The following is a 144,179-nucleotide window of genomic DNA, read 5'->3' on the forward strand; positions in this document are numbered from 1 at the left end:
AACAATACTCGCTAATATATGTATTCACTAAGATACACTTAATAAGCCAGTTAACCAACCAATTTTTTTTTAAAAAATCATCCATTTACATACTTATTTAAACATTTATTCTTCCATCGACCTTTACAAATACATATATAAAACAAATTTATTTTTCAGAAAGACACACATTCACTGGATGGTGTCATCAGTGATGTCATGAGTGATGTCACTGACCATGTCATGAGTGATGTAATATGTGATGTCATCAGCAGTGCATTGCAGGCGCGCAAGTTATAGTGAGTCCAACTAACTATAACGTGGGAATTTCAATGGTTTTATGTCAGTAAAATTTCCTGCTAACTATAACTGGTGTGAAACCTATGGTTTTGTCAGTGAATATATATATATATATTTTTTTTTTTTTCTCAACTTTTCCCTCACGGGAAACAAACCAGGGCGCACTTCGGTAATGATACAATCCAGCAGAAAAAATAACACGTTTCAACCACACTGGGGTCTTGGTCACATGGCCACTTACTTTGGTTGAGACATTTTAAAGAAACTTCAGCGTCACAATAGATATGGAAAAAATAAATAATAATATACATTATGAGTTGATAGGATTTTGGTTTCAGTTAGTTGAACAAATAGTGACACTTCTGTTGGAAAACATTACAGAATCCCTATGTAAAAATGATGTACACGTTACGCAATTACAAAATCTACATAAGTGGCAAAGTCAAATTCATCTGGATAGCCCATGATCACTATCTTGTAACATATTTATAGTACATTATAATCGTAATATCTGTGGATTAATTACCTCAGAAATTTCTAATTCAGGGCGAGCACTTGTTGAATTTTATGTAGATGTAACAGCTCATTGTATCAATCTATACTGAATGTAATCAGCACAGGTATAGTATCCCTATGGTATTTTTTTTACACAGGATCAGTTATAATACACGTGTAATTGCTGACTGTATTTTCATTCATCAATGAACCTATTGCTCTAGTAGCTATAGGTTACTATTTCATAAAACGACACGTGTTAGTTAGCATACCAGTGCAGGCTATGTTAACTAAGGAGAGGTGATTGTTGCCTAGAGCATCTTCAATCTCCGGTGCACTAAAATTTATGAGGGTGACTATTCCTGTGATCAGTTCATTTGTGCCACAATGATCATGTAATGTAAATAGACTATATTTTTTGGCCTTATGTTATCATCTTGAAACATTAAGATGACTTTCTACAAATAACTGAAAACCCTGATATCTGTGACTTTACCATAATTCGTAATGCTAGTCAACATCTTTCTGATAAGATCCTTCATAAACCCAAAGTAAAAATAAAAACAACAAACATTATTAATAAATATAAATGTAATAGATTCCGGGTGACCCTTACAAAAATCTACAGAAATGGAGCCAGCCTGTAAAATCAATTGTGATTCAAGCCTATGTGAGGCAGAGGCAATTACCCCTCTATGGTGTTTGTGAACCATGTCACGACCGCCGTGACTGTATTATTTTTTTTTGCTGTCCCCATTTTGCCATCTCTCTTGTTGGGACTACTTTATCTCTCTATACCCAAATGTGAAAACCATACAAAAGAGGAAAGAAGGTACCCCACAAGAAAAGTGATGTTTCCACTTCCATCTCCTATTCAGGGGCACCATGGAAAGAATACAGGAGAGGTCAGGACCGACAGCATAATTGGCTTAATCATTGGACCCAAATGTCTTCTGTCTCCAATCTACCAATAAAGTTCAGATCTCATCGCTACTTCTTGGATCGCAAGCCATATCCGATTCACTTGTATAGAAGACATTCTTTAAACACTTCGGAAAAGATGGCAGGCTTTCAGTTTTCCAAGCCTACTGATCTCACGTCTCGCCAAAAATATCACATAGAATATAAACCTAGAGCTAGACGCATTGCCCGATCTTCTTCCTGAGTAAGCCCAAAAAATATCAGATGGGGACTTACCTTGATCTGTTTACCAAGTATTTCCCCCAGGAAATTACAAACCGAATTCCAATGGGGCTTAGTTTTTGGACACTCCATGAACAAGTGCAGGTTATCTGCTGCTGTAAGCATACTTCTTGGGCAATTATAGCTGTTACCTGTGAGATATCTTTGACAGTTTCACTGGAGACCAATAGTCTCTGTGGGCAGTAAATAAATGATTACACTTAAGCGATGCAGGTTTTACTAGAGTTCGTAGCATACCAAATGAGTCATTCCACAATTTCTTTATATCTTCATCGTCAAACTCTTTACCCCATAAGTCTATAATTTTGGTTTCTATGCTATCGTCTGTCTTCTGGAAGGCCCATTACCCGAAGGAGATTTCCTTTTTCCACTTGTCCGTTCTCATCACCTGGTCCAACTTTGAGTCCTCCTCCTCCTGTGTCCAATCTTGTGTTGCCCACCAGGAGCATAAGTGTTAATAAAAAAAAACCTTATCAGTCTTCCCATGGTAAGGTTACTAAGTTCTTCCCAGCTCACTAAGCTAGAATCCTTTCTAACCCCGGGTCCACTACGCGGGGTACAGAGAGAATCCAGGAGCAGCTGTGGCCTTGTGACATGGCAGCACCATTTTAGAGGCCTCGTAAGGGCTGAGAAGTTAACCTCCTCGGTGAGTGTAACCCTGAACAGGTTAGTCCTTTGCTGGCTCCCTGTGGGGTGTTGGTTGGCTGGCCCACCCTGAGTGGGGACTGGCTGAGCAGAGATACTGGGACAAGCCAAAGGGGCTGGCTGCTAGCTCGAGTGGAGCTTCCTGAAGTGGTTGGGTGGAACCGCCATCTTCCCTGGTCCACGGTACAAATTGTCGGACTGTGCGAGTGGTACAGGTCATATCCCGATCCTGTGGTTGCCAGTGGAGGGGTTCGCTGGGGCTGGGCAGTGCCCCTCAGAGTCCTGAGTATCACCCTTAGTGGCCTGTTTAAGTGGACGGGGCTGTTGCCTGGAGAGGAGTAGATACCTGGAAGGAGACCCTGCCCCAAGCCTGGTGCTGTCACTTCGCTCGATGCTGGATGGCTGGATGCTTCCTTGGTGGTAGTGTGGACTAGCCGGTGGTCCCAAATTGACCCGTAATTGTTTAAGGGTGACCTGGGGCACTTACGGAGCCTCTTAAAATCCAGTTAGGAGACAATGCTCCATACCAAGATCCCAAAAACTTGATCACCTGTGCTTGTTCCCCTGACTGGAGGAACAAATCCTTTAAATATCTCGGGGAGGTCTAAGGGCCAGGCGGCCATAGGCCAAGAATGCCACTGGGAGTGACAGCCGTGGATTCAATGATGGGTCCAGCTGCTGTGGACCAACACTATTGGATACACATTTCACCATTAAGTCTTTGGAACCTGTAGTGTTACACAATGCCCAGCAAAGACTTACCTGAGGACCCAGGTCTGCCCGAGTCGGGGGAACAGCTAGTGCTTGTAGAGGGGCAAACCTGGGGGCTGGAATTGATGCAGATGGAGGAATATGAACCGTGAGCACTTGTAGTACACAGAAAGGTAGGAGCTGCAGTGAGAAGGCTCGGATCCCAAGAGAAGATTGACTGTCCTGCCTTTCATCAGCTTCCTGGCCTAACCTTCAGGTGAAGAACCACGATGGTAAAGGACAAGGGAGGCTGGGCAGCGCAAACTAAAAAATCTTAAACTACACTCAGCCTCTGGCCCCCATCCTCAAGAGATCACTGTGGCAAGCTGTAGTGAGGAGGATATAGGGATGGCCGCAGTTGCCCCCTCATTGGTGGACATGTTGGCAGCATTACAAAACACCACAGATGATATGGTACACAGAATTAACTCTGTGGTCATCGGGGTAATCTGCTAAAATGCGATCTCCGTAAAGTCTCAGAGAGCGTAACTGCTACTAAACACTACGTGGTTACTCTACAAACAGAAGTCCGTTCCCTTAGAGACACCTTCTTGAGCTTCAAAAAAAGGTAGTGTACCTTGATAACCGGGCAGAAGATTCCAAAGGAAGATCTTATAGGAAAAAAGGTGTGCTTTGTAGGCTCCTGGAAAAGGCGTTGGGTCCCTCAGTGGAGCTGTACTTAGAGGACTGGATCATGAAGGTCCTTGCCCCAGAGAGGCCATCCACTTTCTTTAATATTGAAAGAGCACACAGGGCACTGGTTCTCCCTCCTAGCTGGGTGCACCTCTTAGGGGCCTCATCATCCGGCTATTCACTCCCTGGGATTGTGACACTATCCTACAGGCCACCCCACAAAAGGACCACTGCTTTTTGAAGGCACACCTATCTTAATATTCCCAGAAAACACGCAAAGGTTGCAGGACAAATGGAAATTGTTTCTCGACATTAAGCAATGGGTATGGGACATTCGTTTAAATACAGCCTCCTCTTCCCCACTAAATTTCAAATTGAACACAAAGGGAAGGCGTTGTTCTTCTTTTCTGCAGCGGAGGTGAGCGACTGGCTACACTCCCTGGGCCATTCAGAGGTGTGTTTGATGCCTTCAATGGGGTCCTCTCACTCATCTGGACAGAGCGGGTCTGACCATGTACAGAAGAAGCCACAAAATAGGAAACCAGGGGATGGGGAGGAAGTCCAGATGGATCTGGGTCTGTCCGGATGACATTGCAGGCCTCAGAGACAATCCCAGACTCGGACGACACGAAGCAGGACCAGGTAGTTCATAAAGTCTTTCCTCGAAAGGCAAGTAGCTAATGCAGGTACAGATAGACACGCTGGAAGGGACAAATAAGTAAACTATTGTGAAAGTGAGTTTCTGGGAGGACACTATTAACTAAATCAAAGGGTGCTGCTTTGGCAATGACAACAAATGAAATCTTCTTATAGGAACAACTAATTGTCTGCGAGGGTCTTCTCCCCATCCAGAGGTTGATACCAGTGTAAGAAGCTAGAGGTCTTGGACTCGCCTGCACCACTTAGATGACTGGGACCCTGGGGGACATTTTACATGGCATGCAGTTAGGTGATGTGCAGAGAGATCGCTACCATGCAAAGAGAGTCATTTCATGTCGTACCCCAGCGACTGGGACTTTTAGCCAGCTACACTACTTTTTTCTCTCACCTGAGCTTACTCTTGGGATGGAGGGAGTGACATAGCTACCCTGGTACCTCTTGGACCATTTGCCTGTCCTTGTGACTCTGAGAGGTACACCAGACCACCTGGCAATACCCTTATGGCGCATGCGAGCAGAGGCACTACTGGATCCTCCCTTTACAGCTCCGATATCGAATGCGCTGACACACTATTTTGGGGTGAACTGGGGGTCAGCCTCTTGTCGAGCGCTTGAGAGGAAGGCCATGAAGGTTGTTATCCAGGGGGGTTCGTATTAAGACAACATATGGGGTAAGAAAGCAGCTGGAGCAAGATATTCATATTCAGGAACAAAAACTTGGCAGATTGAAGGCTAGGCACGCTAAGGTGCCCCAGACTATAGCAGAATGGTGCGCCACCTGCGAAGATCTTCTAGAGAGATGGTACAAACTGGAAAGTTTTATGTATAAGGCATACCACCAGCACCTGCATATGGAAGGGGACAAGACCAGGACCTTGTTGGCTCAACTTGTGAAGCAAGAAACACCAATAGCATTAAAAATCAAAGACACTGATGCAGAAATAGAGTATCCTAGAAACATTGGCAAAGCATTTGGTTAAGGTATGTGGGAGTCGGGTACCCCCCAGTCAAAGGCCATTTAGAATTTTTTGGTCTCTGTGGACTTACCGCAGCTGGATCTGGAGGAGGCTGCAGCCCTCGGAGCCCCAATCACAAGAGAGGAAGTACTGGAAGCCATTCTGTGCTACAAGCCAGCGAAGAGCCCTGGCAGCAATGGACTTCCAAAAGAGTTTTGAATGAATGAGTAGGCTCTTGTATAGCGCACGGCTACCCGGGGGCATCCCAGCACTGCAAGACTAAAAGACAAAGAGAAGACACTCAATGGAACAAAAATGTCTTCAATCGCTTCCTAAAGGCAAGATGGTTAATTTCAAGCCTGATATTATCTGGGAGTTCGTTCCAAGCCTTGGCCGCTTGGAAGGAAATTTGACGGCCGCCCATATGGGCTCGTTTCACCCTTGGTATTACCAGCAGATTACGCTGATTAGATCTCAGAGATCTCTGAGATTGATGGCGTTGAAATAAGGGCTGGAAAATAGTAGGGCCGATATTACAGATGGACTTATGCGCCATGCACAAAGTTTTAAACATGATCCTTTCCTGAATCGGCAACCAGTGGAGCGACGAAAGTGCCGGCATGCCGAACAGCGTCTGGGGACATTCATGAGCAGCCGAGATGCGCAGTTTTGCACAGATTGCAAAATATGAATGGAACCTGCTGGAGCCCCCAGATAGATAGCATTTGCATAGTCCAACCAAGATAGAATCAACGACTGGACCAGCACGTGTCTGGCTTCAAAAGGAAGGAGGGACAGCACTTTCCTGAGGATCCTAAGCAGTCCATAACAGGTCACCGCAACCTTCTTGGCCTGGACTTGAAATACCAAGGAGGAGTCCAGCCACACCCGAAGCTCTTAATTTGGGTCTTTGGGGTGGGAGAGGGGCCCAGACAGTGAGGCCTCCCTGGATCGAGATTAAGGGGGGCTTTATAACCCAGAAGCATGATGTCAGTTTTGGCCCCATTTAATTTTAGAAAGGAGGCGGTCATCCACTCCAAGACTTTGGTGAGGCAAGGGGTCAAGTTATTAATCCCCTGGTCTATCGCATCAGCCCGTGCCAGGGAGACGACCAACTGCGTATCATCGGCATAGGTGATGAGTTGAATTCCCCAGGGAAGCACCACCTCAGCAAGTGGCCTCATGTAGATGTTAAACATGGTAGGTCTGAGTGAAGATCCCTGGGGAACGCCGTGATACAGTTGCAGTTGGTCCGATGATACCTCCTCCTCAAATACGGAGAAAAATCTCTCCGCCAGAAAGGCCTGGAGGCATTTAAGGGCAGTTCTGGAGACCCCTGCCTGGCGGAGACGATAAAGCTGGAGTGGATGATTGACAGTGTCGAAGGCTGCACTGAAGTCCAACAGGACCAACGCAGCGCAACCCCCGGCATCCACAATACTCCTGGTCGCCTCCACCACAGCCACCAGGGCAGTCTCCGTCCCCTGCTTGGCTCTAAATCCCATCTGAGTGGAATGAAGGGCACCCGTGGTCTCAATAAACGAGGAGAGGATCTGATTGACGTGTTTTTCAGCTATTTTACTAAGTCCTGGTAGCAGGGAAATGGGCCTATAATTAACTAAGTCTTCGGGGTCTAAGTTTTTTTTTTTAACAATGCCTTAACTTTCGCCATCTTCCAAATAGGGGGCACCACTCCTGATTCCAGGGACCGGTTAATGACCTGCATTATAGCGGGGCACACCGTCCTCAATACCTGTTTGAGAGCTGCCGGCGGTGCCGCATCCAAAGGGGAACCCAATTTGAGGTTACCGAGGAGCCTTTCCACAGTGGCCAGATCAAGTAGAGGGAAGGAGTCGAGTCCTCAGAGGCGACTGCGGCAACCTCCGCAGGAATCTCAACTTCACTCTCCGTAAGGCCGGTGGCCTGTGCCGTAGGCTCAAAGCCTGAATATGTTTTATCAGATGTTCGCCCCCAACTGGTGGACCGCCTCTTAGAGGTCTACAAGGAATCTTTGGAGGCTCAGTCTTTACCAGCCTCCAAGAGTTAGGCCATAGTGGCTGTGATCACAAAACCTGATATAGACCCCCTGTTAACCAGTTTGCATAGGCCAATGTCACTTCTGAATCTGGATATGAGCATCCTGAGTGGAATCTTGGCAGCTCATCTCCTTCCCTACATGTCTCCCCTGATACACATAGATCAGGCCAGGTTCATACCAAAACAAATTACACATTATAATTTACAACAGCTGGTGCATGTATGGCATGCTACGTGTCTCATGGAGGATGATTATACCATGGCATTGCTCGACATAGAGCAAGCCTTTGATTCTGTAGATTGGTCCTATATGTAGTCAGTTTTGTGATCGTTTGGAGTGGGCCTCAATCTCCGTAAATGGGCTCAACTACTCTATACTGCTCCAGCTGCCTGTGTACGAACTGGAAGGCTGCTCTCTGACTCCTTTTAGCTGGTTCAGGGCACACAACCAGGGTGACCACTGTCCCCGCTCATTTTTGCAATGGCTATGGAACCTCTGGAGGCAGCCCTGCAGAAGCAGGTGGCCCCCTGGGGAATACTTCTTGGGGAGACCCACCATGCGGTCTCCTTATACTTGGATGACACACTAGTATAAGCCTGACTACCGGAGCAGCCAATACACATCCTTCTTGATGTCTGGAATAGGTTTAGGACTGTCCCAGAACTCCACATTAAACTAAAGAAATCTAAATTGGTCCTGTAGGGGAGGTGGGTGACTGGTCCGTTGGAAGTGCTACCCGAGGTGGGATTCCCTTGTGCAGCTGAGGGGACTTGTTTAGGTATGAAACTGGCAAACACGGCCTCTGCATATCTGAACCTTAATATAGGGTCCGTCATAGAGGGTATACAAGGTTTTATGAAGTTCTGTAGGGACCTGCCCCTGTCCCTTATGGAGGGGATAGCCATTGAGAAGATAATTATTCTTCCTGAATGTCTCTACACTCTACAGCATTCCCTTTACAAAATCCCCAAACAATACTTATGAATATTAGATGGTCTGATGGTGGACCTCCTCTGGGGCTACCAACAAAAACACGTATGGTTAACAACACTGCAAAAGGTGTGGACGGTGGGGCTAGAGGTACCCCGCCTGGAGCTCTACTATATTGCCTCGCAAATGCAACACGCAGTCCACTGGATAGATGTCAATGAGAATTGGAAAAAACAGCAATTGAAAGGCACATATGGGGCTCAACCTTTACCGGAGCTTTTAATGCTTGTGTCCGGGGTACCTGTAGGCTTTCCCTATGTTATAAGAGTGGTACGACATGTGCCTCATGCCCTGGACATGCCACTATGGGTGGTGAAATCCTTCCAAAAATAGCAGACTCAATGCTGATAAGGAGATGGCAGGAGAGGGGCTGCCAACTGTTGGGAGATCTATTCGATAGTGGGACCTCCTTCCTACTAGGATATTCCTACAATATGGAAAAGTATCCAGTGTGGCTCGCAAGCTTTGGCCATCCTTTCCGGAGGAGCCCCCTACCCTAATGTGCTACGAACCATTCTATAAAAATGCACAGGGCCGTTTGCTGGTTTCACACTTGTATCAATCACTCAGAGACGATGATCCCTGGGGGACGCTCCCAGTACAAGCAAAATGGGAAGGCGCAATTGCCCAAAAATTCTCCAGGGATCAGGACTGCAAGTACTAATGCAAGACCAAACTTATTCAATTTAATTTTGGACATCAGACATATCGCACCACACGGACGTTGAGTAGAATCTGTCCAGACCACTCAGGTGAATGTCCCCGATGCAATGCTGGGGACTATGAATTTATACATATTTTCATATGCCTAACTTTGAAAATATATTGAGAGATGATACTGACTCGTTTGTGGGGAGCCACAGGGTGGGTAATACCCAGGGAGATACGTACAGTGTTACTGGGATTCCTATAAACCCCCAAAAAAGAAATTGAGCAGGAAACTTGGCACGTCGGGGCTAGTTTAAGCAGAAGATGAATTTCCATAACATTGGAACACCATACACAGCCACAAACGACTCAGACAACGCAGGTCGGGAGGAGATGGAGGACCCCTGGTGAATTGACTCACAGATGGCTCACAGGGAAGCCCCAGAAGGGACATTTATGCTACAGGCACTGCACATATAGATACATCTAGTGCTACAAATGAGAATTTGACACAGGATAAAATAAAAAGGGGTATTGGGGAAGTTTCTTGTTACTAATTAGAATGCTCGGAGGAAGGGCCTAAGACAGCAGTCTTTCTCAATGACTCTAAAACTGACTGCACTAGGTTATAAGCTGATGTACTGGATACTAACAGGAAGGGGGAGAATCACGTTAAAAATGTTTCGGATCTGGAAACATCTGTGTACAACTTTGAAATGCCAATAAAGTAATGTTAAAGAAAATCTGCCATAACTTTAATCAAAACAACTCCAATCCGAAATAAGACTGATATGATGAAATACTATATCAATTATTTATGTTAAAAGTCTAATCCACACAAACCAAAAAGCTCAAAAAACAAACTCAATCCCATAAGAAGTAGAACACATAAAGTATCAATTTCCAAACAACAATCACATATTAGCCACAAGAGTAATGAAGTATAACTTTTGCCTTCTAAAATGAATAAATCAAATTTGACTTACTGTTCTGTAGCTGCATATCATCCTCTTCACCCCTATAGTTAAATTGAATAATTCACTGGACACAGGAAATATATTTTCCAAAGTCACAATAAATTCTAAAATTAAACCAATTCAATAGAGATTCCTCAGAGCAATCCAAAGTAGGAACCACAAAAAAGAAAAAAGTGTTTAAAAAAATCGCTCCTAGAAACTTGAACAAAAGAAAATCAAATTAAAACACTATTAGTTTATTATAAATGGAGCTCCCAGTTTTCTGTTTAAATGGATTTTTACATATAAATACAGATGGAAAACATGTTTTCCATCTTCTGTATTCATATTTAAATAGGGGAAAATACTAGCACATTTTGCGGCGCTGCTGCTCCAGTAAAGAGTTGCCTCGCCATACCCTCTTACTGACTTGCAGAAAACCTTGACGGTCTTTTCTCTACTTTCCATTATTCGTTCTCCTGTGAAATAGATAAAAAAAAGAGGAAACACTTTTGCTGCAAATGACTTTTTCTGACATTTTCCTATTCCAAATTGCAGCCTCAGAAGGAGAGAAAAAATGTTTTGAAATAAGAACAATAAATACATAACTAAGCAAGACAGAGTAGTTGCAAATTGACCAGAAGGGTTTTATTCACACCCAAACACATTAGCGCCACCTTACAAAGTTTTCCAGTGAAGCACTACTTTTCTTTTCATGTCCTCAGCTTTTCAAGCATTGATTTTTGAATAATGTGTTTAAAAGCTTTAAAATGTATTCCATATGAGTGTTTGCTTTTTCCAGAATGTTGTTATTTTTTTTCAGGCAGCATATTACTCTTATCCAGTGTATAATTTCAATTGAGTTGGTTCCAGGTGTTTATAGCAGGGCGCAAATGGGTTGTAGCAGAAGGCAGTATGAGTTTCTCTCAGTGGGGCAGTATGGTGGGTGTTAAGTGTGGGAGAGGATGTGGCACTCTGTGCAGATGACAGAAACTGTAAGGCTCTGAGACAAAGGGCTTGTGATTGCACTTTTAAGCGTATTTGGTACATTCTGCGAATGGCAAAGTTTTCAGATGAATGTATTGTGTTGACCAATAACAACTGAGAGCATGTGTGCATTGTCAATTTAAATAAATGTTGAGAAATACTAGATGCAGCTTCGTCTTTTGCTTGTGGCAAAAATAAATGTGGATAAATACAGATCAAATTCCCCGAAAATAAATATGGATAAATACAGATGGAAATGGCAAAAAAAAGAAATACCATAAAACCGGGAGCCCTAATTATAAACCAAAGGAGATTTCCCTAAAGAAATAATAATAATAAAATAGTAAATCCAAATGCCCATAGGACACATTTGTAGAGAGAAACCTGCATAGTAAAACAGAAAACCCACCAGCAGAAAACACACCATTTCCCAAAATTACATATACATCACATTTAATCATCATATAGCAAGTAACATAGCACAATATACCATATCAACACATTACTAAAATAGTATACAAAAAACTAAATATACACAGTAATGAAAAACACTACAATTGATAAAACTTGAGGGCTGTTTCCGATGCAGTCAGAAATGTCTCCGACCGTCGGTAAGAGCTGGTCTGACCACATCGTAATCAGTCGGTTGGATTCTTTTCCGACTGACCCATTATAATGGAGTCGGTCGGAAAGGAATGCAACCAGTCATTCCGACTGGTTTTCAACAGGCTCATAGACAGTCTTTATGTACCGGCCTTTCTGACACAGAAAGGCTGTCGAAACTCAACTGTAGTGGCCCCCAGCAGGGCCCCTTGGGTTTATAGCCTCCATTGTAGGCCGAGGGGGCACCTAGTGTTCCCCTTGTTGATTCCTGAACCCTGTGGCAGGCACCTTGTGGTGCTGGCCACGGCTGCAGGGATGAACTGCACCTTTCAGTTTTACAATGTGAGCATACATTCCAGTTGGAATGTATGCTCCCATTGTAAAGTATAGGAGTTTGACCGAACAGTGTTAGTTTGCATCCTAATTAGTCGGTCGAGACAGCTGACAGAGTGTCGATTGTTTTCTTGACAGAGATTGTGTTGGCGGAGGAGGAAACTCCACCTAACATTGTAATGAGGCCCTAAATGTACAAAAAAACACAAAAAACACTATAACTAAGCTCAAGATCAGGCTTCCCCAACAAGTAGCTCGTGAGCTAAAGGTAGTTCTCCACCTACTTGAAAGTAGCTCTCCTGTGTTCAGCCAGCCTGCTAAATTAGAAGGTTTTGCTTGTTTGTATTAATATATGTACGCCAAATTGAAAGGTGTGTTTGAGACAAAAATGTGTGTGTTTTTAGAACTCAGAAGCTGATGTCAGGAGATAAATGTTTGAGTTTCTAATATATGTTTAAAGCTGATATTTGAGTGATAAATGATGTGGTGTGAAGAATTATTACTAATAATATTACCTTGCTACCCGGGCATTGCATTACAGCTCATGATGGTTCTTCATGATCACACCCCTGCTCTAGATACTCTCTATACCCCACCTACCTTCAAAATCCTAACAAAGATTTAAAAAGGACTTACCTTTTCCAATGAACAGCAGTGACCTGGATCCCATAAAATTGTCTATGAATAACACAAATGCCCTACAAAATAGAAGGTAGCCATAAAAGGTAAATGGTGGCTAAATGAAACTAAAAGGAAGACTATCTCCCCATAGAAGTAAACAGTAACATTTATAAAAATGTTGAATAAATGAATTAAAAATGTACAAAATTATTAAACAAATAAAACATGTCAAAATATGTTTTAAACAATGGTAAAAAAATTGTAAAGGATAGAAATTGTAGTAGTATGAAAATGTTATAATTATATAACATATACTGAAAAATCTAGGTTAAAATCACATTAAAAATATTCATATGAAACAATTTAAGAAATTTTAAAAACATGTAAGAGACCTGGCACATTTACAACATACCATTCTATTTGAGAACAATTTGCATTCTTCATTTAATAATCAAATAGTGGTAACATTTTTATTATTTCTCAATATATCAATGTTTTAACTAGAAATATATATGTTTGTAAATGTAAAAATGTACATTAAATAAACTTTAAGAACATGAATAAAAATTGACAAATGTGTTATATGTCTTAATTCCATGAAAAACATTTAAATAATTATATTATTTACTACAAATATAGATCTAACTCATGTACTTTTCTTTCCAAACACCAATATTAATGCTTAAATGACACAATCTTCTCCTACTACACTGAATACAATTTTTAAAAAAGTATATCACAGTGAAATTGTTAAATGAAATAAGCACACTCTAATGTAAACCATTTTGAAGAAAGTGTCAGCCACTAAAAGAGTGACATTTGCTATTCCCACACCAATCTAAACAAATTAGGGGAAGGTGTTGTAGACTTACAGGGTGATATTTACTATTCCCATTCCTAACTAAAACAATGTGGGATGGTGGTTGGACACTAAAGGAGTAACATTTGCTATTCCAATTCCAGTCTAAACCAGTTTGGAGAACGTGTTGGTCACTAAAGGGTTACACTTATTATTGCGTTCCAATCTAAACCAATTTGGAGAAGATGTTGGCCACTAAAGGGGTTGAATTTACTAATCATACACCAATCTAAACCAACTTGGGGAGGTATCAAATACTAAAGATTGACAATGACTATTCCTAATCTGATCTAGACCAATTTGTGGGACAGTGTTTGACACTACAGGGGTGACATTTATTATCCCCACTCCAATATAATCTAATTTGGAGAAGGCATGGGACACTAAAGAGGAGATGACAGTTGCTAATTCCACTCCAATCTAAGCCAATTTGTGGAAGGTGTTGGACAATAAAAGAGTGCCATTTACTATTCCCACTTCAATGTATACCTATTTGGGGAATGTGTTAGACACTACAGGGGTAGAATTTACTATTCCAACTCCAATATAAACTACTTTCAGGAAGGTGTTGGACACTAAAATGTAGATGTTTGCTATTCCTACTCCAATCCAAACCTATTGAACAAAGGTGTTGAACACTAAAGGGGTAACATTTATATTTTCACTCCAATCTAAACCTATTTAGGGAAGGTGCTGGACAGTGAAGAGGTGAAATTTACAATTCTAACTGCAGTATATACCAATTTGGGAAAGGTGTATGACAATAAAGGGTTGACATTTCCTATTCCCAATCCAATTTAAACCAATGTGAGGAAGGTGCTTGACATCAAAGGGGTGGGATTTACTATTCCCACTCCAAACTTAATTTGTGGAAGATGTTCAACACTAATGGGGTGACATTCACTATTACCACTCCAATCATGACGTATTTTCTAAAGCTGTTAGACACTACAGGCCCAATTTGGATGTCGGCCTGAGAGCCCCCGACCAGTGGTCGGAGGCTCTCAGGCCGACAGGCCTGAGAGCTCTAAGGATATCATTCCTGATATCCTGAGGTTTCCCTCCGATTGCCATATTTTGATTACAGCAGTCGGAGGGTGACCTTGAAAATGAATGGACAGTGGAAAATGTCTAACTTGTTGAATTGCAATATATTTACAAAATCTTTGTCAGTGTTGCCCCAATGTATTTAAGTTGCTTGCCTATGAACGCCCTAGTCTTCTGTTAGTCTTCTGTCTCTGCTTACAAGACACAATTTTCAATATCTTCTGCAGGTCTCAGTGCATCAGATTTGGAGGTGAAAATCAGAGCATTCCCTAAATATGTAGGGAATTGACTTAAAATGAAAACCCCTGTGTGTGTCAAATCCTGCAAATTGACACCCTGAAAATTGTGTTATAAAGAAAACATAAGTAAAGCATTGTTTTCCTCTTAGTTAAATCCTGAAATATTCCAAAATAGTGAAATATGGATCCAGGAAGACCTAAACAATTAAAGCAATCAATAAGATGGAGCCTCTAAAAGATGGTCATTGTGCGGGGCCTGCATTTTAATGTATTTGTGACTCCTGAATCCAGTCAGGAGTTTGCCTTCTTAGGAAGCATACTAGCAAAAATGTTAGACTAAGCATGTTGCATAGAGTCATTTGTCTGAACTAGGGGGAAAATATTAACAAAAACAGTTACACACATTCCTATTAGATTGTGGTAAACCTGTCGGTGGCAGCTGGGAGACATACACTACTAGGCTGGAAAAGGTAAAGGGGTGGAATCTGGGGCATGGTAGTCAGTGGTAATGTTTAAGAAGTTAACATTCTTTAGAAAGGTGTATGGCAACTTTCTGAATTGCATTGCTTTACCACTTATCATAGCAATTCGATCATGGCTGTCCCATCCCCCGCCTTCCTTATTTTCTTCCTTGATCCATTTCCTTGTTTTCCTTGTTTCCTCCCTGTCTTTATTTGATTATAGTTTATGCTATATTGCTTTGCTTGATCTGGTTTTCCATTACCCCCTGATCCAGGAGGGAGCTGACCTGAATTTTGTCAACTTTCATACTGTCCTGGCCCCCATTCCAAAGTCAGCAGGTTATCCTTCCTGTATATCAGATCATACTAAATTTACTGCTGTTCATTAATGATGCTAAATATATCTGTGTTTGGAGAATGCCAGTCTAAGAAATTTGGGGTGTGCGGTCAACCACCACAGGGAACATTAACACTACTTATCAGAGTGAACCCTGAGCTCACTAAATTAACCTGAGCCCAATTTCCTGGTATCTATGACAATGGACAATGAGCAGACAGGCTTAACTTAGGGCAAAGTGCAGCTTATGGTGTCCCTGTAGACACCAAGGAGGTCAACCAACTAACCCATCCAGTTCTTTGTCCTAGGTGCTGGAAGGACCAGGTTCAGACCTTCACAGCTCTTCTCAGGTCACGGACAGCAGGTCCAGTCCGCTTCTTATCTTCCAAAGGTCCACAAAGTGTTCTGAGGAGAGTGGTTTGGGTGCCATATTTGGCAAAAGATAGTGGGTGGGCATCATTCTTGTCCACTTCCTAACCGATGGTGTGGTTGTAAAAACGTGTCAGTTTGACCCCAACACAACATCAAAATTCAGTGGCCTCTGGGACCTCCTCAAAAGAGATCCAAATGAATGTTACGCATATTTGTTTACTTGTTACGGCAAACACTCATACAAAATTCATAAAAAAAGTAATTTATTCCCTGAGCGATCCTTTTACTTTGCGTTATCTTCATTTGGGGTTCAACCCTACACAACTTATTCAGAATTTCATGTTTGCCTCATTGTGAACAGGCCCAAAATGACATGTGCCAGGGAATTTGCAAGTTGGCAAAATCTTAAGCCACACTAAACTTAGACTTTTAGGGGTGTGTGTGTGGGAGTATCAGAGGGAAATCAGCCATGTCCTCCCTCAGATAACATTAAAATCCATTTTGAAGCATGCTCTGGTCCCACAACAAAGATAGCAGAGACCCACAGTGTCCAAACAGGAAATACCCTATAATTGCTCTCTCCTCCTGTTTGTTCCCTCTCGGAGTGCAGACGTTTTACATGTGCTTTAGACAGACCTGTCAGGCAGGATTAGACACTGTAGTGCCAATAGGATACCCACAGTTCCACCCTGAAGATTATCCGGAGCTCAGCGGAGTCATTCCTGCCTATTCAGATCGAACTGACCGATTGTGTAGCTCCTGGGAGGAATTCCACACTTTATTCACATCGCATGTAAGTACAGGCTTGGCTTTGTTGGAGAGTTAACACTAATAAACTTTCGGGAGCTACAGGCAGTGTAAAGGTAACTTTCTAAAGGTTACCTTTCCTTAACATATATATATATATATATATATATATATATATATATATATATATATATATATATATATATATATATATATATATATATATATATATATATATATATATATATATATATATGTATATATATAAATTTGCTGCATCATTGTATTGGGATTTTTATATATTGTTAATAAACAAAATGCTTCAAGAGCTTTACACTTTTTCTTTATGTAATGTCTGTCTGCTCTATGCTCTAGCTACCAATGATTGAGCTCAGGTAAACATTTCTTCAGCCTGTGACTGTACAAAACACGCGAGTGACACTATTACTGGTGGTGGCATTCTATCCACTCCAATTAATAATTCACCTTCTTATGCATTCTAATTATATATAATGCGCATTTAACTTGCCAGAGAATGCCAGCCTGTGAGAAGCCAGTTGCCATTGCCCTGAAGTCCAAGAGTGTCACTCCTTTTGAGACTGTAACATACTGGTTGTCTCTTCTCTCTCTCACTTCAATTCCCCTTTCCTTTAAATATTTATCTCTGCTCTTGAAAGTTCACCTTGTACTGGTAGAACAGTGTTCTGTGGAGTGGGGCAGATTGAAAATTTAGCGTTTCCTAAGCTCAAAGAAGGAGGGAATAAATGAAAAGGCAGAAGCCTATGAATTTCCTGTTTGAAGAAAGAAGTGTGTATCAACATGCTGATATGTCTTTAAAAACAAGATCCTATGTTTAAAAGAGAAGTTCCCCAATTTGTATGATCAAGCCCAAAAGCGAAAAGAAAACCCTGAAACCTTGAATAATCTGGTCCACACAAACACTCATAATGTGGTCAACATCTCAAAAAGCCATTGGGCCAGATGTACGACCCTTTTATGCGGCCGCAAACAGGAGAATCTCCTGTTTGCGGGCACAAAAAAGGGTAATAGCATGTACAAATGCTATTTTGCGAGTCCCTGACAAGCAAAATATTATTTGCGACTCTCGCTATTAGGAAGGGCGTCCCTTCCGAAAAGCGAGTCAGTATGCTATGTACTAGTGTTTTGCAACCGCATTTGTGGCCTCAAAACACTTGCAGTTTACCACCTACTTCAAGAAGGTGGTAAACCACTCACAAAGGGGAAGGGGTCCTCAGGTGACCCCTTCCTCTTTGCGAGTATGTTGGAAAATATTTTTTAAGAGCAGGCAGTGGTCCCAGAGACCACTGCCTGCCCCTAAAAAAATGAAACTGAAAGGTTTCATTTTTCTTTTTAAAATGCATTACCGTTTTCCTTTAAGGAATAAGGGCTGCATTTTTTTAAAAAAACTACGTTATTAAAAAGCAGCCCTAGACCTGGTGGTCTGCTGAGCCCAGGAGGCCACCATACCTGGGAGGGCTGTCATTCCCAATAAGTTTGCAAATTGCGAGAGGCTCATTAATAATAAAGGGTTTCGCAATTTGCAACCCCATTGGGAATCGTTGAGAGTGTGAAATACACTTTTGTACATCGAAGAATTGTGCCTCACAAATTGCGCTTGCAAAAGAGTCGAAATAAGCGATGAGCAATTTTCTTGGTCGTACATCTGGCCCTAAGTGAACAAAATTTCCAATAAACTGTTCACTTTCCATTTCCTCATGTACACCTCATTTCCAGGCTTGGCGCTATTTCCCGTCTTTCTGATCCAGACATTGATGTACAACACTTGTGGTTGCAAAAACGTGTCAGTTTGACCCCAAGACAACATCAAAATTCGGTGGCCTCTGGGACCTCCTCAAAAGAGATCCAAATAAATGTTACGCACATTTGTTTACTTGTTACGGTACACACTCATACAAAATTCATTAAAAAAGTAATTTATTCCCTGAGCAATCATTTTACTTTGCGTTATCTTCATTTTCATCTTATTTTCCTAACCACCCTTGAGAGTTTGCGATTTACGAGAGGATGTGAGGTGACTTAACTGAGATTTGTATGCATGCTTTTGAGAATTTTTATATGTTTTTTAATTGGATGTGTTTCCTTGGCTTTTATATCATTCATTAAAAGTAGCAGGTGCTACCAGACGGGAGTGGGGGGCAAGGACGAAGTAAATATAAAACGCACTTACCTGGGCCGGGCCGGCTGCCGTCTCCTTCCTATATCCTCTTCTTCCTGTCATTGCCAGCACTAGGAAGCACCTGGGTTACCAGGCTTCCCAGCCAAACACAACACTGCAATAAAGCATTGTGATTGGTCTGAGCGTCATGGATCGTTGCTCAGATTGGGAATGGGATACTGTGTAAAGCAAGCCTATTGGGGAAGATGCAGAGTGCGCAGGACTGTTTGGCAGGCCTGAGAGGCCGGCAAAGCTGTCATGACACTTAAGGAGTATAAAGCACTCCTCTCCCTGATCTGGCCAGCCCACCCCACCCCGAGAACCACTGGGTATGGGGTGGGCAGGAGGGGGGGATGGAGTTGCTAGGAGCCAACAAGCACCTCAGGGAGCACACAAGTCCTTCACCTCAATTTAAAAACTCATAAGACGTAAAGACGCAACCGCAGCAGGAACGGGAACCCAGTCATTTTCAAATGAGAAAACCGGCAAACAGACAGAGCAGAAGCCTCTGGGCCAAACAAACAACTCAACATTCAATAAGTCACCAGAACTGACCCACAAAGGCCAAAGTGAATGCCAAGTAACGACAACGCAACTGGCCCCGGATGTTGGAAAGCAGGCCCAAGAGGAGCCTGAAAAAGCCAGAACAAAGGCTATAACCATCGACTTCCCAAACACATGTACCTGCCATAACATCAATACCACTCGCAGTGAATCAAAGGGGAACCCCCGGATAGCAAACATCACTAAAGCAGATAGCGGCCAGCCCAAGGATCAACCTCAGCGGGCGAGTTCCAATCGAAGCCCCATAACACTCAATAGCCAGTTCCCACAAGGGCCCAGCGAAAACGAGCAAAAAACACATCAGCTAACACAGCCCCCAGGGTAATCCGACTCGGATACAATCCTTTTCAATCCCAAATTTAAATCCAGAGAAAGAGTGGATACTCTAAACAGGGGCAACATATTAAAGCTGATCAACTTAATCGACAAAATAAAAATCATAAACACCTCCTATCTGCTTGCAATCGAATTTCTTCCAGCCCCAAATCCACATGGCACTGAAACAACAAAGTCCATATGGATAACAAACAAAGTAGAAAACTCAATCATGGAGGAATCACTCCGATTCTCCCAGTGGGAAATTAAGCTTGAAGCAGCAAAAAGGCCCGCTTATCCCACTTTGCTCCTTGAAGAAAAGAAACAAGAATGCCTCAAAACAGCTAAATCAATACTGAAAGGAGCACGCAGCTATTCCCCAGGACCGTATAAATACTTACCACATCAACAACACTTAAGCTCCCACCAGTCAGAACCACGCAGAACATCAATAACACAGACCATACCTGGAGGTGACATTAACTGACAAAGAACACCAGCCTCAACTTCCAATCCTACTGTCCTCCCCAAAATCAAAATATGCAACTGGAACATCAACGGACTCTTAGACAAACTAGAGGACCCCGAAACACTAAATTACGTAAAATCTTTTGACCTGATTCTTCTCCAGGAAACGTGGGAAACAAACGACATACCACTACAAGGTTACACAACCCAAACGCACCCGGCAACCAGAGGCTCCCAATATGGCCACAGCTCCGGTGGCCAGGCGACATTCGCCTCAATATCAACAATTGGGGCCACTGAAGCAATAAAAGTAAGCCTCACTCCTCCAAATGCGATTCAGGCATTATCAGTAACAATCACAAACAATCAGGTCACCCAACAGTTGCATATCATTAACATATACATACACCCGAAGCACAAACATTCGGGGTCTAGGGAACTCATCAAATAACTGACAAGATTAATGGAGGACAGGGAAATGGAGCACACACTTGTGGCAGGTGATTTTGACCTTCACCTCTTCAGAGATAAACCAACAGATGACATGACAAAGGAAATGGATATTGTCTTGGAAATCCCAAGTCAATCGATTTAGTTTCCAAACAAACACACAAACACCTCAACTCAGCTACTGAAAGACCTTGAGCAGCTAAACTTGAGAGTACTTAATGGATGATTCACAGAGGATATCCCACCAGCTCCAAAATATTTCTCCTCAAGTACTTCCTCACACCTCGACTACATGCTAACCACACTTCCACTGTACGAGAAAATCAGCTAGTTCAAGATAGGTGAAAGTGTTCAAAGCGACCATCTGCCACTAGAAGTTAAATTAGGTGTGTCTTGCGAGAATAAAGCGGTGGAAAAAAGATACATAGGCACAGAACACACTGCCAATTATAAACGAATAAGCTGCAAGACCACAAAGTCTGAGGAACTATCAACCAGTGCAAAAATAATCATGCACCAGGCATCCTTCTCAAACATAAATCCGCTAAACGCCTCAGTAGACTTTGTAACAGAATTGGGAGCCAAACTTGCTACTGAGCTAAAAACCCCAAAAGGGAACACTACACGGTCTTCACACGGAAAAACAACAACACTAGAGATAAACAATATAAAAAGAGAAATAAAAAAGATCCTAAAACAGCTCCGAAAAGAATCTAATAACGAAGTCCCTCAAAAGGAGCTCCGCATCTTAAAAGCACAACTAAAAAAGATGACCCTAGAAATGAAAAGACAACAGAAGGAAGATCTATGGATAAAAATTGTTCACAGCTCCAAACAAAAGAACAGCTCCAGTTTCTGGAAAATAATCCACAACCTACAACAGCCAGGCCACAAAGGCATTAACTCCAATATACCAGAAACCGACTGGGCCAACTATCTATCAGCACACTTCAATACAGCTGATCCAAAAGTGGCCAACTCCAGAGGGGGAGATTGGCTAGACAACGCACACCAGAGCCTCAACAAGACCAGCACACTTAACAATGAAGAGATCCTAGTCCATAAAAAGAAATCATCCCTGTCCTACTATCCAACCGCGGACAGAGACCTATCAATACCCATCGATTCATCAGCAAACATAGAAGACAATCTACACCTAGAAACAGCAGATAGGATTAGGAAAAAAATCTCAAAAGGCAAACTTGAGGGGGCCACCGGCCCCAATGTGATCCCGCCAATATTATATAAAAATGATGCTGTTTTTTGGAGCGATATCTTGGCACCAGTCTTCCACAAAATAAGGGAAACAACAACTACACCAACATCTTGGAGAGGCTCGATAATAAGCCCGATTTATAAAAAGGGCACCAGGAACGACCCAAGCGGCTATCGCCTCATAGCTTTAATCGATACCGAGGCAAAGTATTACGTGGGCCTCATTCTGGAGGATCTAACATCTTGGGCAACTGCAAAGAACATCATCCCAGCAACCCAAACTGGCTCTAGGACTGCCCCCCAGACCTACTGTGCCTGTCCGCTCTCGCGCCATCACGCACGGTTTAAGAGCAGCTCTTCGGGAAGAGCGAATAAAGAAGCCACACCCGAAGTGGTCACTGCCCCAGGAGACAGTATGATTCTGCACGGAGGTAGTCATCAAGAGGTGGTTAAGAAACTTGTATTGAGGTAAACTTCTGGATTGTGATTAACACTTGTCTTTCCATCTGCGACCTGACCTTGACAAGCAGACTGAAATGCTGCCCATTGGGCTTAAACGCAAGTGATGAGAGCCTTGTGTGATAGCAGGATGCTTCTGAAGTGACCACACAGCACTTCCGATCTTTATCAGATCCCATCTCCTGGCAGCGGAATCACCAAAGAGGCTTACCGCTGTTTGTTTGGACACCCTTGCCGAGAGGAGAGAGTAATCCTTGCTACTCTGCGCCCTAGACCGCCCGCCTCCCGCCGCCAGACCCCAGCTCCATCACCGGGTCCGGCCGCCGAGCGGAGTGCGGCGCTGGTTGCTCCCACCACACTACAACTCCCAGCATCCTCGGAGACGCTTCCTGCGTCAATCACGCGCCAGGCGGCGCTTAAAGCTGCTGTAACCCCCGTCTCGCGGGACGCCGGGCGAAGCCCGGGCAAAGGGCGGGCCGTCTGAGGCCGTCCGTTGACGACAGTGGACGGGCGGGCCTCCCCTCTAAGATCCCCTCAAACGTACGTATTACACTCAGGTACAAATATGGGTGACTGCACTGCCACTACTACCCATATTGATATGTCATCCCAGGGCACTGATACCTCCATCTCTCTCATCACATCATTTGAAACATTGATTGAAACCGCCTTTAATGAAATCGTGGAGACTGAGAGGAGGTTTTCCATGGGCCCACTTGCCACTAACAACAAATTGAGTGTTACTAACTGTGCAAATGGAAATATACATATTATCCCTGAGGTTACTGTGGTTAAGCCATTACACCCGTCTGTTGATGTGCCTATTGTTTTGGAGGATGAAAACACTCTTACCTAAATAGCAGCAGACCCTGCCCCTCCAACAACTGCTGCTATTACTCTACAGCCGGTACAGTCATCAACACCTCCAGTACCTCCGCTAACAGAAACTATCCCTATTGGCACAACTGTTTCCCAGGATGATGTTATTACCCTGGATATTACGGACTCCAGTAGTAACAAACTGGGAGGGGAAAAAAGAAAAAGAGGTACTACTAAGCAACGCGCTAATAAAAGGAAACAACCTTTATCGAAAAAAAGTCAACCTACTCCCCAAAGCCTGTGGAATAAACAAAAATCTTTGGGGCCGGTAACTGTCCCTATGGAGGATAAAGACTCAGTGGATATAGATAGCATTTCTCCCTCGCCCACCATTCACCCCAATGGGAATTTTAATACTATATGGACCCAAACAACATTAATGGGAGATAATTTTAACCTCTCAAAACAAAATGGGAACCTTATAGAGACTATAGTGGACACTATTTTTAATCGATTGGAAAAACTCATGATCAACCAATTTAATAATGTTTTTAAAAGATTGGACAGACTAGATAACCTGGTTAAAAATGATGAAGCTAAAAGGAAGGGGTCTATTATTTTGGATCAAATTAGAGCCGACCGTCTCCTAAAAGAACTTGAATCCCTAAGCAACACCCTGTCACTAAAAATACAGGATACTCGTATCGTATTGGATGAGGGCACGAATAACCTGGGAACATCATCACCGTCCATCATACAACCTACAACCCAACCCCGATCTGCTAACACAGGGGTTAAGTGTGCAAAACTGAGTATAGCTGCTAAAACTATTCCAACTCCTGCACCTAGAAAAATTACCTTTTTGGCTACCACTAACAAAAATGCCATCAGTAAGGATGATGGCTTTACCCAACCTACTACAGCAACAACTACAGCAACAACTGTAGATAACAATAAAGGTACTGCCCAAGCAGGGTCCAATAGGCCTCGCAAACACGAAGGGCCTGTTGTACTCCTACACTTGCCACCAGATGCCTGTCCTTTCGTTCTGGTTTTGGCAGGAGTACCAGTGTTGAGGGAGGATCAGGGGGAAACCTGGGTACAACTACGAAACAAGTGTATAGACTGGCTGACTAAACACAAGGGGGTTGGATATGATATATCAAGAGAAATCATATCGGTTCGCAGGGTGCCTTGGATTGGACCATTACCTAAAGATAAGGACGGAGATTGTATAGTTCTTAATTTTAAAAATCCTGGAACTGTAAGATATTTGCTTAACATAAGTGGTAACTGTTCGGCCATTTCTACGGTTGCAACTATGCTACCTTTAAGCTACTTTTACAGACAACCCCCTATGCATTTTCGACCACCTTTAATGCAATTCCACCCTCCATCCAGGTATTTTCAGCCACCTGCTATGCAATTTCAGCCAGTTGCTTTCCCTTTTAATACATTTAACAGATTTGCACCTTTGTCAGGTTTGGATATGTTAGATTGACCCTCTCCGATTAAGTCAGCTAACCCAGTTGTTCCATCACCAACTTTAATCAACGGAAATCAGGAAGCCTCACATTCCTTGACAGGGATTCCAGGAAGAGGCCAATCTATGAATAATAATCTTTTGGATTCTGTACTTTCTCTTGTAAGTTGGAACATAGCGGGTCTCAACTCTAAACTGAAAATCAAAGAATGGTCTGACTGGGTCAATAATAATTGTGACATATTGTTGCTTCAAGAGACTTGGTGCATAACTAATCCCACAATGGAGGGCTATTGTTGCCATAACTCTAAGGCCTCTGCTTCATCCATGGGTCGCCCCAGTGGGGGGTTATCAATTTGGTCTAAGATAAAACCCGGGGCACAAACTAAACAGATCCCAACACCAGGCATATGTTTTATGGCTGTGAAATACATTAACAGGATGATTTTATGCATAATTAATTTTTATAATAATGATTTTGTTAATCATCCCAATGGAAACTTTCTGTCTTTGTTTAACTTTATTGATGACATCGTGGAGGGGCTGAAGTATGGGTCCTTCGATGGTATTTGCATCGGAGGTGATTTTAACGCTCATATGTATCGCACTAGTGCCCCATGCCGTAATGGTGAAGAGTTGAAGAATCTATTAGCATCCCGTAGTTTAGTAAATGCTATGGAAATTGCTGGAACTAGTGCTGAAAATATACTCACACCTATCTATATAGGTCAAGGCTGCGCTTCCACGATAGATTATATATTTCTTTGTCCATCCCTGTGTGATATAATTCGAAAAGCTGAGGTTATCTGCTCCGCATATAGTGACCACTACCCGCTCAGAATATATCTAGACAATCCTCAGACCATAAAGGCTGCATTGAGAACTGAGAATGGGCCACAAAATCTGGTACTGTCGACCGATAGACTAAGACTAATATGGAAAGGGGTGGATAATAAAGCTATCCTAGCCAAGGTAATTAAAAAGCATCCTCTGTTAATAGAGACCTGCTTGTCACTTGACAGTACTGGCGAAGCATTGGTTGTTGCATTTAGCAATCTTTGTGGGGCTATTAAAAGGGAATCTTCTAAACCATCTAGGCCCAATATAGATCACAGCCCTCGCTGGTTTGACTCCGCGTGCTCAAAGGCCAACAGGGAATTGAGGGCGGCCTTACAACAAAATCCTAGGGATTTTAACCTAGTGAGAGAATTAAGATCTAAATATAAACTCGCCCTACGGATAAGATCTGAGGCTTAAGTGGTTAACCACTGGGAGTCACTCAAGCGGACTGCCTCGCTAAAAGACACTGCGGGGTTTTGGAGAGAAGTCAAATCACTCAGGTCTCTTGGTTCTAACATCCAACCAATTAACTGTAACATAAATGGTGAGGTCTGGGTGGAGAATTTCTCTAAAATCTATACTATAGTAGCCCCTACTATAGATTCTGCTTTCCTATTAAATAATGCTGAACAACTGAACTTTTCAATATCTGAGGTGGAGGATGCAATTTTGTAGAGCGCTAGCAATAAACCCCCTGGCCCCGATGGTCTATCTATCGACCAGATTAAATCGGAAATCAATTTTTGGGCCCCTTTATTATGCAACCTATTCAACAATCTGACCGACAGCTCAATCCCCGAATCCTGGTCGAACAGTGTCATCATACCGATATTCAAGAAAGGTGACAGGTCCGATCCGGCCTGCTACCGTCCGATCTCACTGATCGACAATACATTAAAAGTACTCGGTAGGGTACTATTCAAGAGGATAAGGGAATGGGCTGAGGACAATAATGTGCTACATTGCAGCCAACTGGGGTTTAGAAGTCATGTGGGCACGGTTGAGCAGTGTCTCAACTTGAATCTGATCATGGCCAAATATATTATCGTTAAAAAGTTCCCACTTTATTTAGGTTTTATGGATTTGAGTTCAGCTTTTGATTTTGTCAATCGTTCTAGGTTATGGTCACAATTGCTTGATTATGGTTTAGATGATCCATTAGTATATTTTCTTTCATATTTACACAGGGACCTTAAGGCAAGAGTACGCATTAATAATGATGGTGATCTATCTGATGACATTTTTATTAGAAGAGGAGTCCAACAGGGCTGTGTACTCGCCCCTTTGCTTTTTATTTTATATATTAATGGGTTGAGCCCTGCCCTGAGTAAGAACTCCAAGGATGTCCCAACTATTAATGGTTCCCCTATTAATACTTTACTCTATGCGGATGACGCAGTATTAATGGGGCGTACCCCTAATGCTTTGCGTTCATTAATTACAGGGTTTGTTGCTTTTATGTCTGATTTAGGTTTAAATACCAATTTTAAAAAATCTTTTATTATGAACTGTGGACCAAAAAGATACAACATTCTCTCAATTAAAAGTGGTGATAATGAATTAAAATGCACTAGCACTTTCCCCTACTTAGGGTTATTATTCTCCAACACTGGTTCATGGCAGCATCACACCGCCCACGCAAGAAATAAGATTGGTAAATCAATGAATTCAATTTTATCTCTTCGTCAACCGAGAACGGCTGATGTGATTACACCCTTGTTAAATATTTATCGCACCCAATGTCAGCCAACTGGGACATATGGATCAGAAGTGTGGGGTTATTGTAACAGCATGCCTTTGCAGCTGGAGGAAAATAGATTTTGCAGGAAGGTGTTGGGTGGAACCTCCTGTGCGCCAACATTCATTTGTCACCAAGAACTTAGGTTGCCATATATAGCTGATTTTATTAGGTCAAGGCCTACGCTTTTTTGGATAAAAATATGGACAAATCCAGCGGCTTCCTTGACCCGTAGTATAATCTCAGATTGCCTATTACATGAACGATCCCATCTCATACCTTGGCTAAATGCGGTCATGACTAGCCTGCTGAGCGTGGGACATGGCTCTTTGTTTAGTTCCCCAAATACTATTGTCCCTGCCCACAAGAATAATGTAAAACGGGCACTGTTTGAAATATACAAAGAGGAACGTATGAGAACTGAATTAATGAAACCAGCTATTATTAAATATCTTCCACTAACTGAGACAGGTAATAATAATTTAAATAAACCATACAAGCCCTGTAGATATTTGTCAATACCAATAGGAAGATGGACTTGGAGCCTTTTATTTAGGTTCCGGGATGGAAGTATTGTAAATTTACTGAGTTTCCCACTTGGCTATAATAAGAATTGAGAAGAACTTGATTGTCCGTGCTCTGTCGGTGGGAAACAAAGTTTACTGCATTACTTTATTTTCTGTGGCCACTATAAATTGTATATCCATCATTATCTAATGCCGATCTTCAGAAAATATAACCTAAGAGACTTTAAATTGGCATTGAAATTTCTGCAAATGTTACCAACTGATGATGTTATATACACTATAAGATGCTTCATAAAAGCCTGTGTGAAATCGAGGGCAAGTATGGAACATGCATAATGGCCTATGGATGCATAACGCACTTTAAAATCTAAATATAAATTGTATAGAGGATTAATTATATGTATGGAATCAATGATTATTGGTATTGGCTAAACAGAAATTTATGAATGCATTTTTTAAATTGTTTAATGTCTTATATCTTGTATCATGCACTTTTCGCCACATATGCTGCTCATGCCCAATTGGGCTGTTTTTAACTTCTATACATGTTTTTATGTATTTTAAATGTTTCATTCTGTATGTACTTTTATGGATTTATCATAATCCGAATAAAGATCATTTCAATTCAATTCAATTCCAAACTGGATTTCGCAATGGGCATGGCACTACGACAAACATCATGGCACTAACTCTCTTGGCAGATGCGGCAAAAGTCACCAAGAGCTCCCTGTTTCTGTGCTTCATCGCCGCATTTGATCATGTAGACCTCCACAAACTCTGGCAGAAACTGAACAAATGGGGAATTCCAGGCCCACTCCTACAGCAGCTGATAATGCTATACACCAACACCTGGGTCAGGATCAAACTGGGATCCGGTACGCACCTCTCACGAGGCATCAGGACCAGCAAAGGACTGAAAAAAGGCTGTGTCCTAGCCCCTCTGCTGTTTAACCTCTTCCTTGCAGATCTCCCTGGCAAGCTGGAGACAGCCAAATCTCACGCAGCACAGCTAGGTAACATCACACTGTCAAATATTCTCTATGCAGATGATTTAGTCCTCATCAGCTGGTCCCCTATCGGCCTCCAACATCTTTTGGACAAAACCAACGCGTTCTCCACAACTAACTCATTAACAATCAATTTAAACAACACAAAAATCATGACAATGAATTATCACAGAAAATTGAACTTTACATGGCTTCTGGATGGACAAAGGCTAGAGGAGGTAGTCTCTTATAAATACTTAGGTGTCATATTAGATTGCAACGGCTCATTCAAATAACAACTAGAGGCCATCTGTCGGAAGGGCATGACATTCCACCTATCGATAAAGCCACTGCAGAAAGCTCTTCCTGACCGGACACTGGGTCCTCTTCTACTGGTAATAAGAGCTCGCTTACAACCAATGCTCACTTACGCAGCAAATCCATGCGTGGCAAAGACGCAACAACATTAGATAACACCATTAGTCGCGCATACAGGGCAATATTCCATCTGCCCACCTATTCATCTCCCGCTCAAATCCGCCTTGAATTCGGACTGCAGAAACAAACGGTGGAGAGAAGAGGCGTATACATAAAAAACTGGCGGAAAATCAGAGATGCTGAGCATGGAACCTTAAACGCCCACCTCTGTACTGAATTGTCCTTTAGAGATAACTCACCAGCAAGGAACTACCTAATGGAATTACTGGAGACTTTAGGATTAACAAACCTACGGGAGTCACCAACCGACCCTGGTACCTTCAAAAAAATGGTATCGAAAGTCACCAAGATGGTCTCATCTATTGAGGACAAAGCCACCCTAGCCAAGAGAGCGCACGGATGGGTGGTGTTGAAAGGCTTCAAAGCTCTCAAACCACAACAGTATCTAACAACGGGACTCACACAGATAACAAAATACAAGTTCCTCAATATGCGCCTCGGCAAGATACCCATAACGTCTCACCTAGCACCCTGGAAAAGGGAAAACACAGCAAATCGTTGCCGACTCTGTTCTTCTGGAAATGAGGACCTCATACACATTATTTGCATCTGCACAAACCTTCTGGACATAAGACGTTCCCTGCTTCGGACCCTATGGAATCAGAATGGCATAACAAGCTGCAGACAGGCCGTGATGCTTTGTTTTAATCCCGTAGAAACCCAGCTAAACTGCTGGATAACAAAACATTTTGACATAGTGGCCAGTAGACTAAAAGAAACAGCCACAGGGTCTACCGGAAACACTAGCCAAACCAAAACAACTGCATGCACCTAGTCCCCCTTATCCTAATGGACTGCATTAATCCAAATTGTGACTTTTAAAATTTTAATTACGTGAATCTAGCCGTTCCTTTTAAGCTTTATCTTTTGCTATTGACTGCCTTTTATATAATTGTACGTTTTAAAGTTGTGAGTTTTTATTAACTGTACAATAAACTAAATCTGAATCTGAAATCCGAGAGTCACTGACTCAACTGGAAAAATTAAATGATAATAACGCTACGTTAATATAATTTTATTTTTCGTTGTGAACAGTGGGGCGACGCTCCTCCACCTTAGCAGAGGAGCTAGCACTGCCCCTAGTTACATGTGTTACTAGGAGCTCCTTTCTGACAAAACAGTATATATAGGCATTTCTGGAATTAAATTCAAAATCAGACTCTGCACTATTATGTTGTCTCAAACAACAAATGTATTGAGAAGTGCATCCGTTCTTTCGCTCTAATAAGAAAATGCATGAGGCTATCCAATCTTTTCCAGTTGCAGGCTATGTTTCTGCCAAGATGAGCAGCAGAGGATATGTTAAATAGTGGAAGTGCTGCAGGACATTACATCCAGACTTTTGTTGAATGCATGAATACATTAATTAAAGATTAAACCTAATATCATGCCTAACATCCATCAAAGTAAATCTTTGCGCACTGGCAGCAGTAGCTAAATGAATATTCACGCCTGTAGATAAAGGCCATTAAACTGGAGAGCTGCTCTGGAAGAGACATTGTACGGTAGAGTAAGTGGAATCTTGCATCCTTGTGATCGGAATATGTTCGAGGCTTTCATTTGAAGACTGCAATTTCGATGCTCTCCATTATACCTTGAACGTGTGTTCCAAATGATAACACCGGGTCTTTGAAGTGTGGCTCACAATAGCTTAATGGCCCAGTTGTATATTTTTGTGCATTTCAGTTCGGGCCGTTATCAGAGCTGGCCCGGGAATGCAAGCCAGTCTAGGCAATTATGTCGGACTGGTCCTGGGTGGTAGGTCTGGGGGTACAGGTGGAAAATACTGCTGCTGCGCTTTTGTTAGAGGGGGGCAATTTTGCACTGCTGCAAAACCGGCACCAGTAACAAAAACCGGTCCCACCAGTCCAAAACCGGCCCCCAACCTTCGAGCCCACCGGGAAAATACCCACTTCCCACTACAGCCAGTCGGCCCTGGGTGTTACAAGACTTGCCAGGGGAAAATAATATAACTAATTCCCAGAAATGGCAGCCTTTCACCCTCCTATATGTGATTTCTAGATATGGAAATGTTGCCCATATGGTTAGATTTTCACATTTTCAAACCTAGGGTTAGTTGAAGATTTGCATGTGTGGTTTCTCATGGAAGAGTTGGTAAAAGCCCATGCAATATTAGGTTTATTTGTATTTACCAACAATGTGTAGGTTTTTCCCAAACTTAAAATGAACTTACATTTACTCCTGCCAAGAAGAAAGTAACCACAACAACAAGGTGAGAAGAGGACGGAACACTTCTAAAGTTGACAGGGTTGTAGGTGTTTACACATAGGTAAAAAGTTCTGGCCTCTCATCCAGCAAAAAAAGTTTTAAATGCAACCATTTCAATTGCGCAGCTATAGATTTGAAGCAAACAAAACAAATTGAATTACTCAGAAACAACATGTGAAGGTGGTTACACATAGGAAAAAAGTTCTGCCCTCTGATCCAGCTAAAAAAGTTTTAAATGCAACCATTTCAATTGCGCAGCTGTGGATATGAAGCAAACAAAACAAATTGAATTACTCAGAAACAACATGTGAAGTAAGACACCCAGGAGGAGATTCTCAAACATTTTGCTCTTGGTTAGCATCACAAAAGAGACGCTAACTAGCACAGCATGTTTTTAGTGATTCACTTGGGGGGAAGCTTTTTGGACATTAGTCGTTGCCCTGTTTGGAGCCCCTTGCTTGGTTTGGACGTTTTGCTGATCGGGTTTGCCGGTCAGAGTAGCTGCCTGCCTCCCGCTGCCCAGCTCCTAGTACCAGCGTTTGAGCTCGGCCGCCGAGTGGAGTGCGTGCCAAGGGACTTCAACCCCCAGCAGCCCACGCGTCCCGCGCATCACCTGAGAGCGACACGAGGCGCATAAGAACAGCGTCTGGCCCTGCAGAGCAGGGGAAGCTTTTTGGACATTACTCGTTGCCCTGTTTGGAGCCCCTTGCCTGGTTTGGACGTTTTGCTGATCCGGTTTGCCGGTCGGAGTAGCTGCCTGCCTCCCGCTGCCCTGCTCCTAGCAGCAGCGTTTGAGCTCGGCCGCCGAGTGGAGTGCGGGCCAGGGGACTTCAACCCCCAGCAGCCCACGCGTCCCGCGCATCACCTGAGAGCGACACAGGCGCATAAGAACAGTGTCTGGCCCTGCAGAGCGGGGGAAGCTTTTTGGACCTTACTCGTTGCCCTGTTTGGAGCCCCTTGCCTGATTTGGACGTTTTGCTAATTGGGTTTGCCGGTCACAGTAGCTGCCTGCCTCCCGCTGCCCTGCTCCTAGTACCAGTGTTTTAGCTCGGCCGCAGAGTGGAGTGCGGGCCAGGGGACTTCAACCCCCAGCAGCCCACGCGTCCCGTGCATCACCTGAGAGCGACACGAGGCGCATAAGAACAGCGTCTGGCCCTGCAGAGCGGGGGAAGCTTTTTGGACATTAGTCGTTGCCCTGTTTGGAGCCCCTTGCCTGGTGTGGACGTTTTGCTGATCGGGATTGCAGGTCGGAGTAGCTACCTGCCTCCCACTGCCCTGCTCCTAGTACCAGCGTTTGAGCTTGGCCGCCGAGTGGAGTGCGGGCCAGGGGACTTCAACCCCCAGCAGCCCACGCGGCCCCACGCATCACCTGAGAGCGACTTGAGGCGCATAAGAACAGCGTCTGGCCCTGCAGAGCGGGGGAAGCTTTTTGGACATTACTCATTGCCCTGTTTGGAGCCCCTTGCCTGGTTTGGACGTTTTGCCGATCGGATTTGCCAGTCGGAGTAGCTGCCTGCCTCCCGCTGCCCTGCTCCTAGTACCAGCGTTTGAGCTCAGCCGCCGAGTGGAGTGCAGGCCAGGGGACTTCAACCCCCAGCAGCCCACGCGTCCCGCGCATCACCTGAGAGCGACACGAGGCGCATAAGAACAGCGTCTGGCCCGACTCGCGGGACGCCGGGCGAAGCCCGGGCGAAGGGCGGGCCCTCGTAGGCCCTCAGAGGACAGAGGAGGCAGGGCTGGGCCACCCCCCTTGCCCTAAGATACATGGCCAGGACTAATTGTGCTACATCTGAGTAAGCTGTCATTCTCTCATATTAGTTATATAGAAAATACTGTTTGTGTACTTAATTGTTTAACCCTACATGCAAAGGCTTAGTGGTGATTAAGTATTCTCTCTCAATCTTGAGCACGCACTATGACTTCACATCTCGCAAAGGAAAAGCCTTCAGTAGTAGGAGGGGTAACCAGAGGAACGCTAGATGATTACTTTATTAGGACCAATACAGAAAATGAAAGGGAAATCGCCCTCGCTGAGCGGCGTGCAGAGCGACGTCGCTCTGTAGAGCATATAAAGAACGAGCGCTCTTCTCTGGGTCCGACACCGCTAGCCACTCCACCATCCACCAGAAATCTAACTGAAAATGAGATACTTGACGCATCCTGTACTGATAGTATTCCATTACTTCTGCAAGAATTAACTTCATCACTTAATGCAATCAATGTAAATAGTGATTTGAACCTAAACGTTTCTCCTTCCTTTTCTAACTTGATACCAGAGGTAGAAGTTTTAGTAGACACGCCCTCACCAATAGTGGAGTCTGCTCAAAAGAAAAACCCCAAAACATCTAAATGTTCTCGAGCACAAGGCTCACCACCAAAAAAAAGGAGAAAGAGGAGGAGTGGTCCACAGAAAAGTAAGACTGTTCGAATTGACTCTGACATCCCTAAAAGCCCTCCACCAATTGCACCAGTGATACCTGTCACAAACACTCTCCTACACCACCTAGTGAAAAAAACATCTAGTAATGACCTATTGGGTAATATTGAACACCTACTTAGATCTCTTATACTACCGATAATAGAGAGATTAAAAATTATGGGGCATATTACCAAGCATGAGCGATAATTATCGCTATGCTTGGTTAGCGGCTATTATTTTAACGCCGTGCATCGCCTATTTTTATCGCTTAGGAGCCTTGCTATTATCAAGGTTTATCTCCTAAGCGATAAAAATTGGCCGAAATGCATGAATATTGCTGAAAAGTCAGCGATATTCATGCATTACCGAGCTAATGCTCTTGGCCATGTTATCCACCTACCATTGGATAACATGGTTAAGAACTGCTCTGGCCAGGTGTTATCTTTTGGAAATATTCGCGCTTAGCGCAAATATTTCTAAAAGTTGGTAATAGGAGATAGCGATGTTAGCGACTGTTTCCAGTCGCTAACATCTTGGCACGCCCTCTTTGCATGTCATTAGCGATAATTATCACTGACATGCAAAGTGGGCCCCAAGATGATCGCTATCTCCTACTAGCTGTCGCTCACTGGTGTTAGCGACAGCTTGGTAATAGGGCGATAAAATTATCGCCGCTTTAGCGGAAAAAATTCCTGCTAAAGCGGCGATAAGGCCCTTGGTAATATGCCCCAATGGCACTACAGTTGGTACCCTGGAACAGGCAATTGGGGGAAACAAAGGGGTAAAAAAGGACTTACCAAAGTCCACACTAGCGCTCTCCACTCCTATATCATCCCTAAAACCCAATGTACAAAAGGAAGCAAACACTAATATCTATACTAAACCAAAACCCCAGACACAACTGTCTCCTAAAAATTTACGGCAAAAAGCTAAAAATGGGGATAAAGAGCCACAGACAGGAGGGGAATCTAATCTTCCAGGAAATATACACAATTCAAAAGGCCTTGAAACTCCTGGTAGGGTAATGCAGACTAAGAGGCATATAGTAGAACTGCCACCGGAATCAGTTCCTCTCGTTGTGGTCCTTACAGGAGTTCCATCACTAGAGGACAGTAAGAGAGAAGATTATCACCAGCTAATAAACAAGACTATGTTCTGGCTTAGACAAAATTGTCCGCTTCCCCCAGATTTAAATGTTGAAATCCTACACGTCAGGCATCTTTCTTGGCTAGGACACAGAACAAAAGATTTAATGGGGGATATAATTCTAATTAACTTTAGAGACCATAGAGCAGTCAAATACATTTTAAATTGGCCTTTAGAGAATTGTACCAATGGCATCATACCCCGTGAAATGACTTATTTTTACTCCAGATCCGCAATGGCACCTATAAATATTCTTAGGTCCTTACCACGATATCAGGAGGATCGTTTTATACCGGTTTATAACCGTTACGCAGCCTTAACAGGCATGGAGGGAGTTGACTGACTCTGTCCTCGGACTGTAGCAAAGGACATCGTCCACAGCCGACAAAGTATGACCTCTATAAATATCGAGTTAAGTCAGAAACATAATCCCCCTGTGTCCCAGTTAAAACATACACTGAATCAGGCTATAGATTTTGACCCACTTCCAAAGATCATTGTGTCAAATCAGGTACATTCTATTCCTGTTTTAGAACAGAACTTAAATTATAAATCTGCCATTAGAACCACAACAGACATTGTGGAATGCAATGGGAAGGGAAACAAATCCTCTATTTCCCTTCTATTCTGGAATATAGCAGGACAACGTGCTAAGGTAACAAAAGATGAATGGGAGGCCTTTATTCCTAAATTCGACATCATAGCGCTTCAGGAGACTTGGACCCGTGATGTAATCCACATAGAGGGATTTAAAACTTATTTTACACCCGCACTTCCTTCCACATCGGTCAGAGCGAAAGGAGGCTTAACTATCTACGTCTCAAACCTCCTTAATGCACTGGAATTAGACCCCATAAGATTGGACTCCAACTTTCAGATACTTAGCCTACCTTTAAGTAAAAGGGACAACTTCCTCATAGTGAATTTTTATAACAATCTCTCAGACGTAGAAGCAGTGAAAGTGGTGTCCTCGATTCGCTCTATACTATTATCTAAAATAAGGAAGACACCCAAGGAGGAGGTAATCATCTGGGGGTGGGGATTTTAATCTGGGACCATGCCTTGTAGACAATAACTATATCTGTGGTATCCTAGACGAGAGTGGAAACCCCATCTCACATTTTAGACATTCCACTAACTCCTTAAATGAAATTGTGTTCAAGTTAGATCTGACCCAAACAAACAAGCTGAATAATGAAGAGTCGCTATTGGCCCCTACATATTGGCGAGAGGACACCAAACAACTATAGACTATATCCTGGTCTCAAACGGGGTGAGGATTCAAGACCCAATATTCACCAGACACATAAATGCGTTGAGTGACCATTACCCACTCAGCATTTCTTTCCCACTGTCTCATAACAGGAAAAAAACCTGGGCACTATTCTAGCACAAAATATTATGGAACTAAATAGGTTAAATGGATATGCGCTGAAATGGGGGAAAGTAGACCCAATAATAATAACAAAGACAGTGATAGAAAGGGCTTTCCCCTCCATCATGAAATGTCTTGCCTTAGATACGACAGATCTAGAAGTTATTTCTAACTTTGATATCATTATTGAAGCGATTAATGAAGCCCTGTGGATAGAAACAAACAACACAACGAAGAAGAGGAAAGGATGGTTTAACCACGAGTGTACGGCCGCCTATTCAAATTTAAAAGCTGCCTTGAGAAAACCGAATAGGATTGCACATGAAATAACAACTCTTAGGAAAATATATAATTCTGCATTAAAAAATAGTAAAAAAGAGTTAAAGAATCAACTATGGGCCCAACTCCACGAAAGTTGCACATACAAAAACTCGGTGTCTTTCTGGCAAGTGGTAAATTCTCCCTTTTTAGTTGATAACACTGACCACCCAAAACTAGAGGTAGCAATAGAGGAAAAGGACTGGGTTCACCATTTCTCTAAGATTTTTTTGATCAACATAGAGGCTGGTAATCACGAGGAAACTAATCCCCAGAATCCTAACCCACAAGATGACTCGGAAATTACCTCCGGTTTTCATTGAAGTAAATTGCCTGGGCTATGAGGGCAAGCAAAAATGTGAAAGGCACCGGGCCCAGACGGATTTCCTGTGGACTTCTACAAAGCCCAAATGGACCTCTGGACCCCTCTTCTAATCAGAGTCCTGAATGCAACATGTACCATAGGCCTAATGGAATCATGGTCTAAATCCATATTAGTTCCAATTTTTAAAAAAGGGGATCGTGGTCAGTAACCTGCTATCGCCCAATCTCTCTTTTAGACTCCCTATGGAAGGTGGCGGGTCGTGTCATTCTTGAGCAAATGCAAGACTGGGTGGACGATGGCAGGATTATTTCAGACCTCCAGAATGGATTTCGCCAGGGATTGGGGACCATTGACCAGGCTTTAAACCTGTCACTCTTGATAGACAAGTATGTTCACATTAAAAGAGGAGACCTGTATATGGTCTATGTGGACTTATCATCTGCTTTCGATTGTGTTTCCCATTCCAAGCTTTGGACATTATTGGAGGATATGGGGACACCATTGAATCTGGTCAAGTTTCTGAGGGAACTCCATTCAAATGCCACAGCAAGGGTCCGCTACGGGGTGGGGGGAGAGTTGACGGCAGAGTTTGCAGTAGAAAAAGGGGTGAGGCAAGGTTGTGTCCTAGCCCCCTTCCTCTTTACATTATATACCAACGAATTGGAAAGAGAGATGGTTAAGGGGTGCCAGGACCTTCCTATGGTGAACAACCAAACAAAACCCTCCTTGCTCTACGCAGACGACGCCGTTATACTGGCCCGTACCCCCCTCGAACTCCAAAAGAACTTGAATAGATACTCTAAGTTTATGACAGATCTTGACCTAAAAATTAATATCACCAAAACCTTTGTTATGAGGGCAGGCACTGGTCACAAGAGTAAAATGGGAGGTATCTATTTTAATCACGAGAAAATAGCAACCACACAGAAATATTCATACTGTGGCATAACGATAGATCATAAATTAACATGGAAATTGGCAGTCGAAACTAGAAAACTTTTATTTACAAGAACCACTACAGCCCTTGTAAATTTTTCCAGGAAGTTGGGTAAGAGAGCCCCCCTGAAATTATTATGATCTACAAAGCTAAATGCCTCTTGGTGGCATTGTATGGGGCGGGTCTTTGGGGCTTTGTCCCCACGGACAGTATCCAGAGGGTGGAAAATTCCTTTTTGAGGTATCCCCTCGCGGTCCCTGGGAGAACGGGCACTTTTGCCTGTCACACAGAGTTGGGACTCCCATATGTGACGGATCTAGCGAAGGTGGAACCCCTCTTATTATGGCGAAGAATATGGATATCGGAGAAAGCAACTTTCACCCAGTCTATTCTTTCCGATTGCTTAGCCATGGACAATGTACATAAATCTAGATGGCTGTGGTACATTAGAGGGTTCTTTTATGACTTGGGATGGAATAAATATTATCATAATCCCTCCTCAGTTCGTGAGATTCCGAGGAAGGTCCTAAAAGCTAAATGTCTTGCCCATCTCGAAGAGCTGAGATTGACGAGTGAGGCCACGAAACCATCTGTCATCCATAGCCTGTTGATGCAAGTGGTACCCACAATACAACCGTACCTTACATACAACATCAATAGCTATGAGCGGTACCTGTTAGTAAGGTTCAGGATGAATTTATTTAATCAATTGGTTGCTTTCCCAACTCGAAACAACTGGGTTAAAGATCTCTTACCCTGTCCTTGTGACGATATCTCTCTGCAATCTACCCTGCATACCATTCTTTTTTGTAAATTCTATAAAGACTTCAGGAAAAAATGGCTTGTCCTGCTGTTACGATATACTGGATATAGACAATGTCGTCCGGCCTTACTCTTTTTGCAGCTGCTAGAAGGGGAGCAAATAGCTCATGTAATAGTTAGCTTCCTTAAATGCATTGTTCGTCATCGAGCAAACTTAGAATAAATACTGTACAATAGCTAGCTTTGATTTATATTTATATTAATATTAATATAAATATGAAAATAATTTTAACGATTCATTTTTGCATGCTACTAATTGTTTTAACCAAGGGATAATAAATTGTAATGTAAAAACCTTTTTAACCTTGTAAATAGATCTTGTATATTTATATGATTGTTTTAATGTATACTTTTAAGATTTGCAAACATAAATCGAAATAAAGCAAAATTGAATTGAATTGATAGTGATTCACTTTCCAGGGCAAAACTTAATTTGCGCTGGAAAAGAGCACAAAAGTAACGCAAAGCAGCGCCGAATGCTGCTTTGTAAAACATTGTGTCAAGGGGCATTACATTACAAGCAACCACCCAAGCATTTTGACGCTTGACCCATCTAGTAGTATTAGTAGACAGGATTTAGCATAAAAAATTAACGCCACTGAAAAGCACGGTTGAAAACAAGACATGTTTAAATTAGCCCTTCCCTTTCCAACTTCGCATGTGTGCTGCACTGTACAACACACATACAAAGTAGAAAAAGGTTTTTCAATTGACTAGCCAGAGTATTTTGTACAGGAATGGTATTCTTCCCGTACAAAACCTTTTCTGGACTCAAGCACGTACTCTAGCACTATGGCCCTAAGGTGTGTGACTGGCACACAGGACCTGAAATGATTCCACTGTTAGGGAAAGGGAAGGAGATGGCCATATCTCTGTGAATGTGGTGCTCTCTTGATCTCTCCCTGTCACGCAACGCAGCACTGGATTTTTTGCTGCCGTGCTGTGTTCCGTGAGTCCTTTGAGAATCTGGGCCCCAGTCTCAACTTAGAAAATGGGTGGTCTTCACAAGAAAGGAGGCAAGTCTACTCACACAGTAACAACTATATCATTCGGTCAGGTACCTCAAGCAATATTTCTCAATACTTAGTCTTGCTACCACAGTGCATCATCATACTGTCATCACCGGGGATGACAAAACTATACATGGGCTTTTGCTTCATCAGCTTGCCACACTTTACCTTGTGCTTATTAAATGTATTCACTTTTTGTTTTCCTTCTCACACATTTCAAGCAAAATTATTAGGGCCCTCATTACAATTTCTGGTGGAGCTTCCGCTGCCTGACATCCCCCCAGTCATGGGACCGAACAACACCCAGTTCGTGGTCTAGATCGACTAATGAGGATGCAACCGAACACTGTTCGGTTGCATTCCCATACTTTACAATGGGAGCATGCATTCCAGCAGGAATGCATGCTCTCATTATTAAATAGAAGGTGCAGTTCATCCCTGCACCCCGTTGCAGGCACCTCAAGGTGCCTGCCACCAGGTGCAGAGATCCAAGGTGCCTGCCACCTGGTGCAGGAATCAACAGGGGTGCACCATATGTGCCCCCTCTGCCTCCAACCAGAGGACGTGCACCCAATGGGGCCCTGCTGGGTGCCCCAAAGTCGAGTTCAAACAGCCTTTCTGTCCCGTAAAGGCTGGCATGATAAGACTGACGAAACCTGACATCGTAATCCTATGGATGAAAAGAGCCTCCATTGGGATTGCTGGCCACATGCCGACTGGTGGACGGGCTCTCCGAACCAGTCGGAAGCCAGTTGGAATGACCATTTGGATTCCTTTTCAACCATCTCCATTGTAATGAGGCCGTTGGAAAGGAATCCGACCGGCATATTACAATTACGGTTCCAACCACAACATAATCAGCCACTAAGTGTTATTTTGTTATGTTAATGTCAATGATCAGTCATATACATTATCATAATCCTGTGCCTATTTTGGCAGGATGTTTGCCAAGCGCATACAGAAATGACACATGCTAATGTACAGAATAAAGATTATTGGAATTTTATGGAAAAAAATTGCAGCAAAGTGGGGATAAACTCTAACAACTCAAGCATTTTTAATACATGGTATGAGACAATCGGTGTTTAGTTTGTTTACATCAACACTGTTCTAAAGTTGCAGATCAGGAAAGTCTGACGATATTTGTATGTATCTGGAAATGTTTTTTTTCACTCGTATTAGAAATTAACAATGACGCCCATAAAAGTTTGGGACAATAAGTGGGGTTGCAAAATACCCAAACATCCTCCACCCCCTTCTAAAAGGAGTGTTGGGAAAGCTATTTTCCCAAAGAGGGGACCCATGGAATGCCCCTTTAATTAGTAAGGTTTGCCTTACTCCATTTGCAAGTCCATGAAAAGCCACGCAGGGTCGCTTTGTGTGGCCTTAAAATATGGGGTTATAACGCCGCAAATGACACTTCGAAGGCGTGAAGGTGCCACAGTGGCATTCTAAATATTCCCCTATATTTATTAGCAGATACCAAATGGATATTTTCTTTCTTTCATTCTGAGGTAGCGTAAGAAATGGGGGGCTTATTTACAAGCATTGTGGCGCAAGGCAGTGCAGCAAGTGACCTTGCTGCTCTGCCCTGTGCCACAGGGAAAGGGCAGAAGTATGCCATATCTACAACATATGGAGCATTCTTTTCCTCTCCCCTATGCTGGTGCACAATGAGCTGTCAAGCGCTGACACATGCACCCTTGCACCATGGTGCAAGGATGCCTACGTTGCAGACAGGATTGTTTCTGTTCAGGAAGGGACACATTCCTGCACAAAATGAATCTGAGGAGGATTTTTCCACTTTCTTTGTGTGCTGAAGAATGCAGAATGCAGCACACATAGAAAGAGGAAAAACAAGGATAAATAAAGATATTAGACCTTGTTGCACCTCCTCAGGGGAGGCGTAACATTTTGATATATTCCCAGGTTTGCAGATTGTTGTAAAGCTGGGAATGTGTCAAACACAATGGGTGATCCATGGGAACACCCACCATAACATCCATTGCATGCCTCCCCATCACAGTGTGAAGCAGTGCAGTGACTTGCACTGCGTTACCTCACTCCGGGCCTCATTTACAATATTTTGCCATGGGGTAGTGCTGTTTCTATCAGTTATGGGGCATTTCTGTCTGCTTTCACTGCATGAGTGCTCAATTGGCTACTATGCACCCATGCAGGCACTCTTGCACCATTTCACAAGCATGTTTGTGTTGTATGGATGGTTTTTGTCCCCTCCTGCACAAAAACAATCAGTGGAGGAGACTTCCTCTTTCTATGCATGCTCCAGAAAGAGGATAAAAATGAGGAGAAATAATGTTATTTCTCCTTGTTGCACCTCCCCATGCCACCTCTGGGGAGGCATTTGTTTTTCACGCATTCCCAGGTATACAGCTTGTTGTAAATCTGGGAATGTGTCAATTGCCATGGGAGTTATGTATGAACACCCACTGTAACAACCACGGCACGCCTCCCCATCGTAGTGTGAGGCGATGCTGCAACTTGTGCAGAGTTGCCTCACTCCATATTTACAAGACCATGAAAAGCCATGCAGGGTGGCTTTACGCTGCCTTGTAGATATATCTAAGGCCTCTGTGCCAGTGGAACAACACAGAAAGTGGCGTTCAAGTAGTGCACAGTGCTTCTCAATGAGCCAATCCATTTCTACAAGGCCATGAAAGTCCACATAGGGTGGCTTTAAGTGGCCCTGTAGATAAGGCAAAGCCATGTGTGCCATTGGAACATTACAAAAAGTGACTTCCAAGCGGCACTGAGGGATTGTAAATAAGTACCTGAGGAACCAATTCACAAATCTCCTAAGATGAAAGTTGGAGTGTTTGAAAGCCAGACGTTTACTCAGTTATATTTAAGCCTTAGATGTTGAGCAACTTTCTGACTTTCAGGGGAATGCTATCTATTCCAAGAATACCCATGGAAAGTCTTGACTGTTGAACATTTGTAGATTTCCACCAGTGCATTATTGCACAATCATTTTAACTGTATAAAAGCAGGCTTGTATAAATTTACCCATAGGATAAATGTAATATAAGCGTGCATTTGTACCTGCACATTTTTGTTTCTTCTCAGAAAATATATTTTTTTGTTGAGTAATCCCTTCATCTACAGCCCAACAGTTTTAAATGACTTCTCTTCGAAATATTGCTTACCAGCAGTAAATCTTCAGCTGCTTTCAGGGTCACAAACCTGCAAGTTATGTGAATGCACATAGACTTATCACTTTGTGAATGTTCTCCAACCTTTGAGGCAAGGTTCGACCTGTAATGCCAACAAACCTACTGTGAGAAGGTTTCTCTCACAGAAAGTCTACACCTCTAAGATATCCTGGAGTGTTGCTTAACAATAACATATGTGAAAACACCTTTATACCTTTCTTGTGTTTTTATGATGGATATTTTGAAACAATACATCTATATCTAATCTATTAATTTCTGAAGCTTCTGCCTACATTCAAAACATCATGTGCTATTCCTCCATTAGAAAGGTGACAGGAATTTAATAAAACTCTATACACATATGAACATTTGCCAAGTATCTCTGAAGTGCTTCTAAAGTACTAACAGCTCCATGACTGATAACAATCTGTAATTACTCATCCATCCAACTCTCCATTCCTCTGCCTCTTTTAAAAGTGGGGGAAATACTGTCTTTAATTCAGAAATGCCATGTTGGACTAGGCCCTTTCTGCAGGGTCTTCACCATCAATTTACCTTCACCTTCCTGCTTTCTGAACCTGTTTCTGTTGGCTTTTAGGACTCTGTGCACTTTACCACTGATAATCAGTGCTAAAGTGCGTGTTCTCTCTCCTTTAAACATGGTAACCTAGGCTTACACCCAATTGGCATATTTAATTTACATATCAATACCTAATAAGAGGACAGTCAATGACTGTGTTTGGAATCAAGCAAAATGGCTGCTTGCTGTGGACCTAAGGCAGCTTTCTGACCAGCCGCCCGGCGGGATGTAGAATCTGAGTAGGAGAAAGGAAACTGCTTGGAGAATTTCATGAAAAGTCTGACTTTGGTGTGTTAGTTTATCGTAGCCTGAATTAAAGGTTTCTTTCTTGTAATCTTGCAGTCTTACAGTGGGAGCTGACACAGAAGAACAGCCTTGCCAAAAACAGAACGTTGGAGATGTGCATTTGAAAGCATGAGAGAGAATGGTGTGGAATGTTCTTTTTGGTATGTGGTACACAAATGTGCACTGTGTTGTACACTGAGAGATGAGGTATGTGATGCTATAAGCAATGGTGCACAAATGTGCATTGTTTTATACATTGGCAAGTATTATTTATTTCTTACTATTGGCTTTGACATGGTCTCATGTCATCCCGAATTCTAAATCTGCCTGGTTTGAGGTGTTTTCTGTGCGCAGAGCCAGGCTTGCAAGTCGTTTGGGTTAATCACATTCAAGGATTGTTTTTGTGAGAGATTGTTTAATGTACCCTGGAAGGCTTTCATGAGCTTCGTGGCTAGATATTGCGAGAATGTAGAGAGAACTTGGGAAATCCTTCCTGCTGTGGAATGCTTGCATGGAAGCTGGCCAGTTCCAGTAAGTTTCCTTGGTACAGAGGGGAAGACTCTCAAACCTTCTAGTGTGTGTTTTGAGATTATAAAGCTGAGGGTTTTTGACTTAGAAACTTGGATTTTGGAATCCAAATGGGGATGGACGTGTCTATTTCGGTACATCGGAACCCTGGTTGCTGAGGCTCTCATGCCTGGCTGTTAAATCCCCCAGTCAAGAGTGGGCTAAGATGCAGTGATTGCAGCAGGTGAAGTAATGAGTTTTGATTATTGCCATTGTGATGTGTGGCCATTGGCTTTGATCATTTGAGGTGTTTTCTTTGTGATGTGTAAATGAGTCAGAGTGCACATCCAAAGTAATCATTTGATATATTCAGTGTATATATCTTTCTTATCTTTCTGATCTCTTGCAGAACATCCCATATTATTTGCTTGAGTTTATCTCATAGTATTTGCTGATTGTTTATTCATTAGTATTATTCATGCATTTAACTGTTACATTTACCAAGTGTGTTATTATTGTTTGTATATATATATATATATATATATATATATATATATATATATATATATATATATATATATATATATATATATATATATATATATATATGCTCTCAGAAAACAAAGTCAGTATCCCACGCTCTCAGGAAACAACACGGAGACACCAAATTGAAGCCAGTGCTGTTTTAATTCACAACGCGTTTCGCCGTGAAACGGCTTGATCACGTGATCAAGCCGTTTCACGGCGAAACGCGTTGTGAATTAAAACAGCACTGGCTTCAATTTGGTGTCTCCGTGTTGTTTCCTGAGAGCGTGGGATACTGACTTTGTTTTCTGAGAGCATACTTTTGTCGGATTCACTCCGCCGACGTCCACGCCACCTTTCATGGGTCAAGGGACCCGGAAGGAGTTCTGTTGAGCAACGAATATATATATATATATATATATATATATATATATATATATATATATATATATATATATATATATATATATATCTCTATGTGTATTTGAATGTTGTTCAGTTTGGCATCTGGGAAAGCCTTTGTTATAGAGCATTGCATAAATAAAACCCCAGCCTTATTCTTCAAAGAAAGTCTTTGTATTTTGTTGTAGGGTAGTCCAAGGATCCAATCAGAAACTGACATTTGACAGAAAACTGCTGCTGAATAATTTGTTTATAGAACATATTAGGCAAGAGGCGAATGAGTATTTTGAGCTAAATAGGTATAGTGCCCCGTGAGGTATAGTCTGGTATTTTTTAAAGGCAGGGCTGAGAGGACAGAATATTAGTTTTGCAAATTTAAGTAGGAAGGAGGAAACAAGCAAGATGGAAGGGCTACATAGCAAATTGGCTCAGATGGAAGGAAATCATATTGAGAGGATCTCCAGAGGACAAGAGGATGTGCATATATCATTGGAAATCATGGTAGTCAAAGCTGAGATAAATAGCTATTGTTCTAAGAGGGCAGCAGAGAGGCTTCAGGTATACAGACACAGAAATGAGAGTTATGAAGATAGTGAAACTTATGGAAAAATGCTAGCAATGCATACTAAACAAAGAGAAGGTAGGTGGAGCATTGAGAAAATAAAGCGCGGTGATTGTACATATGTTATGGAAACCACTAGTATTATTTCAGTATTCAAGGGCTTTTATCAAGCATTATATCAGGAAAATACCCCTTTTACCAGTTTCGTGGGAGGATAAAAAGGGAATGAGGATGGTGAGAAATGTCTTAGCGCTGGATTTTTGCGATTCTTTAAATGCTATATATTGGTGCCTTAAATATTGCGATTTTGGCATAAGGAATCGCAAAATACCACCTACTTCAAGTAAATGGTATTTTGCGATTTCCTTAAAAAATGCTTTTTTTTAAAATTCAAAGTGCCATGTGGTGCACAGACATGCCCTTAGGGCATGTATGTGCGCCACATGTACTTACAGGCACATTTCAGGGGTGCAACAGGTGTCCTTTGGACACCCTGGCACCCTTGGAATTGTGATTCTCATATTTGAGAATGTATCCCTATTCATTCCTATGGGTATTTTGGCCCATAGGAATGAATGGGACACTGATTCCTTAATTGAGATTTGCAATTTGCTAATCGCAAATAATGAATGTTAGAGATTCGCAACCAAAATGCGTATTATTACTTACATTCCATTTTGCTATTCTCAAATAGCGATTCCTTAAAAATCGCTGTTTGAGAATCACAAAATGGAAATTACCTACATATGCCCCTAGGTTATTTGCTGAATAGAGAAACAACCCAGATAGTTTGTATGGACAATATTGCATTTGCAGAGTCCCATCTGGTAGACTTTGCCATATATCTAGGGATAAAAATTAGTCCCAAGGTATCTACAGACTTAGCACAGGCTTAAGCTGTATTAATGGGTTACACTTATCTATCATTGGTAGATGCAATGTATTAAAAATGTTATTCTTACCTAAAGTGTTGTATGTTTTGGGATATTCCGCAAGAGATTAATATGGTCTTAATGAGGCAGCTGGATGCAATTATCATACATTTTATTTGGTAGTATAAGAAGATCAGGCAAGCCCTTCAATTTTTTTTCTCTCACAAGATAGGGGTGGGTGGGCTACTCGCAGCTTTTTGTTTTACTATTGGACAGACCTGCTACAACAGATATGTGGATTGTTTATGGTCAGTAGTAGAAAAAGGAAGGATAAAAGAGATCGGGTCATCCCACCGATCATATACAAGTTGGCACTTGATGAGGCAACTAGGGGTTGTCTTCTTAGGCAAACAGAACCAAGCTATTTTAGAAAAGTACGATTTAAGAGTGTGATCGCTGGCTGGAGAGTCTGGAGTAAGGTATAAAAGATTATGAGGACAGACAATATGCCAGAAATTCTCCTCTGTGGAGCTCATCTCTATTTTCGACTGGTTTTTATGATAAGATGGTTAGACAGTGGGAACAATCTGGGTTAAATAAGATAGGGAAACTATTTGCCTCAGAAGAATTATGTTCATCTGTAGATTTGCAACTAGATTTTGGAGTGGTAAATTGATTACTTTTTTTTAAATACATTCGAATTAGAGGTTCTTTTTGACAAAATAATCCAAGAGAAATGTCTTAGGAAAGGGTATCTCTTTCGGCGGCTATAAGCCAGCAGAATGTAGGATACGTCAGATTTATACTCTCCTAAGGGATACAGTTCCGGACAATCTAGAGAAGGTTGAATCAAACTGGGCGAGGAAACTAAGAGAAGGGGATATGGATTTATATATGGCATTTGGGTTAGTTATTAAGGTGATTCTCCCCTCCAATCACAGAGTTCAGCACTAGCGGGATTGCATTACGCCCCGGTGAAGCTGTTTGGTTGGGGTAAAAGGCGTAAAAAAAGTGGTATGATGTGCAGATGGCCCAGCGAATTCGATCTATAGGTTTTACTGGTGTGAGAAATTGGAACCCATAATACAGGGGATTGAGGTAAGTACTGTGGACAGAGATACATATTAGTCCACTTTTGATGCTACTTGGGAGTGACAAAAGGAGTGATATTGACCTGACTCAGAGGTATTTTATCTTTATATCCATGGCAGTCGCCCAATTGCTAATAGCAACAGCGTGGAAAAGTAAAGAGCCTCCTACGTTCCAAAATTGGTTGAGTAGATTACTGGTAAAATATAATGTGGAAAGGTCCCTGTATAGTTGTGAGGGCAGGGGTGCCTGGAAGCGGGGCAATCAAATTTTGCCACCGATGGCTAATTGGATCATCGGCTTTATTGGAGGGGCAGATGGTTAGCATCTGGCATCTAGGGTGTGTGGATTTAGAGAGAAGTAGTTTTTTAAAAAAAATATATTTTTATTGGGTTTTTCTCTTTTCGCACAACAACAGTTAAAATTATTTACACATAGAACGCACAATCATCTGAGATGAGATTAACCTAACTTCAAATTTTAGACATTCTCCTTCCAACTCATGACAGGTTCCCAGATGCGTTTCCCAAGAATTCTACCCTTTTTACCCTTCCTTGCCTAAATCCCTTTCTCTAAATTGTACACAGAGAGCAGCCTAGCCAACCACTGTTGAAAGGTTGGCGCTGCCTTATCTAACCATGCTGTTGCAATGCAAATTCGTAGCACCGACATGGCCAGAAAAGATTCAGAAAAGGGGGTGGTGATGAACAGAGTGTCTGAATTAAGCAGACCACTCTTACCCAGTCCAAAGATCAGGGCTTGATCCATCACCGTTATTTAGCTCACTGCACCATCCCAGCTCAGAACCTGGCTACATGCAAATTAGTCTGTCCCTGGCCCAGTGCATCATGGGAACAGGGCAGACCAGACTACCAAGCCAATTCTTCATTGGAAAGGAGACAAGCTACCGGGGACCGGTTTCTGGCATTTCAGCCATCGTCGGCCAGGCTTGCTTGAATCCTGATGGTGCAGTGAGCAAGGGACTCATGTCTGAGTATACCCTGACACTTCAAGTATAGCACTGGTAGGAGAAGGAGTCACTATATCCACGTCATCCGTGTATGCCAGGGTTTTAAAAACTTGGTCCTGAACCCTTATCTATAACAGCGGAGAACACGGACACCCTTGATGAGTGCCACGCTTGATCTGCAAAGACGCTGTGTGCCCTGCATTAATTCTAAGTCTGGCTGTAGGGCTTTGGTAAAGAGCCTGGAAAGCCTTAATAAATCCCTCTCCGACAACACACCATCCAAAGGCCATCCAAAGATAGTCCCCGGAGGCTTTTTCTGCATCCAGAAGCATAACCGCCATCAGTTCTCCTGAGACTCCTATGGCATCAAAGAGGGTGATGTCCTTACGGGCATGCTGTGTAGTGCCCCTCCCAGGGATAAAACCATGTTGACTAGGATTACCCAACTGCCCTATAATCTTACAAAACCTTAGAGCCATTGCCTTAAAGAAAATGTTAGCATCCGAATTCATAAGGGTTATAGGTCTATAAGACCCAGGTTCTAAAGGTGTTTTTTTTATATTATCACCACTATATCAGCGCCTGCCCAAGAACTTGGTACGGAATTCCCTGATTGAACCTTCAATATTGTCTCTACCAGATCAGAACAAATTACCCCTTGAAATGCTTTATAAAATTCAATGGGGATCTGATCAGGTCTGCGGATTTACCCAAAGGAAGACTAATAACTGGTGCAAAAATCTCTTCAGAAGTCAAGGGTGCGTCGAGTGCATCCCTGTCCCCTTCAGAAAGTAGAGGAGCAGAGATATCCCTGAGATACCCTTGGATGTCTAAAAGGTCCCTTGGCTGATCCTCCCTATACACCTGGCATAAAACTGTCTAAAAACCTCCCAGATCCCCTCGGGATCCACAACCGTATCTCCATTACCATCCGAAATCTCTTTATTTTCTCCTGAAGCCAATCTTGGCCTTGTACGGACCGCCAATATATGCCCCACGTGCTCGCTTAGTTCGTGACATTGCTCCTTTTTGTTAATTAGGTTACAGCTGCCTTAATAGCAATGTTTTCATTCACTTCCGCTTTGGCACATATAACATTTAGTAGCACCTGGTCCACAGAGGCCCTGGAGAGACATGCAAAGTTCAGTTCCTCCTCTGCGTCAGAAATTGTTTTTAGCCAGATATTTTGCTCTAACCTCCTCCTGCTTTGTAATGTATAAGCTAAAGTTCAACGTCTTCCCGCTGATACCTGCCTTAAAAGCATCCCACATTACCCCTGAAGAAGTACTGCCTCAGTTAATCTCCCAATAAGTTGCTATCCAGTCGTTCATATGCTTAAGATAGCTTTCATCCTTAAGTAATCCTTTTTCAAAAGTCCATATCCACTCCCGCCTACCTGCTCTTGTGTATTTTAATATTAACACCAGCGGATTATGGTCACAGACGATCCAAGGGAATTTTGCGTTCTGACTTCTTGACAACAAAGAGTTTGAAATTAAAAAGTAGTCCAATCTGACACAGACCTTATGTGGAACAGAATAGTAAGTGATACCATCATTTGAAGGGTTCAAACTTGCCCACACATTCGTTAAGTAATTATGACATGCCAGATAGACTATTCTCGACATGTTTCTTTTTTACGACCTGGATAACGATGTCCCGGTTCTGTACCTAGCCCCCCCTACCCCGTTTATATTAAAATCTCCACACAAGATGACCGGCTGCAGCCAGGAAGCTAACTCTAGGTCTAAAAATAAAAAAAAATGGATCATCCTAAGTAGATCCATATACCGATCCTATAGGGACTACTTCATCATTAATTATGCATTCCAGAAGGACCCATCTACCCCACTGATCTTCCTTTTTTCTTCTAACTTTCACATCATTTCTTTTAGACAGTATAGCAACCCCTCTAATCTTTACCCCCTGCTTCGAATGAGCAAACAAAAAAAAATAGCTGCTCCAACAAAAAGCCCCTCGTCCCTTCTACATGCATCTCCTGTAAACAAACAAAATCAAGTCCCATTGATCTCAAGAGGGCAGTGACGTGTTGCTTTTTCAGATGATCATTCAGCCCGCACACATTGATAGTAGCAATCTGTACACTCCTTAAAACACATCGAATACCTGTCCCGTCCAATTAACAAATACATCAATACCCAAATTCCTCATTCCTTCTAAAGACCTTCTCATCCTTTTGTTACTACACCTCATATGACAACCCAACCATCTCAGACGTCATGCTGTGCTATACCATGTGAGGACAGGACATCAACCCCGGAAAGGCTCCTATCAACAAGTTAATACCAAAAAACCTGACTTCCTGCCCTTCAACCCCCTCAGAAATCTCCAAAAGCCTTATGTTGTTCTGCCTCTGGCGGTTCTTGAAATCCTCCAACTTCCATTGGACATTCTCGACCTCTTTCTCCTGTGCCTCCTTAAATGACTGTCACCTACTGACATCATCTTCCAGTCTTCCCGTTCTTTCCTCGACATGAGCTACCCTATCTGCCATGTCTTCGAATAGCTTGTTCATTTTTTCTCATAGAGCTCTGTATCTTCTTTGTTCCGTGCTTAGCTCTCCAACTCTCTGTCCTGGCTTCTCCCTGCATTTGCTTCAGAGTAGTATAGAGGAGATTCAATGAAGGGGCCTGAGGTGGGCTACCTGAATTGTTCTGCTCCACCTGCTTATCAATTTTGCCACCATCCTGAGATAATTATGAAGTAGCAGAGTAGTCCCAAAGAAGTTTCCTGTTGGCCCCAGTATTTAAGGGGCTGACTGGGAGTTTAGATTTTGATTTAGTTCTTCTCTTCTATTGAAAACCCCTATGAGCCGCAGGTCCCTTCTGTACCGACAAACTCACCACTGAGTCTGATTCTGAGCCACTGGATAGACTCCCTTCACTAGAGAGTGGGGAGCCTGAGTCATTGTTAAGGGGAAAAGAAACAATCCCTGCCAGGTTAGCCTAAATGTCCCTTCTCCTGGGTTAGCCTGCATGCCTGACTTGAAGTAACCACACCAACAGGTGATGAAGAGGTTGCTAGGGGGGTCTTTACATGGCTGCTCATATTACCAGTCAGTAGGGCCTCTCCCCCCGGTCGATCCCCCAGCTATCTTGGGCTTAGAACACCCAACTTCCTTCAGTATCTTGGAGAACTGCAGCCTTAAGGCCCGGCGGCGCAGGGTACGCCTAAATCCCCGGGATTCACCTGCCTTGTAAGCGGATTGTGGATTTGCGAACTCGCAATCCGCAAAATCCGCGAATTCTCGCGAATTTGCGGATTTTTTTTTTTTATGTACACACAGGTTTCTGCAAGTTCACGAGGGTTTTGTACAATTTCGCAAATTGCGAAATTGTACAAAACGCGTGCGAACTTGCAGCAACCCGTGCAAACACAATAATATGAAGAGAAAGAAGCTCCTGGTCACAGGAACAGCACGGGGATTGCGCTCATGAAAGTCAAGGATGCAAAGGCCTCTACCCAGCATCACAGCTGACTTTCCACGGTAGATTTGGGAAGAGGCACACCTGTCCAGCCTCGAAGACGCTCATGATTGTTTTTGGGCTAATGAATGAGTCACTGATTTTGAGCATCAACTAGTTTGAGCGACCATGCAAAGGCCGCCCTCTACCCAGCACCACAGCTGATTTTCCACAGTAGATTTGGGAAGAGGCACACCTGTCCAGCCTCGAAGACGCTCATGATTGTTTTTGGGCTAATGAATGAGTCACTGAATTTGAGCATCAACTAGTTCGAGCGCCCATGTGTGTGTTACTATGCAATCGTCCCGAAGGACGCAGGGGTCCCTTGAATGAGCTGTCCATCATAGTGGGTGAATGGCGGGAAGACGGTGCAAACCGCGAGTGTGTGCGCGGGGCCAAACGTGCGGGGCTTCCATGCGAGTTCACATGCCTCTTGTGTTCATAAAAGGTCAGAGAAAGATCAGTTCAGCCTGGCCTGTTGTAACTATTTTAGGATGGCGCCGGCAAGCTGCCAGCGCCATCCTAAAATAGTTACTAAGTTAGCTTCAACAGGAAGCTCTAATAGATAAAATCGAGCACCTGCTTTATTTTATCTATTAGAGCTTCCTGTTGAAGCTAACTTAGTAACTATTTTAGGATGGCGCTGGCAGCTTGCCGGCGCCATCCTAAAATAGTTACAACAGGCCAGGCTGCAAGTTTTGAACTTTTGCCCCCGGAAAAATCCGCCGCTCGCGGATTTTCGGTAAATTTGCGGGAGTTCGCGGATTGCGAATTTACCGAAAATCCGCAAAATCCACGAGCGGAACGGATTTTCCGCCCATGCTTACTGCCTTGTCAAAATAGAGACACAGACTCTTCATCTAGCGTAGAAGATGGTATTTATTAGCTGCAGCTAGTACAGTGGTCTTAGAAGTCATCAGTGCAACGAGGTTCAAAAGAGACTGCCACTTAACTCCGTGGCGTACAGGTTTATATACAATACAATACAATGCAAAATGCAATCACACTAGAGCATGAGCTATAGGTAAACGTTATAGACAATATTTTAAAACTAAAAAAGGCAACTCAGGTTCCTGGTTCTGTTTGTCATTCGACCCCTTAAGTAAATCACAAGTGAATCCACACAATTCAATTTACAAGCAGAAAAAACACAGCTGCATGTTGTTGAAGGACAGTCGAGAAACAGGAGAATGCATGAGACATGTAGCGAAGGACAGCAGATAACATAACTTAAAGGAAACAATGGTATGAAATGACATATAGTCCAGACGGGGATTAATCAGCCCGGACAGGGATTAGTGTACTCGGCCAGACCCTGACACTCGTTAGTAAACATAGGTGAGGAAGCCACCTGACACGCAAAGCAGAAACGACAAAAACATTGCGTTCGCCGAGCTGCCTGAGTGAGGGCAACCTAAAATGGCGGCGATCAAAAAATGGAGGCTGAGCACGAACAAATTCGTAATTTACAGAACCTCAGTCCCTCCTTTTGCCATTACTCAGGCAAAGACAAATCAACTCATGCTAATCTGAGTCAGAGTCAACACTGATGTTCATGAGATCTTCAAGCTGTTGCTGCATCATCATTCTAATATTCTCTGTCTTCTGAGCGGCAGATCGTGGAACACATAAAGTAGCCAACAGGCCACAAACTGCAGGACCACATTGAACGCATAAGCAACAAGAGAATATGACGGCTAAAATTGCTCCAAGGAACGTTAAGATCTTCCATCCCCAAGTTGACAATATTCCCCAAAACCATCCCATAAAAGACCAATCTCCTTCGTCCTGATGAATCGACTCGGAGACAGTGTGCAATTTAGAAATTGCTTGATATACTGCTGGAGCGTCATCTGGTATATAAATGCAGCAACTAGATCCGATCAATTTACAGACACCTCCTCGGTTTGCTAAGATCACGTCTAGCGCAATTCGATTTTGCAGCGTCATAAGACGGTCAGCTTGAAGTTCTGCGGTAATGTTACCTATCGCACCTGCAGTAACATTAATAGTGGTCTCAACCACTCAAACCAGTTGCCTAATGTGTCTGCTGTTGACCATCGGGCTCCAAAAGGGAAGGAATCCTTTAAGGAAATCTCCTCTTTCTTGTTCTGCCGTGTCTTTGGCATCGAATACGCCTCTGCTATGTCTAACTCTATGATGGTCAGATGAAGCCGTATATGTAGGGGGAAGGAGGAACGCTATGTAGCAGGTTCCAGAAAGTTGGAAGGTAACAAAGTATAAGCTCGATCGTTACAAACAAAATATGTTCCTTGTGACAGAACTAGCGGAGGAAAATCGAGGGATGAGAAAATGTATGTGTATGTACATTTCTGGTTATCGTCAACTTTCTTGCTGTTGATTTGGAGACAAAGAATACCTTTATGGGGCACAGTCCACACTGGGGAAGACTCGCCTTTTCTAGTTTTGTCACTGAGAATGGAGACATAGTGGGTAACATTCCATCCATCATAAGCTTTCTTTTCATCTAGTGGAATCTTACTCTTCTCTACAATCTTGGCCACTACCACTATACTTTTGATCAAGGAGCTGTGGCTAAAATCTAGTCCATTCCCAGAAGTTCTCACAGGGCTTCTAAGCCTGTTGTGGTATGCGGCTGAGAACATTGTCAAATAGGCCCAAGCTGAACCTTCGTATGAGAAAGGAAGAACCAAATATGGCATTTCCTTTTGTGTATTGTGTGGCATGAGTCCGCACACCCAACAATCAGTCATATTAATGGCCAACTGATGTTGGTGCAACAACTGAATAAACGTATTATTCATATTCTCGGCTCTCCTTATCTGTTCATGAGGGGGTAAAGTATGCATTTTGTGTGAAAAGACAGAAAGACGAGAAGGCAAAGAAGTTGTAGAATTAGCAACACTTCTTGATTGCAAAATATGCACGATCCATCCTGTGCAGGCTAATAAAATACACAAAAACATTAGAACACACAAAGTTACGCCAAATCGACTACTCAATAATTTACAATATTTTTATCTAATTTCCTGCTTCCTATTTTCCCTACCTACAATTATTGTACCATCCATCTTTGTCTAAAAAAAATGTCGCTCACGGCACTCTTTCTTAATCACTCAGCTAATCACTTCTGTATATCCTGAGGCACTAGCCACTTACTAAAAGAACAAAATCAGGTTACAGTCTGAGTCTCCTACCGTGACCCTGCGACTGAGACAGATGGCACATATAATAATATTATCACAAAAGGGCGAAAAAAGGGTCCAATTAGGAGTGTCTTTAATTAATAAAAAGAAATGTTCAAGAAAAATATTTAGTTTGGTTTGTTGGGTCTTGGTCTTAAGTTGTAGCGTGTTTTGCTCGGCACGGTCTGATCTTTAAACAATATTTCTGGATTCGTAGTGTCTATCCGACGATGCACAGGCACAGCAGCTTGAAGAATATTGTCATCTGCTTTTTCAGACTGAGTCCCATAAATCTGAGCATCACTGAATGGAACAAAACAAGGAACCGCTGCAGTATCCGATTCTCTTACACCATTGCGAATCCACTGATCAAAGGGTAATGGAAGTGGCACCTTTTTACAGTGCACTCCATGCACCCAGCTTCGCTTGCCAACTACCTTCACAGCCGTGTGAGTGACAAGCAGAACTTGCGTAGGGTTAGACCAACGAGGCTCCAAATTGTTAGTCCGTGGAAAATTTTTCACACAGACCCAGTCACCGGGCAAGATGGTGTGACCTGGGTCTGTGGAGGCCTCCGGCAGAACACTTTGCAGCTGTTGACGAATAACACTTAATTTAGTAGTCAAATCATGTAAATAGTCAATTAACAGAGGATATGGTATGTCTGAGTATCTTTTGGGGCGGGGGACGCCCCAACCATTAGCTGGGCACCCAAATACTACTTCATATGGGCTAAGTCCCATACGAGAGTGCACAGTAGTTCTGGTTGACAAAAGAGCTCGGGGCAACGCTCCAGGCCTGTACTGGCTTGGATCTTCGCCAGCCTAAGCTTGAACGTACCATTGTAACACTCAACCAAACCCGATGACTGTGGATAGTTTGCCGCATGGAATTTTTGTTTAATTCCAAGACCATAACATACTTTCTGCATAATCTGGCCCACAAATTCACTTCCATTGTCACTCCAGACAATGCGCAGCAAACCAAATCTAGGAAAGAATTCCTTAATCAATACTTTAGCAGTTGACAAAGCAATGTTATCTTTCAAGGGGTAGGCCTCTATCCAGCGGGAAAAGGCAGATACCACCACCAGAACATACTTGAGGTTGTTGCAGCGATCCATATGAATGTAATCAATCTTCAACACCTCAAAAGGATATGAAGGGGGAGCAAAATGACCTGCTGGGGTTGGGGTGCCTTTTCCTGGGTTATGCATTAAAGAAACAATGCAATGTTTAACCACATTTTCTGCACATTTCAGAATTCCTTCATTCTGCCATACCGGAGCCAAAAGCTTACATATGCCCTTTGCACTAATGTGAGCTGGACCATGGGCCATAGTCATGACCGGCAACACATAAGCGTCCAGTAACAACTATCGCTGATGTTCCGACAATTCTGTCCAACAACCCGTCGAATCTAACATTCCCGTCCTTTCTTTCCACGTACTCAATTCTTTCTCTGTCGCTTCTCCCTGAATCGTTTTCACGCTCTCAATCGTGTCTTCACACATTCCGATTTCCCTCACCCAATTTGCAGGGTCTGCCACATACATCCGACTAGTAGTGTTTCTAGCTGTAGTTTTCGCTACCTTGTCTGCAAACGCATTTCCATGACCCACATCATCTGCGATTTTCTTATGTGCGCTGCACTTTATGATCGCTGTCTGTGCTGGTAAAGTAAGTGACTCAAGAAGATCAGTCACTAACTGACCATGCTGAATCTTTGTCCCGTGGGAGGTGAAAAATCCTCTCTCCTTCCACAACTTTCCGAAACTATGCGCAACACCGAAGGCGCGCTGACTATCCGTGTACACATGCACTCTCTTTCCCTTCGACAGCACACACGCTCTAGTCAAAGCTATCAATTCAGTGGCTTGGGCTGAATTATGTCCGATACGTGCCGTCTCAACAATAGTGCGTAAGGTGGTGACAGCATAGGCAGAAGTGGTTTCTCCATTTGGAAGCTTAAAACAAGAACCGTCCACCCATAGGATCCCGTCCGGGTCCTTGAGCGAAGTGTCCTTTAAATCAATCCTCCCCTTCGTCTCTTCTTCTGTTCAAAGAAAACAATCATGCTTTTCCTGATCGTCTTTCTCATCTGGGAGTGGCAACAGTGTAGCTGGATTTAACGTGTTACATCTTTTGATATGTAAATGACTCGCTAGAAGTGTCAGCTCGTAACCAGACAAACGAGCACTCGTGAGATGCTGCGTCTTGGTTCTATTTAACAAAGTATCCACTGCATGTGGAACCATAACAATAAGTGTGTTATCCAATACTAATCCAGCAGACTGTCTAATAGAAATTGCGGCAGCTGCCGTAGCTCTGAGACAACTGGGCAAAGCTTTAGCTACTGGGTCTAATGTAGCGGAGAAATAGGCACATGGCCTTTGCTTATCTCCGAATTGCTGTGTCAAGACCGACAACGCGCAACCTTCTCTCTCGTGAACGTACAATGTAAAGGTTTTACTATAATCTGGGGTACCCAACACTGGAGCGGAACACAGGGCAGTACGTAAATCAACAAAACTTTTCTGCCATTCATCCGTCCAAGGGAGCGGATAGGGCGTATCTTTCAACGTTAATGCCACCAATGGTTTCGCCAAAAGTGAAAAATTGGGAATCCATTGTCTACGGTAGGAAGTAATACCCAAAAAGGCACGTACTTCTCTCTGTTTGGGGGGTACAGACATCTGTGAAATAGCATGCATACGTTCTGGGGTCAATTCCCTCCTTCGACAAGAGATGACCTAAATAGGTCACTTCTTGTCGGACATAGTGCAACTTGGAGGGCGATACTTTATGATTCAAAACAGCCAGATGATGCAACAACGCAACAGTCATGTTCCTACACACATCTTCCATATCAGCAGTCACCAGTAAATCATCCACATACTGAACAAGCGTAGCACCTGGAGGCAAAGAGAAAGTATCAAGTTGACATTTAAGAGCTTTGCTATAAATAGAGGGACTTTCACAATAGCCTTGAGGAGCTCTCTTAAATCGGAAGATTCGGCCTCCCAAAGAGAAACCAAAGATATCCCTACTTTCTTCAACAATGGGAATTCTAAAGAAAGCGTTCTTAAGATCTATTATCGAGAACCAAGCCGCTGAAGCAGGAATCATGGTCAATAAAGCTGTAATGTCCGGAACAACAGGGAACTGTGGTACCACTATTTTATTGACTTCCCTTAGGTCAATAACAAATCTATAGACAGGAGGCTGTGAAGGATCCGTCCTCTTAAGAATCAGAAGAACAGGACTGTTACAAACATTGCCTCTAGTCTCTTCGACCACACCTTTTGCGTGACCCACGAGGTTTGGAATTCAGCCGCATGATCCCGCAGGACTGTGCAAACGCGAACATGTCATTCGGACTCGCTATCTTCCTTCCAGCGGCAGTGTTGGTAAGATCACGTTCCCGAACACGCAGAAACTACAGTCTGGCAAAGAATATCTCTCGAGCATGATAAAACCTTCTCGAAAATGATCATTTTGCTCAGAAAAACTCCTCAGATTGTGATTTGGCTGTAGTCTTTTGTGCAAGGAGTCCTTTTGTTTCCACTCTTTTTTTCAAGAGGAAGGAAGTGCCCCTCAGTCTCCAACTTCCTGTTCCTGTCCAGCAGGCTACTCCCAGTGCTTTGTCCATGTGCTGTTCACTTTCTTTTGGATTTGGAGTTGAATGGATCACTTTTTGTGTATGTCTGCTACATGATATCATTGTATTAGATTTATTGAGGGCTTTTGGATTTGAGATTTTATTTTACAAGTAAGTTGGAGAATTGGTGTACATGTTTGTTTGATTGTTTGTTTCTTATCAGTTTTCTGGGCTTGTCATCTTTTAAAAAAATTATGTTGAGAGTGGCATGTGCTTTCAATAGGGCCCCAGTTGTATTTCTATGAAATTTCAGCCAGTAGGCCCAGAGGTACCCATGGGTCCAACCATGTTTCTGTGGTGTCTGTTGAATTTCAAGTTTTTAACATCATGGATGGTATTGGATTGAATTGCAAAATGTGGTTTTTGGAGTAGAATTCCAGTTTGTGTGTGTGTGTGTTAGTTAAATAAGGGTTTTTCAGCCAGTAGGTATCCCTATGAGTTCATGCAGTGATATCGGCCTGCTTGAGTTCATTGTATGTACTTTCTTGTTATTGTGAGAGGCCTGGTCATGTGGTGGCAGCCATTTTGTGGGACCAGCCACTGTGCTTTTGCCATAGACCTCCAAGCCTGTGGCCTACTCTGTCAGTAGGCCCAGAGATACTACTCATCATCGGTCATCATGGGTGTACGAAAGTTAAACAACTGTTTTTGTGGTATCTGTTGAATTTATCATCATGTATGGCATGGATGGCTTTGGATTGAATGGTAAAATATATTTTTTGGGGTGCAATTTCAGTTTCTGGATGTGTGATAAATAAATAGGGCTTTACAGCCAGTAGGTAACCCTAGGAGTTCAGCTTGCGTAGTTTTGGCAACTCTGCAAAGCGAGACAACGCAGACTTGAAGTTTTTGTCTTCTTTGCGCACTCAATCTGTGTGTTTGCGCACGCAATAACACATTTTTGTACAGTTCACGATGCGGAACACGCCGAATTTCCAATCTGCCGAACAATATCTCTTGAGCTGCATAAAACCTTCTCAAAATTGATGATTTTGTTCATTTTGCTGAAAAACTCCTCAGGTTGTCATTTGGTTGTAGCTTTTGGAGCATCAAGTCATTTTTCTTTTTAAACATTTTTTTTGAAAGAGAAAGGAAGTTCCCCAGAGTCTCCAACTTCCTGTTCTTGTTCTTTGTATGTACTTTATTGTTATTGTGGGTGGGCTGACCATGTGGGTGGCGGCCATTTTGTGAAGCCAAGTATTGTGCTTTTGCCATAGGCCTGAATTGTCTGTCTTCTCTTTCTTTTCATGTTGTTGTGGGTGGCCAGGCCATGTGGTAGTGGCCATTTTTTGGGACCATCCACTGGGCTTTTGCCATAGCCTGCATTGTCTGTCTTCTCTTTCTTTTCATGTTATTGTGGGTGGCCAGGTCATGTATTGGCGGCCATTTTGTGGGACCATCCACTGTGCTTTTGCCATAGGCCTCCAAACTTGTGGCCTAGTCTGCCAGTAGGCCCAGACTCCCAGAGGTACTCATCAGGGGTGCTTGAATCAAATGTTCCTATGTTGTCTGTTGAATTTAAACATCATTTAGGGAATGGATGGCATCAGATTGAATTCCAAAATGTGGTTTTTGGGGTGTAGTTAACTTTTTGGGTGTGTGGTAAATAAATGCCTTTGTTGCATGTGTATGTGTTGTTGTGGAACTTTTGAACCTTTTTGGCCATGCAGATTTTCTTTTTTGCTTTAAAGCTGTGTTGCGTAACAGGCATCCTTTGACTGGCCATATAGGGATATAGGCCTGCTTGAGTTCATTGTTTTCCGGGCCTTGCCCTTGTGCCTGTGATGAGTCACCATGTGGCTGGGGCCATTTTGTGGTGGTTGTAGTGTGCTGTTTTAGCCACATAGTCCTGTGTGTCTTTCCATTGTTCCTCTTGGCTTTCTGCTTCCATCCCAATTGCCAGCTGCAGGTCCCAGATACTGCATCCATCCCACATGATGAACAAATTAAGCCCAAACAGGTTCCACCACATTTGTATTTTTGTTCTTTGCTATTCTGCTATTATTACTCTTCCCGAGTGTACACAGTACACTAGTAGTAATTAAAATTAAAGCAAAACACATTCTACATTTGACTGATGCACTTTTGGCTTTTTTGCTTTTATGTGCACATAAGACTGAGGAGTAGGTGTCTGTCATCATTGCCCGTTGTACTGCCAGACAGACGTCCTGCTGTTATACGTGACGTGGCATGCGGTGTGACCTGACCAGACATCTCTGCAACTTGTGCAACTGAGTGCTGCTGACATCGGAAGAAGATGGGCCCAAAGAAAGCAGGTACCGGGTCCTGCAAGACCACAAACGTTGATGAGAAGAAGGAATAGGAGAAGGAAGTTACACTTAAGTCTGGTGTTCCCCCAACACCTTTTGTGGGAAACCAAACATTATGCCTGCAGCAGCGGTGGCCCAACCCACCAACCCAGGCCCAAGCAGATGAGTGGGGAAGAGGTAGCCAGCCTAATGGTAGAAAGCAGTGATGCTGAACCTGACCAAAACTTATCGCTATCTCAAAGTAGTACACAATCAACACAGGAGGGAACAACACAGCAGATAAGTGGTCAACAACAACAGCCGCAACCATCACCCGCAATATAGTTGTTGTTGCTCCTGAAGAAGGGGCAGTTCAGGAAATTGAGCCTCATGCAGAGGAAGAAGAGGAAGCCACTCATTCAGGAGATCCATTGTCTTCAAAATCCCCAGCATGGAAAAGGAGGATTAGTCCATTGAGTTCTTCACCAAGCATCCCTTCTGATGATCTAGATGCCACTTGGGAGTCACAACCTGAGCATGAGAGGGAGACACATCCTAAGATCAGGCTAGGGAGAATGAAAGTTCCAGAAAGCCTTACACTTTTCAAGGTCAATTTAGAACAGCAGGATACTGCTGATGAGCCGGTCATCACGAACAACACTCCGGGCCCGAGGACGTGGAGACCAACATTATTACCATATCCAGAATGGCTGCGTCTAGGGATGTAGCACGCATACCTCCAGCACAGGTAACACCAACACGACCACCAGCTTCCATATGTACATTAGCAAAGGGCCGGCACCGTCCTACATCCAGCACAAGCACCACCTCAGCAGAAGTAGGTAGTGGTACTGCACAGCCACACAGTTAAATTCAACACACACCCTCCAGTTCATCCGGCATTGGAAGTGACACCTCCAGCAGGAGACAAAAGTTAAGCTCCCCAGTGTGGGACTTCTGAACGGTTAGCAAAAAGGAGAACACTGCTGTATGCTCCATTTGTCATACCTCTGTTAGTCGTGGTAAGCTTGTTACAAACTATGGTACCGGAGGCCAAATGACCCATCTGAAAAAACACCACGCAATCAACTGGGAGGAACACCTTTGTCCTCCCAGCTGAGGGTCATTCGATGTGAACATAAAATGCCAGTCAAAGAACTCATCCAGGAGGTGCCAGCACGTTGGTACTCAACTTATTACATGCTTGATCGTCTGTTTGAGCAGAACATACCACTTATTGCTTATTTCATGACAAGAAGACTAGGGGATCCTACTGTGAAAGCCAAGACCATTGAGATGGGCCAATGGGACCTCGTTAAATGCCTGACAGAGATGCTACTTCCATTTGAGGTTGTCACACGTGAAGTCAGCAGGGAGGACTGTACTATGGGCCAAGCTATCCCATTGTTGTACATGCTAGAGCAACAGCTGAAGGAGGTGTCTGAAACGTACAAAGGTGTGGATGACAAAGTAGACGCATGTTATTTGGCGGACGCCTTAGCCGTTCACTAATCTGAAAATACAAGGATTCAAAATAACAGTGTGTCACATCGACATTACATTACTGCCACAATTTTGGATCCACTGTACAAATTATTTCTGAACAGTAATGGAGTAATTCTTTTTTCAGAAGTGGATGTTGCCAAGTACAAAACTTTGATAGCTGAAGAAGCCACTGATTTAGAAAATGAATGGCTCATAATTAGAGGCCTGCCACCCCAGGACAGAGCAAGTACTACCGGGCATCCAGAGTCAAGTTCCACTTCAGAGCCTGAGAGCGGAGTACAAAATATGTGAATCACAGCGGGAGCATGAGAGTAACTTCGAAGACATAAGTAGTGGATCACATGACCTACTTCTGTCCGATTTGCCAGAGCTTGAGGATAAGCTCTTCTTCCCTGACAACGAGGCTTTCAAATTGCTACTTTTCTTCCTTCCTTTATTTGTATGTGTATCTGTCTTTCTGGTTCGAATCAAATCACAACAAATCCATCAACACCATCTCCTATTTTTTTCCCTATTGGAGTTGCACGTTTGTGCATTTAACTGTCCACTCCAGTCCTGCTCCATCATCCTGACTCACCATAAATACATTTCTATCAAGCCAGACATTCGATGGAGAATAGTACAATAAATGTTGCCTCTAACAGTCCCTCCATAAGAAGTAAAACGTACATGACTATAGCTATCTTCTGTTTTGTTTCCGAGCCAAAACTCATCACTGTCCTAAGGCTACCGCCTCTGTTTACAGGCATCCACAACTCTTCACTGTCAGAACTTGAGCATGCATCCAAAAATAAACTCATCACTGTCAGAAGGCTGGGCATCTGATCTGACAGCCAAAGAGAAAAGCAAGACAGGTAATGATTAATGAATGATGCCATCCATTGCATTGGATGCTTGCTGACTTGCGAATGTGCATGAAGTCGAGCTATACTAGTTAATCTACAAGGTAAAAGTGACTCAAGTGACAGTCAATGTTTCCTTGTTGTTTAAAAAGTTAACCAGATTGTACTCCTACTACTGCAGGTGCATGCTAATATCCGTTGCAATTTTTCAATATGGGATATGGATGGACCTAATCGGAGTCACTCACTACAGACTGAGTTAGTGTTGAACAACACGTACACTGGCATAAAAGGTAAACAGTTCACAGCAATTCAATAAGAACCACAGAAGTCCTATGCTACATGTCCGTGTAGTGGTGGAGTCAAGTGTAGTGGTATGACTGACAGTAGCGCATTGATTTAGTCACTTAATTTGGAAAATGCTAGGTTGCTGTACATGCCTTTTGTCTGGCTTTGTCAAAATGTAAGGTAAATGGAGGTTGGGTCACGGCCCGGTGCCATGGGCCTGTTGCCTGAGCCATTGCTTGCTCCTGTCCTGTTGTTGTTATAGCTTAATGCTGTGTAAATAGAATAGACACAATGTATTCAAGCCACCTCCATCTGAAAGTGTTCTTGCTCAACAGTCTTGTCCTCTTGCACTCCACCGTAATTGTTTTTTTTTATCAATTTATTTTTCAATACCCCTTTGGTTTTTCCATCTACACTTACAGGCCAGTCTTTGCCCACTGCTATTATACTGGGAACAACGACATCAGGCAGGCAGTTGCATTCAAGAATGATGTGCAGAGTGTCCATGGAAGGGAGGACCAAGATGAATGACGAGATGCAACTCCACAATTGGACCTGGATAATAGAGTTACTTTAGTATCATTCATCATTCGTATTTTAAATAATTTGATTCCTTTTTTCTCTTCAATCATTACGACTGTATGTTGTTTTGTAGTTGTTTTTTTTGCTAATTGATCCCTACAACTATTTCTTAATTTTCTTTGCTAGCTTTAAAAGTAAGCCCGGTACAGCATGTAATTTAATTTGGGTCTCTCTGAGGGCATGCAGGCAAGACTAATTTCATATACTGCTGCCCTGTACTGTATATTTGTCTAGTAGAAGTTAGTAAGTACTACTCATTAACCATCAAGTTATCTTCATCATGCATGCATTTCCTTTTTCTCCCTTTATAGATATATTGGATAGTGGATCATGGTCATCTTCCAAGATGGTGTTTTTCTTTTGTTGTGTCCATGCACCTATGCTGTCTATGATGATTGAATACATCCAGGTATCCATCCATTAAAAGTAAATGTCTATCATTCTTTTTTATATATCTCTTAACAAACCTTAGTTAGGTTTACCAACAACTATCCATGTGTCCGCTCCTTCCTTGCTTGCCTTGGCTTTGATTTTGACCCATAAACAAGGCTGATGATTCTTGCTATCTAGTACCCACCCATACTGTGTCGCCTACCCAGGCAGGTATCCAGCCATCCTTCAACAGCCCATGCATCTGATCTGATTCCTATCAGCCACCCATGCATGCTTCTAATATATCCTTCTCTGCCAGTCATATCACTTCTGGCCTGACCTTCCTCCTTCCTCCTTCAACCCATCTTTCCCTTTTTGTTCACCAACACATCCATAAAGGTCATCTGATCTGCCTTTTAGTATTCTCCATAAAACTTTCACAGCTGAGTTGGAGTCAGATAGAGAGGCCTTTGGTTACTCAACTCACACTGGTAATGCTATTGCGAATGCATTGCTAAAGCTAAGTAAAGGGTGTCTTTTTCAACCATTGTACAATGTTCACTACAACTTCATACTTCATAAGTCGCACAGTACAGTGAGTGAAGTGACCCTTCCAGCTAGTAGTAATGCCAATAAGTAATGAATATAAATTACCACCGCCTGCCACTGCTGCTGGCTCCCCCTCATAGCTCCAGCAGGTGCAGCATCTTCGCCTGCCCCCTGGGAATGGCAGCATCGCCATCGCTGCTGGCCCCGCCGTAAACTGGTGGTTGGTACTGGTAGTACGCCTAGAAAAAAAATTATAAATTTTTAGATGCCTGCACACCTCCCCCTATATTATTCATTTTCACTAGGCAGATTGAAAAAAAGTTATGGTACAGCATACATCATCACTAGTCCAAAGCGAGTACTAGACTTGAGTAGAACCAGACATTAGTAGTGAAATGAAACCTAGGGTCATCTCTAGTCCTACTCTACTCTTTGGTAAGTTAGCCTGAGCCATGTAACCATTTTAGATACATGTTGACTCTTTTGCGCATGTTACCTCGCAGCCTTTGAGGCCACATGACTGTTGTGTACAAGTGAAGAGGTCGAAAACAAGCCACTTTTTTATGGAGTTCGGTTAGTCCGTATTGCTTAGCCATAACATGTTACACTTTTTGGCATGACTGCAGAATGCTTGCATAATTGCATTATACTGTCTAACACGCACCATTTATCTCATAATAGGCTGAAGAGTCCCTAAATCAGAGATTTGCAGAGCTTATGATGCATGTAACCAGTATTTCTAGGTTCTACGGTGAGGGTTCTCCCAGAATTCGCACAGATCTTTTGTCTTCTATCATGCACTTGTGACAAATGGTTACTATTTTAATCTTATGCATTTTGCTGTTGGAGCTGGCTGTAGTACTATTTTCATAGAACAACGTACAGAGCTTGTTATTTGAAACTGAATAAACCTTTTGAACTTACACATAGACTCTGTGGTATTTGGTGTGGTGTGGTGTGGTGGGGTGGACTTGCACGAGTGAGTGAGCGATACGGTGTTATGTTCTGGGTTGTGAAATCATTGGGTATCTTTGTGTGGGGGTTCGGGACCTAATGAGACACTATAGCTAGTTGGTCAGGGGATTGTGGGTATTTCTGACTGAGGTGTGAGTAAGGTCCAACCTCCCATCACCAACATCCTATTTTCTTGTGCATAGTTTTGTATGTGGCTGTGCAGAATCCCCACAACAGTAGTAGCAAGTATGTACTATCCTAACAAAAATACTAGTCAAATGGTTGGACATTTTGTTGGTGTGATTTGTCAAAGCCTCAACATTAAAGAGGACAACCCAAAGGACAGGACCCAGTGGCTAGAGCTATTGGTCAATCTGAGTTATATTAAAAAAAATACCTTAAATAAAGAGTGGCCAACTGGGCAAGCTAAGCTACAGACAGACTAATAGCAGTAGTACAGAGAGCCGTAGCAGAGGAATTTAGAACTTGAAGGAACTTAGATGCAGGGATAACTAGAATTTGGAAACAGATAGTCAAGGTCAAAGAAGCTTTTGTAAAAAATATAATTAGGAAGTGGAACCATAATTAACAGTTCAGAAAAAAAAAATAAGGTGCAGTAAAAGATAGGGAAATATAATTGTTACCACTGAAGGACTAACTGGGGCCACCAGCAGGGCCCTCGGCAGAGGAGCAGTCCTCTGGAGATTGTCCCGTTGACTCGGAACCCGTCTTCTTGCCCCTAGATGGTGCTGATCTTGTAAGATTTAATAAAGAAAGAGACAAACATTAATGAGTGCTGTGAAACAAATAAATCATTTAAAGAAACGCTCAAAACATTTTTTAGGAAACAAAAATTGCAATAAAATGGACCCATCTAATCAGATCATTTACTGGCTTGCACGATTCACGGACCGTCTACCTGTTTATGAATACTAATCCAATGTTCCATCATCATTCTGATTCCAGAATACTAATGAAGCCTAAGTACCACCTGACCTAGACCACCTATCCAGACGGGCCAATTGTTCAGTAAGTCTGCATTTCCATTTTATTTTACCTTCAAAAATGCATAGATGAGATGGAGGACTCAACATATGCATACATTTGTGCATACATCAAATTGTTGGTTGGCTCCGTCTGATCGTTGTTCTGCTACTGACTGACACTGCTAAGCCTACCACTCAGTAAACAAACTACAAAAGGTTCTACGGAGGATTGGGGTAAGCAGCACTCAGTGAAAGAGAAGGCGTAACGCAGACCGTAAAAAAATTATGAACTAATAGTAACTAAACCTAGCATCCATCCACCACTATTTCACAGGAGGACAATGGAAGGACTAGAGTCTCTCTAGCAATAGCATTATCTAACTTCAGTTCTCTAAAGTAAACTCTTACATTAATCAGCCTAAGCCAGCACAAAGTTGCAAACAAGTGAGAGATACGCCGAGCACCTGTGTCCTAAAATCACAGAAGAGTTTTAAATGTAATTTACCTGCAATGTAGGCAGCAGTAATATTGTTATTCGTCAAAAAATTATACACAACAATACTTACACCACTATATATTAGCTACTCACCAAGCCCCACAACCTAAAAACCTAGCAGGTCCAACAGGTCCTGCTCCAGGTCCAGGATGTCTGACCACCGGTGGGAAAGATGGTTATGGGTGTGCTGGACACCTGAGCAGCGAAACACTGCCCGGCGTACCTTCACCCACCGACAGTGATGCTCCTAGGTGGGGTACCCGGAGCCGGGCCTGCTGCCTGCTGCCAAGGTCAAGAGGAGGTGGCGCTGGATAAAAAATACAAGGGTGGCCGCCTCGCCAAAAAGCTGCCGGGCCGACACACCTGCAAGGCGCATTCTGGCGCAAGTCAGGCAGCTCTTGGGCACAGGCGCCTTGCCCTTGGACCGCTGCTAGTGCTGCTGCTACCCTTGGCCATGGTTCTGGGTATGTCGGAGGAGGAAAGTAAAAGTTAGAAGGAAAAAATAAAGTCAGGGGGAAGAAGTAGGAGCTTAAAGATAGAAGTAATAGAAAACAGTAGAAAAGTAAAAAAGAACACAGTAAAAGTAGAAAAAAAATGCAAAATATAAACTTAGGAACAGAGAGAGATTGATGATAAATAAAAAAGTAAGAAAAACAGTGTAAAAAACGAAGGAATGCAAGGATTGAAGGAAGATAGAAACTAGGCCCAGAACCATAGCATAGAGTGAAAAACTAGAAGGCTGCGCCCATTCGAAACCGCGTGGGTAAGTTTATGCGATATTTCACGCAAGCACGCACTAATCATCGCGAACAAGTAAATCGCATTCCTGAACATGACATGTGTATCGCGAACAAGCTATAAGCAACCCGGACAAGGAAATAAGGATTCGCAACCAGGCAGGACAATTGAAAAACAAGATGGCCGCGCCCAGAGGCGACCGCATGGGTAAGTTCATGAGATACTATCCCCCAAGCACGCAAACAGCGCCTGAACATGGACCACGCGCTCCCGAACAAGAAAGAATCATCGTAAATGGGCGTGCCAAGCAACTATGCACGCTTGAGAAACTACGCGAGCTCACTTAGTGCAATAACATATTAGCGTAGCTTCGTGTAGCGTGACTACGCCACCTACGCCCAGGGTTTATTTACAGACAATGCACCCTCGATGTCGCGCAAAACTACATCGTGAACAACAAAGACAGTCAATGGATGACAACACTGCTGGACCCAGCTCCTCATCTGTTCCAACCAACATTTTTACCTTACTTAGCTAGAGTTCAGCAGCATGGTTCAAAATGTAAGAAAACCATATGTGTTGTTGAAGAAATCAGTGAATGCTATCCTGGTTGCCAATAAGAACCACAAGTGTTAACTATTATTTTTTAGTTTTTGCAATGCTTTTAAATTTCATAATTTTTTCAATGTTTAACTTGTTGTTTCTGTTAATTTTTTCATGTTTTAACAAACTTCAAAAAAGAGATAAAAAAACCAAAAACATATATGAAACAAAAAAAGAAGAAAAAATGGTCCTTTTCAAAACTGCCTATTTGGTTAAAAATAGACAAATTTGTAAGTGTTGTATGAGTTGTGCAAAGTTTAATATATGGAGAAGAGTATGGGTATTGCATATGTAATTGGAGAAGTGCATGTGTACTACCTGAGTGATTGCATGAATACATGTGTAATGCTTCCATGATTGTAAGAGTACATGAGTAATGTAAGTGCATCAAGGAGTATATCAGTAGTGCTTGTGTGATTGCAAAAGTACATAGATAGTGCCTCGATTATTTCATAAGTGCCTGGGTACTGCCTGGGTGAATAAAGGAGTGCATGTGTAATCCCTAGGTGATTGCATTAGTGCAGGGGTAATGTCTGTGTGATTGCATTAGTGCAGGGGTAATGTCTGTGTGATTAGAAGAGTGCATTGGAACTGCCTGAGTGATTGAAGGAGTGCATGGGTAACGGCTTTGTGATTGCACATGTGCAGGGGTAATGTCAGGGTGATTGACGGAGTGCATGGGAAATGCCTGGTTACATGGAGGTGTGCACGGATAATGTCAGGGTGATTGTATGAGTGCAGGGGTAAAATCCTGGTGATTTGAAGAGTGCATGGGTAGTACCTAGGGGCATGGAAGAGTCCATGGATAGTGCCTGGGTGCATATACAATGGCATGGGTTGTTCCTTGGTGATGGGACAAGTGCAGGAGTAGTCCTTGGGTGATTGCATGAGCACCACAGAACTACCTGAGTGCATGTATAAGTGCAAGGGTAATGCATGGGTGATTGCATAAGTTCAGGGGAAATGTGTGGGTGATTGGGGTAGTGCATGGACACTGCCTGGGTGATTGAAGGAATGCATGGGTAATGCCTGGGTGATTGCATGAATGCACTGGTAATGTCTGGATGAATGGAAGAGTGCATGGGTAGTGCCTGGGTGATTAGACGAGTGTATAGGTAGTACCCAGGTGTTTTTATAAGTGCATGGGTAGGGGATGGGTAACTGGAGGAGTATATGGATAGTGCTTGGATGACTGGAGGAGTACAAGGGTAGTACCTGGGTTATTCCATGAGTGCATAGGCAGTGCCTGGGTGATTCCATGATGGCAGGGGTAGTACTTGAGTGACTGAAATAGTGCATGGATAATGCCTGTGTGATTGCAAGAGTGCAGCAGTAATGTCTGGGTGATTGAAGGTTTGCATGGATAATGCCTGGGTGCATGGATGAGTGCATGAGTAGTGCCTGGGTGATTGGAGAAGTGCATGGGTACTGCCTGACTGATTAAAGGAGGGCGTGGTTAGTGCCTGGGTGATTGCATGAGTGCCGCAGAAGTGCCTGAGTGCTTGTTTGAGTGCATGGGTAGTGCCTGACTGAGTGCATGGGTAGTACCTTGTTGATTAGAGGAGTGCAAGGGTAGTGTGTGGGTTATTGAATGAGTTCATAGGTAGATCCTGGGTAATTGCATGAGTGCAGGCGTAGTGCCCGGGTTATTGGAGTACATACATACTGCCTTGGTGATTGAAGGAGTGCATGAGTAATGCCTGGGTAATTATATGAGTGCATGGGTACTGCCTGGGTGATTGCATAAGTGCAGAGGTAATGTGTGTGTCATTGAAGGAGTGGATAGGTAATGCCTAAGTGATTGCATGAGTGTAAGGGTAATGTCTGGATCATTGAAAGAGTGGGTAGGTAATGCCTACGTGATTACATGACTGCAGGAGTAATGTGTAGGTAATTGAAGGAGTTCATGACAAATGTATGACTGATTGCATGAGTGCAAGAGCAATGTCTGTGTTATTGCATGAGTTTACTGGTAGTGTCTGGGTGACTGTAAAAGTGTATAAGTAGTGTCTGGGTGATTTTGTAAGTAATGTAAATGTAAATGTATACTTGTAAAGCGCACTGTGACTCCATCTCGGAGTGTCCTGGTGCTGTATACTGCTGGGGAACCCTTCCTGGCTTTCCCTGTGAGATGGTCCCCCCTGGGCACCCCCAAGGTGAAGCCAGGCATCCCCGGTGTTGAAGGGGCCATTGTGGAGATTAAGCAAGCTATTGCCCAGAGTTGCAGAGTGGAACCCATGGTTAGAGTAGGCACCGAGGCGAGAATTATCAAGCCTGCGGACATTGACCCAAGACCCTGCCGCGTCGGGAATTGAACCCTGGTCCCGGGCCAACCTCTGCTTCCGGGTCTGCCACTTCTAATCAGTGAGCCACACTTCTCCACAAGTGCATGAGTACTGGCTGGATAATTGAAGCAGTGCATGGGTAATGCCTAGATGCAACAAGGAGTGCATCAGTAGTGCCTCCTTGATTGCATGAGTGCATAGCTTGTTGCTTCATCATTCTGTTGAATTGTTTTCTTTTTTGAATCACACTAGAATGTTTCTCATATTTCCGTTATGGACATCCTACACATTTCTCAAATATGGGATATTCACCTAATTTAGGAGCATGTAGTCTTCTTAACCGATTATACTCTCTTATGCAATATGCATCAGTCCTACTCTTATTTTCGTCAAAATCAATCAAATACAAACCAGATAATGTTCTTACTCGAGACAATGCAGCATATGCCATGACCTCCTTAAAAAAATATACTTCCTATATTTATTAAAGCACTGTCTACAGTTAAACCTTGAGATTTATTAATGTCACAGAATATTCTAAAGAAAGAGGAAACTGTTTTCTATGAACATACAAGCCTTTTACAAGCAAAAAACGTACATCCATTCTTTTTTACCTCTTCAATCTGATCAAATGTAATCTTTAAAAATTTAATTCCATCTCTGTTCTGAAAATTAACAAAATCAACAACTTTTTCCATTGCTCCATTAACTAAACCTTTTTCTACAATAATTCTATGATTGAATCCATGAACAAACTTCTAAGCAACAATAATCTTATCCAACACTGCACAGAGCAAATCCATAACAGAGGTTCAATCAAGGATGCTATTATAGCTCACGAAGATACAGTTACTACCACATCCTTCCTGTTGACTGGTCAGACCACTACATCATTCCATTTCACCTCAACCAAACGACCTATTGCCTACCTCATGCACAGGAATCCCTTCATTGGGCAAGAATTCTAAGATAGATTGCCCTTGCCGGCCTGGAAAAAAGGGTAAGATCACTCCTTCCTACCACCACAAGCGACCTTTCTACAACTGAACTTACATCATACTACAATGCAACAATGACTTCTATACTTGACCAAATAGCTACCTTGAAAGAAAAAGGAGTCAGGAACATTCCATCGAGATCTTGGTTCAACACAGACCTAAACTCTGAAAGAAGACAACTAAGAGCTGCAGAAAGACTCTGGCGGAACAACCTATCCGCAATCCACTTTGATCAACTCAAAACAGAATGCAGGAAATATATAAAACACATCAAGAATGAAAAAACGTCCTTCTTCTCTGTTGCTCTAGACAATGCCAAAAATCCTCCAAAAGAAATCTTTAATCTCATTAGACAAAAAAAATCCAAGGCCCCCTCAACTTCAGTGCGGGCACCTATGTGACAACTTTGTGATTTTCTTTAACGAGAAAATAACTAAGATTGAGCTCTCCCTAAAGGACCACCTCCTGTCACTCAACAAAAGCCACTGCAAAGAAGACAACAACACACCCAGGCATCCCCCTAACAACTGGAAGTCGTTCAATCCCATCTACGAAGCAGAAATAATTGAAATAATTATTAGGTCCAAAGCCTCCTCACACATAGTGGACCCTATCACTGCACAACTGGCTAAAAAGCACAAACTCATCCTAGCTCTCTCTGGACAAAGATTATAAATAGCTCCCTGAGAACCGCAGTCATGCCAGATTGTCTCAAAATTTGACAAGTCAAGCCATTACTAAAAAAAAATGGGCTCTGACCCAAACAATCCCAATAATTTCAGGCCCATCTCGAACCTCCCATTCATAGCTAAAATCCTGGAAAGATGTGTTATCCTTCAACTTAACAAATACCTTGACAGTAACATCCTTCTAGCTTCTCAGCAGTTGGGTTCAGAAAAGGTTGCAGCACAGAGAATGTTATAGATGATGTCCACAAATCACTCGACACAGGCCGATGCTGTGTAATCATACTCCTTCACCTATCTACAGACATGGTAGACCACAAACTGCTCATTAATGTACTCTGAGAAAGGGTTGAAGCAGACAAGATGATCCTACAGTGGTGTACCTCCTTTCTTCAGAACCGCTCCCAACTAATACAAATTAAAAACTTCACTTCTGACCTACTCCCCATAACAATGGGTGTCCCTAAAGGATCAGATCTATCCCCATCACTGTTCAACATCTACATGGAGCCCTCACTATCATACTCAAAAAAGTCAACATCCCCTTCCACCCCTATGTGGACGACACCTAGATCTACCTAGAAACTTCCTCCATTTGTGACATTCAGAGACTAAACGACACTCTAAGAGAAGTCCAACACAGGCTATCCCTCAACCACCTGAAACTCAACCAAGATAAGACTGAAATCCTTCTCATATCCAGTGAAGAGCAGACCCCCCCAAGTCACATATTGGCTAAAAATGATTGATGCTCTCAATTGCAATCTCACCCTGGCAGACTCTATAAAATCCCTGGGAATCACTCTGGACCCAAACTTAAACATGGACAGACATATCAAGAACACCCCAAAGATAGCTTTCTTCAACCTAAAATTACTCAAAAGAATTAAACCCTTAACCCCTACCAATGACTTTAAACAGGCTACATAATCCCTGGTTGTGTCCAGATTGGATTAGGGGAATGCAACCCTCACAGGCATGGCAAAATCTCACTTAGCTTCCCTCAGATCAACTCTGAATGCAGCAGCCAGGATGGTCACTGGAGTAAAGAAATACAAACACATTTCTCCCTCTCTCAGAGAGTTAAAATGGCGCCCAATCGAAATGAGTTCCAACTTCAGAACTGCTTGTCTCACACACAAAGCGTTGCACACTGGTAAAGCTGCCTACCTAGCTTCCAAACTCAATAAGGCCGACCAGACAAGGAATCTCAGGGGTACTAACACTCTACTTCTCAGTCCTCCGAAAACTCACAAACAAAAAACCTTATCACGCTCCTTCTCTGGAAATGTGCCTAAAATTTAGAACTCAATCCCAGGCCATACCAGGACTAACCCCTCCTTCATAAACTTCATTAGGCAGCTCCAAGACCTCTTCCTCATTCAAACTCATCCGAATGAATAGCTGCCACCTAACCAGGAATCTTGCCCAATGCAGTATATAGTCACTTTGATAAGTAGGCTTTTACATCACCTGCCTTTTGACTCACCCCTTTGTCCCCCTTCCCTGAACAGGATTTGTCACAGGTCAATGTTCTTTATTGTTATACTTTGTGTTCAATTGCATCACGATAAATGTTGTAAAGCGCTCTGTTTCTTTTGGGTCTGGTGCGAGCTATATAAACCACTTAAATAGACAAATAAATACATTCAAATTATGCCTCAAAATTACCCGGCAGTTCACACATACTTACAAAGTCTTTTCTAAACCAGCAGTCTTAGATACAGACTTCTCCAAAGAATCTAATTTTGACTATAATTTCTCTGAGAGAAGTATAGTAACTCCTTTGTCTTCCATTTTATCAATGACTTCCATTTTCACTATTGGTTGTTTTTCCAGTTTCAAAAGTTCTTTATAAATGTAGAAAACTCTTGCACTGTTTCGCATTAGGCAAACTATAGACTTGTTTTCTCCAATGTGTATGTACATTATTTCAGGTGCAATGTTTTCATTTGGAAACAAGTTTGTTAATAGCCGGCTTTGTAAAGCTCCTTTACATGTTTTTGTCAAAACACCTATGGGCATATTAGCAATAACTTGCGAAAATTATCGCAAACTGCGCGTAGCGGAATATTTTTTATTACCTCCTATCGCTGGATTTTATCGCAGAGATAAGGCAGTCTTACCAATGTTTATCTCCACGGTGATAGAAAAATCCAGCAATAGCAGCAAATCCCATGTTTAATGTGAGATTTCTGGCAATAAAATTCCTTTCGCTAAGAAAAATCTCGCTAATAGGCTGGTGGGGACTTAGCCATAGAATCCACCTCCCATTGACTATTATGGCTAAGACAGGTATTTACCAGGTGTAAAATCCTGGCACTAGCGCACATTTTTTTATCGCATTGCTGGTATTGCTAATAGGCGATAGCTGTGTTAGCAACTGCTTTCAGTCGCTACCATTTTGGGTGTGCCCACTTTTCATGTCATTAGAGATAAATATCGCTGACATGCAAAGCGGGCCCCAAAACGGTTGCTATCGCCTGGAAGCTGTCGCTAACTGCTGCTTTATCTGCAAAAAGTGCTGCTAAAGTGGCGATAAAGCCCTTGCTAATATGACCCCAATTCTTCTATTTTGAAGAATGTTTCCGTAATGTTCATCACCTGCTTGTTGCATATTCTTAATAAGTTCTTTCTATTCAAAATGAGACCAAATGTTTACATTTCCAATACTTCCCAAAGATTTCCTAGTATCTTCGTGGTCAGTGTTTTAAAAACTGGTTGCCCTTTCACAGGTGTAAGTTGTAGTAGATCCCCAAATACTATGACATGTTTTCCACAGAATGAATCATCATAATCAGATTTTAAAATCTGTTTCATTCTTAAATGTACAAATGCAAGCATTAAGTTTGAGACCATGCTCACCTCATCAACGATTAGAAGTTTCATTTTCTTTAGTACTCTTGAGACTTCATAACAAGGTTCTCCAGATAGCTTGTGATATTCAAACTTATTTCCTGTTGAACTGGTAGTAATTCCTTTAATGTTGTGTACTGTTAACCCGGTTGGAGCAGTTTCAACACAAGATAAATGGGATTCAGTGGTTTGTGTAGATAACTGGTCAAAACTTTAAATAAGAAACGTTTTGCTGTTCCAGTTTGACCACTGATATACATTTGAATAGGTTGAAATAATGTGCATTTGCATTCTTTTATTTCATGCAGTAAACCATCCTGTATCTGATGTGTCACTTGCTCATATATTTCTTTTAGTTCAATATTTAGTTGTTCTTCCAAGTTTTCCAACTCAATAATATCCTGTTGTGCTTGGTCCATTGCCATTTCTACTTCATTAAAGGCTACTGTTGTTTCATTTTCAAGAATTGGTTGTCCTAATGGATCTTGACTTAGTGGAGCAGAACTTTCACTATCTTGAGAACTGTCTCTAGCTATTTCAGCTGCAATAGTAGTTTCTTGTTAAATCTCTTCATTTAACATTTGTAGATGAATTGGAAAAATTGTGCATTGAATGCTATCTTTTTACATGCATTAAAAGAATCTTCATAGCAATCAAAATCTCCAAGTAATTCCATTTCACTACGCTAAAGCTTGAAATGTTTCAGAAGTGCTAAATAGAAAAAATCCCTTTTATCTCGAGTTTCGCAACTGGGTTTCCTGTGATTAATAAGATTCCCTTTGGCCTTATTTACTAAACATCCTTCACATCCAATTGCGGCATATTTTTCTTCATTTATTTTTTCTGTAACATGTCTCCTAATACTGTAATTTTGCAGTATTTCAAAGAGACATATGTTTCCAAATGTGGACTTCTTTTAGGATAGTACATATCCAACATATTGGTTTTAACAATATCTGCACTTTCTGGTTCATTCAATGCTAAGTATGCAATTTCTTGTACAGATTTCAATACTCAACTGGTCTGAACATTCGTACGATCCAATCTCTCGATGGGAAATCATCTTCAAACTAAAGCTGTACATTTTGTTACTAAGAGTGTCCTCTTGTGAAATTTCTTACCACATTTCTTACAACTCCATCTTCTCAGATTTGGTTATATATGATGTAATATAGCGAGCAACAGCAATTTAACAATCTGAAAGATACTGGATATCCATGTTTGCATTCCTCATTGTAAAAAAAAATCATTGGATTGTAGCCATTAATATACTTTGAATCTTCAGTTCTTTTTATGATGTAAGTACTCTTCAAGGATTTTCGAGTTATAGTATGCCTTACTGCTGACATGAAACTGTTGACTCTTCCTGTTGGAAATACTGGACGTGGAAATCCATAACAACATTTTGTATACAGTTTTCCCTTTGACTTGTATTTCTCTTGACAACATTTTCCACATCAAGGACTTTGAAACCATAAAACTTGTTGTCTCAAGTTGTTTTCTCTTCCTTCTTTTGGAATGGCACAAGTAATATACTCTTCAATGAAAGACAAAGCACTTTCATTAGTATCAGTTCCAAATGTTGGTCAATTCTTGATCCATAACAGCACCTCTGGCTTGGTACTCCTTTCTCCAAAAGAAATCAATAACTTCTCTAAGAGGTGGATTATTTTTTATTGCAAATACAAGACATCATAGCTTGAAACCTATGATTAAAATATCTTCACACATTTATAGGATCCAAGCAATACAGTTCTTCAGCTGTCTTCAATTCAGTGTTTTCAATATTTGGAAATTGATTCTCCTAGAAATTCAAGTAAATCGTTGCATGCATATGTAGCACAGCTAAGCATAGCAAACCACGTAGGGGTTCCTAAGGTTCTTAACATAAATTTAACTACACTGTGACAACTATACCATACTCATTAGTACCACGTTGACATGCCATCAAATTAAATAACTGAGATTTTGAATTAAAGTCTTTTTGTTGAAATTTGTCCAAAAATTCCTTTACAGAAACATGTGTAAGATGAACTTCCATTTTTAATATGTGGTTCACGACATATGAAAGTCCAGACAAGTCACTTTCAAATAGAAGATGAAATAAATATGGAACACACTGTTGAAATCTTGGATCTTCTGAGTACAAACTTGCCATACGATATTCTGAAGCTGGAATCTGTACTGGTCATTCATCATATCGTCCACCTTTTCCAGTAAAGAAGAGCTGTGGAAAACAACAAGATTCTAAACTTTTTTCCAACCACTCATGGGAGTTCCCTTTGCTTTCTTCATATGGAATAATGCAATAATGTTTCCAATCACTTCTTTTTAATATAGAGGATGTATACTGTAGTGTTCGTAAATTTCTTCACTCCTGGAGTTGTCCACATTTTAAATTTGCCGGTTCAAATTTCTCTATCATCTTCTAAAGATATTTATTGTTCTTCCACATATAAATTTTTATAATAAATTTTGTTTTGTTCAAGATATATTGTAGCCTTTTGAAGTTTGGTGACATCTACTTACTCTTGCCACATTTTTCAACTCCTTGCTGGTACATGTTAGAACTGGGGGTATCTAGCTGGCAAGGGTAGGTACCTCTGTCCAAATAGGGACCCTTGCTTCTAGTCAGGGTAAGGGGGCTACACTCCTAAGTAACCCCTGCTCACCCCCTTAGTAGATTGGCACAAGCAGGCAGGCTTATCTCAGAGACAGTTTGTACAGCATTTGAGAACACATACTGGAATACAGTGAAAACACTACAACTGGACACCACACCAGTTTAGAAAAATAAGTAATCTTTAATAGACTTAACCCGAGACCAAACAACAAAAATCCATAATACTGTAATCAAAAATAGACTTTGAAATAGTAGAAATAGTTTAGTTCAATGTAGATGGTAAATGCGACACTTTTCTCTCAGAGTACCTTAGATGCGTACCGCAAAACAAGCAAAAGAGTCGCAGGGAAATTGATGCGCTATTTCTTACACTCAGGGGAGTGGAAGCGTTGGTTCCTTACTGCTGTGCAGGGGAGTTGAGGCTCGCTTCCTTACTGTGTGGGGAGTTGATGCATTGTTTCTTACTGCGGCCCGGTGACTATGTGACAAGATGGCACCTCAATTCAATGCGACGATCTGGTGCGATGCAACAAAATGGCATCCTTGAAGTGATTCAACAACATTGGATGTGATGTGTGCATGCCCGATGGCCATGGGGCAAACTCAGTAACTTCTGAACCACGACAGGCCCTGTAACATGCTTCTCCTGTGATGCGACGGCGACCTCTACAGGAACGACACGCTTCTCTGGTGATGCGACACGCTTCGTCGGTGATGCGACGGCAAAAAGCTGTGGCAGCGGCACGTTTCTTTGGCGATGCAACAGCAACTGCTGTGGCAGCAACACGTTTCTCTAGAAACTTAAAAAAAGACCCCTAATCAATAATACCTTATTTCAACATCTTTTAAACCACACTATTATGCAGCATCTTCACCATTCCATTACTACTCTTGAGCCTACCACATAGAATGCAAAAACATCTCTTTATTATACATCAGGCCCCTTCAAATGTATAAGACATCTCATTCAAAATGCATATACACATAGAGACACACTTGAGACATAATAAGTCGATGCAAACCTTAAAACTTGACAGACTCTACCTCCAGTATAGTACAAATGTACATATGCACATGTAGTGTAGTTCCTAGTTTCCCACTAGGCCCTGCGCATTGGAATAACATAAACAGTAGTATCGACGTGGAACTGCAGATATTCCAGGCCTCCACTGACTATGCTAAACTTAATTGGGTTGTGTTACCAACTAGCTCAGAGGTCACTGGAAACTTTCTTCTCTGCATGGGAAGTGATCAGTTTCCCTGGCACAGACAAGAAGGGATTCAGCTTTCCAACAACCGTGCAACATGACAACTTTGCTCCTCAGATCAAGAGTCAATCTCTAGGGTCGTGTGAAACAATAGACATGTATTTCACTCAGTCAGTCTAGTGCAGTTTACTTTCACGAGATGTAGAGAATAGAGAGACGGGCGTTTATCAATAAAGGGTTAACATTTATTGAACAGTCTTTCTTCTCGTACAAAAGAAATGTATTGCCACAATTGCAAGACTTGTTATTATAAAAAGTACGTACAGTAAGATAAGTATTGCGAAATAGAACTGTAAAAGCATTGATATGGTTTCTTAGCCATACAATGGTTTAAAAGTAACAAAACATATATACAGTCATATATACATTAGGCTAACATACTCAACTGGTGCTTCTAACTAAGCCTACCCCAGTGTGCCTGACCTAAGCCTAACACGTGGAAGGGGAGTAAATAAGTAGCTTTAAGTTAAGTTGGTTTTGCCAAGGTTTGTTTCAAGAATTCTCGTCTAAGGGTTTAGTCAACACCATACCTCTGAATAGAATGATGGAGGATTGGTATCTCCTTCAGGGGTCACTCTCGATATCCCAGTCACCCGCAAGGGTAGACCGGAAACGCCGGAGCTGGATTTCTTTGCACGAGAAAGGCAGCGGCTCTCTTCAGCGCGTCGAGGAAGGAGGGGGGACAGCGTCCGCGGGCAGCTGGAATCTGCTGGATGTCTTCGCAGAGGGATGGCTGTTCAGCTCCTAAGCGTACTGTACCATCGTTCGCGCTTTAGCAGCGATAATGGTATCAGTAGCTTCACCACCACAGGGACAGCAGGCTGCAGCGACAGAGTGCTAGCTTCACCAACACGGGGTCTTGCAGGCAGCTAGTATCAGCAACAGTAGCTCATTGCTTAAGGCAACGTTGGTAATATTTATACCTGACAGGTGCCGGGTTTGACGCAAGTTTGCTGGACATAAGACGTTAATTAAAGATGTCACTAGGAAGTGATAGTTATCAGTTGCTCATTAGAGTTCCATTACTAATCAAAACAAAGCAAGCGGGGATTTCCAGGTTTGCTGAGTTTTTATCTTGTTGAAGAACTCGGAGTGTTAAACTAGGAATATCAGATAGTGACTTCTGCTCTGTCATTGCACTAATTGGTCGCAAAGGAAGTGGCAGAGAGTTATGCTGGAATGTGGCTCTGTTCGTGTGAGGCCAGAGATGACATTTCTGAAAATCGCACTTGAACGGTTATGCCAATATAGGGAATAAATGGATTTATAGCCGAATAGGGGCATAAGGTCGCAGTATCGATCAGGAACCTAGATAAACACATAACACCCACTCCACGTATTCATGTCCATCAAAATTACTAAGACTAAAGCAATTAGATGCATGTGTAACATTGCCCACCCCAAAATACATAAATGCATTCGAAATAGGCGTACTTGAAATACATGAAATTTAGGTACTGTACGTTTTTTGAAGCATAGTAATCATTCAAAAAATTATTGCATATGAAATCAATGAACGATTATGCAAAAAGAATTACACATGAAGTATCTCTGACAGAAGAAAAGCGAGATAAATCATCACATATAAATGCATTGTAATAACATCTGTGCTAGAGGCTGGTGTAACTTTGTTATGTCTCTAGATGTGTTTAGAAATAGAAGTGTGAAGCTTCTGTCTCTAAGAATAGTTTTTACGTTAAGCAAAGAATTGTTCGTGCCAAAAAAAGGTCAATATTAAAAATGTCCAATTCAAAAGAATTATGGCTTGAACGGGGAAATAGAGTACCAAAGCTTTTTGCAGTTTTTGTACCAAAGCTTTTTGCAGTTTTTGTTGATCAAAACTGAAGGCCGAATTCAGAGTTCATTGGAACGCTGTGTGTCGGAAAGCTTCTCCAAAGTTATTGTTTCTGTATGGGTGAGAACATCGTATCAGACAGGCTCTCAAAGAATTGGTCTACAAATTCAGGTGACAGTTCAACCAAATTAAATAGCGCTGTAACTTGGCAGGTGTGAGAATGATTGTTGTCATCGTAGTCAGGAGCAGCAATGCTCACAGAAGGCCGTACCTGGGTGATGTTGCTTTTGTCACTCGCTCCACTGTTACCACCTAGTCGTAGTACAGGAGTCTCAACGAATGCTGTCATCAGGATTGGTAGCCGCTGGGGACAACACAATGCATGAGCCGTTATTGGACTGAGCAAAGTATCGACGTCCGTTGGTACTGCTGATGGAAGTGAAAGACAGATGTCCAACACGCATTCATCGCTGCATAGCATACATCTTAGTACCGGTAAGATACAGTTCTGCCATATAGGTCTGAATGAAAGGAACCAGGTCATTTTTAGATCTCTCAGCCTGGCCAATCCAAGGACGTTAGTTATCCTGTCCCGGTAGCGCATTGCTAGGATTGTCTCTTCCATTCCCATGGGAGCTATGTCTGAGTTTCGGCTTGCCATAACGAAGCAGGAGGGTCAAAAATAAAATCCCTGCTACAAGTCCCAAAAATAATGGTATGCCGCCAAAAACAGAGTCTACAAAAGTAGGAACGATTCCCAAAATTGCCTGGAAGGGTGTTAGCAGTCCCGTAAAGACTGTCTTAAATATGCCTGGGATGCTTGTGGCACTAGACATGTTAAGGAGTTGGCTCAACATTTCTACGAAATGCACGGGGCAATTTGTTGATAAAAGGTCATGAACTTCAGTAGCTGTCCTTGCAACTAGAAGATCATACGTCTCTTTTGATGACGTTATAGGCACTGTTGTCTGTAAAAGTACAGATTTCATTTTGCTTAATGTATCAATTCGTATAGAATAGAGATTCAGACGAGGCCAGATGGGAGTCACTGTGTCTGCAGGCCCACTCGGAAACAATGCTTGCATACAGCATTTGACCATGGATGTTACTTCTACTAGATACCTTTTCCCTGGCACGAGGCCACAACATCTGTGATCCGTTCTAAGAATGTAACTCCCGTTCGAAAGTTGCATAAAGAAGGGCTCTATCTGAGTTGCAGGTGTGACTAGCTGGTGGCATGAAAGGTTGTTAGAATTTCCATCACATGCGCCGTGTAAATTAATACCCTGACACAAAAGTATACCGCTTAGTGAATGTTTACAGTTCTCACCACTAAGAAATACATTTTTGTCGCTGTCACTATAGCAAGAATGTGTGTATGGTAATTTCCATTCAGATTTTACATATCCTTTACCCAATTGTTCATACTGGCCAGCAGGTATGTACTCAAGGCACTTTTTAAATCGGAAAGTTGTTATCGGAATGGTGATAATTCCGTGTATTATCCATTCAATGACAGGACTCTCTGACATTGTCAATGGTAATCTCTCGAGTTTTTCGATGCTCAGGATTGTATAGTCTGCTCCTTTCTGTGCCAAACTGATCTGTTTATCAGTAAGGTTAAAACTGGAAAATAATGACGTTGTGTTGATTAAACGCCAAGGCACATAGCCTGAACGAAGATTTTGCAGCGTCCAGCCTAATTCTATAATAGAACGTAATTGCGACTGGCCATGTTGTAACATTAGCAAGTCTCTGCCTATCACATCAAAGGCAGAGGATACAATATTGTCCAACGAATATATTCTGGAAGACAGAGTCATTAACCCATTGTCTACTACAGAAAGTGATTTCTCAAAATTAATACGATCAATTTCTCGTATTTTTTCAGCAGTTTCAATTTGCTTTACTTTCCAAGCCTCGTTGTAAGCAGCATAGATACTGGTCACTATGAAACGCTTTTGACGCTGTTTGCGTGGTCCAAGAATGAAATCGCGCAAATCAGCACCATCTTTTAGTAAAGACAAGTGTTGTTTAATTTCAGCCAGTGTGGATGAAGTTAGACATTCAAGGCAGAGTTTCCCTACACTGTATGTTGTTATAATCCCTGGATGTTGTCTCTGGGAGTATCTCGAGTCTAATCTGGTCATTTTTAACCCCTGTGTTTTATTCAGGAATCTATCTTGACAGCTGTTTGTGTCAGTAGGCCAGATTAACCACTTTTTCCAATCAGGATGTGTTCTGTTAAAATGTAAAATTTGTGACACGTCTAACTCAATATCTGTGGTTGTATTCTCAGGTATTGGCTTTGGTATAGACGGTGTTTTAAGGTCTTTGATCCTTGCTAGGCCAAGACAAGATGTTTGGTGTATTGTGTCATTTAAAAACAACATTTGTTCTGGTATCATGCAGGTTCTAAATAGTGCTTCAATGCCTTGCACCTGCCAATCTTTTGTACCCCAAATTGTTTTCGTTTCAATATTATTTTTCCAATAATCAAAACCAAATGTCATCATTTTGTCATAAAATGCTTCTGAATATATCAATTTAGAATTTGTCAGCATTGTTTTCATTCCTGTCTTATCTAACAGTTTGTAATAAAACGTTTCTGCATCACTGGTGTTAAACCCTGAGAAGTATTTGAATTTCTCAAAAAATGCTTTAGAACTGCTTTTAGGTGGTGTTGCACAATGTTCCCATTGATTATACATAAAAACATTTCTAGGCTGTGCAGATTTATGCAAGTAGTGATCACCATAGTGTGTGTAACAGAATAACTGCTCATAGCTAGATGAACCTTGTAAATAATCATGATCTGTGAATCTAGCTGACCTTACTAAATCAGACATCATGTCATTAATACTGTTAAAGTCCCAATCATCAGAGAATGTACTAGGTTTTACAAAGTCACTTAAGGAAACCTTCAGTTGATGAGGATACTTCAGAATTTCGACCGGACCATAGATCTCATAGTCTGTTTTCTCCCATACTACCCCACCAGGTATTGGAATTGCTGTGACATTTACTGTTGACAGTTCTCTTTTCTTCACGTGGGATGATCTGTGTGGTTTCAGGACTAGGTTGATGTTCTGACTTGCTGTGTCCATTCAATTGTAATAAATTTTCCTAAAATTAAAACTAAAATTAGGCATAGTAGGAGTATGAATACCCCTGAAATAATCCAATGCTCAATCAACGGTGAATCCAGATATAATTCTTTGATTTGTTGAAGGAGTCCTGTTGTATTTTCTTTAGAATACTTTTTTGTTTCTGGCATCACTTCGGGGTCGTTTTGATCTTCAGAGAAGTTGTCGAAGTTGATGAAATAACCAGAGGCAGTTCTGTCAATTGATGGGATTGTTCTTTCAATCTGTCTCTCGGTAGCATTTTCTGATGCCACATTAGTGTAGACTGGTGTTGTTTCTTGACGAACTGTTTCAATCTGTGTCTCAAGAGGCACGAGTTCCATGGCATTATTGCATAGTCCTTCATTGTGCACTGCAGGCTGATCGAATGTGATTAGTCTTTCAGTTTGAACCTCTTGGATTGTTGCAAGTTTGGGTATTCTGTTGTTTCTTGGGAGTCCACTGGGCCTACTGTTGATTATAGGCCACATGCTTGTGGTTTTACCAAGTCGATGGACACGACTCTGTTCTCCTTTTTACCAGCAAGGGGCGGTAGCACAACTGATCTTGTTCCGGTGACTGCCAAGACAGGTACTGCTTTTCTGTAAGAAGGCCCAAATTCCTTCTTAACCGCGATCTTTTCTCTGACTAGATCCCCAATCTTTGGAATCCAGACAGGCCTTGCTGGGGCTGTTGCTGGTGGTGCCTCGTCAGTGGTACTTGGCTGTTGCTTTAACGTGAGTCTTTTGTAGTTCTTTGTGTAAAAGAGCTACCTGTTTCCAGAGCATTTTATGCTTTATTGTGGCACCTGTGTCATCTTTGTAGTCGTTTTCGATCCAACTCTGCAGTTTGTTATTGTAAGAGTTGACGCAAAAATGAGAATCGCACACGATAAGTGTCGGGAATTCACGTTCTGCATTTTCGAGCCCCATCTTTATACATCTGATTTCAGTTCTTTGAACCGAACAGTACTTTACTGATTCAGTTCTTGTTACTTTCGGTGTAATTTTACCGCACAGCCAACGACATTTAATAATCGCACATGCTGCATCGTAGGATTTTCTCTCTACGTTGAAATGCTGTACAAAGCTATCTGTATAGATTATACATGCGTATTGTGGGAGAGGCAGAATTTCGATTGGCAGAGGATATTCTTCTTCATATTCTAAATCATTCAGTTCTTCGAATTGCGGGGCGAAATAGTATTTCACATCTTCCGCTCCTAGAGAATCTATGCACTGTATCCATTTCGGATCCAGTGACACTGTAGGCAGGTTTACTGGGCTGAATAGCGTTTCGAAGGCGGATTCCACTGTAAGGATATTAATCCGTTTGCCGTGTGCTAGTTCTCGTTCATTTGCTAATGCGATTTGCACTGCATTCACAGTTCTTTCTGTGTGACTGAATGTTTTTTCTGCTTGTGTGTACAAGTGAGATTTAATTGAAATTGGTACCTTTTCTCCCTCATTAGAGGTCAGGTACGTGAATCCGCATCTTCCTGGGATGACTCGGATTACAAGATCGATCGTGTTGTCACGTGTATCTAATTTTGTTTTTGCTAACATGTCTGTTTGCAGTGATCTCAAAATTTCTGTGTGTTTTTGAGTCCAATTGATTTGTTTATAATCAGGTTTAATTAGTTCGTAGAGAGGTTTAACCCTCTCTGCGTAATTTAGAATGTAAGTTCTTCCGAAATTCAGAAAACCTAGAATGGATTGTAAATTCTTCAGCGTTTTTGGAGCTTGGAGTACAGCGCACTTCTCTAAGAAGTTGTCCGCTAGGCTTTTCCCTTCACTTGATAATTCGTACCCTAAAAATAGTACTGTCAGATGGGCAATTCGAGACTTTTTAAAGTTGAATTTGTAACCCTCTGCTGCGAACCCAAGTATAATGGTGTTCACTCTTTTCAAGTGAGTATCCAAGTCGTCGTCTGTGAGATAAATATCATCTACGTAAGATAATGCCTCATCATCATATATTTGTAGTAACTCTGTTACCCTAGCTGAGAATAGTCCTGGGCTGTTCTTGAACCCCTGTGGGAGTCGACAGAATTTTTCTGCGACCCAAATGCGGAGAAAGCGGTCAAATATCTGCTTTCTGGTGCAATGTTTTGACAAAAGAAGCCATTAGATATGTCTAATGTCGTTTTATATTTCTTCCTAACTATGTTATTCATTAGGGCTGCACTATGCGAGTTTTGTACTGCAAAAGTTTTACAACATGTATTAAGATGTCTGTAGTCCAAAACTAGACGATATGAATTGTCTGGCTTGGAGACAGGAAACAAAGGATTGTTCATTTGATAGGTGCATGTTTCAATCACCCCCTGGTATTCAAGTTGATCTAAGATCTCCCTGACTTGTTTTTTAGCTTCTTGCTTTATGGGATACTGCCGTTGGGCAGTTGGTTCACTTTTTAATTGGATTTTGTGAGGAGGAGCATCCTCATCCCATCCTACATGATTTTTATATAATGCCGGAGCCTGGGCTACTGCCCATTTCCTTGCATATGTATATTTTTTGTGAGTCGGAATGTGATTGGAGAAGGCAGGCATAATCACTTCTTCGCCACGAGGGCACTCCCTGACAAACTCTGGGGGCCAATCTTTTTCAGCTAACAGAATATCATAGCCTTTTGAGAGCTTATCCCAAAATAGACCCTTAATTTTCCTAGTCTTATCACCCTCTATACGCAATGTTATTTCGTATATTTTATGGGGCTCGCTAAGTCTGGCGTCGGCAGTTTCAACCTGAATGTATTCATTCGTGTCCACTGTCTCGAGATGACTCATCAAGATCTTGCGCACTATACTGATTTCTGCTGCACTGTCCAACATTGTCAATGCCCACTCCCCGTTTTTCAACTGTGTCCTCAGTATTCTCGGCATGGTCGATTACTCTAATACTGGCTACCTTCTTTTTCTGAAATTGAGATTTCTTATTTTGAGCAGGTTCCTTGTCTTTGGACTTGGTGTGCTCTCCAGGGTCTGACCGTCCTCTTCTTTCCGAATTCTGTGGAAGAGATCGAGAGGGACGTGTATCAATACTTTGATATCTATCAGGTTTTTTCAGATTATCCCTATTTCTAAGGTTATATCTTTTCTCAGAGGGCTCCCTCTGGGGAGACTGGCGTTCTCGAGTCGGAGTTCTTTCCCTCCGTCGAGGAGACCTTCCTCTGGACTGGAAAACTTTTTCCTTGGGAGTGGATTGTTTATTTCCATCCCAGCTCTTTTTAGGAGTGTTTAAATTATTTTTAATAAATAATTTTTCAGGATTTTTCGAGCAATTGGGGCTTTACTGGTTTCCCACCCAAGCTGTCTCTACCTAATTCTTCATAGCACTTTTCTATGATTTTTGCAAGCTCAACAGGATCTTTTATATCTGTTTCCCTCAACTTCTGGCGAATTGCCACAGATGCTGCTTCTCCTTTTATGTTGGCTAATAATATAGCCGAGACCTGCTTGAAGTCTTTCAGTAATTTCATACCTAGATTTAAAGCGGGCTCTGGACCGAATTCATTTTGAATCTGTTTTAGCACTTCTGGTATTACCGCCATAGACGGAACACCGTGTGTTTTTGTGTAAATGGAAGCAAAGACTGTACCCCAAGTGTCACATTCCTCCACGTGTGGTGCGATTCCCATAGGAAGGCAGATGGTCAAGATTCTGTGTTTCTCTATAGGGGTAGTATCAGGAAATACTGCCTCTATTTGAGTGATTGTCTGTGCTAACCAGAAAGGAATTTGTTCCCGTTTTACGGGTGTTTTACCAAGACATGACTGTATGTTCTGTGGTGTAATTTTATTTGTGTTCCCCTGATGAGGGGTCAGCTGTGGTACATTAACAGCTGGCTGGACTGTTGCAGTCCGCATTACATATTGGACTAATTGCCTATGTATTTTAATTAGTGTTTTGAGCTGTACTAACAGCTCCTCTCTTGACATTTTTACAATGTCAGGATGTGGTGTGTAGCTGGCTAGAACCGGCCACGTGGCTCCTGGTCTACCTAGTGGACCGAGCCTGGTTATGTGATCATTGTGTTTTAGGGCGCCATTAAACCAGAGCAAGTGCTCTTGAAATTTAAGTGGAATTTCAATCTCCTCGAAAGGAGCGTACTCTTCCGGAGGTTTCTCTATTTTGTAATAGTGAAACTCTTTTGTTATAGCGTTTACCGCTGGAAAGTTTATCCATGAATAGAATACCTCTGTCTGCCGATACTCGTGAGCCTCTATCACGAAAATTACTGTACCACCTTGTGGTGTCAGTCCGTTCTCTATAAGTTTTAAAGTTATAGATCTTCTTAAGTGGACCGGGATGATTATAGCATCCGGGTCTGTGTGTTCGGGACCTTGCTGAGTCGCATCTGCTGCGGCCCCAGTGGTTCCGTTATTTTCTGGCATTGTTAAAATGCAAGGTTTGCAGAGTAGGTCTCCAAGGAGACAAAGATTAGGTGCACAATATTTTGGAACACTGTATCCTTCAACGTTGAATAAACCAGAGCTTTACATAGGAATCTCTTCTTACTGAGTTCGGGCGGATTTTAACCTTTCACCCACTCCAGACGTCTATTGGAGTATTTACGGGAGAAAGGGGTCTGTGTGAAATATGCACGACTGAGTTACTCTAACGTCTTGCGTTAGTTTATCGCCTTACCAAACGTTGGGCGCCATGTAGTGTAGTTCCTAGTTTCCCACTAGGCCCTGCGCATTGGAATAACATAAACAGTAGTATCGACGTGGAACTGCAGATATTCCAGGCCTCCACTGACTATGCTAAACTTAATTGGGTTGTGTTACCAACTAGCTCAGAGGTCACTGGAAACTTTCTTCTCTGCATGTGAAGTGATCAGTTTCCCTGGCACAGACAAGAAGGGATTCAGCTTTCCAACAACCGTGCAACATGACAACTTTGCTCCTCAGATCAAGAGTCAATCTCTAGGGTCGTGTGAAACAATAGACATGTATTTCACTCAGTCAGTCTAGTGCAGTTTACTTTCACGAGATGTAGAGAATAGAGAGACGGGCGTTTGTCAATAAAGGGTTAACATTTATTGAACAGTCTTTCTTCTCGTACAAGAGAAATGTATTGCCACAATTGCAAGACTTGTTATTATAAAAAGTACGTACAGTAAGATAAGTATTGCGAAATAGAACTGTAAAAGCATTGATATGGTTTCTTAGCCATACAATGGTTTAAAAGTAATAAAACATATATACAGTCATATATACATTAGGCTAACCTACTCAACTGGTGCTTCTAACTAAGCCTACCCCAGTGTGCCTGACCTAAGCCTAACACGTGGAAGGGGAGTAAGTACGTAGCTTTAAGTTAAGTTGGTTTTGCCAAGGTTTGTTTCAAGAATTCTCGTCTAAGGGTTTAGTCAACACCATACCTCTGAATAGAATGATGGAGGATTGGTATCTCCTTCAGGGGTCACTCTCGATATCCCAGTCACCCGCAAGGGTAGACCGGAAACGCCGGAGCTGGATTTCTCTGCACGAGAAAGGCAGCGGCTCTCTTCAGCGCGTCGAGGAAGGAGGGGGGGCAGCGTCCGCGGGCAGCTGGAATCTGCTGGATGTCTTCGCAGAGGGACGGCTGTTCAGCTCCTAAGCGTACTGTACCATTGTTCGCGCTTTAGCAGCGATAATGGTATCAGTAGCTTCACCACCACAGGGACAGCAGGCTGCAGCGACAGAGTGCTAGCTTCACCAACACGGGGTCTTGCAGGCAGCTAGTATCAGCAACAGTAGCTCATTGCTTAACGCAACGTTGGTAATATTTATACCTGACAGGTGCCGGGTTTGACGCAAGTTTGCTGGACATAAGACGTCAATTAAAGATGTCACTAGGAAGTGATAGTTATCAGTTGCTCATTAGAGTTCCATTACTAATCAAAACAAAGCAAGCGGGGATTTCCAGGTTTGCTGAGTTTTTATCTTGTTGAAGAACTCGGAGTGTTAATCTAGGAATATCAGATAGTGACTTCTGCTCTGTCATTGCACTAATTGGTCGCAAAGGAAGTGGCAGAGAGTTATTCTGGAATGTGGCTCTGTTCGTGTGAGGCCAGAGATGACATTTCTGAAAATCGCACTTGAACGGTTATGCCAATATAGGGAATAAATGGATTTATAGCCGAATAGGGGCATAAGGTCGCAGTATCGATCAGGAACCTAGATAAACACATAACACACACACTAAAACATACTACCATAATCACTAATCTATCTTCAAATATACTCATATTACTAGACGACAAAATCTATTTCAAACAACATTTAACTACAATAAAACAAACTATAATACATATACTTAATAATATATCTCAAACATCACAGTTCATCAATAATTTTTAAAGGTTAAAAATAAACCTAAAACATAATAACCTCACAAATTTATAACTCACCGTTCAAATTGATTGGTAGAATTTAAAATATCACAAACTCATAAAAGATTTTCTTATGCACAAAATGTAAATGTAAAATGTAGGTGTATTTGTAAAGCGCACTGTGACTCCAAGGAGTATCCTGGCACTGAAGACCGCTGGGGAACCCGTCATGGTTTTCCCTGTGAGATGGTCCCTTTCTGGGTATCTCCAAGGTGAAACCAGGCATCCCCAGCGTCTGTGGGGAGCCTTTGTAGAGATGAGGCAAGCTTAATGCCCAGAGTTGCCGAGTGTGTTCCCTGGTTAGAGTAGGCACCGAGGCGAGAATTATCAAGTCCGTTTTGACCCTGGTCCACGACCCTGCCACGTCGGGAATTGAACCCTGGTCCCGGGCCATTCTCTGCTTACGGGTCTGCGGCCTCTAACCAGTGAGCCACACCTCTCCAATCAATGTAACACATCACTCTCAGCAGGGTAAACCCAGTAATAAGGAACATTCCCTCTCTTTCTCCATACAAATACATTCAAGTACAAATCACATTGTTTCCTACATTATTTCAAATTATAAAACACATTCCCTCTCTTTCTCCGCACAAATACATTCAAGTAACAAATCACATTGTTTCCTACATTATTTCAAATTATAAAACGCATTTCTATTGGTTAGACTTATTAACCCTTACCAACTGACTTCTAAAAGTGCCCAAACTGGTTCTGGAATTTTTTGGAGTCGCAATTCCACCATGCACCAACGCGATGAAGCCGCAAAACCATACGGGACTTCAACATATATTACAAATAAAAATACCACTATTTTTTAACAAAACACCACTCTGAAACATAGTACTGATTTGGGAAATTATACTTTAACCCCTTCGGTGCTCATGACGAGCTCAGCTCCCATACAATGTGTGGTTTGGGTTTGTATGGGGTATTTTCTTCTGGCAGCCATCTTCTTCTCCCCCCCTCCTCTTCCTCTTCCTCCTCCTCCTGTTCTTGACCACCAATATAATTTGGAGCTGGTCCTCTTGGTGGTTGTGGTGGTGGTGGTGGGGCAGATGCACCAGCTGATGCTACTACTGAAGCCATTATTTGGAGCAAAAAAGTAGAGAGAGCAACAAACAGGTCTTCCTCAGTCAAAGGACAAAGTCAGAATAAGGAAAAAAGGTGGGGTCTTTCATCATTTAGAAAAAAAAACTGTCCTGAACCAATGAGAAGTGTTATTTTCAGGTCACAAGACCAGGGGCTTCATCATTATGAAACTAAAACTGTTATGAACCAATGAAAAGTGTTATTTTCTGCTCACATGACCCGACGCGCTTACGCTACGCGCCCGGGGCGTGCCCGTGGGCGCGCCCCGGGTCGCGCAGCGTAAGCGCGTCGGAAGTTTACGTTGTGCGATCGTATTCGCTCGAGTACTTCCAGGTGCGCTTACGCCGTGCGTATCACGCGGTCGCGGCTACGCGATACGTCACGATCATGTTTTCGTTTGCGATATTGGCGCTCACGGGACGCTCCCCGGAGCGCGCCCCGGGGCGCTTTTCAGAAATACGCTTTTCGGGGCGCTCCCCGGGGCGCGCTCCGGGAGCGCTCCCCAAAAAAAAAAAAAAAAAAAAATGGGATAATTGTAGGGACAGGTAGCCCTATTCTGAAGTGGTTTGTAAAAAAATTAACTTTAGAAAAATATGTATTGTGCTACATTGGGCTTAATATATGTTAGAGCCAAAATGTAGCCCAAATGTAGCCCAAAGTAGCCCAATGTAGCCCAAAGATGGCCACCAGAGACCAAAAATTGTAAATGTAGCCCAAATTTCAACTAGATGTAGCCCAACTGTAGCCCAATGACAGAATGTACCAGAGTGTTAAAAAGAACAACTAGAGTGCTAACAGTCTTATTTATAAAGTGAAACTTATAGTTAGGAATTAGCATTAAAAAAACCTATGAAATTCACTGAAAAAAACATAGGTTTCACACCAGTTATAGTTAGGAATTAGCATTTAAAAAACCTATGAAATTCACTGAAAAAACCATAGGTTTCACACCGGTTATAGTTAGGAATTAGCATTTAAAAAACCTATTAAATTCACTGAAAAAACCATAGGTTTCACACCAGTTATAGTTAGCTGGAAATTTTACTGATATAAAACCATTGAAATTCCCACGTTATAGTTAGTCGGACTCACTATAACTTGCGCGTGCAATGCACTGCTGATGACATCACATATTACATCACTCATGACATGGTCAGTGACATCACTCATGACATCACTGATGACACCATCCAGTGAATATGTGTCTTTCTGAAAAATAAATATTAGTGAGTTATGTTTAAATATTTAAATACATATATTAGTGTTTCACTTTGTGTATAAGTGGCTACATGTGTTGATAAGTAGCTACATGCGTATGTATATGGGTTATTTGATATTTTTATTAGTATCAGTATGAGTGTCTATATGGTTTGGTGGGGGTATTACTTAGCACATAGATGCATGAGTGACTGACTCTTTGTTTGTATGTGTTTTGAAGACAGCATATGTACAGGACTGTATGGGTGGATGAGTGTCTATATGTGTTTGTTAGTGAGTGAATGACTGTCTCACTAGTGTCTTTATCAGTAACTACATATGTTTTAATCTAGTATATATGAATATTAATGTATATAAGTGAGTATATGTGAGAGTAAGAGATTGTAAGATTTCCTGTTTAAATAAGTATGTGTTTCTATAAGTGATTGTTTAAGAGAATAAATATGTGTAATTTTCAATAGAAGGAAGGTGGAAGTGTGTGCATAACTCTATATTCAAATAAATGGTTGTTCAATAGTTTATTTGCACGTGTGAATATGTGTGTGAGTAACTTTTGGATGAATGTCGGTGTGTAACAGGATGTATAGGTGTATCTCTTCATATGATGAGTGAGTATATGTATGAGTGACTATATAGAACTGTTGGTGAATGAGTGGATGTGTATATAGATAGTGGAAGTACAGAATTGCTTGTTGTAACTGATATAGGTATGTCCATTTTTTAAAAATTTCAGTTTCTATTTTTGAATATGTGTCTCAAGGGTTACTTTACACTGAGAGGAGGTCTGTCACTGTGTCACAAGGATGGTGTCATCAGTGATGTCATGGGTGATGTCACTGACCATGTCATGAGTGATGTAATATGTGATGTCATCAGCAGTGCATTGCACGCGCAAGTTATAGTGAGTCTGACTAACTATAACGTGGGAATTTCAATGGTTTTATATCAGTAAAATTTCCAGCTAACTATAACTGGTGTGAAACCTATGGTTTTTTCAGTGAATTTAATAGGTTTTTTAAATGCTAATTCCTAACTATAACCGGTGTGAAACCTATGGTTTTTTCAGTGAATATATATATATATATATATATATATATATATTCACTGAAAAAACCATAGGTTATAGACCATATATAGTTAGGGATTAGCATTTAAAAAACCTTATTTTATTTGCACAAAACCATTGAAATTCCATATATAGTTAGTTGCACTAACTATATATCGCGGACCCGCAATCCACTGCTAATGATGTCACATATTACATCATTCATGACATGGTCAGTGACATCACTGATGACATCACTGATGACATCTCAAATGACATCACTGATGACATCACTGATGACATCTCAAATGACATCACTGATGACATCACTGACATCTCATTTGACATTACTGATTACATCACTGATGATATCATTTATATGATAATACATCTTCAGACTCTAATATAACCTTTGATACACTCAGTGTAAACAGGCACTCACAGACTGTCACACATCCATGGAGTTACTCACACACCTATTCAGTCATGCAAAGAATCAATCACATCTCCATTTCCTTAACTATACAGTTATACACACCTTACTTATTCAAACATATACTAACACATATTTACTCTCTTATACAATCCTTGATACAAGTTCACAATGATTCATACAGCCACTCTCACATTCACTGACTCTTATGTTCAGTTATTTATATATGTCAACTCTCACATGGAGTGTGTTTTACATATGTACTTACTTTGACATGTAGAACTGAGATATCCATTCACTCACCAATATACTCATGCACACAGTCAACTGTCCATACAGCTGTTTCTACATGCACTTTTGAACCCATACACCTAGGGAATCAACCGCTCACACATCTATGCACAGAGTTATACACCTCCCAGCCACCCACACACACACTCAGTCTCCCATACAAATACTTGGGCAACCATTCAATAACCCATATAGTTACTGATATAGCTACTGATTTAAACATGCAGCAGTTTACAGAAGAACATAAATATTGATTGCCAAATTAAGACACTTTAATCACTAACCCATGCACTCAGTGAGACACATTTAATCATTCTCTCATACAGTCAGTCATGCACCTACTAAATCCTTCATCCAGACACTTATACATCTACTCATTCTTCAATATGTAAGACATATTTTAACTTTACAGAAACATACAGTCACTGGGTGTTGTCATCAGTGATGTCATCAGTGATGTCATTTGAGATGTCATCAGTGATGTCATCAGTGATGTCACTGACCATGTCATGAATGATGTAATATGTGACATCATTAGCAGTGGATTGCGGGTCCGCGATATATAGTTAGTGCAACTAACTATATATGGAATTTCAATGGTTTTGTGCAAATAAAATAAGGTTTTTTAAATGCTAATCCCTAACTATATATGGTCTATAACCTATGGTTTTTTCAGTGAATTTTCAAGGTTTTGTAAATGCAAATTCCTAACTATATATGGTCTATAACCTATGGTTTTTTCTGTGAATTTCATTGGTTTTTTAAAAGCTAATATCTATAGCTGTAAAATATATTCTTTATTAAGTGACGTATCACGTAGCCCGTGAGACGCCTCATGATGCATCGCATAACCGTGACGTATCGTCTCTGCAGCGCAAACCAAACCCAAAACGTAAGCGCGCCAGAACACGCTTAAAGATATATATATATTTTTTTAACCTTAATTAGACAAAATCCACACGTGCACATATCACAAACGTTCAAAAAACACAATATGTCGAACTCCCGTTACGCTGCCGGTTAGCTGCCCGGTTAACGTACCAGGAAGCACCTTTACCGCGAAAAATCGCAAATTTTTTTTTTTCACCCCCCAGGGAACTTTAATAGCCCCCTCATCAATCCTAGGGGTTCAGGAGGGGTCTGCCTTACCCCTTTCATTCATTTACACCTTTTTTTTTTCCACCTCTTGTCTCTCGATCCCACAGAGAGACAAGATGGCGGCCGCTCCGGACTGTTTACAATATTGACAGCCAATCAGCTACTCCTCAGACTCCCGTTACACTGCCGGTTAGCTTCCCGGTTAGCTGCCCGGTTAGCTGCCCGGTTCGCGTACCAAGACGCGTCTCTACGGCGAAAAAATCGGAATTTTTTTTTTTTTTTTTTGGGTTACACTGCCGGTTAGCTTCCCGGTTAGCTGCCCGGTTAGCTGCCCGGTTCGCGAACCAAGACGCGTCTCTACGGCGAAAAAATCGTAATTTATTAATTTTTTGTTTTTTGGGTTACACTGACGGTTAGCTTCCCGGTTAGCTGCCCGGTTAGCTGCCCGGTTCGCGAACCAAGACGCGTCTCTACGGCGAAAAAATCGGATTTTTTTTTTTTTTTTTTGGGCCCGGCGTGGCTCTATAATATCCCCCTCATCAATCCTAGGGGGTCAGAAGGGGTCTACCTTGCCCCCTTTCCTTCATTTCCCCCTTTGTTTTGGCCTCCTCTTGTCTCTCGATCCTACCGAGAGACAAGATGGCGGCCGCTCCGGACTGTTTAGAATGTTGACAGACACCGGAGAGCCAATCAGCTTCGCTTCGCAAAGTTCCGATACGCGAAAAGTTCGCGAACCGGAGCGCTGCCCGGAGCGCTGTTACAGATATATATCTTGTTTTAAACGTTAATTTCTCAAAATCCACTGAAGCACATATATTGAGACCTAGCAAAGGCACATCGGGCTAACAGTCCCTACAATTTTGCCAAGTTTCGTGCAAATCCATTCAGCCGTTCGAGCTAAAAGTGAGTCCAACCGCCCTATGGAAAACTCAATGCAAAAAACGCGTTTTGGGACCCCCCTTTTTTCTCAGCCCCCCCTTGACGAAACCCCACCAAATTTTCGGGGGCTGCTCAGAAACAAAATGTGCCATTTTCCTGAAAATTTCAGCCGATTCCGTCCACAAACGCCAAAGTTATTAGGCATAGAATTTTCAAAAGTTCCATAGAGAAAAAATCCTAACTATATATACCTACTGGCTATCGCCAGTAGGTAATATATATATATATATATATATATATATATATATATATATATATATATATATATATATATATTACCTACTGGCGGTCGCCAGTAGGTATATATAGTTAGGATTTTTTCTCTATGGGACTTTTGAAAATTCTATGTCTAATAACTTTGGCGTTTGTGGACGGAATCGGCTGAAATTTTCAGGAAAATGGCACATTTTGATTCTGAGCAGCCCCTGAAAATTTGGGGGGGTTTCGTCAAGGGGGGGCCGAGAAAAAAGGGGGGTCCCAAAACGCGTTTTTTGCATTGAGTTTTCCATAGGGCGGTTGGACTCACTTTTAGCTCGAACGGCTGAATGGATTTGCACGAAACTTGGCAAAATTGTAGGGACTGTTAGCCCGATGTGCCTTTGCTAGGTCTCAATATATGTGCTCCAGTAGTTTTTGAGAAATTAACGTTCAAACCAAGATATATATCTGTAACAGCGCTCGGGGCAGCGATCCGGTCCGCTTACTTTTCGCTTATCGGAACTTTGCGCGCAGAAAGCTGATTGGCTCTCCGGTGTCTGTCAACATTCTAAACAGTCCGGAGCGGACGCCATCTTGTCTCTCGGTAGGATCGAGAGAGAAGAAGAGGTGAAAAACGAAAGGGGAATTTAATGAAAGGGGGCAAGGTATCCCCCTCTTGACCCCCTAGGAATGTTGTTGGGGTTATTAAAGGGTCCCGTGGGGAAAATAAAAAAAAAAATGATTTTTCACGGTAGAAGCGCTTCACGGGCCGCGAACTGGGCCGCAAACTGGTAGCGAAACGGGAATTCGCCATTTTGTGCTTCGTTAATTAAATTACTAGGTATAAGGGGGTGCGGGAGACGTATCCTAATCCCCTTACTAGTTATAAGTGGGTGCGGGAGACGTATCCTAATCCCCTATGTTTCCTGAGGGTGGCTGAGGAGGCTGATATATGTTGATACATCTCTTCCAGCGGCTGTGCGTGAGCTTTTTTTTTTTTTTTGCTGCGTGACAGTCCGGAGCGGCCGCCATCTTGTCTCTCGGTAGGATCGAGAGAGAAGAAAAGGTGAAAAACTAAGGGGGAATTTAATGAAAGGGGGCAAGGTATCCCCCTCTTCACCCCCTAGGAATGTTGTTGGGGTTATTAAAGGGTCCCGTGGGGAACATAAAAAAAAAAATGATTTTTCACGGTAGAAGCGCTTCACGGGCCGCGAACTGGGCCGCAAACTGGTAGAAAAACGGGAATTCGCCATTTTGTGCTTCGTTAATTAAATTACTAGGTATAAGGGGGTGCAGGAGACGTATCCTAATCCCCTATGTTTCCTGAGGGTGGCTGAGGAGGCTGATATATGTTGATACATCTCTTCCAGCGGCTGCGCCATCTTGCCTTTTTTTCGAATGGCACAATTTTGTCGTGCACGGCAGCCATTTTAGATGCCAGGCTGGTCCCAGGATATCACCTAACCCTGCGGATGTAGTTTATGGCCCCAGCTGTAGAGAATTCAGACATGCCAATCCTCCTGATTTAGGCGTGTGACTACTGATTTCAGTGCTAGTCTCCCGCCTCCCGATTTCTGCAAGCAAAAACCCGGGGGCATATTACGAACAACTAGCGATAATTTTTGTCTCTAACTTGTTTAGAGACAAAAATTATCGCCGCACATCGGCGATTTTTATCGCAGACAAACCTTGCTATTATCGCAGAAAAGTCAGCGATATTCATGTATTATTGACCTAATGCTCTTAGCCATGTTATCCACCTCCCATTGGATAACATGGCTAAGAACTGCTCAGGGCAGGTGTTAGATTTTGGAGATATTCGCGCTTAGCGCGAATATCTCCAAAAGTTGGTAATAGAAGGTAGCGATGTTAGGGACTGTTTCCAGTCGCTAACATCTTGGCACGCCACTTTGCATGTCATTAGTGATAAATATCACTGACATGCAAAGCGGGGCCCAAGATGGTCGCTATCTCCTTTTAGCTGTCACTAACTGGTGTTAGCGACAGCTTGGTAATAGGGAGATAATTTTATCTCCGCTTTCATGGCTTTTAAAGCCAAAAAAGCGGAGATAAACCCCCTTGATAATATGCCCCACGATTCCTTGGGGGTTTCAGCCGACAGGGCTTGCTATTGTGTTACATGGTAATTTTTCCATGAAACGTCAGAGGGTCGATGCAGGGGTTCTAGAAGAGGTGATAAACCATTTAAGCCTCATGAACAAGCGCATGGTCTTTTAAAGATTTGTGAAGTACTCGGGGCGGCGGTGTGTGTGTGCCCTCTTTCAGGAGCGGGCGGGGGGGCACTGCCAGCAACTTGCCAGGTCAGGTAGTGTTCAACACGTGCATCACCCTTTCTCTGCCTGCTATTGCGCTCCATGCTTCGGAAAGGTAAGAAAAAGAACGTGCATTTGAGTTTGAAATGTCCGATCCTGCAGCAGCACACTTCCAAAGCCCACACATGACAATAACCCGATTCAAGGCCCCATTCACCCGTTTTTCAAAAAATAGATAACACTCCAACAAATTAAGGTTATAAAACTTTATTAACTTTTAACGATAATGAACAGAACAAAAACTAAAAACATTTAAACATTTCTTAACACAAAAAGCAACAATGGTTAGAAGCTGTCTTTTGTGCGAATAGTCCCAAGGCAGCACAACGTGCAGAGTTCTGGACGGCACCCAGGTGATGTCGCCTGGGTGCCGCACTGGTTTAGGGATCCTACAATGCTGCTCCGAAAATTGGCGTGGGGCGTCCCGGGTGGGGCGGGGGGAGGCCTCGTCAGTAGCGGTCTGTTGTGCGAATAGTCCCAAGGCAGCACAACGTGCAGAGTTCTGGACGGCACCCAGGTGATGTCGCCTGGGTGCCGCACTGGTTTAGGGATCCTACAATGCAGCACAGAAAAACAGCGTGGGGCGTCCCGGGTGGTGCGGGGGGAGGCCTCGTCAGTAGCGGTCTGTGTCCAGTGTCACATGGCTGACACAACATGTACGACAGGCACCCAGGTGATGTCCAGTAAACTGCCGCACTGGTTTTGGTATCCTACAATGCTGCTCCGAAAATTGGCGTGCGGCGGCCCGGGGGGGGGGGGGGAGGCGGCGTGAACGGGCCTCCCCAGGTGGCGGCCATCTAGCTGAGTTGCGCTCGCTCTTGCGGCCACAGCGTCTCGCTCACCATGTTGTGGAGTTGCTCCCACTCTTGCAGTGCAGCGATAGGCGGCTGCCACATGGCTGTCAAAATGGCGGACGGCTCCTCGGTTTTGGGCCTGGTCCACTGAAATGGCCCTGGGACACCTTGGAACTCGGACGCTTGCCTGCTAGGGCTTGGGCTCCATTCTCGAAAAGCGTCCCCTCAGCCGTGAAGATTGTATAAAAGTCTTGGGGGCCCCCGACTCCTGCAGTCTTCCGGTGGAGAGCGGCTGCCATGATTGCTCGCGGAATGACCACGACGGAGCCACGAGATGGTGGTGCTCTCATGCTGACGCCAGCTTCAGTCTGAATGATCCAGAAACAAGGTGGGGCTTTCATCGTTTGGGAAAAAAAATGTTCTAAACCAATGAAAAGTGTTATTTTTAGGTCATATGACCAAGCCTTCCATCTTTAGGAAACCAAAAGTAAAATGAACCAATGAAAAGTTTTATAAACAAGTCACATGACCTGTTCTGCGGCATAGGGCTACAAAAAGCGTAGAAAATCCGTTGGCACGTGAGGCGGCGTCAGTAGCGGACCGATGTGCGAATAGGCCGAAGGCAGCACAACGCGTCGAGATCCGGATGGCACCGAGGTGGTGTCCAGCAAATTGCCGCACTGGTGTGGCCATCCTACAATGCTGCGCCGAAAGACGGCGTGTCCAGCTGAGTTGCGGTCACTGTCAGTAGCGGACTGATGTGCGAATAGGCCGAAGGCAGCACAACGCGTCGAGATCCGGATGGCACCGAGGTGGTGTCCAGCAAATTGCCGCACTGGTGTGGCCATCCTACAATGCTGCGCCGAAAGACGGCGTGTCCAGCTGAGTTGCGGTCACTGTTGCGGTACAGTGACTCGAACGCGCCGAGATCCGGATGGCACCGAGGTGGTGTCCAGCAAATTGCCGCACTGGTGTGGCCATCCTACAATGCTGCGCCGAAAGACGGCGTGTCCAGCTGAGTTGCGGTCACTGTTGCGGTACAGTGACTCGAACGCGCCGAGATCCGGATGGCACCGAGGTGGTGTCCAGCAAATTGCCGCACTGGTGTGGCCATCCTACAATGCTGCGCCGAAAGACGGCGTGTCCAGCTGAATTGCGGTCACTGTTGCGGTACAGTGACTCGAACGCGCCGAGATCCGGATGGCACCGAGGTGGTGTCTAGCAAATTGCCGCACTGGTGTGGCCATCCTACAATGCTGCGCCGAAAGACGGCGTGTCCAGCTGAGTTGCGGTCACTGTTGCGGTGCAGTGAGTCGAACGCGCCGAGATCTGGATGGCCAAGTTTCAAGTTTCATCTGGCAGTTTTTCTCCATCCCTCCTGGATCAAAGAAGGTGAATGCTATGCTGTCCTATGGCAACATGAGCATCAACCTGATGAATACGGCATTCGAAAATCATAAATGCCCTAATGCACCCAAGAAGTAATTTTTTTTTTGCTCCAGTTGAGCCGTTTTCAATGCCTGTTTTTTGTTGTTTCCCCTCCATCAAGAACAAAACAAAAATACAAGGCGCTAAGATCCGAATGGCAAGTCCTGGATGTTGAGTGCCTCAGTTGAGAGTTCTGAGCAGTGCTTGTAAGACTATCTGAAGTTTATTATAAGAATCAGAGTAAGTTGAAGATTGTCTGAAGCTTATTTGCACCTGCTGCAGCTTCACTAGGTCCGGCGGAACTTTTTTCCTTTTCCTTTCTGCTTCTTTTCCTACAATGCGTTTCATCTGAAGACACGACCAGGTCCCTGAATGTGTGCAGGGGGACGCTATTGATTGAATGAAAATGGCGGCTTGACACAAAGCTGACTCAAGCGTTACTGTTGGTGCTATACAGACAAAAATTGGTTTTCAGTTTGTACATTCTTCAGGTTTTTTTTTTCCATCCAAGTCTGATTGAGAGTTTGTAGAAAAATGGCTTCAGATTTTCCACATACTACTCTTCAACATTCTTCCTAAATGTAAGAATGTGAAACTCACTAGGAGAACGGCTGTTTCTGTTTCCTTTCAAAATGCTGCCACCAATATTTTCTGAATGGAAGACACCATCTTGTAGCATAAAGGGCCGAAAGGGGTTCTGGTCTGGCCGATGGTTGGTGGAGACATTTTGACTATATCTTGGACCTGCCCGGCCTCGCCCAAAATGTCGCCGGTATAAATGGGACTCGTAACTCTTTGCCCGCAAATGTATATCTAGAAAATGTTATTGTAAGTGGCCCTGTCGTATTTTAATTACAAAATGTACGTCCACCGATTCCGCAACTGTTAGACACCTTTGTTCTTGTCACCTAATGGCCCGCTCGTTACGTTCTTCTACAGTGTAAATGTCTCCTCATCATATACGATTTCAGTTTGCTCCGTGGCCGGCCCACGTGGTTGTAGGCCCGTATTTGTATACTGACATTTTTACAATAAAGGTTTTTAAAACAAAACACGGTAGTAGTATTTTCATTTGTAAAGTTTTTACTTTTAGTGACTGTTTTCGAATCAGTAAAAGGCAAGTGAAATAAAGCAGTCCAATTACATGACGGATAAAAGGTATAATATGTAGGAACGCAGTAAAGATAAATGGTCAAGGGCAGTTGTGTTTTCCACTCCTGCAACATAAAGTGATCGATAAGAATCTGATAATCAGGCGTATCGGCGACTAAGACAGCAGGCCGAATCTCTTTTACTCAACGGCTCCGTCATGGAAGGAAGAAACGCCCTTTTTCTCGAAAAAGGAATATATTTTACTTGCAAGACAGTTGTAAATTTTCCGGGAAAGTACATTAGCCTGGAATATTATAACATATGTTTGAAAAAAAAATATTGTTCGAAAATAATAAAAAGCGTAATTTTTAGGTCATATGACCAAGCTTTTCATCATTAAATTAACAAAAGTAAAATGAACCAATGAAAAGTTTTATTAACAAGTCACATGACCTGTTATGCTTACGTTACGCGCTGCGCGCCGCGCCTCGGATCACTTCCGGGTGCGCTAACGCGGCGTGTCATAAAACGCATTACGCGACAACGTAGGTCAAGAATATAGTCAAAATGTCTCCACCAACCAGCGTTCAGAACACAACCCCTTTCAGCAGTCCAAAAAGTTCTGTTAAATGACAACAGAGGGGACAGGCAACAAGAACCATCAGTCAAAGAGGGGAGGGCAAGTTCTTCTCTTCCGGGTCATGTTGGGGCGCTACCGGAACTGATCGAATTTGTAGTCTACAGTGTTTCTGGATGTTTCAGACTAAAGCTGGCGTCAGCATGAGACCACTACCATCTCGTAGCTCCGTCGTGGCCATTCCACGAGCAATCATGGCAGCCGCTCCCCACCAGAAGCCTGCGGGAGTCGGAGGCCCCCAAGACTTTTGTAGAATCTTCACGGCTGAGGGGACGCTTTTCGAGAATGGGACCCAAGCCCTAGCAGACAAGCGTCCGAGTTCCAAGGTGTCCCAGGGCCATTTTAGTGGACCAGGCCCAAAACCGAAGAGCCGGCCGCCATTTTGAGAGTCCTGTGGCAGCCGCCTATCGCTGCACCGCAAGAGCGGGCGCATCTCAACTACATGGTGAGCGAGACGCTGTAGTCGCAAGAGCGGGCGGTAAACAGCTGAATGGCGGAAGAGGCACAGTGTAGCAAAAGCGGGCGGAATGGCAACTAAAACGATAAAGGGGCGCCCCACTACAGCTTGTCTTCAGGTCAAACGGATTGTGGGACAAGGTCCAGAATTGAAGAGTCATCAAAAGGCAAAAAGTTCCGCCGGACCCCGGGAGCCGGCCGCCTATGTCGGGGGCGATCTCAGGCTACACCAGTGCTATAAGACTTGGGGAGGGTGTCGGAGCCAAGCGTCTTCTCCGAGTCCATGGCCATCACACCGCCCCTCAGGGGCCTCCGTCAAGCTGTTTAGGAAGGTAACATATCACATTGTTTTCTAATGCAGTCAGGTCCACAAACGACACTCACTTACTTTGAGAATAGTGAAGCTGCAGTAGGTGGAAATAAGCTTCAGACAGTGTTACAAGCACTGCTCAGAACTCTTAACTATGGCACCCAACATCCAGAACTTATGCTATTTGAGAATGGTAGTGACATCGAAGCATCTCAGGGACCAAAACCATTAACGTACTTTCACGTATGAAAATCTTACTTGGGGAGGGGGCAGGAGCGAAGCGCCCCCTCCCAGTCAGCGCCACCACACCGTATGTTGAAAATCTGAAGCCATCGTTCTACAAAGTCAACCAAACTTGGATTGAAAAATCTAGAAAAATGTACAAACTGAAAACCAGTTTTGGTCTGCATAGCATCAGTAACAACGCTTGAGTCAGCTTTGTGTCAAGCCGCCATTTTGATTCAACAAAGCACAGGCATTGAAAAAGGCTGAAATTCAGAACTCTAAACTATGGCACCCAACATCCAGGAGCTTGCTATCTGGATCTTGGAGCCTTGTGCTGTTTTCGATCTATTCACACATCGGTCCACTACTGACATCATCTTATAAACCAACGTTATGTAAATAGTTTTTTATTAAAATGTTTTACCCTGTTTCTTTGCTGGTGTGTTGTCTATATTTTTAATATTTGCATAGGGTTTGTCGTTATTTTGTGCGGGATGGGTGATGGAGCCGAGCTGTCTTGCAGCCCTCATGGTGTGGAGCTCAGTTCATCTCACTATTTTCGTATTTCTCAAGAAGGGTTGTTCCTAATATTTCTATTTTAGCGAGGTCAAAAAGAGATCCAATTAGTGGCCTACTGATTTTGCTCGATTACTTTTATTTTTTTACACGATTTTTCACTATCTGCAAAGACTAAACAGAGTATTGCGACTTTGTGCTTGTTTGTAAATAGAGAATGATCCAAAGAGAACCAATTCTAAAACAGTAAATGCTTGGACAACAATCAATCAAATGGAGAGACAAGGAGGCACGACGGATTACAACGGGGGTAAAGGCCTGCGTTAACTACCCTTCAGTATCTGCAAAGAGAGAGTACTACTAAGGCAAAAGAGGGGAGGGGGGGGGGGTTGCAGCGTTCAAAGCACATCAGCGTGCATAAATACGAAAATGTTTTTATCTATCACGTACTTGACATTTTAAAGCTTTTCATATTTGCTATTAAAAAACCAATGAAATTCACAGAAAAAACCATAGGTTATAGTGGATATATAGTTAGGAATTTGCATTTACAAAACCTTGAAAATTCAATGAAAAAACCATAGGTTATAGGCCATATATAGTTAGGAATTAGCATTTACAAAACCTTATTTTACTCGCATAAAACCATTGAAATTCCATATATAGTTAGAAGCGCTAACTATATATCGCGCACCCGCAATCCACTGCTGATGATGTCACATATTACATCATTCATGACATGGTCAGTGACATCACTGATGACATCACTGATGACATCTCAAATGACATCACTGATGACAACTCAAATGACATCACTGATGACATCTCAAATGACATCACTGATGACATCACTGATGACAACTCAAATGACATCACTGATGACATCTCATTTGTCATCACTGATCACATCACTTATGTGATAATACAATGAACCTCTTCAGACTCTAATATAACCTTACATACACTCAGTATAAACAGACACTCACAGACTGTCACTCATCCATGGAGTTACTCACACACCTACTCAGTCATGCAAAGAATCAATCACACCTCCATTTCCTCAACTATAAAGTTATACACATCTTACTTATTCAAACATATAATAACACATATTTATTCTCTTATATAATCCCTGATACAAGCTCACAGTGATCGATACAGCCACTCACACATTCACTGGCTCTTATGTTCAGTTATTTATATCTGTCAACTCTCACATGTATTGTGTTTTACATACGTACTTACTTGCTCATGTAGCAATGAGAAATCCATTCACTCACCAACACACCCATGCATAGTCAACCGCCCATATAGCTGTTTCCACATGCACTCTTGAACTCATACTCCTAGTGAATCAACTGCTTACACATCTATGCACAGAGTCACGCACCTCCCAGCCACCCACACACACACTCAGCCTCCCATTCAAATACTTGGGCAACCAATCAATAACCCATATGGCCACTCTTATAGCTACTGATCAACACATGCAGCAGCTTACACAACAACAAACATACTGATGCACAAATTAAGACAGTTTAGTCACTAACCCATGCACTCAGTGAGACACATTTAATCACTCACTCATACAGTCAGTCATGCACCTACTAAATTCTTCATCCAGACACTTATACATCCACTCATTCTTCAATATGTGAAACATATTTTAACTTTACAGAAACATACAGTCACTGGGTGTTGTCATCAGTGATGTCATCAGTGATGTCATTTGAGATGTCATCAGTGATGTCATCAGTGATGTCACTGACCATGTCATGAATGATGTAATATGTGACATCATCAGCAGTGGATTGCGGGTGCGCGATATATAGTTAGCGCTTCTAACTATATATGGAATTTCAATGGTTTTATGCGAGTAAAATAAGGTTTTGTAAATGCTAATTCCTAACTATATATGGCCTATAACCTATGGTTTTTTCATTGAATTTTCAAGGTTTTGTAAATGCAAATTCCTAACTATATATCCACTATAACCTATGGTTTTTTCTGTGAATATATATATATATATAAGAAAGCCTTATGAAATTTGTGGATAGGGGTTACAGTATTAAGATAATACAAACCGCCATAAGAAAGTCATGGCTCAAAGCAAGAGGAGAACTGTTAATATATAATCAAAAACCAAGTATATTACAAAGTGGAAATGCCGATCCAGTAAGATTAATAATGACGTACTCAAAGCAGGAAAAAGAACTCAGGAGTATTGTCAGAAGAAATTGGCATTTTGTTCGAGATGACCCACTGATTGGGGAATTGATGCCCTTAAATCCGTCAATAACTTACCGTAAAGGTTTGAGTATGGGCACTATCCTTTCAAAAAATAGTGAGGAACATCTTGGTAAGGAACCATGGCGGCCAATCAGCAGGGGTTTCTACAAGTGTTTGGCATGCAAGGCGTGCCAACATGGTGTGAACACCAAGAAATACACTACTGTAATTCCAAAGACTACTAGGGAAATTAAACAACATCTTACCTGTAGAACAGAGTATTGTGTTTACATATTGGAATGTGATTGTAAACTCAAGTACATAGGAAGTAGCAAGCTGCAGATCCATAAGAGGATCTTGCATCACCTACGCGCTATCACTAACAAAGATCAAAGCTACCCAGTTGCCAGGCACTTTGAGGCATGTCATAATTGTAGACCTCAGTGCCTAAAATATTATGCAATTGAATCAGTCCCAATTACAAAAAGAGGGGGTGACAGAGAGGCTTGTATGCGCAGGTTGGAAACTAAATATATTCTTGAGTTCAATTCCAAATGGCCTGGAGGCCTCAATACTACGGAGGACCTCCACACAAATCTATAAATTGGAACAGGCACACCCAAGTAAGATATGTGGATTATAGACCTACATTAAACAGCACTTTAGTCAGATTGGAAAGAGGAGTTGGATTATACATTGCATAATTTGCACATGTTTGTATTTATACTGTGTAAAATATATTGCCTTTTTTATTGAAAGGATATTTATAACTGTGATGTATACATTTGATATAATTGATTTTAGCCGTCTTTTAGATACTAGGGTAATTTTATCCAAGTGTCTTTTATGATTGCTGGTTTTAGTTGTGTCACCGATTCCTTTTTTTATAATAGGTCGATTTTATGGTGTTGTTGTAATTCATTTTAATGGCGTAATCAATTGTGTGCCATTTTAGTGAAATCTAATGTATTGTTTATTTCATCAAGTACTGTATGAATTTAGTATTCCAAAATGAGTCTTGAATTGAATGATTAATAATTTTTATTGACATTTATGTTTATTGAGTCCTTGAAATCTCAATGCACCAGCCACTTTGAATATATTGCACTATAACACGAGGTCACTTTAAAAGCTACTTAATGTAAGCTATTCCTGTGGCAATACAGGATGTGCAATAATGGATATAGAATCAGAATATGGCTACATGTACACTGAAAAAATGATGATTATTTGTAATACTTTTGGTCAAGTATACTCAGTGACTGGACAATATTTCACAGTTGAACATTTCTTCTGTATGGTTTTATGATATTAGTTGATTATTTTATGATTTTATCTATTATTATGTAATAATAGAAATGTATATATTTTTGTTGTTATGATTTTGTACACTTTTGGTGAGCACCAGTTTTTGAATTCTAAGACATGCAATGTCAGATGGATGAGGCTACAATAATTTAGTTGTGTTTTGGAGGTTGGAACCAGCATTCATGCAGGTATTATTAATAACGTTATGTGATTGCATTACGCAAATTTTTATCCAAAACACATCAGAGACATGTTTAGTTATAATGTTCGAAAATTAATACAACGTTTTTTATGTATTTATACAGTTAGTAATGATACTACAATTATAAAAACATATGTATTTGTACTAATAGTATTTCCTCTATTTCCATCAAAATGACATGTGACTGCACTTTGCACTTTAAAAAGGGTTAAGCACTCTGTAACGCCATGTGACCAAGGCCGCTGGGATGGCCGAAACGCGTCATGGCAATCTGTCTGTTTGACTAAATAAAGTATGCTGATGAGAAGCTGGTCCTTGCCTCGTAATTCGCTAATGGAAAGCGTAGCTGCTGCGAGGTATTGCAGATATATATACATATCAGTGATGTCATCAGTGATGTCACTGACCATGTCATGAATGATGTAATATGTGACATCATCAGCAGTGAATTGCGGGTGCGCGATATATAGTTAGTAAAACTAACTATATATGCAAATTTCAATGGTTTTGTGCGAGTAAAATAAGGTTTTGTAAATGCTAATCCCTAACTATATATGGTCTATAACCTATGGTTTTTTCAGTGAATTTTTAAGGTTTTGTAAATGCTAATTCCTAACTATATATGGTCTATAACCTATGGTTTTTTCAGTGAATTTCAGTGGTTTTTTAATTGCAAATATCAAAAGCTGTAAAATGTATTCTTATTTTAATGCAAAAATATATTTTATATGTTTTTATTATAATTTTTTTATGCATCTGCCAAACCCTGACCTCTTAATAGTGCACTGTGGTGGAAATGATTTTGGGACTATGACTGGGGTTGGTCTGGAAATGCTTTTAAAGGACACCTTTCATCAATTGATGACACTTTTTCCCCAAACTGCCTTAGTATATTCCAATATATGCCAAAGACAGAAATGGAACTGTTCCAACCAATTTTGTCCACAATTTGAGAAAGCAAGGAAACATGTGAATAAATCTGTTTCTGCTTACATGAGAGACTTTAGAATGGGTTCAATATACAACATAAACTTGCGTTACAACATGCAAGACATCTACAGAGGAGATGGTGTGCACTTCTCAGATGAGGGGAATAGAATATTCCTCCTGAATTTTAAACTGTGCATTGAAACCTACTTGTAGGGACCTAAATCAGCCACAGAACCCAATAGCTCTTTTCTGAGCTACCCTACCTCTGATCATTCAAAACGTTTATCTTTTTCTAACTTTTTTCACTATTTTTCACCAAAGTACGCTCCCCGGTTTGCTTACCGGTGCGCGTACCGGGCGCTCCCCGCGCGATTTAAAAAATTCTTTTTTTTGGCCTATATGAGCGTCCTAAGCCCCCTCAGAAAACCTAGAGGGTCAGAAAGTATCTACCGTGCCCCCTTCTACCCATTCCGAACATTGTTTCCCCTCCATCTTGTGTCTCAATTCTACCGACACACAAAATGAAGGACTCCCGTAACGCTGCCGGTACGTGTACCGGGGCGCGCTCGCTAAAAAAAGGTGGGAAAGTAATTTACAGAAAAAACACTGGAGACACTTTCATCAAATATAGAATAGGCCCTACTACATAGCAGTCCCTACCATTTACCCAAATTGGATGGAATTCCATTGAGAAAATTATGCTGTAGGCCTGACTAAATAACCTGAGGTAAATTACATGACAGAAACACATATGAAGTGTTAGAATTGACAACCAATTAAAATGTTACTTTCATTTTCTACTATTATTTCAAGACATTTGATTGGTTATGTTCCTGAATATCTATACTACTATTATAAAGAGAGAAAACAAACCTTTTGGCAAGGTAAACTCGGGAACCACAGCGCCAATCCACACACCCAATACATTGTTGTAATCCTCAGGGTGTGCAGATGGACATAGGCTATAGAAAATAAAAAGAAACATAAATGTAAAAATATAACTTTAAAAAAAAAGTAGTGCCCTGAAAGTAGTGCCGGCCGCGACGTAGTGCTGGCCGCAACGTTCGTGATGATGAGAAGGATCGGCGGTGAAGTGAGGAGCGCGGGGAGGAGCGGCAGCTCAGGTGCGTCATGACGAGGAGGAGCGGCGGTGAAGTGAGGAGCGCGGGGAGGAGCGGCGGCTCATGTAAGGCTCTGGGACACGGGAAATGTCGGGCGGGAGGGAGCCGGTGCGGGAGGTTGGCCCTGAACAAATGCGGCTGAGGTAAGGCTCAGACTCTGGGGGCAGCATTTCAGGCTTGCGTGCACTCCCGCCCCCGCCTGCCACGACATTGTCCGGGACGCAGACAATGTCGTGGCGGGGGGGGCCGGGGCAGAAGTGCACGCAAGCCTGAAATGCTGCCCCCAGCCCCCTTCTGCCCCAGGCAACGCTGGGGCAGGCTGCTAGTATATAAAGAAAGAGAGAGAAACACAGCCATTTTGACTACTACTTCCTGAAGTACATTTCAAGAGCATTTTCACTGTCAACTTTAACTTCTTTTTCAAAGGTAAGATATAATTTAAAAAATTTGAAAGGAGAACTATGTTATGCACTTTAAATTAAATAAGGAAAACGTTTTCAGATAGTTACATACTGTCCCTCTATAAGAGTTAGTCATTGAAAAAGACTTCATTATTTAAATTATTGTTTGAGTTAGGCTTCTGTGGTATAATTATGAATTTACTTAGGCTTCATCACAGGCACTTTTTAATAGTTCTACTTCCTGCCTGAAACCATGCACTGCCCAAAGATTACTTCACTGTTAAAAACTCACAAGCACCTGTCTGAACTTAAACCCAACAGTGCCCTATCTCCACTGATATATTTATTTTTATGCAATTTACAGCAAGAAAATGGAAGCACAGCAAAAAGAAAATACAATTTCATTTGAAATTAAGATTGAAAGCAATCCAAACCAAGAAAAAGACGAACTAGACTTTATGGATAATTCAGAAGACCAAGAATTATTAAAATAAGCTGAAGAATGTGAATGTGATTCTTGGAATGAAAAGGAGGACATTCCTGATGATTTAATGTTACAAATTCTCTTACATTTTGAAAAATCAGAACAATAAATTTAAATTTTAAAAGTTAAAATTGTTTGAGACATTATTCTTTTTAATATGAAAATTATGAAATAGTACCCAAAAAGATAAAATATAAACTGAGACTTAAAATATACTGTGCAACTTTTTTGTGTTACATAGTAAGTTTGCTCATAGTTACTTCCTTTCTCCCACTATATTATCTCCAATGTGTATTTAACATCTCTTTATCATCTCCATGTTCTTTCTGCTTTCCTCACAGAATATGCTATGAATTCCATATACCACAATAACTTCTGAAACAACATGCAAGATATCTACAAAGGAAACGGTGTATATTTATTTTTAGACTCTGCATTGGTACCTACATGTTGGTACTTACATAAAAAATAAAAATAAAAAAAACAACAAAAAGAACAATCAATAAACATACAATATTTGAACATTCTTTCATTCTTTTTTCCATATATTACTCTCCCCGGACCGCTTCCCGGTGCGCGTACCAGGTGCTCCCCCGGCAAAAAAAACTATAATGGTTTTTTTTTTGCCCCGCTGGCCCTTTTAAAGCCCCCTCATCAAACCTAGGGGGTCAGGGAGGATGTACTCTGCCCCCTTATGCTCATTTCCCCCTTTGTTTTTGCCACCTCTTGTGTCTCAATCCTACCGAGACACAAAGACCATTCCGGACTGTTTAGAATGTTGACAGACACTGGAGAGCCAATCAGCTTCACTTCGCGAAGTTCCGTTACGCGTCAGGTACGCGAACCGGGGCGCTAACCGGAGCGCTGTCACAGATATATCTGTTTTTTAAAACATTAATTTCTCAAAATCCACTTGAGCACATATATTGAGACATAGCAAAGGCACGTCGGGCAAACCATATCTACAATTTTGCCAAGTTTCGTGTAAATCCATTCAGCCGTTCGAGCTAAAAGTGATTCCAACCGCCCTATGGAAACATTATTGGGAAAAACGTGTTTTGGGACCCCCTTTTTTCTCAGCCCCCCCTTGACAAAACCCTCCCAAATTTTCAGGGGCTGCTCAGAAACAAAATGTGCAATTTTTCTGAAGATTTCAGCCAATTCCGTCCACAAACGCCAAAGTTATTCGACATAGAATTTTCAGAAATCCCATAGGAAAAAAATCCTAACTATATATACCTACTGGCGACCGCCAGTAGGTAATATATATGTATATATATATATATATATATATATATATATATATATATATATATATATTACCTACTGGCGGTCGCCAGTAGGTAGTTATAGTTAGGACCTAGTTTCCATAGGAAATCCTCAACATTCTATTTGGAATAACTTTGGCCCTGGTGGAAGAATCTTAGCGAATTTCTCAAATAAGATGGCTCAGTCCGCTGCGCTCCTTCCCTAAAAGTTTGGGGGGGATTGGTCAAGTGGGGGTTGAGATAAAAGGGGGGTCCCAAAACGTGTTTTCTCCATGTTATTTTCCATAGGACCTTTAGACTCGGCTACAGGTCGAACGGGTGAATGGATTTATAAGAAATTTGGCAAAACTGTACAGTCCGGCTCGCAGATTACGCTTTTTTTGGAATGGTGTAAATCCGTTTAGTAGTTGTTGAGAAAATTAAAGTTAAAGTCAATTATATATCTATAGGCGCGCATGCGTGCGCGCACCCAAGTGGCTGCGCGTGAGCGGAATTTTTTTTTGCTGCGTGACGTCTGTTAACATTCGATTAGAAGGAAATCAGGAAGTGTTGACCGCCATTTTGTCACTGCGAGTAAAGATATTGTCATTTCAAAGCGTTGGAACATGGAAAGGGGAGAAGGTAGAGATTGTTTTGCTGCGTAGGTTTTCTCAGGGTGTGCAGTAAGGTCCTTAAAAGCGAAAATATATATATTTTTTCCTCGAAAAAGTTGCGGGGTGCGCGCACTCGGGCGCGCACACCTATTTACAAAAGTGTGAAAATGGAGATAAATCAGAAGTTTGAGTGCTTTGATATAAGGTGGCTCTGAAAAGAGCCCTTGTGTTAATTGAGTTGTTTCTGCATTTAGAAGTAAGTATCGATGCAGAGTTTGATATAATATTGTTGGCAGCATTTTGAAAGGAAAGACAGGGGCCCATTTTCTGGTTAACAGGTGACCAGGCCAACTTTTCACGCCAGGCCCATTCCTGCAAAGTCGACCGCCATTTTTAGGAGATCTGCAACCACCGGCAGTCACTGGGTTGCAGGAGCAGATGGACTCAAGCCTGTCGGGCGAAGCATCGTTGCACCGCCACAGTGGACGAGACCCTGCTGGGTGAGTGGAGCGTCGCTGTACCGCAACAGTGGGGGAGTCCTTTGCTGGGCTCGTGCAGCGTCCCTATACCGCCACAGAGTACGAACCCTTTGCCGGGTGCATGGATCGTTGGGGGTGCAGCTGAGGGGCCTCCATCTGGGGAGGCTCGTCCCCACCGCCTCTCCCTCCCAGTGGACCCCACGGCGTCTTGCTGACATTTGTTATGGCCGGACCAGGAGATGAAGAGAGGGGGAGGTCGGATATATATGAGTTATACTATTAGGTATGTCACATCCCCCTTGTGGCCTGCAAGGCACCGAAAAAAGAAGAGAATGGGAAGGCAACTACATCTCGGGTCGGGCCCATGCCTTCTCTGGCCGATGGCGGCCGGCCGCTCTTTGCCACGGCCCCAGGAACGGATCCCTTGGTTCATCCTGGGGACAGGCCTTGGCGTGTGGTGTCTCCTCCGGACTATTCGCGTAATGGTTCTCCACCCCAGTCCGTTGCCGACGGCTTTTGTAGACTTTCTGACGCTCAAAAACCCTACTAGAAAGCAGCCCAAAAGTAGCCCAACATTGCTACTTTGGGGAAGGAGGGGCTGCGCGCGAGCGGAATTTTTTTTTGCTGCATGACGTCTGTTAACGTTCGATTCGAAGGAAATCAGGAAGTGTTGACTGCCATTTTGTCACTGCGAGTAAATATATTGTCATTTCAAAGCGTTGAAACATGGAAAGGGGAGAAGGTAGAGATTGTTTTGCTGCATAGGTTTTCTCAGGGTGTGCAGTAAGGTCCTTAAAAGCGAAAATATATATATTTTTTCCTCGAAAAAGTTGCGGGGTGCGCGCACTCGGGCGCGCACACCTATTTACAAAAGTGTGAAAATGGAGATAAATCAGAAGTTTGAGTGCTTTGATATAAGGTGGCTCTGAAAAGAGCCCTTGTGTTAATTGAGTTGTTTCTGCATTTATAAGTAAGTACCGATGCAGAGTTTGATATAATATTGTTGGCAGCATTTTGAAAGGAAAGACAGGGGCCCATTTTCTGGTTAACAGGTGACCAGGCCAACTTTTCACGCCAGGCCCATTCCTGCAAAGTCGACCGCCATTTTTAGGAGATCTGCAACCACCGGCAGTCACTGGGTTGCAGGAGCAGATGGACTCAAGCCTGTCGGGCGAAGCATCGTTGCACCGCCACAGTGGACGAGACCCTGCTGGGTGAGTGGAGCGTCGCTGTACCGCAACAGTGGGCGAGTCCTTTGCTGGGCTCGTGGAGCGTCCCTATACCGCCACAGTATGCGAACGCTTTGCTGGGCTCGTGGAGTGTCCCTATATCGCCACAGAGTACGAACCCTTTGCCGGGTGCATGGATCGTTGGGGGTGCAGCTGAGGGGCCTCCATCTGGGGAGGCTCGTCCGCGCCGCCTCTCCCTCCCAGTGGACCCCACGGCGTCTTGCTGACATTTGTTATGGCCGGACCAGGTGATGAAGAGAGGGGGAGGTCGGATATATATGAGTTATACTATTAGGTATGTCACATCCCCCTTGTGGCCTGCAAGGCACCGAAAAAAGAAGAGAATGGGAAGACAACTACATCTCGGGTCGGGCCCATGCCTTCTCTGGCCGATGGCGGCGGGCCGCTCTTTGCCACTGCCCCAGGAACGGATCCCTTGGTTCATCCTGGGGACAGGCCTTGGCGTGTGGTGTCTCCTCCGGACTATTCGCGTAATGGTTCTCCACCCCAGGCCGTTGCCGACGGCTTTTGTAGACTTTCTGACGCTCAAAAACCCTACTAGAAAGCAGCCCAAAAGTAGCCCAACATTGCTACTTTGGGGAAGGAGGGGCTGCGTGCGAGCAGAATTTTTTTTTGCTGCGTGACGTCTGTTAACATTCGATTCGAAGGAAATCAGGAAGTGTTGACCGCCATTTTGTCACTGCTAGTAAATGGTGCTCCACATTGGAAATGCGGCACACCATGGGTGGCAGAGCAGCGGTGCACATTAACTGGTGCATCTCTGGGGATGCGCTAGTTAACATAAATCTGCTCCTCTACATTTAAGTATGAGCAGGGGACACAGAGTTGGTGAAGCTTATCGAAGGTTAAAAAGAGATGAGTCCTGTTCACTGAAAACTTGGACATAGGACTCACCTCCTCAGCATCGTTGGACATGGCTAAATAATAGCTGCAAAATGTAACTGTTGTTAAACAATTTTACTATTATAGTGTCTGAGATTTGTCTCTTACTCTGCAACATCTCATTGTTGTTCTCTTTCTTTAAAGATAAGGACATTAACCATGAGTGATAATGAGCAATCCGTTGGTCTCGATCTTATTGTTGAACATGTCATTGAAACGTCAGTGGAAGTGGAACCCTTAGATGATTTAAATCCTGAGGATGATGAAGAACATGATGAGGATGCCGATTTGTCAAAATTGTATGACATAGGGTGGGAAGCTGACGTGCTTCAGCATATGGAACTATAAACATTTATTTTTCAAATTTACTGGAAATAAAAAGTGAAAATGTAAACCGTTTCATTTAAAATTAAACATAACTTGAAAAACAGGTTATGTGTAGTGTCTTTAATAAAATAGTCAAATATGCTCATAAAAATATTTCTAAACCAATGAAAAGCCTTAACAAGTCACATGACCTGTTATGCTTACGTTACGCGCTCCGCGCCGCGCCCTGGATTGTTGGTCATTCAAACTGAGGCTGGCGTCAGCATGAGAGCGCCAACGTCTCGTGGCTACGCCATTCAGAAAATATTGTTGGCAGCATTTTGAAAGGAAAGATCTGCAACCACCGGCAGTCACTGGGTTGCAGGAGCTGATGGACTCAAGCCTGTCGGGCGAAGCATCGTTGCACCGGCACAGTGGATGAGTCCTTTGCCAGGTGCATGGAGCGTTGCTGCACCGCAAGAGTGGACGAGTCCTTTGACGGGTGCGTGGAGCGTTGGGGGTGCAGGTGAGGGGCCTGCACGTGGGGAGGCGGGAGAGGCTTGTCCGCGCCACCTGTCCCTCCCAGTGCACCCCACGGCGTCTTGATGACATTTGTTATGGCTGGACCAGGCGATGAAGAGAGGGGGGGGCCGGAGGCATATGCAAGACATCCCCCCTCGTGGCCTGCAAGGCGCCGAAAGATTATCGTCCGCGCCATGTCTCCCTCCCAGTGTACCCCACGGCGTTTTGCTGACATTTGTTATGGCCGGACCAGGCGATGAAGAGAGGGGGGGGGGGTCGGAAGCATATGCAAGACATCCCCCCCCTCGTAGCCTGCAAGGCGCCGAAAGAGGAAGAGAATGGGAAGAGAACTACATCTCGGGTCGGGCCCATGCCTTCTCTGGCCGATGGCGACTGGCTGCTCTTTGCCACGGTCTCAGGAACGGATTCCTTGGTTCATCCTGGGGACAGGCCTTGGCGCATGGTGTCGCCTCCGGACTATTGGCGTAATGGTTCTCCATAGTTGTTTTAAGATATTTTTGTTCAAGAATAAAAACGTTTTAATCTGTTATTTTGCTGTCATGTGGTATATTTCTAATATTTGTCGCTCTCATGTCGTTTCCCCTCCCAAATGGAACATGTGATTGTAATCTACAGCCGGACATTCCGACAGGACATGAGAGCAAAAGGGGGGTGTCAGACTCCACGCCGCCGGATCCGGTTGATGCACATATAACTCCACCTCCCGATCTCACCAACACGCTAGTATTAGCAACACAGCGTGTTCGAGTGATAGGGCGAGGGAAAACAAGAAACAAACAAGGAGGGGACGGAAGGGAACTGCAGGGAAGGGATAGCTGCAAGACAAGAGAACAATAATGCAGGTTATATTTGGTTACCTTGTAATCCTACTCTCGTTTCATTCTCACTAAGTAGGCATAGAAAATCACCTTGAACAAAAGAAGGGCTCTCCACCTCCTCCCTGGTTCTTGAATAGTGTTAACTGCCACACTAGTCCTATGGAACACAAACACTGGTCATTATCCGAATATCTCGCATAACCTTAATACAAAACTCGCTAGTGGTATTTCACCTACCCTGCCTTGTGTTGTATTGTGCTCAAATAATAAACATGTGCTTGTCCCACAACCTTGGTGTATTCCAAAACGACCTTCTTTTCTTGAGAAGTTAATTCACCTCTATACAAAATAGTTCCACTTCAATCCTTGAAGGACACGGTAAGACGTAGCTTTATACTACCGTCTTCCGCTCTCTAATACTCCACACAGGGTTCTTGAATGTTCCACTCCAAATACGGCAAGGTGTAGGACCCTCCCCCACTACCTTCCGCTTTGGCACTTTCTCTGGTAGCCACTAGTGACTCGCTTCGTAACGGTAGTATGCAGATATGGGTAATCCGGCAATACTCCGTTCTCACATTTAATCTCCAAACAAAAATAATCAATCCAAATGTGGAAACACGTTAGCTCACTCAATTCCCCTTTGCCGGTTAGCAGACGGCCGCCTATGAGGAAACGCTTCCGCGCAGGCAAAACAAACGCGTTCAAAGTCACGCGCTGCTTTAATAACTCACGGTACAGTAACAGCGTGTCCCTGTTCTTCGTTCTCAGCCGCTAATGCTTTACCGGTGACAGGAACTCCAATTACAATCCACTTCAACAGGAAGCGCATTCCTCGCGCTATGGGAGAGGTAACACCGCTGCACTCCAAGGCGCGATCTCCTGATCCCTTCGCTCGTTACCAACAACTTCGGAAAACAGGAAACAAAACCCTCTCTTATTCTTTACAGAGAGGAGCCCTAAGCAGCTCACCTCTAAAGTCTCTACCAAACACAGTGGTTGCACAAAATCACGAACAAAGTGGGGATGGTCCTCCCTGCCTTTATAGAACCCCGCCCCTTCCAAGGATTCTGGGAGATGTAGTTCAAGGGTAGGGTAGGCGCTTTTGGAGGATCCTGACAGGGGGGGGGTCAGATCTGAAGTTGGGCAGGCGATAAGATCACGTTTTGCTATATAGGGCTATCTATGTTCGTGATGGGGCCTAAAAGTGGGCAAGATGGCGTCGAGCTTGGTTTCTCTCACTAGTTTCACTAGTTTCATATTTCTCATGAGGGGTTGTTCCTAATGTTTCTATTTTAGCAAGGTCGAAAAGAGATCCTATCAGTGGCCTATTGATTTTGTTTGATTCCTTTTGTTTTCTCTAACGAGTTTTAAGTTAAAGTTTGCTAGTACGATACAGCGGCTAGTCCGCATTTTATATATATGTCTTTTTTATTAGGGGTGTTTTCCGGTGGAGTCGGACGATCTACCTCTAATAAACGGTAAGTGTTCCTCTGAAGGAATGCTTCTTGAAAGTGGCTGACTGTAATGTATGATATTTCACTCAGTGACTTTCAGGCCCATACTGTTTCAAAACTGTGCATGTGTTTGAAGCAGGCGTAGGTATTGACGCAGCATAGAAACTACTAGGTACCAATTGGAAGTGTTGTTTTCAAGTCACATGACTTCACATGCGCGTCTCAGGACGTGTACACGGTGATAGTATCTGGTTGGAAGTAGCGGTCCAATTTCAAAACGTGAAAAGGAGTAAATCGAAACATATCCGGATTTAATATATCTTCTGAGTAGTATAAGTTCTATGGTGGGTGTATGAAGAAATTTAATAAGTTGCAATCGCGAACTTTTCCCGAAATATATTTATAGGCGGTTGCGCGCACACGGTCGCGCACACGGTCGCGCACGACCGAAAGCCGATAAACGCCCTTTATAATATGCTCCTGGAGCTGTTTTTGGAAAGTTCAAATTGCAAAGTTTCCACGTAATATATAGGCAGGTGCGCGCACTCGGTCGCGCACGAAAGCCTGGAAATGCGATATCCATTTTATTGACAACTGTTGCCGAGAGTGCGCACACCGGGTCGCGCACGAAAGTTTAGTAAGGCTATTTTTATTTACAGACAAATTTTAATGTGTTTAAAAAAAGGCAAGGTACAGACTTTCGAATTCTGTATCGCTTGACAAGGAGTCTCTATGCAACTTGAACAGTGAAGAAAACGTCTTGTTTTCGAAAAAAATATTGCCAGAACTTTATTGCCAAAAGTATAGGTTGCATACACAACATTTTTCTGAATTAGCATTTTAAAAACCAATGAAATTCACAGAAAAAACCATAGGTTTTACACACGTTATAGTTAGGAAGTAGCATTTAAAAAACCTATGAAATTCACTGAAAAAACCATAGGTTTGACACCAGTTATAGTTAGCTGGAAATTTTACTGACATAAAACCAATGAAATTCCACGTTATAGTTGGACTCACTATAACTTGCGCGTGCAATGCACTGCTGATGACGTCACATATTACATCACTCATGACATGGTCAGTGACATCACTCATGACATCACTGATGACACCATCCAGTGAATATGTGTCTTTCTGAAAAATAAATATTAGTGAGTAATGTTTAAATATTTAAATATATATATTAGTGTTTCACTTTGTGTATAAGTGGCTACATGTGTTGGTAAGTAGCTACATGCGTATGTATATGGGTTATTAGATGTTTCTCTTAGTATCAGTATGAGTGTCTATATGGTTTGGTGGGGGTATTACTTAGCACATAGATGCATGAGTGACTGACTCTCTGTTTGTATGTGTTTTGAAGACAGCATATGTGCAGGACTGTATGGGTGGATGAGTGTGTATATGTGTTTGTTAGTGAGTGAATGACTGTCTCACTAGTGTCTTTATCAGTAACGACATATGTTTTAATCTAGTATATGTGAATATTGATGTATATAAGTGAGTATATGTGAGAGTAGGAGATTGAAAGAGTTCCTGTTTAAATAAGTATCTGTTTCTATAAGTGATTGTTTAAGAGAATAAATATGTGTAATTTTCAATAGAAGTAAGGTGGAAGTGTGTGTATAACTCTATATTCAAATAAATGGATGTTCAATAGTTTATTTGCACGTGTGAGTATGTCTGTGAGTAACTTTTCGATGATTGTCGGTGTGTAACAGGATGTATAGGTGTATCATTTCATATGATGAGTGAGTATATGTATGAGTGGCTGTGTATATAGATGGTGGAATTACTGAATTACTTGTTGTAACTGATATGGGTATCTGCATTTTTTTTTAAATTTCAGTTTCTATTTTTGAATATGTGTTTCAAGGGTTACATTACAGTGAAAGGAGGTCTGTCACTATGTCACAAGGATGGTGTCATCAGTGATGTCACTGACCATGTCATGAGTGATGTAATATGTGACGTCATCAGCAGTGCATTGCACGCGCAAGTTATAGTGAGTCCAACTAACTATAACGTGGAATTTCATTGGTTTTATGTCAGTAAAATTTCCAGCTAACTATAACTGGTGTCAAACCTATGGTTTTTTCAGTGAATATATATATATATATCTTCACAACACTTTCCGCTTCTCTTAGTGGAAAAAAGGGCGAGCACGCTGGAATCCAGTTAAGAAATTTTATTTATGCAAACCCCCCTTCACCCCTGACAGACGCGTTTCACTACTCTAGCTTCGTCAGTGTCAGTTAGTTTGTGCAAATTTGTGTCGTTTTAAACCTATTGGCCACTACCCACATGATAGACATAGATAAAGTCCTTTGAAGTTGTACTGTGGCGGCCATCTTATAACGTATAATTGTTAAAAAATACATGGTTGTAAACAAACGTAACGCAATAAAATGTAAAGTGCTCAGTGCTCATAAAAAACATGTGTTACATCAAACATTTCATTTCATTATTTACATACCAGTTGGTGTTATGACAATATAGACAAATTAGGTACTATTAAGGGTCACGCTATATGTTAGAATTCATGTAAGTTTTCATTATTTTGGGATGTATTCCCAATTGTTCATAACCTTACAGATCTGAGATCCTCCTAACATTGTCACTGTTTTTTTCTGTTTTGCAGCCCTGTATGGGCAGTTATACTTTTTACACCAGAATATTACATTTGAAAGCGGGCGGCAGATTTTTCAAAATACAAAAGGTAGTAATGACTGTTATTCTTTGTTTCAAGTACTGAGTACCACTATTTTTTACACAAAATGCATGATTCCATGCATTTTTATCAGAGATGGACCCACAGTTCCTCGTCGTTGTTCAGGCCCCATGGAGCCATGGTTTTAAGATCGTTCCTGTTTATTCACCTGATCTATACAGTAAAAGCTTAGCAGGTCTTGATGGTGCTCCCTATGTATCTTTTTTTGCAGGGACACTCAAGACAGTATATGGTGAATTCAGAGTTACAATTTAACAATTTCATGATTTTTCTGTTGGGGCCATTTCCTCCTGTTCTATTAGGGTACTCTAGAATTTTTCTACTACCCTTGCAGGCTTTACAGCATAGGCATGGGAAAAAACCCTTTTAGATTGGACACAGTAACTGGCTTCGATTTTGTCGAGTAATGACTGTGGACCAGATGATCAATTAATGACTGACAACGTTGGTATGTTACTAGGGGTTGCTGTGTTAGATGTTTTTTCAGCACGTTGTCGGTCATGAGGATGGGCCAATTTTTTCTTAGGATATAAGTAAGATCGCCTGATCTGGTGTTGAATTTGGTGATCATTCTGACCTCCTCCCCCTTCTTGGGCACATCTTTTGGTATTAGGAGATCCCTCCTGTCTATTTTAGATGCTTTTTGCGAAGCTTGCTCTAATAAGCTTTTGGAGTAACCCTTATTATGGAACCTTTGTTTGGCCTCTGATTTTGCTGCCTGAAAGTCGGTATCCATTGAGCAGTTTCTTTTTAAACGTAATAGCTCACCATAGGGTACATTTCTAACGAGACTCTTTGGGTGATAACTGTCTGCGTGCAAGACAGCGTTTCCCGCCGTGGGTTTTCTGTAAAGTCTCGTTTGAAGCGTGTTGTCTTTTATATAGATTTCCAAATCCAAGTAGGAAATATTAGTAGTGCTTATTGTACTGGTAAACCTCAAGTTGTTAGTGTTATTATTTAGCTTGGCAATGTAATCCTCAGCCGAGGTCCTATCGCCTCGCCAGATAATAAAAAGGTCATCAATATACCTGGTCCACATTAAAATATTATCAGTCCATGTCTCATTTTGCTCTGCCCATGCTTCATGCTTCTCCCACCAGCCCACGAACAAGTTCGCGTAGCTGGGGGAGAAGCATGAGCCCATCGAAGTACCTCTTATTTGTTTATATAATTGATTTGAGAATAAGAAGATGTTGTGGTACAGACAAAAACGTATCATACTCAGTAACATTGCACTATGTGTCCTGTATTTTTCATGCTTTTTATCTAAGAACCATTTGATTGCCTCTAGGCCCTTTTCATGGTCTATGCAGGTATAGAGATTGACCCAAAAAAAAAATTATATATATATATATATATATATATATATATATATATATATATATATATATATTACACACACACAGTTATGCAGATGTGCAAAGTGTACTACGCTATTTATTTCCATTTTTGGATAAGTCGTGGTACCCTTTCCTTCCCCTGCCTACAAGTAAGAAATGGTGCTAAATTGCATACTACACATTTCACATCCATCAATAGTTATGTAATGACATTATTTAATCTAAATGTTATTTTGGAATCATATTTTTATTCCCTGATTAATGTTAGAAACTAAAAGTCTTCTTAGCTATGATATTTCAAATGTTGCAGTGATATTTTCAATTATATTACAGAACATCTCATAAGTGAAGTAATATGTGGGATAATTAGCTTTACATGGTGAGGATGTGAGCTATAGTTAACTAAGGGCATGAGTTATAATTACTTGAGATAACTATAACTGGAGAAGTCCAGTGTTTTTCCGAGTCTAAAACATAACGTTGTAACTGAATTATTCACCTAACTATAATGTCAATTTAACTTTTGATACTTTCAGTGAATTTCTATGGTTATTTATAACTTGAAAAAATATGTTATTATCATACATAAAGCCAACCAAGACACAGACAGCCTTTAACCATCCAAGGCGGAGAGTTGGCCACAGGGCTTGGCCCCAGGGCAGACCCTGCATCATACCTCTTTGTAGCCATTCAACCCCCTGGACACAGTTTGGACATGGCTGAGGGGCCTGACCTCTTAGCTGCCGACCCACACACAACCTTCTGCAACTCCAAAATATAAAAGGTGAGCCTATTGGCTTTATCAAGGAGTGTTCATTTCAATATATATCAAGCAGATTAATCATATTTCTCTAAAAATCACTGCTATTTCAATCAAATGTATAGTTCAACAATTCAGACATCACATTGATTATAAATTGTGATTGAACATTTTTTTTAGCCAAGTTTCATTAAAAAAACATGGGTCTGACTCTGTCTTCTTACAAAGTTTTTATTATTACATTTTTTGCGGGTGAAATATGCCAAAATAAATAGTCAGAGACATACTGTTTTTAATGGAAAAAAAAGTATCACAACATTAAAAAATGTTTGGTGGTGCCCCGGCTTTTTTTGGGGGGATATCACAACCTAAAACCAACCAGTTGTGGTTGTTTAAGGCTGTCACAGCGTGGAGATACCATGGCTGGGGTGAATCATGCACTTCATATAAGATATAAATTATATAAATAGCCCGAATGTCTGACAAAATATCGAAAGACAAAATATCCATTATTTGCTATTTGCCCCGGGACCCCATCCCCCGGGGCCAGAAAGTGCAACAGTAGGGAAAGTGTTTGATAGCGTAGGGGTAAAAATTAGTATTCCCACTCCAGAGAGTGCAACAGTAGGGAAAGCGTAGGATAGCGTAGGGGTAAAAATTACTATTCCCACTCCAGAGTGTGCAACAGTAGGGAAAGCGTTGGTTAGCGTAGGGGTAAAAATTACTATTCCCACTCCAGAGAGTGCAGCAGTAGGGAAAGTGTTGGATAGCGTAGGGGTAAAAATTACTATTCCCACTCTAGAGAGTGCAACAGTAGGAAAAGCGATGGATAGCGTAGGTGTAGAAATTACTATTCCCACTCCAGAGTGTGCAACAGTTGGGAAAGCGTTGGATAGCGTAGGGGTAAAAATTACTATTCCCACTCCAGAGAGTGCAACAGTAGGGTAAGTGCTTGATAGCGTAGAAGTTAAAATATATGAAATATAATGAAAATAAATTACTTAATTAAGTTTAAATTACTTCCCACCCGATTCCCCTATAAAACAATAACCCGCTACAGAACATAATTATCAATTAATCAATGAATTAAAATAAATTACCAATTGTTAAAATTTAATTACCAATTAATTAAAATTAATTTATAATTTATAAAAATTAAAAATTAATTAAATATAATTAAATTACTTTCCACCTTATTCCCCTATAAACCCACAACCCGCTATGGTACTAAAATACAACATTTACTAAAATTACATTTAAAAAAAACAAAAAACATATTAAATACCTAATCAAGAAACAAGAAATTAATATTAAATATCAATTAATAAAAAATAATTACCAATTAATAATTAATTAACAATATTATAATTAACAAAACAATTATTGAAAATAAATTATTACTTAATTACAACTAAATTACTTCCCACCCTATTCCCCTATAAAACAATAACCCGCTACAGACCATAATTATCAATTAATCAATTATTTAAAATTAATTACCAATTAATAAAATGTAATTACCAATAATTGTCATTCATTTATAATTCCTAAAAATAAAAAAAATGATTATAATTAAATTAGTTCCCACTCTATTCCCCTATAAACCCACAACCCGCTACAGTACTAAAATACAAAATTTACTAAAATTACATTAAAAAAACAAAAACATATGAAATACCTAATAATATACATATAAATCGATATTAGTAACATCAATATTACTAAAATCGATATTAGTAACATTGATATTACTAAAATCGATATTTACAAAAATCGATATTACTTACCTTCGAAGTTCTTTACCTTCGATATTTAAACATAGATATTATTGTATATCGATAGTTAAAAATCGATATTTTGTCTGCATACCAAATAGCCCATGCAGTGTATTAGGTGTGCGTCTTAGTAGTTGTGGTGAATAATAAATGAGAGGCTCTGGGCACATAGTTATTTTTCATGTATTTCCCTTTTTTTGGGGATAATCTGGTCGCACCTGGGACAACCCACAATTAAAAAAATATATATTATGTTAGGGGCAGGGAGGGGACCTGTTCGCTCCCTACAAGTGGCACCATTTCATGGGGGCACACAGGAGCTGTCAATCTCTTTTTATATTTATTGGTTCCCCAATGCACCCCACACAATTATTTTTGTTCAGGGCTGACTTCCTATGTCTGCCCATCTAAATTGGGTGGGCAGACATACAGGTCAATAGTCGACAGCCCTCACTTTATATCAATTGTTTTGCTGCCATTCTATTAAAATATACTGTATTTTTCTAAATCAGTAAGCGATTTTTATTGTTTGATGTTTTGATTTTATTACTGTATGGTACTTCATAAATGCTTTACACATTGCCTACACTTAAGCCTGTATTTTCCATGCCTTAGCTACCGAAGATTGAGCTCAGGATAATTTAGTGACTTTTGAAGTTCATCCTAACATGTTAGTGTTAGTATTCCTTGAGGTGGATAACTGTCCACCCCATAAAATAATCCACCTTCTTACAGCGATACAGTAAGGACTGCGAGAAAGAGCAGGCTCCAGCAGGGTAATGAATTGTTTACAATACAAAAAGATGCAGTTATTGTGCAGTGTGTACTGACCGAGGTGAGTCATGCAGTAGTTTATAAAACTTCCAATTTAATAAATAGTAGGCGGATTGCCTTACACCGATATACCCATTTTACAGCGGACTAGATCTTGCTTACATATTCATGCGATTTTCTATCTTGCATAAAAATAGAATTTCTTTTTAACGCCTTAGCCGTGGCGGTTTTTCTGCCGCGTTGCAGGCGTTGTAAAGGGTGGGCAGGGTCGCGTCAGCCGTTGGACGTGCACAGCACCAGGGAGGTAGCACTCGCGACATCCAATGGCCGACGGCAGCACGCAACGGGTTAAAATGACTACTTTCTGCTGTAGGGCGTGATAGGTAAACAAGCAGATGATATTCTATTTACCATGCCAGTAACTGTTGTTACTTAACTGTTGCCATTCCTTTTCCTTAGCTACATGAATGCTGGTATGCTTGGTGATAAATGTAATGTGGAGAATGCTTGGAGATGTCATAGAATACATGGGTGCATGGTTATGTGCTGATTATCAGTTGGAGTGTGCAGGCTGAGCAGCAGGCTGGCTGGTGGTGGGGCCATCTGTTATCATCTACCTACTTACCTGGACGTTTCCTTGTAACTAGGCGGCTGAAGGTGTACCTCAGTGCTGAGTGGGTCTTCCTGGGTGTTGAGTTGTAGGTGTGTGTATTAGATTGCTGTGTGAAGTCTGTTTTCCTGGTTTTTTTGGGTCAAAGGTACAGGTAGGTTGTGTGTTACATCTCGTCCTCTCGCGGCTCGGTATGCTTGTATCTTTATGTTCCCTAAGAAAGGGGGATGAGAGAGATCTTAATATATTTATTGATTCAGGAACTGTTTATTGCTTTATGATTTATTGTTTGTTTTAGGAATATTCTGTCACTTCTTTTTGTGATTTTAATGCATGTATACATTAGGAATGTTCCATCAACCATTTGTTAATTTAATGTTTTTGATGATTTCGCAATGTACCTTTATCTTCTATTTTCTTCCTTCTGGACTATATGCACTATTTTGTTCTGTGCATTCTTTCTGTTTATAATTGCCCTAAGGAAAGGGGATATGTTGGGACTTAACTGTTGTCATTCCATTTCCTTAGCTACATCTTCCCCACTGCAAAGCCAGGATGAGTGTTGATGCACTAGGTGATGAATGTAATGTGGAATGCTTTGTGATGTCATAGAATGCATGATTGCCCGGTGATGAGCTGAGTGTCAGTTGGAGTGTGCAGGCTGAACAGCAGGAAGGCTGCACCTGGAGGGGCTACCTGTTATTGTCTACCTAGTTTCCTGGAACTTACCTTGTAACTAAGCTTAATTAAACCATCTATAGATTATACACCTTGGTTAATGGACTTCGTATTACAACAGTAGCATATACTAAGTGCACTTGTTTACACTCACTCATGGCCTGCCCTGTTTCTGTGTTATCCTCTTTTCTGGCAGGGAATAAATATAAATGCTACAATGCCCTCCAAGTGCACCCTTAAATGACAGACAATAAGCAGGAGAACACCTCTGTTTTGTACATGGTTATTTCCCCCACCTACCTACTAGTGTAAAGCTCCCTCAAACTAAACCAACTTGGAAATTAAATCAGAATTATGAAATATTCAGGTTACTTCAAATCTCAGAATAGTTTTCCTGGTCCTATCAAGGAGAAATAATCAGTTTCACATATTGATGCAAAAAAATATGTGTTGGGCAAATTTGATATTCAGCTTCCCTCCATAGGGCCCATATTTATCAAGGTTTTGCATCGCCCTTGGGCCACACAAGGGGGCGCAAGGGTGACTCAAATTCCAAATGAGATTCATCAAGCTACTCAATGCCACCTTTCATGGCCCTCCGTGGCTTGATAAATCTAAAGAAAATCAGGCCAGCGCAAATCCCTGCCTGGCAGTACTCTGAGGCAGGGAGGCATTTCATGGGTGGAGTGTGGGTGTTCTCACGCATCCATTCATGATTTTCCATCAGTGGTAGATCTAGGTATTCATCAAAATGCTACGCCTCCTCAGGTGACAAATATCTTTATGGCTGAGATACCCGCCACCCCCTCTCAACACAATCCCCAAGGATGGGAAACCGGAAACAGTTCTGAAGTTTTTGGAAGACGGGAGGGAGTGACCCTCCCGGCCGTATTTATTAAAATATGAAACAAAATTAAAACATTAAATCAACAGTTTCATATTATGTACAATTTCATTACCACATTGCGATGTTTGGCTAACCTTAACATATCCTCTAATACAAAGGTTCTCCTAGCCGAACTAACATCCTACCAACATTTACTTAACTTTTGAAATTGTACATCCTAACGTTTAAGGGCCAACGGCAAGGTCGTAACCGGTGTCAAGATCCCTAACCCAGACATATCCCCCTCACTTGTGAGGGGCGGCACGGAGGCATACCTCAAGTGCAACTACCAATTTCCCTTGACTTGACGGGGGCCCCAATAAAACTCGACGCCACTTAAAGGTCGTACGAGGACTCGTGTGAGGTATCTAGAAGGTAGCGTAGACCCCCCCCCAAACCCCACACAACTTACCACATCTGCCGTCGCAGACGTCCTGGCCCCGGGAAATTCCCCAGGAGGGGGCTGTAACCCCTCCTACCCATGAAGGGGCCTTGACCGCCTTCCCTTTCCTTTCGGCGACCCATCCTTAGAAGGGACCGCCTCCCCGTTGAGGGGCCAATGGCCACCTCCCCCGAGTGCCCCCATCCGTAATGGGTGACGCCCACTCATAGGGATCTTCCAATTAGTGCTCACCGATCATGACCTTACCGCCCGACCAAAATAAATACGACAATGATAACTAAATAACTAAAGACTAAATATAACAGACAGTAGCAACAACAACTTTATTCAAAGCATGCTTACTGATGAACACTAAAGCAGAATTACTTTATTTGCAAAACATAACACAAAACGATCATTCTTTATTGCATACTCAAAATCTTCACGATAATACCACAACCTGTAAACGAAAATCAGAATTATCCATCAAACTTTATTTAAAACCACTCGCTGTCTTCAGGGGCTGGTGGGTGGGTCAAAATTGGCTCTTTGTTCCGTCTCGAGCTCACGTGCAGCGAGGAGGTGCAGCTTCAGAGCACAGGAACAAGAGGATGCTTTCTGGTCTTGTTCCTCCTTTTATCCGACTTCAGGGCGGGCGTAAACCCGCCCCTGCCTGCCCCAAGGGCGTGGCCAGCCGCGTCAGTGTCTAGGCCAACCCACTCTAGGGCGGGACAAGGCGCGCCCCGGCTACGCCGCTTTGGGCATACCAGCCGAGACTCGCCTCCCGCCCAAGATGGCTTCCCGGGGGGATCGTGGTACTCTGCCATACGTTCGGGGGGACCGATTGGTCGCCCCTTTCCATATGGCTGAGATACCCGCCACCCCCTCTCAACACAATCCCCAAGGATGGGAAACCGGAAACAGTTCTGAAGTTTTTGGAAGACGGGAGGGAGTGACCCTCCCGGCCGTATTTATTAAAATATGAAACAATATTAAAACATTAAATCAACAGTTTCATATTATGTACAATTTCATTACCACATTGCGATGTTTGGCTAACCTTAACATATCCTCTAATACAAAGGTTCTCCTAGCCGAACTAACATCCTACCAACATTTACTTAACTTTTGAAATTGTACATCCTAACGTTTAAGGGCCAGCGGCAAGGTCGTAACCGGTGTCAAGATCCCTAACCCAGACATATCCCCCTCACTTGTGAGGGGCGGCACGGAGGCATACCTCAAGTGCAACTACCAATTTCCCTTGACTTGACGGGGGCCCCAATAAAACTCGACGCCACTTAAAGGTCGTACGAGGACTCGTGTGAGGTATCTAGAAGGTAGCGTAGACCCCCCCCAAACCCCACACAACTTACCACATCTGCCGTCGCAGACGTCCTGGCCCCGGGAAATTCCCCAGGAGGGGGCTGTAACCCCTCCTACCCATGAAGGGGCCTTGACCGCCTTCCCTTTCCTTTCGGCGACCCATCCTTAGAAGGGACCGCCTCCCCGTTGAGGGGCCAATGGCCACCTCCCCCGAGCGCCCCCATCCGTAATGGGTGACGCCCACTCATAGGGATCTTCCAATTAGTGCTCACCGATCATGACCTTACCGCCACAGGTCCGGATAGTTGACCGGCTATCCGGACCCCCCACCACACTCCTACCTAAAGGTCATGTTTTAACGTCTTCAGCCAAGCTATGAAGTCTCCTATGAGTAACTCATTCCCCACCCGAGACAAATGAACACCATCCCCCAAGTACATACTGTCATCATTAATACACCCATGCGAAATAGAATGCAGTGCATTGGAACGGAACAACCTACTCGCTTTGTTATTAATTTTTCTCACAGAATGATTTACAGCAGAAACAGAAAAAGCCCCCCGCCACACTTTTCGTGGGATCATATGGGACACACATTAGTACTGTTGTTTGTTCCCCTCTGTTCCTGGGCCACAACTTATCTGCTTGAGGGGGTCCCTTATTACATGTTGTTATCATATGGGACCACGCAATTGTGCACCCTGGAACTCTCCTCGCTAACCAACTTACAGTGGAAAGCATCGCCTCCAGGAGAAGTCGTCTACCAATGGTGACCAAATCATTGCCCCCAAGATGTACTATGACTACAGACGGCGGTGACCTCGTCCGCCCTAGCAAACCCTCGAAAAATGATTGAAACTGGTCAATACAGAGACCGCCCTTTCCGTAGAAGGACACGCTGTACCCGTATTCCCCAGCCACGTGCACCATGTCACCTGCCTTGAATACGTCCGCGGCACGCCTCACGTATGAGTGGCCCACGACCCACACCTCCTTTTTCACAGCCGGTGATGTCTGACCGCTGGCCCGGTGTTGGGTCGACTGCATAGTCCGCCTCGCCTCGTAGGCTTGCGTAACTGAAAACCAAACAAAACAAGAAGCGTGAGTACATCATTACAGCTTCACAACATGTGCAAACGCACATACCTTTTATAACAATTGGAGGACCAACGCCCCACACGTTTAACTTGTTCCACATTCAGACCCCTGGCTGTAGCCTCTGTAGCAGCCCCTATCCGAAAGGAATGGGTCCCAAACTCGCCCGGGTTCAAGCCCGCAGCTGTAATCGACATCGCAAGCACCCGCTGAAACTGAAACCTTGTCAGTGGGGTGGCGTCCGCGTGTCTCAACAAGGTCCCCCCCCATGATGCCACCCTTCGTGTTAAATAATCCTCTAAACACTTCACTGGGCACATGGACGACCCGGGAATCCTGCGTATAATTATGCAGTCACCCATCCCACTCTGATCGGTCTTGGACCTCACAAACGAGACAGTCATTGTCTCCCCTCTGATCTGAACGTGCTCTGCGCACAGTCCTCCCGCCACATCCTGCTTGTTCCTCGCCACTAATTCGCTTACCCGCATAGCCCCATGAAATGCCAGCGTAAAAGCGGCTCGGAATAACACTGTCTCAAACTGAGATGAACATGTTGTAGGGAGTCTGAATAATAACTGGGCCAACCTATCCAAACCTATCGGGCGCCTCTCATCTACTCTGCGACCCTCAAGGCGTTGCCACCCACGTAGCGCTTTTTGCACAACGAAAGACGCTGTCGGGTCCTGGATCCCATGAGCCCTAGCAACAAAGGAAATGGCAGCCCGATGCCTCTGGGCCGTGGCCACCGATTTCCCTGCCAGATGTAACGACATCAGAAAGTTCACTACCCATTCCTCCTGGCCCCAAAGCTCCTCTCTAGCAGTCCCCAAAAAGGCTAAATAGGACCGGAACGCCCCTTCATATGCCTTTCCGTCCTGGGTGCTAAACTCTCTCCCACGAGGTTATGAAGTTCGGGGCACCGAGAGACCAGAGAGCTTCGGGAAAGGGTGCTGGCTCCGGGTCCGCTGTGGGAAGAAAACCCCAGAAGGCCTGCATACGAAAAAATGTCTTGCTTTGAATAGCACATTCAATTGCATACACAGTAATACAATTTCCTTGAGCAGTCTCAAAATCCATTTGCATCGTGCTGCCTGGCTATTGATACACTCAACCACGGTCATATTGTCAGACCAAAATACCACAGAGTGATCTCTGAACCCTTCGGGCCATGTTCTCAGGGCCACCAAAATGGGGAAAAGTTCCAGGAAAGCAATGTTACTTGTCAGTCCACTGTTATGCCACCATGCCGGCCATTTTTGTGCAGACCATCGAGTGCCGAAAATGGCACCAAAACCCATGCTCCCTGCCGAATCTGTCCACAGCCCCAGCTCCTCAGAGGACACGGCCGGTTTGTTCCAGACGACTCGACCATTGAAATCCGCCAGAAATGTCAACCAAATGCGCATGTCCTGGCGGACCTCTGGCGAGAGCCTTGTGCGATGATGGCCCTCCTTCAGTCCGACCATGGCTTGGGCGATCGAACGGGAAAAAGGGCGGGCCATTGGTATAACTCTTAGGGCGAAATTCAACTGTCCCACTAACTGCTGTAATTGATGCAGCTTAACCTTAGATTCACTCATACACATTTGCAGGGATGCCCTGAACTTTAACACTTTATCACCTGGCAAACGGAAACAACCTTCTCCGGAGTCTAACTCGATCCCCAGAAACTCGAGGCAAGTCGAAGGACCCGCCGTCTTACCTGGTGCCAATGGCACGCCAAACTGATTCATTAAAACACCAAATGCAGCCAAAGCTTGCCCACATTCCGGATCCCCGGCTGCCCCCAGGAACAAAAAATCATCGAGATAATGCATCACATGTTGGAAACCCGTCTTCTTAGTGAAGACCCATTGTAGGAAACTACTGAATTTCTCGAAATAGGCACAAGATATAGAGCATCCCATCGGCATACACCTATCCATGTAATACTGACCCTGAAACATGAATCCCAGGAGACGCTGATCGTCTGGATGTACCGGGAGCAACCGGAACGCTGACTCGATATCAGATTTTGCCATCAGCGCACCGGGCCCCAGGCGATTCAAAATGGCTACGGCCTCATCGAAGGATGCGTACCGCACCGAACACATTTCCGGGTCTATCGCTTCGTTTACAGAAAGACCACGTGGGGCTGACAAATTATGTATCAGCCGAAACTCACCCGGGTCCTTCTTGGGGACCACTCCTAAAGGCGAACAAACAAAGTTAGCAACCGGGGGTACACTAAACGGACCGGCGACTCGACCTCGAGTAACCTCCTTCCGGATCTTTGCCTGTACCACGGTCGTATGCTGCAAGACCGATATCTGATTTTTGCATTTTTCCATACCCTGAAAGTCCCCCACTGGGATGCGGAAACCATATGAAAACCCGTTCCGCACCACCCCAGCGGAAGCACGATCCGGGTATTCACTGAGCCAGGGAATCATTGCCAAGGTATCAATCGGGGTAGGTAAAGGCGCCCCTTGGACTATGTTAGACCTGTTTGGCACCTCCTCTACCCCCGTTATCACCCGTTTTGGCTCTGCACGTGGACTCAGGATGGGATGATTGCCCACACCCACTACATTCGTGTCTAAATTTGCACGACCCCTGGGGCCTAGTACATTTACCCCTGTTAAAGTTTCAACAAACCCCCTTTTTACCTGCATTACCGGTAGGCCTCGAGTGATTGTCGGTACCTGTACCTGATCGAAAGGGCGTCCCCGCATACTGACGGGAGGATTCGCCCACGTTACTCCCTACCAATGGCAATTTCAACATACCAGTATCCTTCATTTTGGACCAGGACACAGAATCATAACAATCCCAAGTTAAGTTTTTATCATGTTCTTTTGCTTTTCTGAAAATATTATCATAGCAGAACCAATGATTACCCTCGTGTGATACAGAGTACCCCATGATCCGTGACTGATAAATCGGCAATTCGGGTAGCAATTCGGGCCTTCGTTCTCCCAAGATCGATGTGAAAACCCCCCACGCCTTGCCCCAATTGCCAATGTTTTCATTTACCTTAAAGGCGGCCATCTTTGCGCGCCAAACACTCGGATGCATGAGGTCCTTCTGACCTTTAACATGCTCCATCTCATAATGATCAGTAAGCAACGAGAAGATGTTTACATACTCCCCTGCCCATATCTTTTCTTTAATAGCTAAAGGGACATGCTGACCCAACTTCTCCCTTCGAGAGGGTGCCGACTCCTCCCTCGCAATCGGCAATGGCCGCTTACCTGAACCGGACGCTGTATCTGTGACTGAAACCGTCCCCTGTGGCTTCTCTACGGCCGCAGCCGGCGTGGATACCCTCGCTGCTTCCCGTGTTTCACGCAGTTGCTTCATCAACACCTGCGCGTCGACAGCCGTGGCGCCCTCGCTACCTTTACCCAACCACGCTGCTAATTGTGCTGCCAGCTCGGGCGGCATATCTTCCCCGGACACGGGGGTGACCACAACGGGAATCGGATTCCCTTCCTCCGGCACGGGAGTGGGTGCCTCGAGCGGGACACTGGGACCCGGGATATCTCCCCCAGCTGCTCCCCTCCTGGGCCTCTTGCCTTTTCCTCCCGGGGCTGCTCCCACCAAAGGACGTTTCGGCCCCCCTTCCTCGTCTTTATCCATTCGCCTCTTTAGGTCGGTCACCTCTTTCATGAGAACACGCAGCATCTGGTCGGTAGTCATTCGCTTTCCCGCCTTCTTCGGCATCCTCCAACAGAGTATCTGGAAAACAAACAAGAACGATTACAACGCTCAAAATTGGCTCTTCGTTCCGTCTCGAGCTCACGTGCAGCGAGGAGGTGCAGCTTCAGAGCACAGGAACAAGAGGATGCTTTCTAGTCTTGTTCCTCCTTTTATCCGACTTCAGGGCGGGCGTAAACCCGCCCCTGCCTGCCCCAAGGGGCGTGGCCAGCCGCGTCAGTGTCTAGGCCAACCCACTCTAGGGCGGGACAAGGCGCGCCCCGGCTACGCCGCTTTGGGCATACCAGCCGAGACTCGCCTCCCGCCCAAGATGGCTTCCCGGGGGGATCGTGGTACTCTGCCATACGTTCGGGGGGACTGATTGGTCGCCCCTTTCCATATTCCTCTTTTTTTCCTCTTTATACGTGTGCTGCATTCCACAGCACACATAGAAAGAGAAAATCGCATCCCTGCCGACAACGCAGGGGCACTGGGCAGCTAAACGTGCCCCAGCCCTAGGAAATTACAGGAATGCACCGTATTATGGTAAATTCAACGCATTCCTGCCCTTTGCCTTTCGCGTAGCTCAGCAAGTTGTTTCGCTGTGTTGTGCTGCTGTGAAAGAAGAATAAATCCGCCCTAGATATATAACTACTTCATTAGTCAAAAAATGTGGCCTCCTTACACAGTGCCTTTCATGCTTGCACAGTCATTGTTTACAATTATAAATGAAGCTAGGAGGTTTTCTGCAGAATGTTTCGAGTAAAAAGGTATCACTGCAATGTACTCACTAAAACTTACTACATCATTTTAAAAGAGGTAGAGAAATGTCGAAAATGTCAAACCGTCAACCTTAAAAATTACGCAGACCTGAGATAGAAATGTGGTTTTACCAATGAGGTCAGTTTTCACAGTGACCCACATAAGGCATATTTTCTTAACCGGCTCTGACTCCTGCACACGGAATTTCCAGGTTAAATATAACCGAATGCATTCTGGTGCACAGCCAGCCTTATTTTGCAATATAAGAGCTCTGTTGAGGTACTTTTTAATTAAGTGTCAAATCCAGCCTTGGCACTCGAAAAAAAGTATGCGCGCTTTGTTTGAGGAAAAGCTGTCAGGTCGTCTCTCTACCTGTCAAATTGCCATCTGCCTCACAGTGATTAGTTGGGGCTAATGGATCATTGTTTGGCAGGGAGGCATATCACAAATAGCTCAATACTGTATAACTGGGGCTAGAAGTGAGGCGTGCTATTAATCTCAGCAAAATGGAATGTTGTATTATTTTTACATTACTTTAGGTTACTTGAGGGACGTTTCTTCTAGCAATTTCCTGCCTGAGAAAAACAATAAACAGCAGAATCCAGGCTCAATGGGAGGATCGGCATTCCGTTGTAAAGTAAAAGTATTAGTATATTATTTCTTTAGGTAGAATAAAATATGTACGAATCATAAATTATTTCAAGCCAGGAATGGGCTGTATTTGAGCAAAAACTAGAGTAATCTGTTTTCAAATAAGATAAGGCCACATTTGTTCAGGTTTTGACTGATCATAATAAATCAGTTCGAAATAGTTAATAAAAACAGTACAGAATGTGGACTACATTTTCAAACAGTGTTTTGAAAGTACGGCTAATTCAAATTATATTATTAGTGATGCTTGATTAGGCTTGATTTGAAGAGTGTGTGCCCGTGTGTCTTTATGTGTGAGTTTGTATGTGTGTGTATGCACTAAAATACAGATACTCAAAGACAGAACTGATGGAATTTTCAGTTTCATACTTGGTTCTTTGGCAAAAAATAAATGCAATATCAAAGGTGCCCACATATCGTATTTTCAAGGATGGAAAAGATAATGGGAAAACAAAAAGGGTTGTATTATCTGGAAAGGAGCAGGAACTATTTTTAATTTGGTCCAGCTATCTAAAAGAGCTAGCACAATCAATACTCGAGTCCAGAGTGCAAAGACTAACCACCTAAAGTGTTGCGCGATAGAAGTGGCATTCATATTCTGGTTCAACCCATGTCACAGTCTTTGGAAGATGACGCTGACAATCATAAGATATGTAGGCCTGGACTGAACTTGTGAAATTTCACGCTGCAGAATTTCACAGAGTAACCAAGAAAGCAAGGGGGCATATTATCAAGGGGGTTTATCTCAGCTTTTTTGGCTTTAAAAGCCAAGAAAGCGGAGATAAAATTATCTCCCTATTACCTAGCTGTCGCTAACACCAGTTAGCGACAGCTAGTAGGAGATGGCGACCATCTTGGGCCCCACTTTGCATGTCAGTGATATTTATCACTAATGACATGCAAAGTGGGCGTGCCAAGATGTTAGCGACTGAAAACAGACGCTAACATTGCTATCTCCTATTACCAACTTTTGGAGATATTCGCGCTATTTGCAATTAGAATTCTACTGATTCTCTTGGAGGATACGGAGGTGATAATTTGATATCTTTATGAAACATGTTACAATTGTATCCATTTATTAGGGTACAAGACGGTAAGGCGAAAGGCTTATATCATAATGCTAACATATTTATAAGGATTTAGTGGCTTCTATTGTTTAACACTACCGGATTGATCATGCCAAAAGACTAGTTTATTTAATGTGCTTAGCTACACCGAAGTAAGTATGGGCCGAAAATTCATTCCGCTCGCGGAATTTGCGAATTTTCCGCAATTTTGCGATCCAAGAATCACGCGAAATTGCAGCAAAATCCGCGAATCCGCGAGCGGGACAAATTTTGTTCAGGAAGCACTTACAGGGTTACAGCAGGTGCCCAAGTTGAAGCTAATTTCTTTGTAACCATTTACTAAATTGTTACAAAGAAATTAACTTCAATTTGGGCACCTGCTGTAACCCTGTATGTGTTTCCTCAGCGGCGCCTCCTTGCCTACTTGCAACTATTCTCTGACCCTGCTCTGACCCTCGAAGCAGGGTCAGAGAATAGTTACAAGTATGGCACGAGGCTCCTGCAACAGGAAGCACTTACAGATATAAACAGGTGCCCAAGGTGAAGGTCAAATTCAGCAGCGTTTTAATCAGCCCAAAACATTAGTGAGCACGGTGGGGGCCTGGCAAGTGTGCTTTAACCCCATATCTGCCGTCCAAAATTTGCTGTAATACTTGAGGGAGGACTTTGCATCCACGAGTTTCTCGAGCGCAATCCCCGTGTAGTTCCTGGGACCAGGAGGCTGCTTTCTCCTGATCTGCTGCCCTGCTCGCTCTCTGACCATTTATACAGAGGAGACATGTGAACACGCATAGAAGCCCCACCCACCACACAATAGCGGTATCAAACGTCTTCCCTCACTTTCCCAACTATGATGGGCAGCTCACTGAAGGGACCTCAGCGCCTTTTGGTGCGGTGGCAAAGTTACAGGCACACATGGTGACTGGAGACAAATCTTCTGGCTTTTTACACAGCTGCAGTGTAGGAAAAGCACTATACATTTACCCAATGAGGTAGCACTTACTGATTAGCCAGTAGAAAGTACTCCAGTTGAGTAGAGGTATTGCACAAAACGGTGGCATCTTCGTGGATAACTATGCAGGGCAGGATTAATTCTGGCACGAGGCTCCTGTCACAAAAATTAAACCTCAACAGGAAGCACTTACAGATATAAATAAAGCAGGTGCCTGAGTTGAAGCTCAAATTCAGTAACGTTTTTAATCAGCCCAAAACATAAGTGAGCACAGTCAAGGCCTGGCAAGTGTGCTTTAACCCCATATCTGTTGTCGAAAAGTTGCTGTAATAGTTGAGGGAGGACTTTGCATCCATGAGTTTCTCGAGCGTAATCCCCATGTAGTTCCTGTGACCAGGAGGCTGCTTTCTCCTCATCTGCTGCCCTGTTCGCTCTCTGACCCTTTATACACAGGAGGCATGTGAACACGCATAGAAGCCCCGCCACCACACACTAGCGGTATGAAACGTCTTACCGCACTTTCCCAAATATGATGGGCAGCTCACTCAAGGGACCTCGGCGCCTTTTGGTGCGGTGGCAAAGTTACAGGCACACATGGTGACTGGAGATAAATCTTCTGGCCCTTTACGCAGAAGCAGTGTAGGAAAAGCACTATACATTTACCCAACGAGGTAGAACTTACTGATTACCCACTAGCAAGTACTCCTTTAAGTATGGTGCAAATCGCAAAACAATCCACGATTTTGCGGGGAAATCTGCGAATTTGCAGATTTTTTTGCAATTTTGCGTGAATTTTACACCACAGAATCAATAACAGCCTATGAGAAATTGGGTTGTGGATTGAATGCACTTATTCAGGGACGGACTGGCTACCTGGCGTTTTGGTATTCTGCTGAGCTGGGGGCTGATGTCACTGCGGTGGGGGTTAATTTAGTTGATGGAGACCTGCGTGTGCTTCCCAATAAACAAAGCAAAACGAATTTCGTTCAGCACATGCAGGTCCCCATCAAGGAAATCAGCCCCCAGCTCAGCAGCATGCCAAAATGCCTGGTAGCCAGTGCACTTATTACTGTACATTGCTGCACAGACACGAGTACTGGATCCCACCACGGAAACCAATGTGAGACATTGGGTTGTTTGTCGAAAGGGATGGTGAGCCCTGTTCAAACAACAGCCACAAGCCGTGTCATGGTGAACCCTGAAATGTAACTAAGTGAACCTATGCTTAACTCTCTGTTAGCTTAGCACAAAAGCAGTCAGGCTTCAATTAGAGGTAATGTGTAAAGTATTTATGCAGTGCACAAATGGTAATAAAGTGAAAACACAGCACAAGAAGAATCCCACACCAATTTAGAAACATAGGGGGTCATTAGGATGGGCGGACGGGGAAACAGGACTGCCCGCCATAAGGGCGGGGGTCCCGTGGGGGCAATTAGGATGTGCCTGCCACAGTGGCGGGCGCATCCTGCATTCCTGTCATCGTGGTAGGCGGTGTACTCAGCACCGCCAGCCAAAATGCCAGGAAGGCATGTTGTGCATGGAACTGCTGGGGGGTACCAAAGGTACCCCCCATGTGCACCCCCCAGCCCCCAAAATACCTGGGGGCCCGCAACATTCCCACATGCCTTTCCGTGGCGGCTATGCTGACACGGAAAGGCATCTCTCCACACCCATGGTAATATGGCTGGCAGTGTCTTACAGACGCCGCCACCATATTAAACCAATTTCCACTTGGTCAACCCGTTGACCGGGCAGAAAAGCGGCGGACTGTCTTTCCGTCCACCGCGGTCCCCCCGCCATAGTAATATGCAGGGAAATGGGTGGTGGGCGAGGTCGGATCACGGGCGGATCACCACCGCCATGCTGGCTTTAGCGATCCGCCAGTGATCCTAATGTGCCCCATAGAGTATATTGTAATCATTGTTTGCCCACCAAAATGAAAAATATCCAATTAGTAGAAACAGAGTGATGAATTGTTTATGTTTAAGGTAAAGAACAAGCACCTAAAAGAACAAAAGGCCAACTGCAGACATCTAGTCACATGAGACCAGGACAAAGTTGAAAAACATGCCTGGCCCTGAAATAGCTCAGGCTGCATATAAAGACTTTAGCTCACCTTCGGCTTAGAAGACATTTTGGGGAACTATACTGCAAAGGTAAATTCCAGTAGTAAGGTTGCAAGCAGTGTCTGAGGGGAGGTGTCATTGTTGGGAAGCTGCTGAACAAAGCAGTGGTGCAGATTATGAGGTTTGGACTTAGCATATTTTTGGGAAGTCATAAATCTCCAGCAGGACAAGGTTAGGGGCTGTAGCAAATGAAAGTTACATGATGCCCAATAACCCCTATGAAAAATGACTGCTGCTGCCGTTGTGAAAAACTTAGCAGGATCTGCTGCAAAGTCAGGCCAACCTGCAATGCACCTTGTGTGGATAGACAAGCACTTTGTTCCCAGTCTTCTCTCCGTTCTTAGAGCAATTAATGACTATGTCCCAGGATTTGGCTTTTGGCACATTTAGTACCACCACCAGTAGTCCAAGACTGTAGGGATACCACTTGGGGATTATTACTCACTCAGCCTGCATCAAGGTGTGAGTTCAAAATGGTTGGAGCCTTTTCTTTCCCTGAGTCTCTAATCAGGAGGCCAGCCAACTAACTATTTGATTCAATCTGGGTTACATAACAGAAACATGGCTCAAACATCAGTGCAGGCCTCTGAGGGTTTAAGGCAGTCTCTAGGCAGCAACGCAGTCTTTTCAGGTGCAGCAGTCTTGTGGAGTACACAGCAGGCACATCAGCAGGTAGTCCTCTAAGAGTCCTTCATCAGGTCCAGAAAGTGTACTGAAAAGTGGGTCTGAGGGCCCTTTTTTGTCCCTGGTTCCTCCTAATGCTGTGAGGGCCAAGCCCAGCATAACAAAATTAAATTCCTTGTCGAAATGTTGATGCATTAACTGTGTGTATAAAAAACATCTCAAACAGATTTTGGAGAAAATTTAAAGGTACTTTATAAACATCATATTTTCTACTTGGAGTTGAAGTTATTTGTTTACAAGCTTGTACAGAATAAACATACATTCAGCAATATCACAAATAATAATTGTCTCTCAATGTCTTTATATTATTTACTGAATTGTATAATTGATAAGATGGTGTTAAAAATAAATTGTGCTGGCATGAATGGAGCAGTAGGTGAGTGATATTCTAAAGTATTGTTATTTTATCGGGTAGCTTGGCATATAGTGAAGTAAATAAACTACATGTAAGGGAATTACACCAGACTTTAGGAGGAAAAATCCTTCATGCAGAACTTGAACAATTTAAGTTTCATAAACAATGAAGAGAAATCCTTGGACTACATGATTTCTTCTGAAAAGGGGCAACATTTCAGTAAAGTGTAAAAGTGATTTAAATGAGTTAATTTAAGATTAGAGGGTCTGATTCACAAATACTTTTTTGTCACTTACTCTAGATGCACTTCTGGCTTACTTCTCAAGTCCAGTGGTAAGCAAGAAGTATTGTGGGAGTATTAGGGAGGAGGGGCAAGATGGCGACCGCTGCAGTAGCGGTGTGAGGTACCTGCTCCTCTGCTCCCTGTACGGAGAAAGGAGATAGACACAGTGTTCGTGGAGTAAGGCGGATTACGGCTCCTAATGTGGTGTTGGTTAAAAGAAAGGAATATCGGATAACACCGAATCTTACCTGGGTGTTTGGTGCAGCAGCTGACTTAGCGGTAGGTGGGCTCCGACGAGGCTCTCAGTGTGGACACTGCTCCGATTTGTTTCGGCAACGACTCATGGTTGCAGCTTGTTTGCTCCTCGCACCCCTGCAGACACCTGTGTGGCGTTTAACCTTGTTGCGGATATTCCTCTATTTGCGTGGGGGCATCGGCACTGCTGTAAGGATGCCGCCAAAACCGCCTACAAAACCCTCAGTCACCCGAAGTGGCAAACAGAAAACTCTGGGTCAGCCTGCTCCGGAAGGCGGAGCGCTTGGTGAGTCTGGGCCGGCGGGCAGTACGGAGAAGGTGTCTTTGCAGGCAGAGCCAGCTGCTAACACAAGGAGGAGGAGGGAGGGAGGAGAACGGAAAAAAACACTCAACTCAAATTTAGGTACACAAACACTCCCTGAAATGTTAGAAAAACAGTTATCGCGCATCAACACCCAAGATTGTCCTGTGATTCAGGTAGGGGGGGCCCTTTGGTGGGACTCCGGATAACAGTTTAGACTTGGAGATGACAGCACCTGACATCACCGAGATTGATGAGATTAACATGGACAGGTGTATTATGGCAGATGCAGTTCAAATTGAGGCTTGTACAGACACTATCTGTACCCCTGGCTCTAATGTGCCCCTGGAGGTAGCGGCTTATTCTTTGGTGGTAGATGTTGCGGGCTCTGACACTTTCTCCCTTCAAGAAACTGTGGAAAATTTTTACTCAATGTCAGATCACTCATCAGATGAGAGCCTCAACAAGGACTGGGAGGACTATCCTGGGGAAAGCAGCATGGACGATGACTCTAGAATCAGTGAAACCTCTCCGGGGTCGTCGGCAACTGTTAAAAATTATACAGTTAGGAAGTCCACAGCTTCCAGAAGCAAGAGTGTAGCACCAGATCCTGTCACAGATGCTGCAAATACATTACAGGATGGGCAGTCTGGATCTGAGCAGCCTAATGAGCCGTGCAGTGATTCGGAGGTGACTCTTACTATGATATATAAGACGATGGTAGCTCATAGAGCGGAGTCCATAACGAAAATTGCACGCACCCAGGTCACATGTAAAAAGGTACAAAATGCTGTCCGGAAAGTTACAAAGATCTGCACCGATATCTCTTCTAGAGTAACTGAGGCAGAGGCCAGAATTTCCGTACTTGAG

Source organism: Lissotriton vulgaris, chromosome 3_1, assembly GCF_964263255.1.
Source record: "Lissotriton vulgaris chromosome 3_1, aLisVul1.2, whole genome shotgun sequence".
NCBI classification, from domain to species: Eukaryota; Metazoa; Chordata; class Amphibia; order Caudata; family Salamandridae; genus Lissotriton; species Lissotriton vulgaris.